The 143044-nt window shown below is 40.3% G+C and overlaps 8 protein-coding genes across 12 annotated transcripts in view; 4 read left to right on the top strand and 4 right to left on the bottom strand.

Moving 5' to 3' along the window:
• The window catches only part of sat2a.1 (spermidine/spermine N1-acetyltransferase family member 2a, tandem duplicate 1), an 8186-nt gene extending 7041 nt beyond the window's left edge, over positions 1-1145 (bottom strand). Inside the window, exons 1-3 of the mRNA XM_044184983.1 lie at positions 914-1145; positions 611-662; position 1 (exon numbers count right to left, since the gene is read on the bottom strand). The exon at position 1 is cut by the window's left edge and continues 83 nt beyond it. Coding sequence (XP_044040918.1) covers position 1; positions 611-662; positions 914-976 — 116 coding nt within the window. The 5' untranslated portion in view covers positions 977-1145. The remainder of the gene's footprint in view (positions 2-610; positions 663-913) is intronic.
• Positions 1146-14754: 13609 nt separating this feature from the next.
• si:dkey-19b23.8 (protein FAM43B) lies at positions 14755-20543 on the top strand. Its single transcript, XM_044184714.1, has 3 exons — positions 14755-15156; positions 16936-17670; positions 18742-20543. Exons 1-3 carry the CDS (start codon positions 15141-15143, stop codon positions 18825-18827), a joined length of 837 nt encoding a protein of 278 aa, XP_044040649.1. The 5' UTR covers positions 14755-15140; the 3' UTR covers positions 18828-20543.
• si:dkey-19b23.7 lies at positions 19424-25082 on the bottom strand. The gene is made up of 8 exons (XM_044184713.1): positions 24876-25082; positions 24419-24490; positions 24261-24332; positions 23837-24042; positions 22415-22487; positions 22121-22286; positions 21640-21837; positions 19424-21400 (listed from the first exon to the last, which is right to left on the bottom strand). The coding sequence occupies exons 1-8, from the start codon at positions 24882-24884 to the stop codon at positions 21276-21278; spliced, it is 921 nt and encodes a 306-aa protein (XP_044040648.1). The 5' UTR covers positions 24885-25082; the 3' UTR covers positions 19424-21275.
• Positions 25083-26931: 1849 nt separating this feature from the next.
• Positions 26932-34547, bottom strand: man2b2 (mannosidase, alpha, class 2B, member 2). The gene is made up of 19 exons (XM_044184731.1): positions 34294-34547; positions 33995-34141; positions 33560-33665; positions 33290-33462; positions 32935-33050; positions 32526-32703; positions 32062-32260; positions 31766-31956; positions 31399-31570; positions 30903-31039; positions 30154-30431; positions 29757-29948; positions 29398-29641; positions 29145-29255; positions 28867-29059; positions 27996-28142; positions 27719-27831; positions 27467-27584; positions 26932-27341 (listed from the first exon to the last, which is right to left on the bottom strand). The coding sequence occupies exons 1-19, from the start codon at positions 34423-34425 to the stop codon at positions 27238-27240; spliced, it is 3051 nt and encodes a 1016-aa protein (XP_044040666.1). The 5' UTR covers positions 34426-34547; the 3' UTR covers positions 26932-27237.
• Positions 34548-34558: 11 nt separating this feature from the next.
• On the top strand, positions 34559-36677 carry smim20 (small integral membrane protein 20). Its single transcript, XM_044184732.1, has 3 exons — positions 34559-34781; positions 35479-35535; positions 36134-36677. The coding sequence occupies exons 1-3, from the start codon at positions 34673-34675 to the stop codon at positions 36175-36177; spliced, it is 210 nt and encodes a 69-aa protein (XP_044040667.1). The 5' UTR covers positions 34559-34672; the 3' UTR covers positions 36178-36677.
• A 29879-nt stretch (positions 36678-66556) lies between these two features.
• On the top strand, positions 66557-114252 carry rbpjb (recombination signal binding protein for immunoglobulin kappa J region b). Its single transcript, XM_044183415.1, has 11 exons — positions 66557-66793; positions 93155-93193; positions 100552-100647; positions 103669-103834; positions 104373-104547; positions 105706-105843; positions 106168-106280; positions 107044-107184; positions 107571-107726; positions 107856-107959; positions 109983-114252. Exons 1-11 carry the CDS (start codon positions 66774-66776, stop codon positions 110311-110313), a joined length of 1479 nt encoding a protein of 492 aa, XP_044039350.1. The 5' UTR covers positions 66557-66773; the 3' UTR covers positions 110314-114252.
• Positions 114013-123772, bottom strand: cckar (cholecystokinin A receptor). Of its 3 annotated transcripts, none has more exons than XM_044183418.1 (5): positions 122836-123772; positions 121927-122126; positions 118776-119037; positions 118288-118415; positions 114013-117465 (listed from the first exon to the last, which is right to left on the bottom strand). In XM_044183418.1, exons 1-5 carry the CDS (start codon positions 122901-122903, stop codon positions 116858-116860), a joined length of 1266 nt encoding a protein of 421 aa, XP_044039353.1. In that variant the 5' UTR covers positions 122904-123772; the 3' UTR covers positions 114013-116857. The 3 variants fall into 3 exon arrangements, with proteins under 3 accessions (XP_044039353.1, XP_044039351.1, XP_044039354.1); XM_044183416.1 differs by having other exon boundaries at positions 121927-122178; positions 122836-123764; XM_044183419.1 differs by lacking the exons at positions 121927-122126; positions 122836-123772 and adding an exon at positions 119671-121562.
• A 1244-nt stretch (positions 123773-125016) lies between these two features.
• tbc1d19 (TBC1 domain family, member 19) lies at positions 125017-141055 on the top strand. 3 transcript variants are annotated; one of them, XM_044184751.1, is made up of 21 exons: positions 125019-125242; positions 125395-125467; positions 125584-125629; positions 127351-127426; positions 127575-127649; positions 128055-128118; positions 129202-129248; positions 129367-129477; positions 129660-129732; positions 130811-130849; positions 132654-132766; positions 134203-134277; positions 134606-134668; positions 136548-136632; positions 136831-136875; positions 137090-137122; positions 137258-137367; positions 137492-137583; positions 138527-138642; positions 138895-138965; positions 140000-141055. In XM_044184751.1, the coding sequence occupies exons 1-21, from the start codon at positions 125147-125149 to the stop codon at positions 140072-140074; spliced, it is 1578 nt and encodes a 525-aa protein (XP_044040686.1). In that variant the 5' UTR covers positions 125019-125146; the 3' UTR covers positions 140075-141055. The 3 variants fall into 3 exon arrangements, with proteins under 3 accessions (XP_044040688.1, XP_044040687.1, XP_044040686.1); XM_044184752.1 differs by lacking the exon at positions 130811-130849 and having other exon boundaries at positions 125018-125242; XM_044184753.1 differs by lacking the exons at positions 138895-138965; positions 140000-141055 and having other exon boundaries at positions 125017-125242; positions 137492-137605.
• The last annotated feature ends 1989 nt before the right edge of the window (positions 141056-143044 follow it).

Genomic DNA, 143044 nt, shown 5'->3' with positions numbered 1-143044 from the left:
TCTGCACATGAAATACAAACACACTGTTAACTTACATGTGATATGATGGTGATAGTTTCTCCTGAAATTAATGTCACACGTCCTGTGGTCTTTCCATGGTTAAAACAACCTCAACACAAGGTCCATTTAGTGGCTTTTGAATGTATCATGATCTCGACTGATTGTCATGGAATTGTTTATGCTGGTGTAAATGTTTATATTGAACGTTCATTGTTTACCTCGGAGACAGCGGCCAAAAATCTCACCATAACGCTCCTTTTCAAAGCTGTTCTGGAGCTTTCGATCGTAATCTTCTCAGTTCATCATCTTCAAGAATTCAAGAAAGTAGCCAACATGGGACAAAAAGTCCTAAATGTGCTCAGGAAAAAAAATGGAAATTTAAGTGTCAAAAAATTCAGGACAACTGGCCAAAGTACACTTATGTGATATGATCAAAAGCTGCTAAATGGACCTCATGGTGAAGTACTTTTTCCAAGGTCAAGAATGAACTTTCCATCTCTATGAGGACATTGTCTGGCCCTGATTGGATTTCATCTTGTTTTTCATGAAGGTCAGATACATTTAAACGTAAGGTCAAGGCAGAGAACTGTGTTCTTAACAAATACAGTACCTCTCTGTGTGACTTTCACATGGTCTGCGATTTTCTCATATTCAGCCAATTCCTGTGAACAAATAAAAATAACATCAGCTCTTATTAACTGTCAAAAATCACCTTTGCGCTGAAACAAATGACTATAACCTAAAAGTGGCACTCCTGGTGCACGTGCGCTCAAATAACACTGCAGTTCATTCAATAATATCTCAATCATCTAAAAACAACAACATCGTGTACATGAAGCGATCTCCTGACGTAAGCCTGTGACTCATATACAGCTGCCCTGCACTGCCTGGACGCGCACACGTGTGCCCTCACCACTATCATCCGCGCGATGTCCTTGCAGTCCTCCACGTTGGCTGCACGGATAGAGTACTCCATGTTGTGTGGATCTGATGATGTGATGCTCACAGTGCGGCGGTTCTCCGGTTGGGGTCCGGACGGATGTAACGTGAAAAGGGACAGGGAGGACTTCAGCTGTGCCGTTCAACTCAACTCCCCAAAGAGGAAGAGAAGTGAGCTGAGGGAGTGCCCTCCTCCAACAAGCAAGTGACCGGGGGAAACAGCTCCCCGTGTGGACTAATAGGTGCATTAAAGAATTATAAAACATCCTCACCCCCATTATTCACAATTTGTTTAGGTAATTAATTATTAATGGATTTTAACTTATCTATAAAGCATAAGTTACTAAAGCATTAGTAAGTGGCTTGTTTTTTTCTACGAAGAGAAGATGTGCCAAAGATTAATTCATTCTTGTGCAATATACATTAAGATAAAAAAAAAAAATTATGTAAAAAATCCTTAAAGCTACAGTTTGTGGGGTTTTGAACAATTTTTCCTACAAACTAATTGATGCTCTGGGTCAGTCAGTCGGTCTGTTCAACACTGTGGTTCAGAGTGACATATCTTCAAGTATTACTGGCCAGAACGCCATGAAATTTGGGCTGAACGAATTCCTGACCTTATGTGTAGTGTCACTGTCTGGTCAAAGTTTCCCCTTGACTTATTACTTGTGTTGTTGTTTCACCTAGGGCCACAGTTTTCCCACATTTTCTTATTTGTATACAACATCTATCTAAATATAATGGACAGACTTACTGAGCACATTTATGCTCCCCGGAGGATTATCCTTTTCCATTTGAAGCACTCCCTTAACTTTCTCCCAGCACCACCCTCTGGCTAAAATTTCAATAAGTCATAATTTACCCAAATTGCCATGAAATTTGCTGAGAACATCCATACCTATAATGGAATAAACCCCTTTGATTTAGATGAACCCCATGGCCTTTTCCTCAGGATAATCTTTACATTTTTGCCCAAAATCAGAGGAGCAAAATCATTAGTATTTTGTTTGCTCCATCTGCTCCATCCAATACTTCAGTTGTGTGGGGTGTAATAAAACTTACAGCCTCTAGAGGCCCCTAGCAAGGTTTCTGACTTTTGATCTTGTCATGTCTCTTTGCAGTTCAGTCATTGCTAAGGCTGAAACACTTTGTTCTCATTAGCCTTTGATCATTTTCATTTAATTTTCAGTGCATACAAAATACAACTATTGTATATCTCTGGAGAAGTTTTATGATCCTAACTCGTGAGTGGAGTTGCTATAGATCTAAACAGTGCTAAACTATTTTGCCCTTATTTCAAACTGCGCACAGAAACATAAAATGGACAGTTTTAGACTGAAATTTAGGCAAAATGTCTTTATTAAACACTATAACACTGAATTTTGAGTTACTAGCTGAAGATAATTTTTATTCATAATGAAGTTGATACACACTGTAGGCCTCTGTGTGTCTATGCAGGTTATTGTGTGTGGGTGGAGGGCTGTTCCATCAAACTCTATAAGATTTGTTCTTTTTTTTTCAGAAATCGATAAAACTAAAAAAATTCACAGAAGCTGTCAGTACTATATTTAGTTAAAGCTGCCTGTGATGATGCACAGTGTGGACATGTCATCAAACTGTGAACTTCGGCGCCAGAAATAAGAATGATCTCATGAAGTGTTTCACACAGGCAAGTCCCCAACACCCAGAGTGCTAAGTTTGAGGAACTGAGAGAGACAAGTTATACACCGCAGAAAAATTACCTCTGAATGAATGAAACAGTCACAACGCCAAACAGATAAAGATATAAAATGGATTAAGTTAGCAGTATCTCTTAATGGTATACAGTATCAAAACATTATTCATCTTGCGAGGGTTGTCTTTCCTTGTGGAGGCCTGTCATATGCATTTCCCTGATTCAAGCATCCAGTTTGTGACATTACAAAATCACATTTCCCACAGTGTTGTTTCACTGCAACACTGAGAAGTTGAAAGCACAAGTTTAATCACCATATGATGCCATTATTATTATACAATGATGTCATTGTTGGGAAATCAGTATAAAAAAATGATAATGAAAATAAATTTGTTTAGTTTAATTGGAGGAAATAAGGCAAGGCAGCTTTATTTATATAGCACATTTCAAACACAGGCAATTCTACATGGGCAAAGAAAAGCATTAGAATGACATTCAAGCAATACAAATCAGAATAAAATCAATCAATAGAATAAAATGAGATTTTAAAAACTACATAAAATGAAAAAAAATACATAAAATGAAATCAAATACAAATAGAATAAAATACAGTTAGTGTGTAATTTCAGTGCAGTAGTAAGTTGTAAGTTCCTCAATATGCAACAAAGGAAATAAAAGTGATATGATGTGATAACAAAGGTTCCCAGCTGGTATCGATGAACATGCGATTATATGGAATGCACCTTATGTCGTTTAACTCCAAACTGTGTTGTGAGGCCCATATTGTGAAGCTGAGGCTGTGACGCCTCTGTTCAAGCCAGACCTTTGTGCTTACACAAAAACAAAAGCCTTTAGGATTTGCATATTCATTCACAAGCTTTTCTTAGAATACAAAGCAAATGAACTGGAACCATAATATGCATACATATATATATATATATATATATATATATATATATATATATATATATATATATATATATATATATATATGCTTTTTTTTTTGTTGTTTTTTACAGTGCAGCAGTGTTTCTGAACTACTACTTGATGTATTTTCATGGTTATATCTCTTCACAAAGCCAAAGAGCTGTAGTTTAAGTTAATCTTTGTGTGATCCTTTGGTTAAAGAATAGTGTAATGATTCTCAGTGAAACCAGAAAACACAACAACTACAGCTGGTTTGGCCATGTGTGAAATCTGGTTTGAACTAATAATTGATGAAAGATTCAGCAGTCATATCTCACAGGGGTCCCTGGCAATTCTTTTTTAATCTAAAGTCTACTGCTTCATGTTTAATGTTTTAGAATTACTAATAACATGCTTATAACTACTTCCTCACTGCCTTTGGTTATTTTTGTATTGATTCTATACACAAGTCACAGTATAATTAGACGAATGTGGTTGCTCGGGGCTAAAAAAACATTTATGAGAGATTTGTCACAGTACATGGCATTCTGCAGACTGGAGGGTGGGGAGGAAATGAGCAGTGAAAGGGGGATTTTAGCCAGCTTTCTCTCTGAAAAAGCCAGTGTGGCTATTAATAGCTCTAGCAAGACGGTGTGGTTCTTTAAGACTGACTAATGACTCCTTTCATACGACGCAAGTAGGAAAACCAGAGCATTGCCATCGTTTTCATCAGTGGCCTCTCTGGTACTGCTGATGACGTGCGTAAGACCCTGACAGTTTTTACAGACGCACTTTAGGACTCACAAGGCAGCTAGAAGCAGAAGCATTGTAGACAATATTAGTCAGGATTGTGAGTAAGAGTGAGTAAAGAGTCACAAATGCTGCATAAAACCCTGAGAAAATGATGGTTGGTGTTTTCGATGTCATATCTACTTACTTACAGTTGTAGCAGAAGAAGTCATCTTTTAACAGTGATAAGGTTATATTAGTCTATGATCACTGGGGTAGTGTTGCTGGGACACAATTCATGGGTCCCCTGAGTGAGGGTGTTAGATGTTGAAAGACCGGAAACGCCCAATGACCCCAGGTTATATCACTGATGACGTGCCAAAATCAAATATTGTTTGTCATATCTATTCTTAACCCTATTCCTTCCTTAATAAATGAAAATATGGGTCGTAAGAAGCTACTTGCACAGATGACGTGTACGGCCGTATTTTTGGGGAGGAATAGTTCGACATTTTGGGAAATACACATATTCCCTTTCTTGCCAAAAGTGAGATGAGAAGATTGATACCACTCTCTTAATTGTCCATCAAATATAAAGCTTCAGCCAGCAGCCGGTTAGCTTAGCTCAGTATAAAGTCTAGAAACAGGTGGAAACAGCTAACCTGGCTCTATCCGAAGGTACCAAAATCCGACCACAAGCAAATTAACATATTATATCTTGTTTGTTTAATCTGGGAGGGCTTCTCCCTGTTTCCAGTCTTTATGCTAAGCTAAGCTAACTGGCTGCTGGCTGTAGCATCATATTTACCGTACAGACATGAGAGTGGTATCAGTCTTCTCATCTAATTCTTGGCAAGAAAGTGAATTGTGAAGTGTATTTCTCAAAATGTCTTACTATTCCTTTAAGAATGTTATTGCTGCAGGGAAAGTCATCTTTTTGTTTTTGATCAAGGTCTTTTCTTCATTAAAATAAACAGAATACATGTATGAAACAAACATTGTCCCTTTTTACTTCCCCCTTCTGACCCACAAGAACAGAACAGTTTAGCCAGACAATAAAAAAGACAGATAACAGTAAATAAATATGTTCAGAATTACAAATAAATAAGACAATAGGTCAAACAAGAGAGGGGGAGAAGACAAAAGGACAGAGGGAAAGCAGTCAGAGTTACAGGCAATAAAGTTAATGAGCTGTAGATACCTATAGAAATGCAGTCTAAGGATATGTTTGTACCAGCTGCTCAAAAGAAGCACCTTATTTAACAGTAATAAGGTTATAGTTTTCTCCAATGTGATTATTATTTATAGAGATCTTTCAAGAACCAATTTAATGCATCAATAACGAACCAATGCTGCCCAGTGAAAACCATACACTGTATATCTCCAATTATGGTGATTTAGAATTTTTCATAAGGATTAAGTGTTCCTTTATGAATTTAGAAAATTCTCTTACTGTACTTCTTAAGATAAATAAAACATTAAAAAACCCATTGCATTATGTCACAAAGCTGAAAACAGGCCTGTTTTTCTTAGATTTTTTAGCTCAACAAAAGTTGTCATTTGTCACTTTAGGACATAATATTGTCATACACAGTATTGTGTCTGTGATGCAGACTGATTCCAAGCACTTGCAAGCACTAAAAGAGTAAATTCTTTTCTATTCAGCACTGATGAATAGACCACTTATTACTTCACACTGACATTATTCACACCTCTGAATAAATAAAAAAAGATGCCATTCTGTGTGCCAACTTTAGAAGGTCGATTTACAGACCTTACTTTACAGCCAAGTTCTATTAGCGTCATTAACATGCTGTTGAGTTCATTGTCCTGGCGTTATAACAGAAAGGTAAACATTTAAACCTGGCTTTTAAAGGTCATTTAACATGTCGTCTGGGTCTGCTATAATGTTCTAATGATCTTAGACACCCACAAATCTAGAAAAACAAGCCTGTAGTCTGGTGAGTAAGAGAAAAAGCTGCTTGACTGATGATGAATAGAAGACGTATGAAGTGTTTGAGCCTTTACATCCAAATAAACCTTATTTTATTCACTTATTGGACTGACTCATTTTGACCTGGCTACTGATCTTGTCAAGCTATTGTTTCTCTGACTGTCTGTTTGAGAAAGTTGTTCTAGTACACTGCTATAGGGATTCAGTAGAGTCACATACTGTACTTTACAATGTCAGCTCCTTCAGGCCAGGACAGGAAGCCGCCTCCTCTTCCTGTTTAGTCTAGATTCTGATTGGTCCCTGGGCTCAAGAGCATTTCCACAACAAAGCAGTCAACACCACATTTATCAAATTCTAAAAAGCTAAAAGTGGCAAAAACAAAGGCAGTGGAAGGGACTGAAATACAGTCAAAACAAAAGAGCAATCGCTGCTGACACCTTCCTCCCTCCCTCCTTTAGCATCCATAAATTCCATTTTTGGACATTATTTTGCTTTCAAAATTCAAAGTGCTCTCCATAATTAGCTACTTCACCACATTTGTGTGTCTGCACATGAATAGAAAACACAGCCTAGCACAGGGAAAGCATTGTGATAAGAGCTATTCAAGTGGCTCGACGCCTTCTATTCTGCTTATCATGAATAGCTCACTCTGGGAATACAGTGGCCACAAGAGAAAACATTAAAGTCACATTTTTTATTTATTCTAGGATGTTACATAATTGGTTGGTCTCTCTTTGGCATAAAGTTTCCCTGCTGCAAATGGCTGCAATAATCTCATATTTCAATAAAGTCTTTAGCAGAATGACTTTAAAACTTTAAAATAAGCCTTTTGATGTAAGGAATTCCCCAAGAAAAACTCTTCCTCCTGTCTAGCCTGCTCATGTTATACTTAAACCAAGCCAGTTAGCTTAGTCTGACAAAGGGGGAAAAAAGAGGAAATTAGCTCATCAGCAGACTGATGCAACCCTTATGTAAAGATAACTAGAGGAAAAAAAGGCAGACATGGTGTCATACCCTCTGCTCCACACCGGCCCATTAACATCCCTTATTAGGACATCTGCAGCCGGGTTGTGTGTAGAAGCAGTCAGGCGGGCAGATGTTGCTTTTTGTTTTCTGTTTTTTACTGGTCAGCCTGCCTCTCATGACTTCCCTCAGACAGTCTGAGTCATGTGATTCCTGTGAAGGTCAGGTCACTTGGCCACTTGTTCACCATGGGGTCCTGGCCGAGTGGGACGTGCAGTAGAAGATTAAACAATAACACTGCAGGTACATTTTCGGTAAAGTTAAATATATAACTAGGTTTCTGGTAAGGAAAAGACAGGTGTTTCTGATTCTGGCGCAGCTCCAGAATCAGAAGCCAGTTAAATGTTCTTGGATGAGGTACAATTATGGCTCCAGGTTCATTCTCAGTAAACTACTGGCAAACATCCCATCTGTGCTATTAATCTGGGATAAATGACCCCCTTTCCCTCACAACTCAAACAAAAAAGTGTTATTTACAGACCTCATATTTCTGTTTCACTGATAACACCTTTATTGACCCCCCAGCAGCTTCCCGTTTTGATACCTGGTCTGTGCATTGCAAAAGGTACATTTCCTGTCCTGTTTTAGAGTTAAGGGCAGGTCAAAGCTGAGGTCAACCCAGTTTACAGACAACACCAATTCACCTGTAAACCTGTTGCTAATGCAAACATGCCTTACTTTTAAATTGTTTTAAAGCGAAATAATACTCCTATAAGCCTTAGGGCTGCTGTGCAAATGTTAAACTGTCTTACATATTTGCACACAGGTAAGCACACAGATTAGCACTTCCTGATATAGTAATTACAGTAACTCCAGTATGACATGACATGAACGCTGCATACATTAAGTACAACTGAGACACAAGGGAATGTCAAGTATTGGATTAAATACTTAATCTTAAAATTTTTTTAATTTTGACCTGGATGAAGTTAATCCGGTGAGAAACAAAAATGTGTTTACCAAATTGAATGGCAATGCATCCGATAGTTGTTGAGACATTTCGGTAAAGAACAACAATGTCAATCTCATGGTGGTGCTGGAAGACAATCCAGGGGTTCACCAAAGTCATTAGGATTCCTCCTCCAGGGGTCATGAATGTCTGTATAAAAATTCAGTGGCAATCCATCCAATAATTGTTGAGATATTTCAGTCTGAACCAAAGTGGTGGACTGACCAACAGACAGACCGACATTGCCTTGGAACTACGCTGCTAGCATAGCTAAAAAAGAACAAAAACAAAGGAAATCATGAGATATAGAAAAATTAAATTTAACTCCAGGATTTATTTAGAATTATTACAAATTCTGGGTGAAACGATTGCATTTGATTGATTGGAAATGTTGCATGATGATATTATATTATCCATGCACAGGTCCTAAAAACAGGACATGACCTTGTCTCTGCGGTGTTTACAAACAACAGTAAACAAACAAAGGGCTGTACATCAGCTCCACAAATTCCTGTATTTCCACAAAAGCAGCAGCTTGTGAAATACATGTAGAAGATCTAAACTCCAAACACACAGAAGCACATAAGCTACTGTAGCAACATCCTGAGGAATTTGCCTCTCCCTTAAAGCCTCTAATGAGGCATCAAAGCTTGGGCTGCAACCAAAAAATGGGATGTGTGTGTGAGTTGAAGTAGGTTTGTGTGGTGGCAATAAAGCCCCTGTAAAGATGTAAAACCTCTCAGACTATGAATTCACAATTTATCATGAGTACTTTCCAATTTATCGCCAACGGTATCCAGTCAGTTCTTCTCTTTCTCCCTCTTTAGTCATTTCCTCAGATTTGATTCCTTTGAATTTAAGTGAATAACAGGAAAACCTGACTATGAGGCCAGCAGACACAATGAACCCCCACCGATGACTTCTCTTTTGAGTAAATGAGCCCTTTCCTTCTATGAAACCAGAGGCCTGTTGTACTCGTTCAGGAAAGGTGTAACCTGAGAGTGGATAAAGACCTGGATTGATGTTTGAATCTGGTCACTTTCACTGGAAAAGCAGCTATTGTCACTTAAGTGGGTGCATGCAAATAAGTTGTGGGATTAATTGTTCACACTCACTCTCTTACCGTTTCACAAGAATACCAACATCCTTTATTAGTTGTATTCTTCATAACATCAGTTATGCCATATGTCCAACACTAATGATCAACATGAACTTGTGAATACAACCATTATGTAGAAGTGTGAGTAACCCACCAACTCACTGGAACTTCAGCATTTATTTTGACATCAACAGTCAGTTATTTATCAGTTAGTTATTGTTTTCTGCTGTACTTTGCCATGAAAAGGCAAAGTCATGCTCACAATCAAAACAGATAACAGTTTAAGATTGACAGACGAATTTATGCAATGCACCTCTGATGTGATTGCAAGACCTGAAGTGGATGACACTTTAACACACACGGATACTTGTCACACCATACATGGACCCAAAAAACAACTCCTCCTGTCATGTTCCCTATTAAATACTTGAGGACAGTGCAGAGCGACCCAGAAATATACAGTTACCATTCCTGTTTTCATATCTCCACGCCTCATCTGACTTCCCCTTACAGGTAAGCACTCTGCTGGAACATGCTGTATGGGTGTGTGTGGTATTCAAGTAAATAACAACAAAGGCTGGTGTGACTAGAAATTATAAGGTTGGCAAAAAGACACTGCTGTAACAATCAGACATGATATTGGCATTTGGCTCAAATATGGCACATTGTAGAAGTTCCAGTTTAATGGTTTTGAGCATGAATGAGGATTTTCTTTGATTACTATTAAGTGTTTTGTTCAGACATTGCATTTATTTAACCAGGGTGGCCTAAGTGCGATTAAAAATATCCTTAATGATGATTACAAGGATAATAATGGTTGTTGTTATTATATTTATGATGATGCTGTTGTCAAGTCAATATTTTTTTATATGCATGGTTGACTGCAATCATTCAGTTTCTCTTTCTTTTGACTCAATTAGGAGTATGTGTTTTATATTTTTCATGGACACAGTAAATAATAATATGACAAAATCTCAATTCACAAGAGTCTCCTGGCCAAGATAATAACATAAAATATGCCACAAAATCAAAATTAAACAGAAGTGGAAAATGTTAGTACAATCATACAAAATATTTCATCCTAGACACAACCTAACTGGCACCTTAAAACAACCCAAGAGTTATCTAACCATAAAAATAAATACGACCAATAACTTAATGAGGCTAACACATCAAGATTCTAAAACAATGGTAGCTACATAGTTCGTTTTATTATATACTACCATAATGGCAATGATACTTTGTGCGCTGTAAACATTTCAAATATTTATTTACTTCATTTTTTTTAAATAGGTGGAAAAATGTTCTGCGTTTACTATTATTTATTTCAGTAAGTATTTTAACACTACTAAGAGTCTACAGCCATTAGCGGCTCTATGAGGCTGGCACAGTGACATTTATAGCTAAATGCTAATGTCAGCATGCTAACGTGCTAATGTTTAGCAGGTAAAATGTTAATGTTATATATAATAGTATGTTCACTATCTTAGTTTAGTGTGTTAGCATGCTAACATTTGCTACACTAAACACAAAGTACAGCTGATGGGAATGTTTTTTCAGGTGTGTGGTCATAAACCAAAGCATTGGACAAGCAATTAGAATTCATCCTATGGGGAACATGATTGTCTGTACCAAATTTAATGGCAAAATCCAATAGTAATTTAGAAATGTAGCTAAAAACCAAAAATGTCAACCTCTTGGTGGTGCGAGAGGAAAAGTCAGGGGACCACCAAAGACCAAGTCAGGACGCTCCATCCACTGGGGACCGCGAATGACTGCACAAACGTTTGTCCTAATCCATCCAATAATTGTTGACATATTTCAGTCTGGACGAATTGGCAACCAGCCAATAGACTGACACAGCCATCCACACTTGCAACATAGCTAAAAAGTGATTGACAGTTCTAGTAATTATCATATGAAGGTAAAAGTTCATGGCATTCTTTTTATAGCACCAGTTGTAATGCTGCCAGGGACAGACTGTAACATACTTTTTGCTTCAATAGAAATCGGCGATTGCAAACTGGAATGCCGCCTTCATTGTTGACAAGCCTAGCTACTGCAGATATACATCAGTAAGTGCTAATGCCACATTTGATTTGCAGCAGTTTTGAAAAAGTGAACTGAGCATAAAACATTTCTACCACAAATGGATGACAGCTTGTATAGTGTCAATTTACTTCCTAAATTTTCTGTGTTTGTCATGCTTCCCACAATAATCAGAATCAGAATCAGAATCAGAATCAGAAATACTTTATTGATCCCCGTAGGGAATAGCATTGTTACAGCCCTGTTCAACTTGTCAAGACACTGTATGACAACCAGAACAGAGGTCACAACCCTGTGAATGCAATGGCAACTGTTCTAAGAAGCAAATAACTCCATAAACCTGCTTCTTGGAACAAGCCTCTGGTGTTTAGGACTCTCTGGTTCACAAGAGTCGTAATCTCCCGATCTGGGTCGGTTATGCCCCATCTTTAGTGTGAATTAAAAGCTAATTTCATCACCAAACATTTGATTTTCCCTTTCTCAGCGACTGCTCCTGTCTTGTTAAAGGTACACTCTGTTTTTGTTCCTCGAAATCCCTAAATTTTCTCCCAGCTCAACTGTGAACTGTGCTGACTTTGACCATTCAAGGAGCTGTTTTGTCATGAAGTGTTATAAATTGCCATTTTCCTTTACTCTGCCTCTTGCTGTAATCAGAGATTGTCTTTGTTTCCCCACATTGACTTGTAATAACCTCCTGAGAGGGTTGTAAACCTGGTTGGTTTCAGGCACAAATAGCAGTGAAGACATTTGAATTAATGGCTGCCAATTAGTTTCTGAACAATGGGTGTGTCTGTAATAGCGGCACACCCACTTTTGATAATGTCTTGTGGCTGATTGTGGAGTATAAAAAAAGACTCTTTAATTCTGAGGGATTGACATTTAATATTGAGGATTTACATAGCTGCAAATTCTGCTGCTTGGGAATATTAAAAAGACTACTACAACCATGCTAGCTGTGATATCTGTGAGGCTGTACTTATGCACAGCGGTGCTTTGAGCTAAATGCTAACATCAGAATGCTAACATGCTCATGTTTAGAAGATAATGTTAATGATATATAATGGTATAATGTTTACTATCAAAGTTTAGCTGATGTTTTTAGCAGGTATAATGTTTATCATGTTCACCATCTATGGTGTGTTAGCATGCTAACATTTGCTAATTAACACTAAAAACAAGGTACAGCTGAGGCTGATGGCAATGTCATTAGCTTTGGAGGTATTTGGTTATAAGCCAAAGTATTGGACAAGTTAAAATTTTCACCTGATGATGGTGATAGGTGAAAAGTCAAAGGTTCACCAGAGTTGTCATCTTGATGGGAACATCAGTATCTGTACCAATTTTCATGGCATCTAATAGCTGTTGAGACTTTTCACTGAAAAACAAAAATGTCAACCTCATGGTGACACTACAGGAAAAGTCATAGGATCACCAAAATCATTCAAATACATTGTCTGGGAACCATAAATATCTGTACAAAATTTGGTGCAAAACCTTCAAGTTGATGTTGATATTTCACTGAATACGTGAAAAGTTTCATGGGGAAAAAAGAAAATGTCATGGCAATCTATCTGATAGTTGTTGATATTTCACTCTGTACCATAAATGTCAACCTCATGGTGGCACTAGAGGAAAAGTCAGGGAATCACCAAAGTAAGTAGGATTCATCCTCTGGGGACCATGAGTGTCTGTACAAAATTTCACAGCAATCCATCCAATAGTTGTGGACAAACATTGAGTAATGTTAACATGACTAAAAATACCAAATAGGGCTAGAATACAAGGTACATTGCTGATTGCTTTTAATAAACAGTGAGTTTTAAGCACTTCTATACTCTACTTCTGTCTCAACAGTGATATGACCCCTACAATCTTTATCAGTCAAGTGGGCAATAAGACCTCATGATGGGTATATGAATGGTTCACTCAATGGGAGCACCAAATACTCCAATGCAACATGTCAAAACAAGAACTGCAGCTGCACTCATGCCTATGCCACAGTTTGGATGCTGACTCTGTTCTTGCTGTGAGATCCGTAGGGAGGGTGGGTGCCTGTCTGAGATGCTCCATTATGTCACCGGTACCCCAAGAATAGTTCCAGTGTGTCCTGCTAGGCACTGAGGCAAGTGTGACGTTCAGAACTTAACTGTTGTTGGGCCAAACCCAGAAGAAACAGGGGCCCTACTGTTTCTCCACATCAGGCACACCCAGCCACACACACACACACACACACACACACACACACACACATACAGATGCACAGACGCATACACACATGGAACCGTTTAAGGTTTTCCCTCTGCCACTGTTCAAAATGCCCCCAGAATAAACACTTGAAGCAGGACCAGTGAGGCCAGTGATCCCCATTAGAGAGGGGCTGTGACGCAGTGTGATGGTAATGAAAGGTAGTGGGTTTCAGTTGTTTCCTCAGGCTTGTGTTATACACGTAGAAAGTAACGTGAAACTTTCAGTTGGTAGAACATAGTGTCATGGGCTTATGAAATGATGACAACAAAATATAGTCACAAATAGCCTAAATTTTAAACATTTTCATTAGTCATGCTAATGCGAAATTATAACATTTTATCAAAATTCATTTAAACAAAGCCCTTCAGTTAGTGCTGAAATGATATAAATATAAATATTAATCAGTTGATTGATTGACAGAAAATTAACAACAAATCAACATTTCAAATATAAGGATTTGCTGCTTCTCTCAGTTTTATATCACTGTATACTTTTGATATCACCGTTTTTTTTCTGCTTTTTGGTTAATAAAAGGTGATAAGGCAAAGACTCAATTATATTTTGTACAAATGTATGTTTTAACACCTTAACAAGCAGTGGCCTGCTGGTAGGCCAGTCATTACAATACGTAACATTGTTTAAACCTACATTTTACTTTATTTTAAATTCTGGTGGAGATCCCAAAGATTCCAAAAATACCAAATATGCCAGGCTGAATTCTGGGGGAAATTTGTATAAAATGCTGCACAAGACACCTAGAATATTTCCATTTAATGACCCATAAATACTATGAAGTCTTGGGTTTGAATGTTTCACTCAGTGTAAACATCATTTGTTTCAATGTTTCAAAGAGCTGATATAGAATTTACAGTATATGATACTGTCACAAAGTGTGAAATGAGAGGATTTTAACAATCAAGACACTTAAGGAGACATAAACTGGAAAAAACTATGTAACTATGTTAAATATGTATGTAGCCTAAATTTGTGAGGTATGATAATAATATGACTCCATAGGTATGCCATAAATTTTCCTTAAAACATCAATGCTAAATGTTGGTCAATTGTTATCCACCCTTCCATGTACTGTAAATCCCTCTTCTCTTATAAATCATCCCTACTTCCCCCCACAGACTTCCTCCTCCTCATTGCCCAGACGCATGTGCTCGTCCACGTGTGTGACGAGCTCGCGCCCACGCTGTTTAAAACGGTCTTCCCACGAGCTCTCTGAGTCACTCATTTCATACAGAGAGCAGAGAAAAGGAGAGCATGATTCAGGCAGCAGCCTACATACGCTGTCTCCATCTGCATACGTCTCAAAGTCGCTTATGTGCGCACGAGGAACACTGAGCTCACGGTGAAAAAACTGAAAGTTTAGCCAGATAGAGAGAATCGGATGACCGACGTTTGTCGATACCGGACGGTTAATTGATGTATTTTTTTTATATTAATTGACAGTCAAACTGGTTTTGTGTAAACGTGCTGTATAGCAGACCTCCACCTGGCCGGTGTGTTTAAAAACATCACGGGACTCTGCGGTTCACCTGTGGCGCACGAGGACGTTGTTTGCATGAAACTGTGGCCAGGTAAGACTAATTTTGGAAAAGTAAATAAGAATATTTTGAATTCCGATTGGTGGCAGTTATTTTTGCCCCGAAGTGTGGCGTCTTGCGGGACGCTCCGGGGCTCGGCGAACCACATTCTAAAGTCTGCCAATTTAAAGTTATATCGCTTTTTCCTGAGAATATACGTCGCACAACATATTTTTGAGTTGTTTGAGTATTCACTAGGCTCTGCTTTTTAATTCGGCATAAGGCGAATATGACTTGAAGAAAATGTTTTTAAAGATTGTTTGCCATTGCTCCATCAATTGCTTTTTAGATCAGGTGAGCCAAACTCCTTTCATGTATGTTTCATCTAAATAAGTTCTGCTTTGTTGGGTGCAGCCTGAAATGAAGAATGGATTTTTAATATAACCCCTTAGTTGACTTCTGCACTGTATTTTTTTTGCCATATATTTAGAATGAAGTTTGGGGCACGAATCTCTCCATGTGATGTTTAACTGTTCTACAGACTTGTTTAAGGTATGAGCAGAAATGTTCTGGCCATTTCCAAAGGCGCTTTCCAACAACAGGATTAACTGTTAGGATGTGACAAGCTCTTTGCACAGATCAGAAAACTGAAAGATAGTTGTTGATCACATGAAGTTACTTTAATGCACATGATCTGGATGTAAATTTGGATCGTATTTATTTGATTATTGAGCTTAGCCTTGTGCTCAGTGACAGGGAAAACCAGTGTTGTACAGTAGCCTTGGTTTAATGCAAAATAGGTAGATATCTCTGTGTGTGTGTGTGTTTCCAAGTGAAAGCTGTGTGTGTGTGTGTGTCTGTCAGTATGTGTACATGGTTGTAATCCACACGTGTAACTGTATGTGTGCATGTCCTGGGTCGGCTTAGGCTTTAGGTCAACTTGCATCCCTTCTGTGATGTGACACACTCGCAAAAGCATGTCATTGTTTGTAGGAGAAATATTTAGGGTGGGTGGATGCAAAGCTGTTTCCTGCACAGGAGGCTTGACTAACAATGGCCACCACCTTGGAACAGTCGGTGGTTCTCTCTGCAGCTCACTTCTGAGGACGGAGCTAGGATGTTGAAAGAATGGTCAAGAAAAGAGAGAGGGGAAAAAATAAAGATTAACACAATGGAGAACAGGCAGTTCTGTGGGTCTGGAGGATGGGAGACAATGGGAGGCCAGATGTGGAGGTTGCATAAGACTTGAATTAACAAGGTCACAGAAGCCTTTAAATACTCCAGTAACTAATAGTATGGTGATACAAGTGTTTGTAATACTTGGCGTGAGTTTAAAGAAGGATTTGTACCTGTGATTACCTTTTTGTGTCACAAAGCAACCTTCCTTTTTATTTTGGCACATTTCCTGTTCGTCAGTGTGTTTGTACGTTTCTTATGGATTCACTGCTGTCAAACCTGACCTGTAAATATTTAATGGCTGGTGTCTGTGGTGAATGAATATTCCTCACTGAATGCGTCACCTCTGTAACTGATCCTGTTTGGTAGCATTTGTTTTTCCACGCTGCGGCACAAGTTGTGCTGACTGCACTGTTTTTTTGTTTTGTTTTTTTTCCTCATTAAGGAGCTGAAAGCATGAGATTGCACTAAAACCGTAACAACTGAAGATTTGCTTCATATCTAAGAAAATCCTCAGTGTCAAAACAATCCCTTTCCAGGATGTACCCTCTCCTTTACCTTATTTAACTCCTGAACAAAGATTAAGCATCTGTCTTGCTCAATTATTTATGTGTCTTTGCAATGGATCTGCTAACGTCACTGTCTGCCTCATTTCAGATAAAAGCAGTGGATGCAACTACGCTCCATTTATAGAAGAAAGGTGGAAGAGTGGGAGAGGCTCTGAAGAGGACCAGCTGACCACTGGCAGATACACCTCAGCTAAAATTTCCTCCAAACCCAGCCTGAAACGTACAATGTCCCTCAGCACATTTCACCTCATGCAGACTCTTAAGAACTCTCCTGCTGCACTACGTCGCCGCTTTCGGCGCGACCGCACAGAGTCTTTATCCCACGGTGACCCTCTCTTCAAGGTCCACTACCTGGGCACGGAGAAAATCTTCTCTCTGGATCGAGAGCAGGCACAGGACGCTATTAGCCACTTGCTAGAAGGTATTGCTAATGGGAAGAAACTGAGCAAAGATCACGCCCTGGTGGTGCGCCCGAGATACGTCGAGGTCAAGGAACTGAGTACAGGTCGGCAGCTCACTAAGACGTACCTGCAGGACATTGCGTATTGTGCTGCGGATGCCAAGCGGCCCAATGTCTTCCTGTACATCTGCAAACATCAGGGGCAGCAGCTGCAGTGTCGGGTGTTCTGGTGCAGCCGGGCAGAGCGCGCACGAGACATGACGGCTTGTCTGGCACATTCTTTCCAGCGGGCGCTGAGCGACTGGCAGCAGGACGGTTCGGCCACGCTGCAGCCAGGAGAGGTGAAGGGGAAACAAGTGGAGGAGTCATCCAACTCTCCTGCCAACACGAAGAGCTCCACGCTGCCTGCCAGTCTGGGAAAAGGTGAGGTGACAATACTGCCTTATCAAGGCAGAGAGCAGTAACTACAGAAACACTGACGTTGAAGTTTGAAGGCTCTTAGCCAAACTGTGACAGATTATAAGTTGTAAAATCATATTTGAATGCATTTTTATGATGATTATTAATCAGTCAGACTTTACAAAAACATTTAGATACTGCACTCTATCGTCTTGTTTAGCTTTCTTGTCTATTTGAACCAATGAGCTAGTTTAATAAATACATCTTTAAATCCAGTATTTAAATGTATTTCATTAAATGTAGCTTGACCACATCAAATCATGTGAATTCCACCAGAGTCAGAGGCTGCAGGGGTGGCAGTTGCTGCTACTCTGCTAAGCTAGGCTAATTACCTTATTTAGCAGGACTAGTTAATCTGGTGTTACTTTTTTCCTCCGTTATTAGATTTACTGCCTTATTTTTGTGGTATAATAATCTCAATTACTAAGAAGTTGGAGCATTTTTCAGTTAGAGGAAACAAAATTAGTTTTAGCTAAGGCTATCTTCCCAGCTAGCCTGAACTTGGGGGAGTGCAGTCACTGCAGTTTGGTTTTTAACTGTTTTCTAGTTCAGCAATTTTCACATGCTGTTTCTTTACCCATTTTTATGACAAAATAAGTTTGATATTTTTTTAACAGATGTCAAAAAGTCAGATTCTTGTCTTGGCTCAATTTTGATCAAATATGTAGCTACGGCATTTTGCCTTTTGTAGGGCAGAATAGTTTTTCTAAACCTAAAGGCCCTTTTTATGGTTTACGATAAAAAACCATTTCCCTGATTCATTGCCCTTATCATACTCTCCTCTGTTGCTCTCCAAGTGGTTTAGAAAGATAAGATTTCTAAAGGTTCCACTCAAGCAAGCACATTTAGTGAAAGTAATGAAAACCAAGGGCTGATGTAGGTAGTAGTAAATGAATAGCCTCACTAGGACACTTTAGAATCAAGGTTGACAAACTATTGGGGCTGGTTAGATGTTCATCATTAACATTTAAACACCAATGTTCACTTTTCAGTTGCACCTGCCAAGCTAACATCCCTGACTCTTTGTGTTTTTAGTTCGCTGGAAGAAGAGGGGCTCAGTGTCTCGCAGCCCCCTCAGGGGCATTAGCAGAAGAGGATCTGCCTCTGACAGCTGGAACTGAACCCCGGCTTGAATCCTTCAAACACGGGACCACATTAACCTGACGACAACCTCAAGGATGACTGCACTGACGGGAGGGAGGGAGTGATTACAAGACAGAGGGAAAGGACAAAGGGTATGAAACCGGGAAGTGGTAAAGTCCACATTTGGACATGTGAGGACTCTACTTGTGAGAGGATGGACTTGAAGGTTTTTGACGCAGCAAAAGTTGTCTGACTTTTGCAAGAGTGCCGTCCAATTGAGCACAAAATGCTGTTGACAGCTGCCTTTGTTCACCTGTCAACAGCTATGTGAGGACTTGTGACTGGCTGCAAGCCATTTGAGGACCGGACTGCTAGATTTCCATAGCTCTTTTCTGGTTGGCTTGTTTGTTTTTAAGTAGTTTACTTGCCACTGAAGAGTTTGGTCTGTTGGAAAGAGACAATTAAACCAACAATGATACCAGCTGTTGCCCAAATGATCCACAGATGACAACCAAAAACTGGAAAAAGACAACGAGAGTCTTGTTGTTTTTTTTTTTTTTTTTCGGAAGGCTGACTTTCTTTTTTCTTTTTTTTAAATTTTTAAAATTTTTTAATTTAACTGACATGTGACAGGTCATGATGAATTTATTTTATTTTTAACCCTGTGGCACTAGCAAGCATGTTTCTCTTCTTTATTTATGAAGTGGATGGACAAAACCACACTTTTAATATACGCTGTGAGAGTTTTGGGCAAGATTACAGAGGAAAAATGCAGGCATGTTATACAAACAAAGTAAAACTGATTTATAGTCTCTAATGCACATGAATGCAGTTATTTGCAGTATGTCATTTCTGAGCACTTTCTAAATTTCCAACTGTAAAATTTGACATGCAAACACATCAGTTTAATTCCTAGTCAAGAAATCAGACCTGACCAACAATGATATGGGAGGGGAGGGGGGGATAAACCCTTGCAAAACCTGCAGGGTAAACAAAATCCTCCCTTCACGCAGCATCCTGCAAAACAAAAACAGATCCCAACTGTCCACTGCGATTAATTATTTGCATTTATGTGGAAAAACACACTCTGCCGTGACTTGCAGGGCGTGTTTGTGTCCGAACACTGGGAACGCTGTGTTCACGTGTGGAGCCTCTTTGTGGAATGTGTGGCCATGCACCTGCATTCCAGTTGGGGAAATTTGAGATGGAGAATCTTCTTTAAAAGCCCCAAATTCGTCTCCATGTCCAACCATGACTTTGCATACTGAGCAGCCTCGTCAGTAGATGCTACAACGTGCTTTTAACTCTGAGCCCTCGACTTACCAAAGCCATAAAAGGTGCCCTAACTATTTCAGTTACAGTGACGGTTATACGCGCTGATATGTGCAGTATTGCATAACATGCTCTCATGATTTCTGTCTTAACGTTTACAAATGAGAGACTTGAGGATTAGTGGTACACCCTGAGGCTACCACTCACTTGTCATTTTGTTTTCTGACCAAAACTAAGCTAGAAATGTTGCCTTTTTTTTTTTTTTAACAGGAAAGGTATTTTTTGACTGGCAGGTTTTTTATCAGTTAATTTTAACATTTTGTACTCGTGATGTATCTTCAGTTACAAACGGCACAGCCCCAATCTCAGAAAAGGGGCTAAAGTGCTTGCTTTAAGGCATATTTTATCAATGTACTGTTTTGTCATTGTACATATTCAATTAAATATGTATTTTATGAAATATTAAAACTTTTTATACAACATTTGTTTGTGTCTATACATGTTCTCACACTGCTGTAACTTTGAAGAGGACAAATATTTAACCAGCTTTAACTTCTGCAGCTTTTGACCCTGTTAAATGATCCTGTTTCCAGGCTTGAAAACTAAACATTTAAAATGTTATATTTGGCCTGAAGAAAAACAGAATTCCTGTGTGTGTGTGTGTGTGTGTGTGTGTGAGTGAGAGAGCGGGATTGAACGGTTTGGGGGGTGGCAGGGCAAGACATTCAGAAAGGTCCTGGGATGTTTAATCTCAGTCACGCGATTTATTTCCCAGGGTTATTTCTCCAGTGTTTTCAAAAACTCACTCAACTCACTTGTGGTACATGTGACTACCTTCCAACTGAAGATGTAGATACAGTTCTAGCTGGACAGTGTAGCCTTGAAACAAATACGTTTGTACAATGTGTACACAATACGAGTGCTGTGACAAGCGCTCTCTTCAGACATTTCATGCGTACAGGTTACATAAACACTCATCATGAGTCGAGTTTTACACACGGGTACACTTTGCAAATGTGTTCTTACAAAACTTCTAAACACCACAACACAGAAAAAATCATTAAAATAAAACGAATAACCTAAATACAGTATGTCAGATGAGATTTATCACATTTGAACCTATTTGCTGTCTCTATTTCTTTTTCTACAAGAAGTCAGTAAAAGTGCACAGAGGATATCTCATTTTCATGTGGATCATATACGAACAATCATAGTCACTCTTCTCCAGAAGAGTCCTGCGCCGTGGGACTGCTGGCCAATCTGGAGCTCTCTCTGTGTCGCTGCAACTCCAGCAGGGAATGGACATGGAGACGCCTCAGAGGCCTCACCTCCTCTACCACTGGAAGGAGAGGAGATCATCAAAAACGTTCATTGATGCCTTAAAATTCAAAGTGCAGATTGGGAGAAAGGCTAGGCTGCAAGGCTCATCCCTTTGTCATGTAGCTAAACAGCATCACCTGCTGGCTTCAATAATAATAGTGCATTAAAATCACCACAAGTCTTTCTCTATAACTTTCTGTGGGACAAAATCTTGACAAGTAGCAGTCTGTGAAACCATAAAATTAAAAAAACTCCTACCTTTGTCATAGTGCAACTCGTCCCGGTTTCCGTAAACCACGTACATCTCCAGGAAGTTGAGGAGAGCGCCTGTGACGAGGAAGAGGTCAGGCAGGGGAAGACTTTTGATGTAACGCATGTCCAGGGCGAAAGGGTTGGAAGGAGAGGGAACGGTGCACAGGCACACCAGCTCACTGACGACGTCCCACACATGAATACCTGGAAAAAAAAAAAATAACACAAGGCGACATCAAGACAGAAAAACATTTTTCTGAACTTGTAATAAACATTTGTATAAGTCTGGCAGTGTATAGACATTTTTTCAACCACCTAGAGCTATTTCCACAAACCCAATCCACAGCACACAGTAGTCTCTAAGAAGGTTAAACTCAAGCAAAGACATCTGTGTCTGATTTAGCTCATGGAAAATGGTGTAATTATTGAATCAGTGCAGTGAAACAATAACTTTCTCCTGTTTGTATTCCTCACATTGTTTCCATACCTCGTGTCTGCCAGTCTGCGATGGACTTGAGTTTCATGGGCGTGTCCTTGACCATCGAATCTGTGCCTCCAATGTTGACCAGGCGCTCGTGATTGGAGCGTATCCAGGCGTAGGGGCGTCCGTACTTGACGTAGCCGGCCAGTAAAAACAGAGTGCAATTCACCTCCTGTTGAGGGGCAAAGTGAAGGCTGTGAGTGTGGGGTTAGAGGTGGAACAGGACTGGCTTTCTGAAAAACGTGTCTCACTGTCAGACACTTGGCTTTGGAAAAAAGTAAGACTGGCTTAAGCACTTACAGGCACTGCTATCTCTCTTTCACTGGGAGAGGCTGGGAGAAGGTGCTCCTCACTGCTGGGGTCCCTGAGGACACTAAAGTATCCGCACGCAAGACATTATAAGTTTATCACATGAGTTTGATGGCCCTGGAGAGCTGTCACAAGTATGTTGCAGGGTTACATCTGTGTGTCCCATAGAAATACATGTGAAGAATGGACATTATAAAACACATTACAATGATATGAAATTGAGAAAATCAGCAAATGATAATCTGCAATCACCAAATGTTTGGCTTTCTTGCTTGACCAAATCTTTAAACTATGAATCGATTATTAAAACAGCTGTCGATTGACTGATTGATCTTCAGCACTATAGTGACCGAGTGGAACCATTCTGCTTGTCACACCAGCTGGGCAATGTTAGCTAATTCTAGGCTGCATAATTACTGCATCAAGGCGTCATGATAGTGGCTTGCTCATCATTTTATATGCTAATAGACTATGCCAGTCACTTTGACCAGGATGCCTGTCCCTCTCCAAACCACAAACACACATACAACACACACACGCACCCAGTTTCCACAGTGTCTGCGGACACTACACTCGGGACACACTACCCTCCCTCTCCATTGTCTCTCTGTTGGACTGATTTATATATTTTGTTATATATTATACTATATTTATTATACTATACTATATTACATTTGATATTTTATGTTATATTGCTGTACTATACCATATATTATGTTATACTATATTACTACATTTCACCTTATTCTATATCTTATATTTCATACTATATTATACTGTACTATATTATGTTATGCTGTCTATTACAATATATATTATATTTCTATATAAATACAGACAAACAATCAATATCATTCCTTAGTTGTATATTAGTCTGGTGTAGCTATTTACATATAGTGGACTTGCTGACTTGCTGCTATTAATCACACCACTGACACTTTTCCTTGTAATTTTGTCTTGAATGGCTCTTGTATAGTTTTTACTTCTGTTCTTATTTTAGTTTTATATACCTTTTATTATTTATTATTTACTTTCTCTATTTCTCTGTACTTATTTCTGTCCTTGTGCTGCTGCAACAACTGAATTTCCCCTCTGGGGATCAATAAAGGCTTATCTTATCATATTTTCACTTTACAGTCAATGTAAAAAAAAAAAAAAAGCCACAGCTCACATCAATAAAAACATACTATTTTGATTTGTTTTGTACAGCACTAACAGGAAGTGATGCAACAGTGGATGCCAGCATGCTACTTCATAAAGCTGCTGCCCAATTTCAGATATGAAAACATCACAAATATGAGATAACTTAATACATTTGAAAATGTCACAAACATCAAGAGCTTCCCTGAAACTAAACACATATACAGTACATACATGTTGCTATTTGCAGTCACACAAAGTGGCATCAGTCACCTGGCAGTCTGTGGCTGCTGCGGCTTGGTGTGTGTGTGCTGTGACTGGGGGTCTCGTGGGCCCGGGGGCTCCCCAGGCAGGGGAGAGCTGCTCCGGCTGTCCAGGCTGGGGGAGCTGCTGCTGGGGGAGACATCACTGCTGTTACAGCTGCTGGTGGAGGCATAGGAGGAGGCTCTGGACACCACAAAACCTGGGGAACGCCAACCCTGCGGGACAGGACAGGGTCATTCCTGCAGTCACTCAGTCAGTCAAACCAAGCAGCATTCTGTGCATAGTATTATAGTTCATAAATCCAAGGACTTTGTTTATTTTCTAGCACACTTTTTGCCGAAAATGTGTAGTATTCATTCAGTTTCTTTGGCTCCTAAGCTGTGTGTTTATTAAGATGTACTGAATGTGTTTTTCTGTCTGTACAGAAACTAACCAGATCCTCATTAACAACTGTCAGCAGCAACTCTTCTTTCCCTCTGAGCCAAGGCTGGAAGTATTTAAATCCCTGTAACAGAAACAAGATTATTTGCAAGAAACAGTGTGACTCTTAAATGTGTGTGTTTAATCTTCTCTGGATGTGCATTCACTGACCTGTAATGACCCAAGTAAAGCCAGGTCACTTAGAAAGTGCTGCAGTTTCCTCCTCTGCTCCCTCTCTCTTTTCTATTTACACGTAGTCAGGGTGGGAAGATATTCATGTAAGATAAAAAACAATTTAAAAAAGCATTACAGCTAAATCGTCCTCAATCCTGACCTAAAATCCTCCAGCACCTTAGGGAGCCCCATCAGCCCCCTCCCAGTCTAGTATCCTAGCAACACATGCAACGCCTCCTCGCAGCATCCCGCATCTCTATCGACAATAAAGACTTAACTAGTTATATTAAGCGATGCAAAATAAGGGATAATGCAGAGATGGAGTGTAAAGCGTGCCATTACATGCAACAAAATGCATGAGGCCGACTCGCTTCAAACACAATCTTTCGATTCCGATTCCTAATTCAAAATCCTGCAGCTGAGAAAACAGCACATTATGAGGGAAACAACTTACACTGCTCATCTTGCACCGAATTGCAGACAACGTCGGCTGCTACACAGGCGATCATGACGTGTTATAGGCTAACACTAAAACCTTACATTGTGCTGTTTAATACGACTTCTTTATCTGGTTAGCTGCTGCGGTGGTACACAGACAGCGCGAGGTTTTGTTCTGCTCGGGTGTTGCCTTTTCGATATTCACTGTTGCAGCATGAAGTTGGTTTGATAATGGGGATGCGGAAGCCCCTAGCGGCCATGTTGGCAGACTATCTTTTAAAGCTGCAATGTGACAACAAACATGATACAGTTTCACTTTGTTGAGGCAAAAATATCACTGGCCATATAACTGAAATGTGCAGATATTGCCATGATAATATTAAATATATGGTTTAGCTTTCTAGACTAAACATGAGTCTTTATTTTTGGCCCCAGAGTCATGTGCTGACTCTGACATTAGACTGTAGCTACTTCTTGGGCCTCTGTATTTAAAGCAGTAGTCTAGCATTTTGGGAAATACACTTATTCTCTTTCTTGCCGAGAGTAGGATGAGAAGAGCGATACTACTCTCTGTCTGTTAAGAATTAGCTAAGCTAGGGCAAGGCGGTGATTATTTTAGCTTAGCATAAAGACATAAAGTGTTAGCATAAGTGTTGGGGACTTAACTCCCTGTAAAACCACAACCTCTTGCTTTTATTATTGAGCTTTAGAAGTGCTGGTAGGCAGATTTTCAAAACCATTTGGAAAAAGCCAGGCTACCTTTCCCCCCGTTTCCAGGGTTTTCAAGTTTTGTTTTAGTTTTGTTTTTTGGCGGTGGTGGGGTTTAAAATGTATGTTAGCGGAGGTAAACCAATGTCAGGCAATATATCTGTCTCTGAGATTTCTGCCTCAAACCCAATACAATGGAGGTGAAAATTTCTGTTTTCATAGGGACTATTTCTTCAGTAGAAAATATTCCCATGACAATTGTAGACAGTTAGTTATGTGGATTATCTATTCACTTCTATTGTATTGGGCACTGATTCTGGAAAGCTATGTTGAATATTAAATGATTTATTTAAATGCTGTGAGCACCTCAAATGATGGACTGATACCACTAGAGGCTATTGAGAAAATAGTCATTTTAATCATAATCTGAGTGAATTGACCCTTTAAATAGCCCGGGAGGAGAGGCCACGGTGTTTTTGAAGGGGAAAGGTTAAGCATGAAGTCCCACAACACAATACCCCAAATAATTACTATACATCACCGTGAATATGCTGTTTTTAATAGTTGAATTTATGATTTTCTAAACACTGAAATTCCTGTCATGTGTGATAATAGGTTTATCTATCGTGATTTATGGTCCAAGAAAATGTGTTTTCATTGTTATATTTAGTTTTTTACTGTAACGATTATAGAGGTTGAGTCCTGTATATGTGAACGCATCCATGCGCACAATAATGCTACTGCACATACTGTGAGACTTTGAATTTAAGCAACAAAACTGAAAAATGCCCGTAATAACAGACAGGACAGAAAACATATTTTTTTCTTTCCAGAGTAAACGGATCAGACCTTTACTAACAGTAAAATAAAAATGTTAATGAAGTCACTGCTGCGCCATGTTGCCTCTCTCACTTTGGAGATACACTTGTCATTCTGCTGTATGATAGCTACAGGTATTTGATAAACTCAAAAGAAAGAATCCTACAGTACAAACAGCTGTAAGCAACAAACAAAACCTGGATTACCTGGATTTGACAAGCAAATAAACTATGAAGTTAGTAGAAGCTTTTTCCACCTTTCCGTGTACTGATAAATTAAATAATTTCTCTTGTTCAGGGATTTGAAGACTGTTTACAATGCTTATATTTCTCTTTGTCTGTGACTTTTCGTTTGTGGGCGTCAGCCAGCCTTAGCTTGCCTGCAGCAATGGCTAAAATGCACCATCTCCTCTGTAATAACCGGCTACAGGTCATACACAAAACAGACTTTAAGATTCTTTACAGACACTGAAGCAAATGTGTTAAAGGCATCCATGGTAGAAGAGACTTTTGAGCAGCTTTCTCTGGAATGAATGGGCCACCGTGTTTGGATTTCTCATCCATAATTTAATACAAATCACCAATATAAGACAAACTTTACTGTGGCATTGGTTGGCCTGCATTTATCAGACATTTGAACAAACATGACAAAAAGAATCAATATTCAGAGAAAGCCAACAGGGACACAAAGTGGGAATTCTCACACCAATCAACACATCAGTGCTTCTCAACATATTAACATATTGTGCAAAAAGAGCATTAATTAACAGTGTAAGCAAAGGATCAAATCTTTAAAAGTCATATTATGTCTGAAGATTGGCTATCTTCACAGAAGACAAAAGACAGTTTAGCCTAAAAGTTCCTGGAGGCAAAGTGAATGAAGAAGGTCCTGATCTCTTTGGGTGAGATGGTCACAGTGAAAGCTTCATCTCCACAACTCCAACACCTTTCATTGTCTGAGAAAACACAAACAACAAGGCATGTAAAAGGGATACAGAAACTAGTATTTCATAAAATGTACATATTAATGTCTATTTAAATGTATTTAAACGCCAGTGCCAAAAAACTAAGTCTTTCTCACTTGTTTCTAAGTTATCTGCAGTCTTCCACTTCCATCGCTGCAGACTGGTGATATCCCAGGTTCCTGTGAGAGAACGCTCCTCCAGCACTTTTACTTCCCCTATGCCCTGCAGAACATCCTGTTCACACAGGAAATGACCATTGAAAAAGAAAAAGATTAGGTGAATTCTGTTTTAAGGCTTTCCTCTTACTTTCCTCATAATACTATGACATTAATGTGTAGAAATGTAGAAAGATGTATTTTTATTAACACCTTCAAGTTTATGGTGACTGGCTTTGAAAGCTCGGGGTCTTCTCCCTCCTCGAAGATATGCATGATTCTCAGCAGGACCCGATCGTAGTCTGGTTCTGAGTGCAAATCCTTACCTAGATGTATATCATTAAAAAAATGACACTTTTCAGAATTGAATCCCCGGGATAAAACAAAGGTCTATCAATTGCCTAAGAAAAGTCAGCAAGGACCTTAAAAACATCACAATATTTCCACTAAAAATGAGACTTGCGTGTGCCCAGTATTTCTCACAGCTCACCTGAGTGTATGTGGCTGAGGTGAACATCGTGATTAGAGCTGTAGTTCCATCCAGGGATACTGAGACTGAGCAGGTGGAGGTTGGGCGGCAGGACCACCGAACGCATAGGAGAACTTCCTCTCGGCTCCTTCTCCTGCCAGGGCCTCTCTACAGGTACAAGAGATTGGGGAGTTTGGTCAGTCAACACAAAATATATAGTTGTAAGGGCGTCAAAATGCACCATTAGTGCTGAAAATCAGTGGAAGGACAAGGGACTCATGTATACCTGCTGCTGTTATGCCTTTATGTTATGTATTTTGCACTGGTGAGCGAATATTAGGATGCACTTCAATTTAACGCTTTACCTATTTCCTGTCTTGTCTTGTCTTACTGCTTCTTTGTAAGCTATTTGTTGTGATTGAACATTATTTGTTTTTTTATGTGTTCGATGTTTCTGCCCATTTCCCACCTACAAATCCTACTGTACTTCCAGCTTCCGGCATCTCTCTTTGAATTGGCTGTCCCAAGGTTTATATTATTTCTTTTTCCTTATTTTGCCATTTGTTTTTTTGCATCTCAGTGATATTTGTGCAACACAAATAAACTTGACTCTTAAAAGAGGGTGAAGAGAGCCTGTACTTAAAATGCCCGTCTTGGTAATCAATCATCCAGCTGAAAGATGTCCTTAAACAAGTAAATACATTTCTAAAGCTCCAGAAAGGTTTCTCTGTAGTTGACCATGAATTCTCACCTATGCAAGAGGATTTCTTTGCAGAGATTTAAGTATAAGGTATTACATTATTCAGCTGTAGCCCAGGTTTACTCATTACAACTGTAAAGTGACACCAAATTGAGTTTTTAATGTTATGCAAAAAACTATAATAGCACTCACGAGGTTGGTCTATGGGTACGACGACAGGTCTGTGCTGCAGCTCTATTGCCTCCCTCTGGTAAAGCTTGGAGGTGGCACTGATGGAGCCCAGCACCATCCACAGGGTGGGCCTTACGACCGAGCTGTCGTTGAGGGTCAGGTTGTAGCCGAGGTTCCAGGCTAAGTTGTTCCAAAGACGGCGATGGAGCATGACCTGGGGGGGGGGATGTTAACATGCGTTTCTGTGTGAGGAGACACCAACTGAGAAATATGTGTGCGTGTTGCATGCCTTTTTGTACCTCTAGCTGTCCGTTGGCTTGGCTGGACACACCGTGAGCTCTGTCGCTGACGAGCACCAGTCTGCTGAGGTCATCCTCAATGTAGGCTGCCCGAACCATGGGGAAGTAGTTCTGCAAAATGCAGATCATATGTCATTCTTTTTTTTTTTTTTTAAATAATGCCAGTACATTTTCTGGCATTGGGGCTCATTACAGAATTTGACAGTCATGAAAATCCCTGGCAGTCTAAAGTTTGGTTTATCAAAAGTCTTACTCTTGCCAAAGTGTTATTAGTGAACTTCCTATATGTCCTCTCCATCATCTGATAGCCATTATCATCTGTGTACAGGGTCCTGTTGTTCTTCAAGGAGGAGCTGGTTCTGAGGATGACCTCTGTGTTGAGACGGAGGGGGCCCAGCGAATAGGTCTGCTCCAGCCTGTGACACGGCAGTCTGCTCCCAAAGCATTCTGGGACACAGGTGGTGATGGAGTAGGCGTAGTCTTTATCACTTTCCTCTCTAGAAGATGGAACGTGTCAAATTGTAAGAGTGAATGTCACTCATATTGTGAAAAATGATTCTAATAAAACCATGACGGACGCAAGAAGCAAAACAACTGGCTAATTTTACCCACCTGTAGAAGTGCTGCCGGATCTCAGTCACAATCTTCCCAGGGATAATCTCCATTTCCACAGCCTCGTAGGCCCGCACAGCTGAACCGTTAGCGCTGAAGATGTAGTTATCAGAGATGGGCCCTGCTTTTACATCTCCATTTGCATGGTACTCCCAGAAATCCTGAGTGATCCTTACGCTCCTGTTTTCTTGACTGCCGAGGATGACAGAGAGGTCAAAGGTCAGAATGTTAAAGTCAACAATGTTAAAGCATTACAGTGTGTTATCTAAACAGGAGGAATTAGTGTGATAACATGTACAGATATGTAAGTTAACTACTCCCTATGTATAGTGCAAATACTACTTATAGTATATATGCATGGGGTGCGACATGAGGCAAACAAGGCTTAAAATCTTACAGATAAGTGATGCTGTGTAGTAGATTGGTATCCTGGTCAAACATCAGCTTGTAACATTCATTCAGAACAGGCAGAAGCCTCCTTCCTGTGTTCGTCCAGTCCCGGATGTTGCGTCTCTCAAACAGAACCCCTTTAGCTTCATAAGTCCAGCCACTCTTGGACCTCACGGAGGATTGCTTCTCCGACAACTTAATCAGGTATTTCCTGTGCTGAAGGCCTCCAAGTTCCACCATGATGAAAAGGTCGTAGGTCACATTGGACTGTGCTGACCTCTGGATCTGTAACAGACAGAGGAAAATATTATTACAGTATATATTAAAGAGATTTTCTGTTTCTGAAATGCAAAACTGATTCATTTACACATGAATGAATATGTATACATTCTTATTTGTCACTATAAAACATATAAAAATGTTAATTTAGTATGAAGGACAGTTGATAACTTTTTGAATTATGTTCCACTGTCTGTATTTTCTTGACAAGTAACATATAGTAATACTGTAAGAATTCAATATTTAAAGAGAGACTATGTAACCTTTGAATGAAGACATACCACATGTTTTTCTCTTACAAATTCATAAGCAATAAAGCTCTTGCTTATTTCAATGCGCTCAGAGTTTTTTCTGCTACAGCCTTTCTTGGTCTGGTATGACCAGGAGCTTATGGTGGCTAATGTCAGCAAACTTTAGATAGATACTGCTGTGTGTTACCAATAGTTTTCATTAAAAAAAACAACAACAACACACTACCTGTGCAGGCACAGGCTGCCCATCATCATCAAAGACGGCTGCAGTTGGGAAGGTTACAGTGACGTTGATTATAGTGGTGGTGTTCCATGCTAATGGGTTGTAAACGATGACATGTTGCTCCAAAGACAGATGAACACCTGGTATAAGGAAATTAAGGATTAATTTATTGAAATAGTAGCCCAAATGTTGCCCCCTTGTTGACTAATCTTCAAGCTAGTGTTAGCATTGAGCCTTAAGCACAAATGATTCTGAAAGGAAATTTTTCAGGTTGATCAGCTCTTCTGTTAAAGGAAACAGCTAGCCTGGCTCTCCCCAAAGTTAAAAAACATTTGCCTACCAGTACCTCTAAAACTCACAAATTAGCATGTTGTGCCTCATTTGTTTAATCCATGCACAAACAGAAATGTATAAAACACAATTTGTAATTTTAGGGGGAGTGCTGCACCAACATTAGCATGCTAATGTAAGCTACAGTCCACTTGCAAAATGTTCACACCTTTTCTGTGGTAGTGCCTGCTGAGGATGCTGGGTATGTTGAGGTTGTGGGGTAGCAGGAAGAGTGCAGCCAGAAGCTCCTCCACTCCCATCATGGCCTGCATGAGATGCTGCAGGTACATGTCTGCCACCTTGGGAGACTCGGTGCCAGTGATGCCATCATGGTGCTGAACCTAAAAACACACACCAGTAAATAACATTTTGCATTAAAATCAAACTAATGATTTATGTTAATCTGAAACACATCTGAAAGTCAAATATCTATATGACAAACACATACTTTTCTCATCTTTATCACATATTTGACCACGAACATATTTAATTTCCTTTATTTTCTGTTAAAGGACTCAAATATTTTGACAAATGACCTCTGAGACAGCCCAGCGAAGCGCCCTCAGTTTGTCCAGGGCCCAGTCTTTAGCTACAGGTCCGTCAGGGAAGCTGAGTCGGTACCGGGTGAAAAGAGTCTCCGCTGCCTGCAGCTGGGAACTGGCCCGTCGTGCCACTCCTTTCAGAACATTTCTGGAGGTGTAAAACCCCGTCCATGCCTGGTACGGTTCTAGGAAATAAAACACATCAGCCAAAGTAGATGATATCAACAAGAAACGTGTGTTGGACTGTGCCTCATTTTCTTTATATTATGTTTTAGGATACAGATTCACACCAGTGGAATATGGTAGAAAATCTTCACTCCCACGGAGCTCCCAGACAAGATTTGATTGGTAGATGGCTTGGAAGTATTCACTAAGAGTGGCATACTGGACTGTCACCCCAAACTCTTTGCTGTTCTGGTTTATGTACTTCATTAGAGGATCCATGTTGTTGAACTGGACAGATGAGTTGTAGAACTGTTTGTCACAGCCCTGAAACAGGAGGATAGTGCAGGGGATGTTATTTACATGTTCATCTACTAATTAGGTACACATGTACACAAGTAAGGGTATGTTGAAAAAAAAAAAATTAAAAAACTGATGCTTCTCAGCCATCAACCAACACTTACATAACATCCACTTAAAACAAAGGAACTACTTTCAATTAAAAAAAAACCCTTAATTGCAGGACCCTGGATACAAATACTCCAGTGGCTTTGACTCTGAATAAAAGGATAACAAGTTTCTATTTACTCACCCATGGCCAGAGCACATGGTTCGTCCTAAACCATGCAGCCCTCTGCTTGATGTTCTCCACCATAGTCTTGGCGTAGGCGTGTACTGTCTCCTTGCTGACAGGCAGGCTCATGTTGGGGTAAACTCCGTTTTTAGGGGGATCGGGGAACAAGGCAACTCCATTCCAATAGAAACCAGAGCTGCGATGTAAGAACATGTTTGCTTTTAATGAAAAATCTGTTTGTCTATTCAGTTATACTAATTTTATCAATATGGATATGGAATTATGGTAAATTAAAATTAGTAGTTCAAGGCCCTTCTGTCTGTTACCAACTTTCTTAATACATTACTAGTAATTTACAGTAGATGGTGATTCATTACAGAAATAGGGAACATGACATGAACCAATAAAGATTCTAAACGTGGACTACCTGTTGGAGAAAGGCAGGTATGATGGGGTGCAATAGCTAAACTGGTCCATAGTGTGAGTGAAGATCTGCTGCTTTTCTTTTAAAGAGGGAGAACCTCTCCATACAAACTGTAGTTTCTGTACCAAAATAATAGATAAACAACATGCAGTAACTATTCAGTACAATTTCAAAGTAGTAAATTAAGTATACAGATTAAATGACAATGTACCTTTTTTGATGAAAGTGTATAAGAACAACTCAAAATAAATGTGTTCTTTGGGTTGTCAACATGATCTGTGCTGACATTTATACAATTTGTGAATGTTCTTCTCTTTACTGATGGCAGTAGTTTTTGGACTGAGGCGTCAACTAATACCTTGTTTTTCTGCATGGTGTCTTTGAGGTCATAGTCAATGCGGGATATAAGGTGGGCGTTGAACCCAGCCAGGGCAAAGAGGACCGGCGTGGTGGCAGAGGCTCCAAATGGATCCACCTGCCAGGAAAACTGAGGGCGAACCCCGAACGTCTCGTAGAGGAAACCGTGTCCCTCTGAAACAGCACAGAGACACACAGAGCAAGAGAAAACAAAGGCTACTACATATCTCTTCTTCAAACTGACAAACTGGCACGAAATGTGTTGTACTACCTGTCATTTGTAATATCTCATCATCTAGATCTGTTACAGCCTCGTCGTGCATCACTTGGCCCCCGATGATGAACTCAAGTCGACCCTCTTTCACAAGCTGTTGCACCTAGAAAGCCAACCAAGCCATAACATGTTTATTATTTACTGTGTATTTAAAGGGTCACTCCAACAATTTTACACATGAAGATCAGTTCACTTGTCATGAGAAGAACTACTCAGCCTGTAAAAGCAGGCACTAAAATCGGGATATCTCCACCTCCGCTGCATTGATTTTGACCACTGTTTTAGCAATCTGTTTCTTGTAAGTTCCCAAACTTTATGAAAGTGCAATACGGGAGTACCCATTTAAGAATATTTAGCTTATAGGTGATTTATCCATACTATCTTGCACTATTTTATGTCAGTACAGAGTATTGACCCATCGTGTGTCCTTACTTGTCTCTTATGGGAGTCTGTGGCCACAGTATCCCACCACAGTCGAAAGAACTCTTGCTCCACAGCGATGAACCTGCGGTCTTCAGCCTTTGACAGCTCCTCAGTCACACTGGTGTACACATTGGCTGCATAAGCATGCATACTCTCCTATGGAAAATAGTCACTATACATTATGTAAAATCTATACATTCATCCACATTAATTGGGTAACAGTGATTTGGTGAAAGGAAAGAGCATGGTGTACACTATATGCTTGTCAAGTTTAACAACTTATTAAGAATATGGTGACAGAAACCTACCTGAATAGTGTACACCCAGCCAACATCCATGTGACTGTGAGGGATTACATATGTTTGAATTGGCTTGTTTTCGCCGGTCACGCCATACGACAAACAGCAACAAAGAAAAAACACAAACACTAAAAATCGCATTTTTTGGCCCGTGAAAGAAGAGAAGCGTTAAATAACTTCTCAAATCTTCCCCCAGACTTCCTTATTATTGTTGTGCTGCAGCATGTGACTCAAATTTTATTCACTACGGAAGCCCAGAAAAAACAAACTAATTTGACGCCGCTTTTGTTAACGCGTGGTTTTGGCAAGGACCTTTACACCGGAAACAATTACTGTAAACACTGTGTACATTTGGAGGTGAGGGTGTCACATCCGATGTTACATTAAAATGTCAAAAAATAGGAAAATAGCATTGGTATTTGGAGGCTTTGTAACGGCTGTTGCCGCTGCTTTTTACCCCATATTTTTCTACCCTCTCACGCATAAAGATGAGTACAGTAAGTGGCTAATAGCTTTCCTAAAATTTCAGTTTCACAGTCAGACAGTTTACAGTGTCTAGCTCAATGTCATTTAGTATATTGCGGTGCATAAAGATTTTTGCATTGTGCTAATTCTTTCCAGCTACAGCTAAGCTAAGTGTTGCTTTATTTGGCGAAAAATTAACTAAGCTAGAGCTAGTAGTTTTATCTCGCTAGCTAGCTATCTAGCTGGCTAATAGGATGTTTAGAGTTAGTAACGTTACAAGTTTAAGTTAGCTAACCTTTGTTTTATGGCAGTTTCTCAATCTTTTTACCTAAACTGTTTAGCTCGCTAAATGTGGCCAACTTGTCCACCTAGACTTGCAAGAAATCAATAGGAGTTTCTAACTGGACACCCAGAGTTTTCCTTTCCACTTTTCCAAAACCATAAACATGTAGTTAAACCAACTAAGACAAAGGCAGAGTGATGCCAGGAAAATTAATTTAGCTAAATAGTTGTGGTTTCACTGTATGTCTGGTACAGCCACTCCACTTTTGGGCAGCCTTTGTAGTCTGAGCCAGTTCTGGCCAGCATAGATGGAAAGATATTGTCAGGACATACAGCAGATTGTGGATAAAGACTAAAGAGAACAATAAAGCTGCAATGTGAAAATCTTGTTCATGACATTGATTTTGACCGCTGAAATATTCTGAGTAAACTGTCTCTCTTTGCTAGGAGAAGTCCAAAAGATGAACCGGGCAGGAGTCAACCAGGCAGATATTCAACCTGTGGGTAAGAGCGCATAGTAGATGTTTCAGACTACACAACGGGTGTATTTTATACCTGATGAAGGTTGTGTAGACTAAAACATTGTAATAAATACACCAGTAGCAAGCAAGACAATTTTTATAACATTTTTGCAATCAGTCAGAATGTATTGGACTTTCTTTGATGGGATATTAATGTAATTTTCAAAGACCTCTCAACCATTTGTCTATCCTACACAGATGGACTGGCTTAATGCAGTTTTGCTTCCTTTTTGTTTTTGTCTGGCGCAGTACTTACAAACATATCTTGTTTGTTTTACTGAGGGAGCACCAGATGTATGGGGTTTACAATATAAGGACAATTTTGATAGTCACTCCCCTCCAAATATACAAAAGTTTTACTGAATTTAAACCTATAGGCACCCACTTTTTTGTTCTATATGGTGAGCCACACTCAAGTATTCAGGTATGATAAATGGAAATTTGATTTAATTGCATATACTGTTGAAACAGGTGTGGTAAGAGCAGTGAGCACTCTGTTATGTGTAAGTCAATGCCTTAACCGTGGTGCAATGCAGTTACATACATGCTGACACTGTTTTGTTTTATTTTTTTGCCTAAAGGTGTGAAGATATGGTCTGATCCATTCAAGCCTGCAGGAAAATGATGAACAATGACAGCTAACCCTGCACTAATTCCAGACACTGCTGCTGATGAAGACTTTGAACAGAGAATGCCTTTTTGATGAATGCTTAGTGTGCGCGTGAGTGAATGCTTTCCAGAATGTGTTTTTTGGTTAAGTGATTAAACATGCTTCTTTAAATGACTTGTTAATATAATATTTGCTTTAATGGGTAATGCATTGTGATGACAGACATAAAAAAATCTGTAAGAAGTGTGATGAACATGAGACAAGTAGCATAAGGTTTACTTTCTACCACAGTTCACCCATCTTCCAAGTTTCCAAAAATAGTAGATGATGTGCTGCTAGTTCTCTTTTGTCCACAAGGGGGAGCTCCATGCCAATCTGTTGATACAAAAGGCACTGGACTGTGTAATGTTTTGTTTGTGCATCTTAGATATTTTGGCATAACTTTTGTATTTCCAAAAGCCTTGCTCTGGTATGCAGCCTGAAGGAAATTATAATAAAATACAGTGGTTTGTTTATCTCTTTTGACATTTTATTTTGATTTAGTTGGTATGAGAGTCATAAAAACGGTTCAGCAGATGAGGGACAACGTCCAGTAATGTGTGGTATCATCTTCCAAAATGGAAATAGTAGAGACAGAGTTATTCCAGGACACATCACTCTGTATTATCTTTTCCTTGTCACAGACACAGGGTTTAATTGTTGCTCGACCATTTAAATGGCATGTGACTCGAGCTGCGTTTCGCCCATAGGCTGAAAGGACAGGGCAGAACTCCATGGCCGTCTTGTTCAAAATCCTACTCGATGTGATCCAGACGCCCTTTACGAGTCCATGGGTGCTGTAAAAGCAGGGAATTCCAAAACTATATTTTTTTCCCTGTACTTTTGTGGTTTCCTGACATTGACCAGCTTAGAGTTTGGTCCATCAAAGTCCTTTTGGAGGAAAGATAGATTAAGAAAGAACTAAAGCATGTGTTTATGGTCCTTCAGAGATGGTGCATTTTTAAAGTTGCCCTTAAATCTTTCACAGTCCTCGACATAGCCTGTACTTTCGGACTTTTAGGACTGTTCGCGAGGCCCACTGCCAGCAAAGCTGCCTGCACGGGCCAGCAACGGCCACTCTCCTTCTCAACCCCCCAATCAACAAGCCCCATTGTTTATGAGAGGTTGTTATTGTTGGGTTGCATTCAGAAACAAGAGAAAACTCAAGAGCCCGGCTGCGCAGAGGCATCCAAATTAAAGAGAGCAAGGGGTGAGGGGGTGGTTGAGGAAAAACGAAAAGCAGAAATTCCTCTCATTCCCCGCTGGTGTTTTCCAGATTCCTCAAGCGACTGCTTCTCGGCTGTGTGAGTGAAGTAAGCAACCAGAGGGGAAATTGAAGAGAACGGCGAGAGGAAGAGAACCGCATTCTTGAGGAGACGCGTCACCTACACACAGAATAGAAAGACACTCAATCGCTGTTACTTTGTCTGGCAAAGTATGTAACAGGTTGTGCAGCGTGGCCTTCAGCTTTTTAGTCTTGCCTTGCCATGAATCAGTGTTTGAATCACTGTGACACTGACATTTCATTTCAAACACAAACTTGCTCCCTATGTCTGTCATTTCTGAAGTCTGTACCAGGCTTTTATGGTTCTGTGTTGTCTAGTCCTCTTTATGTGGCCCTTGTCCCATTCAGCTGAATATGTAGATAGACACCCATCACTATAAAACGTTCAATAGGGTCACAGCGCACTATAAACCAACATGAACTCAACAGTGTCGCCTCCGCAGCACTTTTACTATCCTACTATTAACCCATCACACAAATCTCTCCTAGCTGTTGAGGCGGTTTTCAGAATGTGGTGGCACATCATTTCCCTGAGCAGTTTGTTAGGCGTGTATTCAAGAGCGGTCGATAATTGGTTTTTAACTAATTGCCATGGGAACAAGGCTTGACAGACGGGTCACGGGGGTTGGAGAAACAGCAGAGAGCATTTGGGAAGGGGTGGGATGTAAAATACGAGCAGAGCAAACGCCTACCATTTCAAGTGTGGTAAATAGAAAATAACAAGTGAACAAAGATAAGAACTTGCTCTAAGGAGCTTTTTCATGACACACTGTAATTGAAGACAGATAACTGGCATTCATTTTTATTTGTGTTCCCAAATGTTACACTTTTTTATGTTTATTTGCTAGTACACCATTATTTAATGGGTTGCATGCTCTAAAGTAAACATCAAAGTAAGTGGGGATATCCCCACATTCATAACTCCATTGCAGCTGTTTTATTTTTTAGTTGTATGGATCACCGTTTTGTTACACTTTGCCCTCTTCAAGATAAAAATCAGTAATCTTCTGATTGACTCATACAGTGTACAGCATAGGCGATTCAAAGCAACGAAAGTCAACATAAACATAAAATACAGTCCATAGAGAGGTCATTCATAGCTAAAAAAGGACTCCAACAAATACAAAATAGAAAAACATCCAGATGTTTACAATCAGATTATGCAATCCAGCTACAAAAAAGCTAAATATATGCTATTTGTTAGTACACAACATGGTCCAGCTTAAAACATCAGGATTTCCAACCAAATAACAGAAGTGTAAAAAAGAAAAAAAAACATTCCAGAGGAAGAAATAAAGAGTAGAGCTATAGCTGAGTCCACAGACTGAAAGAAAGACCAAACAATAAATCCATTAATTGAAAAAATAACGATAGTTGCAGCCCTAATTAAGACCAAGACAAGGTAGACAAAAGGAAATACAACTTCACAGCAACTAATAAACACTATGTGTACTCCTGAGCCTGGGTTTCCCCTGAAGTCAGTCAATTAACAAAATACAAAGAGCTGCATCCTTTATGAAATTGTGCTGTGGAGTCGTTTTAAGGTATTTGATGTTGAAAATCGTTGGAGTTCCCCTTTAAGGCCTTAAGTAAAAGAGTGGATCCCTCAAAAGCTAATGCAGGACAAAATGAATGCACTTTATTTTTTATCATTTCTTTGGAACACACATGTAGGGGTATAGGATATACACGATGCCACGGTCTGCATTCTGTATCTGAACGAATCATACAGTACATTGCGAGCATATCACTGAAGCAATGACTACATTTCACCAAAGATGTCGCTAAAAATGAAAAAACAAGAATATCACAGACTATCATTTTAAAACAAATTCAGTGCACATGCACACAAGTGCAAACGCACACACTGTTTTTGTCACACAAAACAAGCAAGAGTCTACAATTCACATCTCAAACACACTGCTTAGCCTTGTAAAACAATGTACCAGAGTGCTGTCCACATTCTTGGGTCAGCAGGCGCACGGCTGTGGAAACAGATAGTATAAGTCTGAAGCAATATCTAGGAAAAAGGCACCGGCCAGGCTCACAGCAGGCAGGCAAGGCAAGCTGCCCCAGTGACAGTGTGGTCTGGAGCGAGCTAGAATTACATTTAGTGTATGCGTGAGTGTGTGTGTGTGTGTGTGTGTGTGTGTGTGTGTGTATGTGCATGTGTCATTCAGGAAAGAAAGAGAAGAAGTTCAGCTAAGAGGAACCCAGTATCCCCTGGAGACTAAACTGTGGTTGTGGAACTTACTGGAACTCCAAACATCGTGTGTGTGCTTTTGTATTATGTTCATATTTGCCCGAAGCAGGACCACAAATAGATAATTATGGTTTGTTTTAGGTTGCATCTCTGTTGCCCAGTCGTGAAGGCATTGCAGTTCATTGCTGCGGTGCAGTTCTTAGTTGAAACCGTGTGCATAGAGAGCCAATGGTAGAGGGCAGATGCAATGATGGTTTGTCTGCTCTCTCCTTCTTGTTTGCTGGTGTAATTTAGACTGTTACCGGAACATTCAGTTATAAACAGTGTATATAGCTATTTGGCCACCCAGCGGCGCATGTGTGAAAACATGTTTTGCGTTTTTTACCTCTTAAAGTCTGTTTTTAGCCAAGCTCATTATAAACATTCATCTAGTAATTAAGAGTTAACATTCGTAACATAGTAATTTTCACAATATTTAGAATAGTAATTAGCACAATTCTTGTTGTTTGATTTATTCTTCTTTTCCTTTCGGCTGTTCCCTTTCAGGGGTCGCCACAGCGAATCATGTGCCTCCATCTAACCCTGCCCTCTGCATCCTCTTCACTCACACCAATTAACTTCATGTCCTCTCTCACTACATCCATAAATCTCCTCTTTGGTCTTCCTCTAGACCTCCTGCCTGGCAGCTCCAACCTCAGCATCCTTCTACCAATATATTCACAGTCTCTCCTCTGAACATGTCCAAACCACCTCAATCTGGCCTCTCTGACTTTATCTCCGAAACATCTAACATGAGCTGTCTCTCTGATGTCCTCATTCCTGATCCTGTCCGTCCTCGTCACTCCCAGAGAGAACCTCAACATCTTAAGCTCTGCTACCTCCAGCTCTGCCTCTTGTCTTTTCTTCAGTGCCACTGTCTCTAAGCTGTACGACATCGCTGGTCTCACCACCGACTTGAACACCTTTCCTTTCATTCTTGCTGATACTCTTTTATCACACAACACCTGACACTTTTCTCCACCCGTTCCAACCTGCTTGCACTCGCCTCTTCACCTCTTTTCCACAGTCTCCATTGCTCTGAACCGTTGACCATAAGTACTTAAAGTCCTGCACCTTCTTCACCTCTGCTCCCTGTAACCTCACCGTTCCACCTGGGTCCCTCTCATTGACACACATGTATTCTGTCTAAGCTTCATTCCTCTGTTTTCCAGAGCAGACCTCCATCTCTCTAGATTTTCCTCCACCTGCTCCCTGCTCTCACTCTCTCTTGTTGTTTGATTTAAGTGACTGGTGATGAGCAATCCTTGCTGTTTTAGGTTAGTGTGGTAGCATGTTTTTAGCCATGCAAAAAACCCAACAAGGCATGGCTCTAAGGATGGCAGTGTTGGTCAGTCAGTCGGACCGTCGGCCCACCCCTTTGGTCTAGACTGAAATATCTCAAAAACTATTGGATGGATTGCCAAAAAATATTGTACTGACTAGGGATGCCCCCTTAAAGTTGATAATTCGAATGACATTCATGGTCCCCAGAGGATGAATCCTGACTTCGGTGATGCCCTGACTTGTCAAATTTTCACTTATGATTTAAAATATCTCAACATCTAACGGGTGATATGGCAAAAAAATGTGTACAGGTTCCCAGATGATGTATCCTCATGATTTTGGTGATCTCCAGACTTTTCCTGTAGCGCCACCATGAGGTTTACATTTGGGATTTTTGTGAAATATCTCAACAATTATTGGATGGATTACCAAGGAATTTGGTACACACATGCATGTTTCCCTCAGGATGAATTGTAATAACTTTGGTGATCCCTTAACTTTTCATCTAGTGTCATCATCAGATCAAAATTTCACTTTGTTCAGTACTTTGATTTATAACCAAATACCTGCAAAAGTAATGACATTCCCCTCAGCCTCAGTACTGTACTTAACTCTGTTTTGTGCTCATTAGCAAATGTTACCATGCTAACGTGCTAAACTTAGATGGGGAACCTGGTAACGTTACACCTGCTAAACATTAGTAGTTAGCATTATCATAGTGAGCATGTTAGCTTGCTGACATTAGGTCTTTTATCTTTGCAATTCTCTACACTTCTTTTTTTGTTTCTTATCCTAGAAAATCTATGATACTCTGACCTTTATCTGTTGCACTTATGACCCGAACAGCAACAAGGTGAAAACTTCAATCACCTGATGATGACACAAGCAGCATTTTCATTTTGTTTCCTGTAGAAAATGAGGCCAATAGAAAGAGATACAACTATATACAGTAAATAATTACAAAAAGACCCTACAGAAACATACAAAACACATTAAAGGAACAGTGGTCTCTACTGTGTTTATGCCTATACTCAATGGGGCCTTCTTTCTTTGCTGCTCTTCAGGCAGCCAGTGAATGTGATTAAACAACACCTCTGAATGAGGTGAGTAGGAAATTCTCAAATGTGCCTTGAAGAGTGCCAAAAGCCTGTCGCTTGGCTCATGTCCACATATGGATCTGTAGAGGAAATGTTTGAGCAATTAGTTGGAGTTTAAGGTTGGAAAAAAGTTATTATTTCCTCCATCTTCTCTTCAATGGGGAGGAAAATTTTTGTTATGGACAGACCTCATCACGCAGACGATCTTTTCCTCTTTCAACGTGTTCTTCCATGTTCCACTGATTCTATGGAACCAAAATGTTGAAACCACAATTACATTTACTGTTTGATTAACAGTGTCCTACAAAACCACACACACGTGCACACACACTGATTGAAATATTACTGTCACCCATTCCAAACACACACCATTACAGCACCACTGTCTGAGCTTGTGCGAGCCTTGGCCGTCAATCACATTATATAGCAGGTTTCCGTTTTACAGTCCCATTATAATCTTTAAAATTTCTTAAGCACTAAAATAGCAGGGCGGCTGTTGATTTAGGCAGGGTTACTGACAAAGAGGGCCAGAGCTCTAAGCAATCATGCTGCTCTTCCAAACCTCTCAGAAAGGCTAAGAAAAGAGGGAAGCCGAAAGTGAGGGAGAGTGATTTATAAGGTACCTTAATACTTGACACATTCATTTGTGAAAATAAGTCTGCGGCCTATCAAAGCCATTGCTTACATTAAAAAACCATGGCAAGCCCTTTTAAACAGCTTTTTTATTCTCGGTGGGCCAGTTTTCATTCATATTTCCTGGCACGACACTTTCCTCCCCCTTAGTCTGAGGGACTATATCAAAATAAACAGTTTAACCCCAAGACAGCATTTAAAAATTATATTGCAGTGAACAATACAGAAGGTATGCAACTTTAAAGAGCTGTTTAACTGCAGGTAATGCAATAAAGATTGATAAAAATGTGTAATATAATGATCTAATATGACATACTGAGTCTTGTTTTAGTTGGACTCAATGTGTACCAGTGGGCTGAATGATTCACAGTGTTGAAAATACTCACAATACCATGCTATTTTCATGCAGCTAGATTAACTGTATCCTGTTATTAGTGGTTTAAACACAGAGCAAATGAATTCAATAAGTCAAACCTATATCCTATGGCATACCAGCAGCCGTATAGAATGAAATAGTTTTAATGGATATTTAGCATCCACAGTGGTGCGTGATGAGTCATATTTGGTGTGTATTTTCATCTTAGTTTAAATAGCGTGTGGGTGAGCAGACATGGTGTGCCTCTGTGTTCCTCGTGGGTTTTCATTAGGGCCTTGTGGATGACAACAGAATATATGACTTGGCTTGGGACGGGAATTCTGGGAAAGTCATGGAATTTTGGACGCCTTGACGGAACACAGGCTGTCCGCTTTTGGCCCATTCCCCACCGAGGAAGAGGAGGAGCAATCCTGCTGCAGTGTGTGTTTGTGTGTGTGTCTTTGTGTGTTTGTGTGTGTGTGGTGGTGGTGGGCCTTCAGGACATCCTTAGGGAGCTGACCCAGAACAATGACAGGTTTACAGCACAGCACCGGGCAGGCGGGCTCACATGTGGCTAAAATCAAACAGAGACCAGGATCACTCTGAGCGCTACAGCAGATTTAACACAACCGAATCGTCCAGATGATTATTAAGGCTGGTAATCTGTATTTCTGCCTAGGCAGGGAATCTACTGTATCTGTTCAATGCATTTGCCTTCCTCACATAGTCAAAAAAATCTTAAGGCTCAGAAAGAAAATCCGTGAGGAATCACTCAGTCTCTTGTATTTTCATACAACTACCTTTTTAGATTTTTTTGCTGATGAGCAACATGCAAAGTTTTTCAAGAACTCCTTTAGAATTTCGCCTGACAAAACTTACTGATATGATTCATATTATTTCTTTCAGAGCTGAAGACTTGAGACAAAAGTGAGGACTTGACTTGGACCTGACTGCTGTGAGACTTGACTTACTTGAGACTTGGCCTCACCTGAAACTTGAGAGCAAAAACATTCACGTCAGAAGTTTTGACCGGATAAAATTTGGGAACAAACAAAAGTGAACACAGCTTTGAAAGGAAAAATTTCAAATCCTGTGACATTTTAATAGCCAGCATTCAGAGACTTAAGAGACTTGCAACTGACTTACATGTTGCCTGTGAAGACTTGTGACTTGATGGCGACTTGTCCTTAAGGACTTGAGATCACTTGGGACTTGTTATTACAAGACTCTAACTTGTCACGAATGACTTGGGGCATGGTCTCAAATTTCTTGTGACCAATCTTGAACTTAGTTTCACTATTGCAAGACATGCAACTTGTCTTCTATCAGATGATTTGAGACTTTACTGGGCTTGTACTTGAGGACTTGAGACTTGACTCAAGACTTGGTATTACAAGACTTGAGACCTGAATTGGACTTTCTAATGAATTGTGATGTGAATTGGACTTGTCTTTAAGGAATTGAGACTTGACTTTAGACTTTCCATTACAGGACTTGAGACTTGACTTCTCTCAAATTACTTACTTACTATTTTAATTTGAAATATTCTCAAAGGACTTGTGACTTGACATAAACTTGTCCCTAAGGACTTGAGACTTAACTTGAGACTTGCTATTGCATGACTTGTGACTTGCCATTACAAGCTTTGAGACATGACTTGGACTTGAATTGAATGACTTGTGACTTGACGTGGACTTGTCTCGAATTAATTGTGATGTGAACTGGACTTATCTTTAAGGACGTGAGACTTGACTTGAAATAGTCTCAAATGACTTGTGATTTGACTCGCTACTGCATGATTTGTAACTTGACTTGTAACTTTCCATTACAAGCTTTAATACGCGACTAGTATCGAATGACTTGAGACTTGACTTGGACCTGTCTTGAAAGACTTGTAACGTGACTTGGACTTGCCCTCAAAAGACTCAAAACACAGATCTTGTTTGTCAGGTTTTCACAATTATATATCCAAGCTGCTGAGGACAGCGTCATAAATTTTAAGTTAACATTGTGGAAATTGTATTATTGTATCCTTTTGAATAGCTTTAAAGCCTTGGAAAGGATTTTCTTTCCACAACTGCTCAAGAACTTCATTATTTCCTACATTTGTTCGCCTCGGCTGTACGTGCAATGGAGGGTCAAAAATAAACCATGGTCATGTCATGTGCATAACCCTAAACCTAACCACAGGATTAAATAGCGCCCATATGCACTGATGTCAGTAGGAAATTTGCAAAAACGATTGAATTGCATGCATAAACCTCATCCTCATATAATGTCCAAAGGGTATACTTCTGCTATTTAATGCCATCTGCACAAGAAAGCCACCCCGAGATGAAAGCAGAATCATATCCCACCTGAGCTGCAAATGATCTCTCCCTTTGGGCTATGAGCTTACTTTGTGGTCTCCCTTTTCCCTGCTCCCTGCTCTCCTCATTCATCCATCCCTCCATCGCTGCTCCATTCAGAGAGAGAGAACAAACCACATGTTTCAGGGAGGAATCCTGAACGGGCAGCATCCCAGACCAAAGTACCTCCAGCTCTCCTGCCCCCTGGCATCACTTAGCTCTACCCTGTCATTAAGGACAGGGTTGGATGATTTGTGTTGGAACGCTGCTCTTTGTTCGAGTAGGATGGGTGCAGAAGTAGAAAGACAGGGAGCGAGGGGGATAGAGGAATGATGTCATCTCAGGTCGGCACTGAAAGTGGGCCGGGACCTGTGGTGGCAAGAATAGTGTTGCCTTTGGGCTTTGGTGCAGGAAAAGGCGGATGGAGATGGAATGATGTGGAATATGGTGAACAAGAGTGTGTGTAATTTGGCATGTGTGTATTTGATGTGTATCTGGATGAGTAAATGTGTCTTGTTTTGTTTTGTACTGTGGGTATGCATGCGGGTGCACGAAACTTTCAGTGTGTGTGTGTGTGTGGGGAGTGGTGGTGCGCCAGTCTGAATGCGAAGGCGTGTGGTCGGAAAAGTATGGGCTGTTTTATGTTGCGTTCACTCTTTGTTTCAGTGTTTCTTTAGTGGGTGGATGGTTGAATGAATCATTTGGATGGAGGCTGAGGTATCAGAAAGAGTGGTTTGGCTTTGGATGTGGGGGGGGGGGACAAGAGAGAAGGAAAACCAACTTGTACTTGTGGCTTCTGGATTCCTAATGCACACTACTGCACCATGATGTCTGTCTCCCTCCCGCTACCTACAGTATGTAGTGTGGAACATATCAGATCCACCACAGACAGCAAGGACTGAAAGTAATTATCCAAAGCATTTCTGTTTAAGTATAGTGCTGAGCTTTGTGTATTTTGTTTTACTTTATCTTAAAGGATCATTTCAGTTTATAACAAGTTGGTTGATAATAACGTTGTACTCACCAAGTTAATTGCTAATATCTGAGAATGCGGCCACATTGCTAAAAAGAAATCAGACAGGGCAAGAAACACAAACAGCAACGAAGAGGAAATGAAGGTGAAATATAAAATCATTTCCCAAACTGACTGTTGTAAATGTCCATTATAATTTACTGACTGACTACCTGGTTTAACTGTGACTTTGCATGTTTATTGCAGTTTTGCGTTCACACAGTATTCCTGTGCATTGAGGGAATATTACCAATTTTTTCAGGTGTGCTCACGTTTTACCTCCAAATGATGTGGTTTAGATAATCTGACTAAATTGTTGGCTTGTTTATAACCTGTCTATTCATCTGTCTTGTCAGTTTTTAAGCAATAGAAATAATGGCCCAAACTACGAAAATGAGACCCAAATTGTAATAAACAGAAATTACGGGGTCCTTTTGGTGACACCCGATACTATGTTACATCATATCATGTCATGCTATGCGATGTACAGTTGTCAGAACAGTAAGAGGTGTGACTCGAGTCAAATGACTTGGATGTGAGTCTGACTCGAGTCACAATCTGTGCTGACTTTAGACTTGACAACATCAAAAAAGACCTGCAACTTGATTTTGACTTTAACACCAGTCACTCTGACTTCACCTGAACGTTTTGACTTGGAAATTTCTTGATAGCCTCTCCAAGCCCAAAGATTGAAAATGATGTTATTAAAACAGTGTTCCCCAACAACGGATAAATTAATCTGAAAGCAGACAATCTTGTTGCGCAAGCAGGAGGGGAAAGGTGTGTGTGACAGCACACAACAGCAGACACATAATGGCTTGTTTAGAACTTGAAACACAAAGTTTAGGACTTGGACTTCGCTTAAGACTTATCTGTCTTAATTACAGGGTCTGAATTGGCAGTTCATAGCCAAGACTACTCCTTTGCATGACGCAAAGGAGTGGTTTCCAACTTGAGGTTCAAGACCAGCCCCAAGAGAGTGATAAAATAAATCTTAGGAGTCGCAAGATGATATACAGGTTAGGAATTAAGAAAGAATACCATGCAATACTTCTGCTATGCAAAATTATGCTTATTTTTTTCCAGACTTTTCTCTATTTTCCTGTAAAATTATTGGGTTGTTTTGCTTCTTCAGGCTTCAAAATATTATTCAAATGATACACTATATATAAAGTATATTATTCTATTTACTGTATTTGGTTTGGTATAACCTGTGATGAGGCATCACAGTTAGTCATTGTTTTAGTAGTCACAAGGATAAAAGGTCAAGACCCACTACAGTATATAACCACTATAACCACCACTAGCTATATAAAGTACTATAGAGTACTAGGGGGAGTAACAGGATGAGGATATAGTTTATAACATAAAACAGCTACTTTCTATTATTTACAATTTTTAACCTTTAGGAATTTTACATCTTATCTTATTCATCTTTTGTCTTATTTTCCCCTGCAGTACATCTGTATGTCTGTGTTTATTGTACCTGCAGTTACAAGTTGCTTTAGCAGTGAAAACCCACGTGACTTCTGCATAAAGATGATGCATCTTTTGACTCTCGGCCATGTTTTAGTGCAAGCAATCAGATCAACCGTAAATGGACCACAGACAATTTAACGTGATGGGCAAACTCCATGGATCTTTAATGGCTTTGAGATGAAACATCCTTACTCTGAAGTGTGAGAACTTTTTATCGGCCGACTACTTTTCAATGTCAGCCACATTAAACTACGACTTACACTGCAAACTTGACTTTTATACATACGTTTGTTAAGCAATTCCACTGAGCCAATAGTTACATATGCACACTTCACATGTTAACACATTTATCTCAAATGTAAAGTGCAAAGGAAATGGACTTCTGTGCTGTGCACTCCCAATGTTATATCACATATTTATTGCATCTTTAATTGTCTCTGCCTCCAATAATATTTAGATGGAAGGGGACTGATAGGAGCAGAGTTCCAATAACAGATATTAAGTACTCTCGGGGTGATTGTGCAGCGTTTTTGAGGAGAGAGGCGCCTGCCTAAGTAAACTCAGCCCCAACACAGGAATTGCGCACTGGAACGTGGTGGTGTAACCGGAGTGTGGGTTTGGGAATAGCCCAAGGGAACTGGGCTCAGTTTTCCAAAAGCCTCTATCTCCTGCGATATGTAGTGTGATTTGAGGAGAGGCAAGGATTGTGTGTGTGTGTGTGTGTGTGTGTGTGTGTGTGTGTGTGTGTGTGTGTGTAACGGGAAGTGGATGGAGGGCTTACAGAACGGCTAAGTCAGGAAAACAAGTCTCAGGAAACCCTATACCTCACTCTGGCACCAGCACAGACGTTCTTTTTTTCTCTTCCTCTGTCTCACTTTTTCTTTCTTTCTGTCTGTCTGTCTCTTTCTTTCTCTCTCAGCAACTCCTGTCTTGCCGTATCTCTCTCTCTTCCCTCTCCGCCTGCCTGTACTGCAGAAAAGAGGAGTGAAAGCAACAGTGGTCAGAGCAACAACCGAACAAAAGCTACCCTTGACATTTAGTGCTGTTAAATAAACAACGATGACTTTGTTGGGAGTTCAAGCCTCTTCATACCAAGAGTCTCTCATGCTTTCTTTTTTCACTCTTTTTTTCATTTATTTCCCAATTTTTGGGTGCTTTTTTGAAACATCTATACTGACATTTTCAAGAGAAAACTAAATGATCAAGCTCAGACAATCATGAAAATATGACATTACAATATGACAATTAAATTACTCCTTGGCCCTTGAGATAAATATAAATATAAGATAAATAAACATAAGATACAAGAGGAGGACAAAAATGTGCTGCAAAATCAAAATCAAAAGGTCATGTAATTCCTTAATAAAATAAAATCAAAACATTTGTTCCCTATACAGTATAAAAACACTATATAAGTGAAGTGCTTCACTGTTATTGTTCTCCAAAAAATTGTAGAAAGTGTGCCAAATTTTCCAATCATCTCTCTCATCTCTATCAGTTCAATTCCACCCCTAACCACTAATGTATATCACATTAGCTATCTATCTTTTTCTTTCTTTGTCTCACCCTCTCTCACACAATTCCCCTGTCGGCACTCCTATATCTTATCCCTTTTCCACTATCCCCAAAGCCCTTGTCTGTCTCTGTCAGCCCTTTTTCCTTTTTCAAAAACATTCTCCAACACTGCTTTTCCACTCCTTTCTCTATCTTTTCTCCCTATTCTTTAGTCTTGCCCTTAGCTCTTTCCACATCTCTGGACACCTCACTGCACCTCCCACAACAAACACACCTACTTATAGCACACCCCAGTCATCTTTCTTCCCTTCTATCCATTTGTTTGCTGCCATCTTTTTTCCTTGTACCTGTCGTTTTTTCTCTCCCGACACCTCATTCTCCCTGTCTTTCTCTTTCTGTTTTCCTGCATCTATCATTGTCGGCCTCTGTTTCCTTGTCTCTCTCAGTCTCCATCTTATCAGTTTGTCCTCTCTCTGCTTTCCCCCACAGTTCTTCCCTCTGTCTCCCTCTCTTCTCGTCTTGCTCTATCCTTCCCATTCCAGGTCTCTTTGTGTCCTCGTGTGTCTGTGGGGGCAGCGAGTGGTCAGGCCTGCCTGCAGGCATCAACAGCACAGGGCCACCGCCTCAGGCTCTGTGTGTGTGTGTGTGTGTGTGTGTGTGTGTGTGTGTGTGTGTGTGTGTGTGTGTGTGTTTGTGTGTGTGTGTGTGTCTGTGCTAGGCTGATTGGCACAGTGCCCAGACCCACCTCCTGTGGTGAAACTCACTCCTTTTCTTCTTAGCAGCCTGGACTGCTGCCCAGACTGACCCTCACAAACACACACACACACACAAAGGCATGCAAACACATTCACAGATGACTGGCACACAGATGTGAGGCATTAATAACCACAGTAATACACACACACACACACACACACACACAGATAAGTCTCCCTAATATCCAGAGAGCAGAAAATCAATGCTTCTATATCTCTTTCAATTGATCTCCTTGAACAGTATATACATGCATTTAGATGTGTTTGTATGACTATTTGCCTCCTCTTGTAGACATGCATTGTGCCTCCAGTGTGTGTGTGTGTGTGTGTGTGTGTGTGTGTCTGTGTGTATTTTGTTTATTTGAGACTTTGCTTGGCAGCCAGTGTGTGTATATGCATGCCACACACAATGGGCCTGACTTCCACCAACTCCCATTCTACAAATCGATGTGTATATCATTCAATTTAGGATGTTTGCATTAGATTAAACTGTATATACAAAAAAACTGTTCTCCTTCACAATAAAGGAAAATTCCACCCTCTGATAAATAACATCTGTCTGTGATGCTCAGTGGTTTCCAGGTGTTACTTTCCATTTAAGTGTTGTTATTTACCTGCTTTTCATTTTTGACCCTGGAAAGAACAGTTGAAAAAACAAGCTCACCACACACACCAAGATCCATTTAGTAGCTGTTCTGGAGCCTGGCCAGCTGTTGTAGAGTTTCAAATTTCCATTTTTTGGCGTAAAAGCTGAGGATCAAAATGTATTCTTGACCTTGGAAACCGTTAACTTTAACGTAAGCTTACGAGACATTTCCCAGAATACCCTTGATAACCCCCAGAGAATGGACATGGGAAGTTCAGGTGTAATTAGAGATGTGAAAGCACATTTCTAGTTTCAAGTTTTTTCAGTGTTGTGGCTACATTGGATTATGTTATACTGAGGGTACTGTTGATGAAAACAAATCTATTTCTTCTTTATGTATTTTTCCTTTTTTGAAGGGAGGGTAGTCGGTATTTCTTGGGAGAGCATGGGAGGGTCTTTTAACCTTTTCTCACCTCAGATTTATATTGTATTTAATTCTTCCCTTTTGAGATGTAAAATATATTTAAAAAGATCAAATTGTTACATCAACATATCTGTATGCACCGCAGGTCATAAAGGTGCGTTTTGCCATATGCAGAGGACAACAAAACTGTCTCTGTGTCAGGATTTCATTTTTCTCATCAAGCAACTAGAAATTAATAGGACCAATATGTCAGTTTTGAGAAACAGAATATAGACATGGATCTTTATGGTTATTACTGTTTGAATGTTATCCAGAGAGTGTATACATTTTTACCAGTCTACACCCACCATTGCTTTATTCTGTATCATAACACAAAGTGAAACTACAGTTAAGTAAAATTTGTTGTTTAAAATTTGTCTATAATGGAATTCAAGTTCAGCATCACATTTATTTAGCTGCTCTTTATTAAGAAAATAGAGAGTGGCCTGGAGTAGTCATAATTTTGTTATGTTTTCCATAAATATATTATTTTGAGAGATTAGGAGGAAGGTATTACCATGTTTTTCTAAATCAAAGGGAGTGTCTAAAGAAATATTATTAATGCTGGGGAGGGCCTTGCTTTTTTAATGAAATATGAGTCAGCCCCCCACTCCAGTAATTTTCATACAGTCCCTTAGCATTTAGTATTTAGCTGAGAAAGTTTTTTTCTACCAAACTTTTGTACTGAACTAGAAATATTGTGTCATATCGTGAAGTGGCACTATCTGTGGAATTAAGAAATGTACTGCACCAAACTACAAAAACTGGCCCTTAATGTAAATGTTTTTGACAACTTTAAAGTGTGTATGAGCGGATTTTGCATTTAACATCCATGTAAGTCAACAGGAACTGGTACAGCGATGACTTTAGACTGGAATCATAGGAGGAGCAGTTGGTGTTTTATCAGTCCTCTGGCACATCTTGCACAGTTGTGTCACTCTTTCCATGTCATGGTCAACTAGCGTGTGGCTGCTGGCCTCCGCACTCTCATATCTGCTCCTTGAGGCCTTTGAGCCAGACTCTAAAATGTGAAAAGCTGTGTTATTTATTCTCGCTGTCTGCTGTGGTCTTGGTGTCGCTTTCTATCTTTTCTTTTTCTTTTTCTTTTTCTTTGTGTCCCCATCTTTTAATAACTCTATTTTTCTCTTAATGACTCCCTACTCATTTATAACTCCTTAAAGTAATAGATAGAAGAGTAATAGATAGAAAGACATAGAAATATTGAGAGCTACCACAATTTGTCTCAGATCCTTTCCCCAGATGTAATGCAAACGAAGGCCAGCGCCGGGCCAATTGCAACCCTGACCGCTTGTTCCCTGACACTTGGATGCCAGCTCCTCTGTGGTTTCAACCAATGAGCTCACCCCTATTGAAAATAACAGCAGTGACATCACTGTTTTGGCCCATCGCAGCTCCCACCCAGTCAGGAGTCAGAGGTAACCCGCAGCGAAGGCAGGAAGAGGCTAAAAATGAACAGAAAGAAAAAGAAAGGGGGAAAAGATTGGAAGATGGTTTTTATTTAAAGGTAATAAGGTTGGTTTATAGGCAGGGGAAGGAGAGGGTGAGGCCGGATTGAATACAGACAACGGAGACACATATACATGTATATAAATAGATACACATTTTTCTTTTGGCCTCAGCTGTGTTTTGGCTCCACCTTCGTCTGTGTCTACCAACATTTAACGTCTGTTGGAGCGGTTTTGTTTCAGTGAGTTTTTCTCTTAACCTTTGTACACTATCTTCCCCCCCCCCCCGAGGTCATCAGCTGATGTACCAGCTGGTGTTTATGACACTGCCTCACGTTGATCTCCTGACCTTTCAACTTTGACCTCTGCATGAAACACTCATCCCCTCCACACACTCACACACGCACACTTTCGATTTAATGGCCAGTAAGCCTCATTCAGACCACCTGACACACATTTATGAGGACATAAGAACATGTGCGCACAAGACAAGATTTTCTAACAAGCTTCTCTTTCTTTTGCATGGGTGCACTGTGCACACAGGACAGCAAAAGTTCAACATTTAGACAAACATTAAAACTTACAAAACTGCAAATAAAAGATAAGGATAGAATGGTAAAAGGGTAAAAAAGGACATCAACATAACAATATGGGATAAAGCCTATCTAACACTAGATCTACACCACACCCAGATCTAACCATCGCATGTACAGGAATAGTCAATGGTTAACATTTTTAAACCTTCCAAAGAAATCAGGTGATCCAGCTTCCTGCAGAGGTTTATTCCATCTGAGTGCAAAACATTTAAATGCCTTTTTCCTGAGCTCTGTTTTGAATTTAGGATCCTCCATAATGAGGCACGCTTGTTTTTTTTTGTTTTTTTGCATTTAATGCCAGACTGAGACCAGTATGAGCTTGTTGTAAGACCTGAAAACCGGGATGTAGATTGAATATTGCCAATGACTGTATACAAAATTGTATCATCTGCATAAAAATTATATTTAGAAAATTTTACAGAGGAACAGATATATTTAATGTATAGAGTGAGCAGCAGAGGCCCTAGAACAGACCAGTAAGGAACGCCTTTACAGATCCTTAAGAAATCAAACAACACACCTTTAACAAATATGAGACTGTCCTCGAAGAAGAACTACAGCAACATTCATTTCAGCACGCGCCTCAAAACAACATATGTTTACATTCAAGTGATGAAGCCCTCTAGGAGGAAGCCCTCAAAGGAGGAAGTCAGGTGACATTATTATGGAACGACAAATTCTGCATGGGGGGAGGTTGAGGTGGATGGATGGGTTAACAAAACATCGGACTTTGATACAGGAGACTATTGTTCGACAGTCAGTGTTATTTTCTTTTTCAAAAGTGATTTGTAATGGTTTGGCGATAGGGGCGTCAGATCAGAAAACACTTCTGTGTGTCATTCTAGAGGACATGGACAATTTTACAGTTTAATTTGGAGGACTTCTTGACAAGCTTGACAATCCAGCTTGATATCTAACAGTAAGGTAGTTCCTAAACCAGGAAACTGCAGTGTTATCAAGACGAAATGTGCAAAGTGAAAGTGAAGGAAATGAGTATGATCAACTGTATCAAATGCTTTGCTTGGATCAAATGAAAGGCCAGAATGGTATTGTTTTTCATCTACAGGAAGTGTGGCAGGAGAGATCGTGCTATGCTCTTAACTTTTATCACAGCAACTTCCGGGTAAAATCTAGAATCACATTCTCTCACCTCGGAACGGTATGTTGAAATATTTGATCATGTTACAGGCTTGACAAAGAAAGAAGGAGGGGGACAATATTCAGTTTTGGTATGCCTTTCCAAGACGTCTGCCATCGTAATTTGAATTGCCAGCATTGCGGTTGGTCACAACCTCTCTTCGTTAACCTTGAGAGGGTTAATGTCACCGTCTCCTCCCAGTGATGTCATGTTCGGTGATGGGGCTCGGGGGGGGGGGCCCATGTCACATTGTCTGAGATGGGCCTGCTGACCCCCCCCCCCTCCCATGCACTCCCCACTTCTATCCTGATTTTGTATGTGTGTGTGTGGACTTGGTGGTAGAAGGGAGGAGGAAGGTGAGGGGGATCCTATTTGTTTGTTTTGCCCTCCAGACGTGTCCAAGAGCAGATTAAGGGATTTAGCTCGAGGGGGGGGTGGCACAGGAGGGACTTAAACTCCTCACCCATTTACATCTCTGGATGATGAACACACACACACAAACACACTGAGGAGGTCAAAGAAATCAAGAAATTTTCTTTTGTTTACGATAAAAGTGACAGCAGTGAGAAATAGATGGATGGTTGGATAGGTTAGACAAAATGATGAAGGGATGGTGGAAGGGAAAAGAAGGCGGAAGAAAAGGGAAAAGAAGTCATGTGTTGACACAGAGATACCTCTTCCAGCCGTCTGATCTTCTCTTGTTTAATGCTAATCCCAACTTTAAGCACCAATAGAATTAGGGACCCAAAATCTTGTAGCTTTGCCAGGTCTTGCACGCAATGGCTTCCTTACAGAACAGAAGCTTCTCTGTTAGCAAGTAGAAATATTCTTATCACTGCACTGTTCTTCTGCGCTGATACTTATGCATTTAGGTTTATTTTTTAACTGTAATTCAAAAAATACCGCTGTGGAGTACATTAGTACATCACAAGTACATTTTCTCAAAGTGTTTTAAAAATTTAAATGCACTTCTTCTTATAAGTATTTTTACATTGTGGTATTGTTACTTTTACTTAAGTTAAAAATGATGAATACTTTTTCTACCACTGGAAACACATTATTTTATCATTTTTAAAATAATTGATTAATGGTTTATTGTATAAGATTAAGAAAATACTGAAAAAAAATGCCCATCGCAATTTCCCTGAGCCCAATGTGATGTCTTCAAATAGCTTTTTTTGTGTGACCAATAGTCCAAAGATATTACATTTACAATGATATTAAACAGAAAAGCAGCAAATCCTCACATTTTAGAGGCTGCAACCAGTGAATATTTGGCATTTTTGCATTTCTGCTTTTTTAGCCACCACCTCCACCTAACACCAGCTTGCCACGCGCGCATGTGTGTATGTAATTTTGGTGGGGTTAAGAGGAACGTGGTGGGATTGGGGTGGAGGGTACAAACTGCAAACAAACAAATGAACGCCAAGCTCAAATTCAACCGCAGGTCGCCGAGGCTGGGCCCGGGGCCTACCGTGGTGTGGCTCTTTTGTAATGTATATCAAGTTCACCAAGGGCCTTTTCATCTGACAGGCCATTGTTAGGGGAGGCTAGCCGGCGTTCCACTCCCCTCTTAACCCCACCCACCCGACACGGGAGCAGGTTGGCTTGCAATTGTTTTATGGAAATGCACGCAGGCCTGGCCGGGTGTCTGCCAGGCGAGGACGGAGGGGAGGGGGATTCTGTGTCACTGTATGTGTGTGTGTGTGTGTGTGTGTGTGTGTGTGTAGGTGGGTGCGTTGGTAGGGGGGTGGATGTGACGCCGACCCCTTCGAACGCCCCTGACCCTGAGCAGATGGCGAGGCAGGGTCTCTCCACTGAGCCAGAATTAATAGCGTGTGCCATGTCACATTGTCTGAGATGGGCCTGCTGACTCCCCCCCCCTCCCATGCACTCCCCACTTCTATCCTGATTTTTGCACTCATCCACCTCCCTCCCTCCATCTCTCTCTCTTACCCACCTTTCTTCTATTGCTCCTTCACCATTTATCTCTGCTTCTTTCCTTTTTTTCTTGCCCCCATCTTCTTCTAGGCCTTTTTACCTCCCATATATCACATCACTTGTCTCTTCCTACTCCCCCTCCTCTGATCCCCCACTACATCCACAATCTCCTCCAGCTTCCCCACAGAGTGCTTACTCTTCCAGCCACTCGTTTGCTCATTCACTCACTCATTCACTCATTCGTTTATTCACGTGCGCCTCATTCATCCCTCTTTTTAACAGACACTCATTCACAGGTTTGCCCACTCGCCGAGGCTTTATTGGAGGACAATTAAGGCACCTGCGTTTCTAAAGCTTCCCGCTGAATGCCTGCCACCCCATTTCCTTACCCGTCTGTTCACACTACTACTACTGCTCACTCGCTCACTTGTTCTCGTATCCGGCCTCACTCACTTGCTCATGAGTTGCTGGCTCAGCCCAATCTCTCGATGTCACTCAGGCCTGCCACATAAATGCAGATAAATCTGAAAACACGTCTTTTTTCATCGGTTTTGGTCTTCTACAGAAAGCTTTTCAAAAATGCTCACATTGCATCGTGGATGGGGAGTTTTTGTCAAGTGCTAATTTATTATTGTTACGTAATGCATTTTTAAGAATCTTGACTTTCTGGTGCATAAGCTTGCAAAACATTTCTTCAAAATCGATGAAAACCCACTTGGCAGAAATGGTGCAAAAGTGCAGGTGCAGGCTCAAGTGGCCTGCACACGGCCAAAAATAGGATTTGCAATTTCATTGTGGACTGCAAACTTTAATAAAATGAGCACAAATCACCACTTTTGACATGTTAACCCAAACTGTAATTTTAACTTTATCTGCATTTGTTAGGATAGGGCCTTTCACAACTTCATTTCGTACCTTCCTGTTCTCAAATTTTTTGCAAGAAAGGACAAAAATGGAGTTTGCTCAGCTGTCATAGAGAGAGTTTAGTGGTTGAAACAATACAAAATATAAAAACATAATAAACCGTATATATGATACACAACATGGAAAAGAATGACTAAAAATCTTGACTCAAGTACCACTTTCTGGCTTTTAAAAAAGCTTCGCATACGACCTCACCATCTTCATGAGCGGAAGAAGTTTGCTCAGTTGTCATGGTAGCAGTGCTGCGAACTACTGTTTTCAAGGTGAACTTTCATGCTCAACATGGTGTAGTAGGAGGTAGGAAATATTTTAGCCAATACAGCCATATAAATAAATATCTTCAGTTTAAAGAGAAGAAAGAGAAAAGGTGTGAAATGTGGATGCCACAATGTAGTGCTAATAAGCACTAAAACAAAGCACAGCTGATGGGAACATGAATGTCTGTCCCACATTTCAAGGCAATCCATCCAGTAGTTGTTGAGATATTTCAGTCTGGACCAAAATGATGGACCGACCGAATGACATTGCCATCCACAGAGCCATGCCACTAGCTTGGCTAAAAAGTGTGGATGTCCGTTATCTAATCTGTGGGTGTGGATCCACCACAAATATTTGCAGGGCATCCCTCTCTCCCTTTTTCTCTCCTGGAGTGGCAGCGTGGCTGCCAAGAATGGGACTGAGGGTCAGGGGTATGTTCACGCACCCCACACCTCCCACCCCCCACCCATCCTAATCACCAGTCCTCTTCCTGCCCCCCTCTGACCACCGCCTCCTTTTCCTCTATTGGCCTCCAAACAGACAGCCTGGTCAGATGGAGGAGGAGGACGAGGAGGACAAGGAGTGCGCAGAGGGTCACGGCCTCAGCGGTGCAGTCACTTGGCCAGAGAGTGAGTGTGTGTGTGTGTGTGTGTGTGTGTGTGTATCTTGCACCGTATGACCTCTTCCCCTTCTTGTGTGTCAGAGAGAATATTTCTTATTTTTTGGACGAGGCAGGCGCTGAAAAATGGTTGTTAGCGAGTGTCTGTGTGTAAATATATTTGTGTGTGTGTGTGTGTGTGTGTGTGCATGAGGAGAGAGAGTGAGTGTGTGGGCGTTAAAGAGGCAAAGGTCAAGGTTTTAGAGGTTCACTTGGCTTAGGCTTGTTCCCTCCAAACCCCCCACCAGCCAAATATGCTGTGGTTAACAAAGTGAAGCTGTCTATCTAAACACTATCTCCTAAACAATTGCAATAGCAGCCCAGAATTTTATAAAAGTCATATAAATATACAATATATCATGTTTTACAAGTTCACAAGTGCATGAGGCACAGGAAAAATGAGAGCAAACATACACGAATATTAGTTTAATAATCACAGGAGCAATTATTATTTTTCATTTCACTGAAACAATTCATCGGAGATGTCCTCAAGAAACAAAAATGTATTTCTTTGGGTTTGGGTTGAGCTGACCAAAGTACTTTGTACCCACTAATAACTGTCCATCAATCTTTTTGTCATGATATAATACAGCCTGTCACTCGCTCTTGTTAAAAAAACATTAACTCTCTGTGTTGTAACATTATCAGGCTGCTTTTGCTATGAGCCTTCACCAAGCTTTGGCTTTAGAAGTCTTAACTGACAAGGGCGGCAGGCCAAGATAAACGAGTTATGCTCTTAGTTTACTGGATGTGAATATCCCAGGAGGGTTTTCACAAAGTGGAGAGCTTTACTTTTATTGGAAGGTTCCCTTGTTATGACATTTTGACCCTGTTCCTGATTAGTCTCTTAAGGGTTTGAATTTTGGAGGAGTTTTTGCTCTTTTTTTCTGTGACAAAACCTCTCTGAAAACACTGGCCCCCTGCCTAGCCTACCGCAATGCTGAATCTTTGGGCTCAGGAGATGATGTTTCAACCACATCCTGACAACAAACAAAATAACTTGTCTTGAGGTTAGAGGATTCTTGCAGCCTATGCTCCTTATAGCTTCCATAAATCAGGCTTTGGATTTATGCACATGCAAAAGGGGTCGAGAAGAGACTTTGTTTGGGGCTGCATGCATCGACTCAGATTTTCCGAGGTGGAACATAGATGTCAATCACAGTAACACGCTTTCAGTGAAGTACTCCAGAAGTGAAAGTGACTGGATGCATCACAGCTGAGTCACCAAAGAAAGCACTGATGGAGTGAAAAGCGCAAACACAAATCGACTCAGATTTCCTCTTTGCATGTTTTATGATTAATTTGCCTCTTTTTTATCGCTCTCACTTGTCTGACGTTATCAAAGTTTTTAGGATGATTCTACAAACTGCCTGCAACAGCTCACTGACATACAAAATGATGAATTTTGATAATTTGATCTTTCTGACTATTCTTTAAAATGCTGATTCATCCAAGGAGGAAAAAAGAACAGTCATGTTTTTGAGTTCCCGTGCCTGTCCTCTCTTTACTTAACAGCTACACTTGAGAAACAAGGAGTTATGCTCAATACACTTCTTAAGGGAGTCTCAGTGGTAGTTATTGAAGGATTGGAGAGAATTACACATTTGCTTTCCTCACTAACGTTCTCCCATCTGGACTAAGCCAGCAATCTTACAAGAAGCCTGTTTGGCTGTTCTTGTAGGTTCCTAATGCTCCTAATACCTAATAGAGCAACTATCATGTTTTAGGAAACAGTTTTAAAGGAATAGCTTGCTTATTTGTTTTCTTTACGAGAGTAAGACGAGAATATCAATATCGTGTCTGTGCGTTAAGTACAGAGATAGAGACAGGACATGGTTAACCTAGTTTAGCATAAAGACTGGAAGCAGGGGGAAACAGCTAGCCTGGCTCTTTCTGAAGTTAAAAAAATGTGCTGCAACATAAAACTTCTAGGGCTCACAGATAAATACATTTTATCTCTTGGTGTAATCTGTACAGAAACAATTGACAGAGACAATTTGGTTTGGTTTTAAGGGGAGTTGTATGCTGAAACAATTTCTTGCCAAACAACAGCGTATCTGTCTGCCAAGCACGTCTGTGTGCAGCTTCTCTAGCAATAACATAGGTTGCCAGATACAGTCTATGAGCACAGGTTTTGGTATAGGTCTCCGTACATGCACAGTGGTACCAAACCTGGAAACCTCACTGTGACGACAAGACTCTGAGAAGCTGCGCACAATCACTGTATCCAGCTATTGCTTGCCAAGAAACAGTTACATCACGTAACTCCGACAAACCATAAATTGTTTTTTATACATTTCTGTTTGTGTATGGATTAAACAAATGAGATAAAATGTGATATTTTGTAAGCTTTAGTTGTTAGTATGCATAAAGACTGGAAAAGTCGAAATAGCTAGCTAGTCTCAATCTGGCAACCAGATTGAGCAAACAACATACAACGTGTTACGTAGTTATTAATTAGTGAGATTTAGAAGTGCTGGTAGGCAGATTTTTCTACCTTTGGACAGAGCCAGGTTAGCTGTTTCCCTGTTTCCAGTCTTTGTGCTAAGCTAAGCTAACCAGCTTCATATTTTAGCACACAGACACAAGCGTGGTATCGATCTTCTTATCTAACTCTCAGCAAGAAAGCGAATAAGCAAATTGTCAAACTCTTCCTTTAATGCTCAGACATTCTCACGCAGGGAAGAAAGCCAATCTCCCCCAAAATGTTGAACTATTCCTTAAGATTGAAACTACTTTGCTTTATTAGTATCCATACTAAGTTTTATGATCTTCTCATGCCTAAGGAATACCTCATGAGGGTACACAGATGTAAAGCACTGGTCCATCCTTTACATCTATGCAGGTGAGTAAAATAAAACATATATGTACAAATATCACTACATCATGATGAATCAACTGACTTTTAAGTTGGCCTAAAATATATTGACTTACAGTAATGTCTTAATAAGTATGATAGTTATGCAGTTAGTGAAAGCAAACCAAAACCAATGGATTGCTGATGAAAAGAGTGCTATAATTTAAAGGATGACACAAACAATCCTAATTATGTACTTTCAGGGCTTCCGTAGAACTCCATAGATATTATTCTCTGCTAGTAAAATGTCATTATACAATGTGTTTCATATACAGCAAGTCAAAATATATGGGTGAATGTGCCCAAATGTGGTATTTCACTTCACTTCAGCCCACTGACAGAATTCAATTCCAAAAAATTCCCTTCTTACAATGTCCCATGTTTTTCAAGGGACAGTTTGCAAGCGTAAATAAAGGCAACAAGCTGCGTTTATACTTTCCATAACATAATGCATTTGACATGTTTTCAAAGCTCATGATCAACTCTGCTTTTATAATCAAAGTACAATACCCTGAGGCAAACGCTGATTTAAAAAGATGCCGACAAGAAACAGAGCCAAGTCAGTCCAGACCGGCACTCATATAACATTTTATGAAAAGGCTTCCCTCTAGTGAAAACGAGAATGCAATCTACAGTGCACAGTCTTCACCAGGATGATCTGGAAAGTGCTATGGTTGCAGAGCTGACATCTCTCCTCAGGTTAACAGAAGAAACATGCTGCTTTTTTGGTTTTTGTGTCTATCTGTGCTTGTTGTTTCTGCTGATAACCATCACACTAATGGATTTATGGGTCCTTGTGATTGTGTCATGTGTGTGAAAGCCTATAATCTATCTCTATTACCACCGTATGAAAGGCTGTAAAATATACACACTGTGGATTGACTGCTCTTGATTATAAATTGGGGTTGTTATCAGTTATCAGACAAACTGAACTGATTGTCAAGGCTATAATTAAAGCCATAAACTGGATTCTGTTTTGGAAGGTAGACTCTACAAAGCGACCATGGTATAAGATGATCATATCATATTGCTTATTTTCCAGTGTCATATACAGGCTATGTCAGCGCTGCCAAATAGCGTGCCTCTGCAGTTCTCACCCCAGATACATTTGGCAGCTTGAACTCACTGTGAACCGTACAGGTCCAGGAAAGGGGAAATGTCTCTTTCCTCATGCCTCTGATTTGCCTCTCTTTCAAAAGAGTAGGCTTGCAAAACAGGCGCTTTAGTTCCCTTGACAGTCTGCAAACTTATCTTCCTGTCAGGCTATGTGATGAGTTTGGGACCTAATTGTAATGACAGTCATGTGATAAAAGTGGGAGGCTTTGAACAGGACGGGGGGGGGCGTGCCCCTCTTTGACCGATCATCCTCTCCATTTGTCAAACTGTCTGCCCTCGTCCACCCCTGGGTTTTCCCGTGTGGCTGGAGTGCAAGACAGATGGACATAACGGACAGACGAACAGACAGGGACGCCCTTCCCTCTGCTGTGAACTCAGACTCACACGAGCCAGACTTGATTAATTTGTGACTTCTAATCTTGTGATGTTCACTGAGGGAATATGATATTATCACGTTGCTGTGATCGCTACTTGGTTTGAAAAGTTGAGCTTGTTTGCTGCAGTAAATGTATGTAGGAGTTGTATCAGGTGCCACATTGTGATTTCCTGTCTCTGTCTGACACCCAGCCGATCCTTCGTGTCGGCTTGTCTGTCTGCTCACCAGTCTAACATTTGACCCAGTGTCTTTTGACCCACCTTTCTCTGTCTGTCACTGGTTCTCCCTTTGACTGCCTGCTCATTTCAGAAAGTTTCACCACCCTCTGGTTGAATCAAATGACTTTGAGTCAAAGAGTTGCTAATCAGGAAACTTTAACTTCCTTAATTGACACACTTTCTCTCTGGTTCTGTTTTCACTCTTCAAATCTGCAGATAAAAATAATTTCCCCCTTTATTTTTATAATAAGTGCTAGTGCTTCAGCGGATAAGCTGGATGTGAAAATTGCCTGCACCACAGAACAAAACTTCTTAATTTCACAAATTCAGTTTAGCACTCAAAAGAGAGGAATTGTGAGAATTAACTGTCAATCTGTGTAACACCAATCACAAAGTTGCTTCATTCTGTGACACTTTAACTGATTTTATGAACAAATACTGGTGTTAGATGACAAACAGTACATTTGTCAAATTGACACACATGTAGTTAACAGTACGTGGGCCAAATCTATATAGAGATAACACAGACAGGATGATCTACTGGTGTTTCCGCATGGGGACAAGAATCTTTCCATCTCAAACTCCCTTTCCTTCTGAGCCATGAGCTTAAGCAGTCAAGTGAGTGGATTTATAGACCTGAGGCTTATGGCTTAGTCACGATTACTTGAATTGGGTCTGTCTCAATTAAAATAAATGGTTTTTACTCCTAATGAGAGAATGGGACATGGGAAAAGATTGAAACAGTTGTAGAAGCTTACCACATGCTCATTGATGTAAATAAAAGCATTGAAAAATTGCTTTTTGTCCGGCCAATGAACAAATCTACAAAAAAACTGAGAAAAATCACGTGTTTCCAGATGCAAGAGCCATGAAAATGACAAGGAGAGGCTCAAGGAAACCTTAAATCATATGTATGAGTGGTCTTTAAGGCGTGTTATATGTTTTACAACAGCCACAAAAGGTCAAAGTTCCAATCCTGAACTTCTTTAAATTTAAAAGTTAACATATCCTCAAAAAAGGGCCTCTTCTCCTTTCCTATTTTACTCACATTTTGTCTGAAAAGCTCTTGCACTTGTGTAGTCTCTCCTATTTTTCCTTTTTTTTATGTGTTCAGCTGTAAAACATTTGAGGAAACTTTATGCTTCCCCATTCAACTCTGAGTGTAACTGGAGGTTCTCCGCCGACTATAAAAAAGAGAGGGACAGGAAAAATGGTTGAGGGCAGGATGAGGTCCTCGTCTCTGTGTCTTCATAGTGCGGGCCATGGGCCAGGCACACTCTCATGCAAAACCTCATCCCTGCAACTCTTTTCTCCCTCGTTCTTTCTGGCAGAACAGTGAAGCTCCATAAAAATGAATTATGCATCTCAAAAATCTCAAATGTGTAGATTTCTACAGTGTACACCAGGGGAGATCGCATCTGCTGCTTTATACAGAGAAAGTGTCTGCTGTGTGGTTAGAGGTAGGCAAAAATACATTTAAGCACTTGAATTGCTTGATTTGTTCCTGATTCATATGTCCAGAAACAATATGTAATTTTAAAACATTCAAAAAATAAACTAACCTTATCAACATCAATGTGAAGAAGTAACAGTTCTGATGTTATGTCAGTGACGTCAATGTATTGTGTTCTGTGTCAACTGAAATTAGCATGCTAACCAGCTAGCGTCCTGTGTTGCAATACTACTTGTGTCTCGAGAGGTGATAGTCTGATAGTAGGCTCAGGTGGTTCCAGCTGGGAGATGTGTGCCAGCGGCGCGTTTCCTACGGTACACAAGCTGTCTTAGCTGTTTTAGTCTAATAAATAAACAAAATAAACTCCCAAAATGTCAAGAAAGGAAATATTCTTACACCTTTCTCTCTTTCATCGAACTAAGAGCTTAATTGCTTTGTTAACTTATCGTAAAACACAGTTCATTCAAATGCCATAGAAACAAAATAAAACTCACCGAACATGTCTTGTTTAGTCTTTCCACTATTCCAACAATCACCAACTCTGGTTTTATCAAAATGATGTTAGATGTGAAAAATATTCTGGCCCTACAAGCTGTCGCTGCCTCTCTGACGCCCGACCTCCCTCTCGCTCTTCTCCCCGCTTGGCACCTGCAAATCACCCTTGTACTGTTTTCACTGTTCTTAAACTGGCCTCAGTGGGTCTCGGAGGCTGTGTTCGGTCCCAGTCTGGCCATGTTCACTGGGAAGCTCCAGCTCCGGTTCTGGTGCCCATTACGGACTAGTCAGCTAACAGGACCGCTAAGTTAACTACCAGCAGTTAGCAGCAGTTATGAACTGATATGTGATATGCTGCCCCCTATTTTTTTGGAATATGAATTCGACAGGTGGAGAGTAGTCTCACTTCTTACATATTGCCCCTTTAATGGAACAGTTCTATATTTTGTGAAGTACGCTTATAAGCTTACTTGCCGAGAGTTTGATGAGAAGATTGATAGGCTACCACTTACATGTTACATGTATGGTAAATATGAAGCTGGAGCCAGCAGCCAGTTAGCTTAGCTTAGCACAAAGAGTGAAAACAGAGGGAAGCAGCCAGCATGGTTCTTTCCAAAGGTAACAAAATCCACCTACCAGCCTTTAAATATGACAATTTGCTTTTTCTGGTGTCATTTAACTCTCTGCAACAAAGCAAATAAGCTTATTTCCCAAAATGTTGAACTCTTTAACCTGTTACACCCACACATTTCAAGAATGCTAGTTTGCTTAGCTTTCGTTTTAGTTTAGTTTAGTTTAGCTTTCTTTTTTCATTCAGCCTACAGCCACTTTTTCCATACAAAACAGCTGCAGGCAGATCACACACACAACATCTGAGCATTGACTAGCTATCAGTGTGGTCTCAGAAGCCTTCCCTTTTTCTTTGAAGTCAGAAAAACTCCCACTAGAAGTCACTTGTAAGGTGAACAAAGATGCCAAACATATTTAGATGAAGGCTGTAGAGATGACAACAACACACAGACCTACATGAAGGTTTATGGCTTTCTGACCCCTCCCAAATAAACAAGAATGACCTGACCCGTTTGTGGTGGGGATGATATAACACACAAACTTTTGGAAAAGGACTCAAGAAACCGAGTCACAAACAGAAAGGCTAATAAAGGCCATGCCGCATTTCCAAGCATGATCGTAATAAATAATAGCCTCCCTTGTACTTAAGACTGAGGTTTGGGCTGTGAGGAGGGTGGTCATGGGGCTCCCCAGTGTGATGGCAATGCACTAATCTGCCCTGTATGGCCCATTCACATGTGTTCACACCATTGTTTCCACAGTCTAAACAGGAACTGCAATGTTACCCAAGGGAATTGTAAATTTGGTGTGCAGAAACCGTCCATTAATTCCTCCTCTTATTTAAAGCCAGCGTGTCCTTGCAGTCTCATCACCTCTGGTGCTTGTTGTTTATACTACTGGAAAGTATTATAAAATAAAAATGATATTTTGGCTGTAATTACATGCAGCTGTTAATGCTGAATACTGCAGAGACGCCATGAGGAGACAGGATGCATACTACAAAATATGTGCGAGCCTGGGAAAACCGAGGATTTCCTCGCCACAAGCGTTTTTTTCCGCAAACCGATCGGTGCTGTAATTTATTACCCGGTAAACACGTGGGAATAGTATTTCAGCGCCACAAGATAAACAACTACCCCACTTCACGCATATCTCGCGATAGGGGACGCTCCCTCTGTGCTCGCCTATTGTGAGAGTTTTCCAACCATCGCGTGATCTTCGAAGTTTCCCACGCCTGTTGTTGTGGCGTCTGCCCTTTTCGCTCACTCTCTCTCTCTCTGTTGCTCGTACCCGCCGCCTCCCCTTTTTCTCTGTCTTCCTCACCCACCCCCTTTCTCTCCGATTCCCTCGTCCTTACACCTTCAGTCTGCTTCTGTTGTCTCGGCGGATTGTTGGGCTGTGGGAGAGAAAGGATATCGCGAGTATTGGAGTTTTGGTGAGAGTTTGTGGAAGATGGCGCCTGTTGTGACAGGGTGAGTCTGAGATTCGGGGCTGGTGGTCGGGAGCGGAGTTGAACAGAATACAAGTTATTGCCATGAAACAGCTTAATTTTAGTCCATATGCTGTAGCCTGGACACACTGCAATGTTTTGACTACGGGTTTAGTCGCTAAAAGTATTTTCTTTGTCTCAGTGTGTTCGCGTGCGAGTGTTTTTTTTCTTTGACCAGTTAACGTTAACGTTACTTGCCCGAGCTGACTGTTGCTGCAGTGTTTTGTGAGCTAGCCCCAGCTAAGCGATACTTCACCCTCGGTGGTCTTTTTCCCAGACAACGGCGAGCACTTAGCTAGCAGGCTAGCCAGCGAGCTAAACACAACCAGTGAGGCATGGTTTTAAGAACAATTTAACGTTGATATGCCGTCTCTTTCCACCAGACTGGCTTACGCTGAAAGGAATTGTATAATTCCTTGTCCTGCATTTGTTTCTGAAACGTGCTCACCATATAGCCGGGCAGCACGTTTACGAATTGGCTTCACGACTTAACACAGCTAGCTGTCCGATAATGGACGTTAGCTAGCGATATCTGACTGAAACACGTTGCGGCTTTGTGAGCAAGGCATCCTTTTTGTTTTTAAAATAGTGACTGCATTTGTTGACGTCGTGAGATAGTTTTCGCTTTACACGGCGTGCTTGCTGTAAATATTTATGCTTAGAGCTACCACATACAGTGAATAGCGTGTAGTTTTATGACTTCAGCTCCCTGTAAGTAGACGACAGTACTAGAAAATAGTATTTACTTAACACATCGATCTGCTTCTAAACTCTGTAAGCAGATTGCTAATGAAAACCCTATCCTAACACTGGTTCTCCATAGATGGGGAGTGCATCTTTGGACAAAATTCACCGATAAACACCCACAGCCATGTGTACTTAACCCTATCATCACTGAAAAATTGTCCAAATCTTTCACTTAGCTTGGGCATTTGATTTAGTTTCTCATTTACAGTCTGTTGATGATGAAAGTGACGTTTTCTGCCCCGAAGAACTGGAAATTATTTCCCCTGATGAGCTCTAAATATTAGATAACTAGCTGCTTAAACACCAAGTCTAAAAATCTTTTTTTCTGAGTCAAATTCAAAGTTTTTATCTCAGAGATGGTTACATTTTCCAAATTTAAAAGAGTTCATTAGGCTTAGTGCATGTTCGTTAATTGCTACTAGATAAAGCATCTGTGATAAGTATGTCAGCCAAGGCTTTTAACTAGGAAAATGGTCTTTTGTTAATATTTTCAAACTGCCCATTGGATTGATAGTTTAAAGAATGTCAAGGATATATTTCCTTGCAAAGCAGAGCTTTGTTTTGTTAATCATTGCATCATCAGTAATGAAACCTTATCATTCAACCTAAATAGGCTATAGCCTGGACCTGGTGCTGTATTCAAGTGCGCTAATTGCCTTTACTGCTTTTGTCAGTCTGGAGTAAACCCTGATTAAAATTATTTGCTGCACATTATCGAGATGCAAACCCATTTTTTGCACTCTTGATGCTATAATCCCCACAGACAGCTCAGTGGGTGACAGACATTTGCTGGGCTGGTTGGAGGTGTGTTCATAGGAGAAGGGGAGGTGGACTGGGGGGTTGTTTGCTGTGCATGTACATTTGGGGCTTTCCAGCAGACCTGAACTGATTTCAGTTGGGGGGGTGGGTGTAGGCGGAGGGAGGGAGCAAGCTAGAGGGCAGGCGGGTCAGGTCTGGGTGGCTGGCCACCTGTCCAGATGATATCTCCAGATTCATGAGTGTTTGGCTGTGTGTTTTTCTGCCGGTGGGGGGGGAACAGGAAGATGGGGTGGGTATGTGCTTGGTCAAGAGAGGTTTAACAGAAAATTAAAGTGCCATAAGGGGTCTTTTTAGCCGATGGCAGGCCATGTTCACAATAACGGTTGGAGACATCACAGAGCCTGACCACAGCCCCATGCCCCCATCACCTACTGGTTGAATGGTTCTGGCTTTACACAGGGAGGGGCTCCTCAACCATGGGCTTATTAATGGCTGTGGTTGTACGTTTTTGTTTTTGATTAAAAAGTTGTAGCTTATACTGACATCACTGTCACTAAAGTTGTAAGTTTATGAATTTGTAGAGTTTTGTTGTAGGCCATACAGTTGGTCTGTGTTGCACATTTGTATGGTTTCTGCCTAAATGAGTTTGCTGTCTGGAAATCTATATAAACAAACAATAGAAGATCATCTAGTGTGTATGCTGTGTCTGAACACCATTCTCACTGTGGCGCTTGATACTGGATGTGCACAATTGCAGGTGGCAGTTACTAATTAATCTGACAATTCACAAAACACTTTTATGAAGCACTGTATTTTAGTGTGTAGACCATTTCATTTGATGTACAACTCCTGTAATTGACAAAGACCTAGAGCTTCTTAGCATGGATTAAGAAATGATACAATAAACCTGTTGTATATTTCAAGTATCAAACGCTCACTCTCTGTAGGCTTTATTAAAGGTGGCTGTAAAGAGTTTCTAGTTTGCCCCTTCACAAAGAAGTGTAGCCGCGGTCAGTGTGGATTCATGTCAGTTGCCGTCCATGACCAATATTAAAGTGGTCTTTGCTTAGGTTTCCTTGCAATACGGTATGTCATGCACCTTGGATCATATGAGGAATATCTCAAAAAAAACATTTTGACAGCTATTTGATAACTATTAATCATGATGTGACATTTGTTGGGGTCTATACCAAACATGTTTTCTTACATCTGGAGAACAAGCTTTATAGATCAGGGCATCAGAGCAGACAGGCCGCAGTGGTGATTACTCGAGTTGACAACAACTACGCTAGTTACTGTAAGTCAGTACAATAAAACCTCTGAGTAAAAAGCAGTACTTTATCAATACACCTGTTCAACAAGCATAAACATGTGAACATGTAGAATGCGATATTTTAATCTGCTCTGTCTGCTGTCTCTCATATGTTTAACGTAAGCACAGCGAGCTAGCTCAGCTAATAGCGAATTGTTACAAACAAGCTAAAACGAAGCTGTCTGTATGTAGTCTTACTGTTTATCTTAGTTTGTGATGAATCTTAAAATTTAGCAAATTCTTGTAAACTTACTGCTGGCTGAGACAAACCAGCCCCTCCTCTCTCTACCAGCGAGGAGGACAGAGGACAAGAGGAAGGACTGATACTGACTGATGTTTAGAAAGAATGAAGAACACAGACTTCACTCAGTATTTTGATGTCAGGAATATGATCTATTTACTGGCAATTTATATTTGTTTCGAGTAAGATATTATTGACTTTGCTGTTGTAAACTTTATCGTTGCTGCTCTAGAAACATTTAGCTATATTTAAAATATTCAATTTTTAAAATAATATATTTTTTAAAAAAAGCAATTATTTTGTAATGAAAAAGAACAGAAAAGATTATCGATACCGAACTGATAAAAGCATCGACAAGAAAAGTAGTATCAATAAAATCCTAAAGATACCCATCCGTACTCACAAGAAAATAGTGGTGGGTAAAGACAGAGTTAATTTAGATAATTTATCACTCACTCATCGTTAAGGAGTCCATCTCTGGGGGGATTGTCATACCATTTTCGATATGCAAGAATGTTTGTTGCTTTGCATCCATGTCACACTGTGTCCTTGTTCTGATTCATTTACTTTATTATTTATAAAGATTAAACATGACAATTAACTTTAGTTTTTGTTGTTATTTGATAACCTCTAATAAATAAAACAATTTTTAGGGGCAAGTAAAAATTGACTTTGGGCAAGTAGATTTCTGACCCACTTGCCCGACTGGGGAAAAAACGTTAACATTGAACCCTGTGGTATAGCATGGTCTTACTCAATACACAGTAGGTTGCCACAATAACAAATTGGCCAAAACCTCCTGATCACCTCCCTTCATGGAGGTGAGGGGCAACAAAGCAAACAAATGAAAAAAAGACAGTGTTGCTTTCGTAATCTTTCCTCCTCTCTGCCAGAGAAACTGATGAACTGATAGCTGAAAGAGCAGCACTGTTCACCTGGGATGATAAAAGCATGAATCACTTATTTCGACACTGCTCTGCCTTTGCTGTGCCCCTGGGGGAAGAGATTCCATTTAGCACCCCCCCGCCATCCCTCTGCCAAAAAAAAAAAGAACGATGGAGTCTTTCAGGCCAAAAGCCAAGCGTCTCTGTGCTGGTGTAATGATACCACTGAGCCTTTCTTTGAGATGCAAACCTTGTGTTCTTGTATTTGTTAGCATGAGCGAATGAGTGTGTGGTTTGAGCTCTGCTGAGCTCTGTGTTGAAGGTGATCTAGTGAGTGCGCGTGTATGTGGAAGAGAGATTGTGTGTACCTAGACATAAAAGTTGATCTGCGTGTTTGTGTGTGTGTGTGTGTGTGTGTGTGTGTGTGTGTGTGTGTGTGTTTGTGTGCACGTGCATCCATTCCCCAGGGTCCTCTCCTCTTCCCTGCTTTCCTTTTTATGAAAGAGGTTCAGAGACAGCAGCAGATGTCGATGCGCTGACCTTTATGGTGGCAAAGGCTCGGGCTAGAGTTAAAAGACATGCCGAGCTTCCCCACCCTCTGCCCCTCAAAGCAGCAGCCCCATGTCCACACACACACACACACACACACACACACACACACACACTGCTACCTTAGCTGCAACACTGATGGATAGTTTAACGGAAATGATACAAGCTACCTGATCTGTGTGTCACCTCAGTATCCTGCAGCCTCCAAAGCTTTCCTATATCCACCCAGAGCTGTGAAAATCTTCAAAGTGTGTGGGGGATACAAGCCAGGGGGGAGCTGTACAGAAGTCACAGGCAAAGCACCAAAGCAAATGTGCCACCACCAGACATCTTTAGGGGGATTTATTCTCATGCTTACAGTAGCCTATTGTTTTGGAAGTTCATGCATGATATCCATTACTTCACGTGATTGAAATATTCCCTGAAGCCTATAGTTTCATTCAGGGTTCAGATTCAACTTGTTTAGTCGAGTGATGATGGGCCTCTTAAAGCACCACACGCCCTAGTTGACTCAGTCTTCATTCTCTTGTTTCCCCATTCAGCCTGTTTGTGTCTGTCGGTCTTGGTGGAACAACCACAGGAGACACCCAAGGGGATAGAAATGCACATTTTTGCATAATTTGGCCTGGATCGCTGCCAGCATGGCACTCCTCATTCTTGGTCGTCAGCCACGTGCTAAACTGTGCACAAACCAGATACTGTCATAGTATGCCCCTGTACTTTTACTTCCCTCTTGCTTATTCATAACACATACATCCCTTTATTGATAATGAATTTGAGTGACCTTTTGAGGGGCTTGCGTTACCTGTTTTCTCCAAGCCCAGGACCTGATAAGGGGGTTGGATTTCTCACACAAAAGCCATGACAAGGGGACATTTATTTACTTGTGCAAGACTTGGAATGTATTAGTCTGAGCTTATGCTTTTTATCTCTGTCTCTTCCAAAAGTCCTGCTGCTGTTTGCTTCGGCGAGGATGGGATGGAACATTCTGATGTAAATCTAAAACCAGTGTGGTTTTGAAAACAGCCCTGGCGTCATGTTTGATAGAGGCCCAAGTCCTCTTGGTGTTGTTGTTGGCATCGGCTTCGCTGCTTAGCTAAGACAGGAGAGACAGAAAGCTAACACAAGGCAAATGCGACAGGCGGTGGAAGCACGTAGCTATCCGCTGACTCTCGTTTTGGAACGGCTTGTTGTCTTTCTCGCGTTCACTCTCTCTTCCAAGAGAGTTTCCTCAGCCCCAGCATTCGCCTTTCCCTGCCCCTGTTCCTTTGCTGTTTGTAGCGATTACAGCTTCGCCAAGGGAATGGTGGTTTCTACTGTGTCAGCAGTTTTTGCCCCCGCTGTCCCTCCACATTCAGGATGTTTCATTCAGAAAACATGAACTGATTCCCCCTGTCTGACTCCTGTTTGCTTTCAATGAGCTTCAGTGAGCAAACTCTTACCTTCTTCCTTTGTTGGGGCAGCTGAAATTAGGAGGAAAAAATATGAACACTATTGACACTTGTGGGTTTGTTCCACTCTCCTTTTTTGTTTTTCTTCATGTTAATTTTTCCCCCCGTAGGGATAACCGAGAGGGATCTGTGTTTTGAAGTTGTCATTTAATAGGGGACTTATCAGGCATCTGATATGCTGTATAAAACTAGAATATGCTGCTGTAAGCTTAAAGATAAAAGCTTTATTTTCTGTAGTTGCCTTGTTATTCTCAGCTGTGGTAGCGAGGGCTCAGAAGCATTGTTCAAGTGTCTCACTGTTGTCAGAACGTTCTGTCTGTTGTCCGACAACCACACTGGGTAGGTTCATCCATTCAGAGGAAGGTTACAAATATACACAGGAGCTCCCGCGTTGGGAAAGCCCCTTGCGACGCCACCTCCCACAGCTGTAAGCAACTGCCTCTATTACTGTATTAGATAAGAAGGGAGTGGCAAGCAGTAAGCCAGCCTGTAGTAAACCTTCCTGAAAAAAATGTTGTAGCCTTGGGACTGTTAGTGGCCTCATATAAAGTCTGCTGATAGCCACAGAGCAGTATATCACACCCATCCTCCTTTGGTAAATGGCTCATGACTGATGAAAGCATTGCTTTGCTGTTGATTGATCCTTGCAAGCTTTTGAATTTCCATTTTTACAGAGTTATCTTATTGACTTTGCTGGAACTAAGCATATCAGTGCATGTTTAAACATAATTCAGTGTACACAGATTCTGTGTAATATTTAGTAATTTTGCTTATTTTGGAGCAAAGTCGTTACCATTATGCTCCAATCCTTTCATGCACAGATACATTCAGCATGTATCTGTCATGTTTTTAAACCCAAATGCCATATTTCAGCCCATGATTTCTGCAAGCTAGCCTCCAGGGATACCACTGCTGGTGTTTGCCCAGGCAAGTGATGGCAGCCCTGGGGAGACAAGCAGCCTTCATCCCCCTCTGTAAGAGTGAGGCGTTGAGAAAGAGCAAGAAGGGCACAAAAAGGAGTTATCAAGTGTCAGGAAATATTCAAGGAAAAGAACAAAGAGAGGGAGAGGGGCTGGGATTCCAGGAAAGGCACTCTGTTATCTCGAAATGTTTCTTTGCATTGTCTGGTTGTTTAACTAAGGGTGCCGGAGAGTTTTACTGAAGAATCCGCCTGGTGGCATTCCTGCGGCTGTTGACGTCAGGAGGTTTTGGCCTATGCTTCGAATCACAATGAAGTAATGGACATGTGTGTCATTTTGTGGAACAGTTTATTGATTGTGGTTGAGGAAACAATGCTTTTTTTTTTCTTTGAAGAGAGGGTTGTTCATGTTGTGGTTGATCATCTTGCACTTGTGGCTGCAGTTTGATGTTCTCTACCGTTGCCATCATTTTGGAAGCACTGCTGAAGAATGTACGTGAGGTTTCACATGAGCTCATGGAAGGAAACTAACTTTTTATCCTTTTTTTCATATATCTGCTGGTTTATCCTAAAAAGTCACCAGCAAAGTTTCTCTATTTATCACCCTACTGGATTTATTAGAATTGGACCTCAAATATTCTAACTTCAACCCCAACTTGCCAAAGTGTCTGGTAGACAAATAAATCGGGCTTTGCTATAATTTACCAGCATTCAACTGGTGTTTATTATTCACCTCCCTGTGTGAGAATCTGACATATTCCACTTTATTATATTTTAAAGCATTCTAGTTTCAAGACAAATTAGTGTGTGGTTAAGATTTAGGAAACCATCTCTTGTTTCACATTTTGTTAATAATAGAGCAGACTATTTTGGATAGATAGCATGTTTTGAAGAGGAACAAGTAGCAGGAACAACAACAGCCTTCCCCATCATAACACTAACACTGAAACCAGACAGCAGTCCTGAGCCGACAAAGTCATTGCTAAACTACACACACACACGCACGCACGCGCGCGTGCCACAGCCTCTACATTTGGTTTGGTTTGCTGAGGATCATCTCACAGCATGTGGGCTAAAGGTCATGTCTCGCTCTCTCCCTCTGTTTCTGCCAGGAATTCTATTTTTTTCTCTTGTTGCAGCGCAGTCAGTCCTTTTGGGTGGTTTTGAGGCAAGGGCAGGGCAAGACGGTGGTTAGTTTGCCTGAGCTGATAAATGTCCAGAGGCACAGTGCTTACTTTTGGACAGTCCCATTTTGCAATTAAGGCATATACACTGGAAAGATATAGTCACATTGTTGTAGAGCTGAAATGAGTAGCCATTTCATTGATTAGTCGATCTGCAGAAAATGAATTGGCAGCTATTTTGATAATTAATGCTAAGTGCTAGTTGTTCTCCCGATTCTCCAATTGTGAGGATTTGCTACTTTTTTCTGTCTTGTATCATTGGTTTTGGACTGTTGGTCGGATGAAACAAGACATTTGAAGACATTGGGAGCTCCGGAAAAAAAATCAACTTAACTGCTAATCGTTTAATCGAGAAAATAATTGGCAGATTAATAGACAATGACAATTAGAGCTGAAACTATTACTTACTTAATTGATCAGGTGACTGACATGAAATTAATTGGTAACTATTTTTAAATTAAATAAAAAAAATTGAAATTTTTTTTAAGCAAAAGTTCACAGATCCTGACTTTTTTACGTGTGAATATTTGCTGGTTTTCTTAATCCTTGCTGATGATGAATTGAACACGTTTAGGTTTTGGACTGTTGGTTGGACAAAACAAGACATTTGAAGACATCAGCTTGGGCTCCCGGAAACCGTGACACACACAGGGCATTTTTCACCATTATTTGACATTTTATAGACCATGACATTTTAAAGGCAACAATTAAGGCAGCAATTAAGGCAACAATTAATCCATTTATTGAGAAAATAATTGTTAGTTGCAGCTCTGCGTTGTTGCCTTTTTTTAGAATTATTTGTTACACGCAGGCATGTGCAGATATGAACATTTTAATGTTACAATTTCCTTGGCAAAATGTATTTATATTGTATCTGTAGTTACTGTAAACCCTGTGGTGTTAATGGACACTTTAGCTGTGCAGACTGAGTCTGTGATGCTTTAGTTAAGTATCTTAGCCACAAGGCCAACCCACTGGTTATATTGTGAAGGAAAGTTTATACTTTGTAAACCAAAAAAACATATTCAGTATTCAGCTGGCTATGAAGCACCTGGGGGTTCAGGTTGTCATTGGCTTCAGCGAGGAATGCTGACAAGGGTTGTTTTAGTTTTGGTTAATCAAGACAAAAATACAAGAACTGTTCTGTGCAGTGTGATCAATGCCTGGTGAAAATGAATGAGAATGAAATTCAGTAAGGAGGCAACAGGGTGGCATCGTTAGTAGGAAGACCACCTTTCTACAGTGGGACCTATGATGACAAGCATCTGCCCTGCTGAAACACTGAAACCCACCAGCCCCAATGTAGCTGACTCTGTGCTCTGAGCTTTGTGGAGTACAGGGAAAGATCATTTCTTCACAACATTCAAGAATGTCAGAATAAATTCAAGACTGCAACATATTGCTTTAACTTGTATGTTTGTTTTTTTTAAATACTAGAGTTAACCGCTTAAGATTCAGGTATCTTATTAGTCCAACAAGGGCTGCAACTAATAGTTATTTTCCTTATCGAGTAACCCACCAGTTATTTTCTTGTTTAATTGATTGTTTAGTCTATGAAAATGTCAGAAAATAGTGAACCATGTGTCCATTACAGTGTCAGAGGAAAAAAAGCAACATCCTCATGTTGGAGAAGCTGGAACCAGATGATAATAATTAATTATCTAAACTGATTAATTTTCTGTCTGTCAGCCAGTCGTTTCACCTTTTAAATTCAAGACAGTCCAAAAAGGATTAGATAGACTGGTTTGCCAACTAACTCTACATGCAGACATTTACAGTTGAAACGTAAAGCCAACCACAAGTTATAGATTTCATTCGTCACTGAATTTTACTTCAATTTCAGAAACAGTGATTGTCTAATCTTATCTTTGCAATGTAACACAGATGAAGAGAAATACAACACGATTTTACTTGCACACTAAAGAAGACATTTGCTGACTTGTTTGTGTGTGTTATTCTTTTCCTTTTGTAAATTAATAAATGAGAACTCTAAAGGGCTTGAAAACTCTTAACTTTGAGTGTGGTTATCATATCCTTTACTAGAACCACTTCCTGTCCCCTCATTGAAGACTGCTCTGCACAAGAGCTTGAGCTACAATAGTGTTGCTGCGGTCGATCTCGACGACTCACAATCCTTCCCCCCTGGGTTCCCTCTCGTTCCAGCAGTGAGTCATCAGCTCAGCAGAGAGTGAAAAGGGGGAAAGGGGAGCGGGAAAGGGTGGTTCATTCAGGGTTCAAGACTCCCTCGCCTCGTCTCCTCTCCTCTCTCTCCTGACAGTTTCCCCCAAGCACATGACCTGTCTCAACCCTAAACCCCAGCCGTTCTATGTGGGTCTTTGGCTAGAGTCACACTTGTCACTTCGGTGCAGTTTTTGATTATGAATGTCTAATTTTGTGAGATCGCATTGCTGCATGTCTTTGCACGTGGTCTGAAAATTTCTGTTTTGCGTCTCCTGTGGCTATGTTTACTTAAAACAGCCCACATGATTTTTTCCCATTCTTCCATCCTTTTACATTGCTAATGTGAGTGAGCAGACTTGCAATCAACGAGCTGTTCCAGACTTGGTGGTGGAAGAGGACTTGTCTTTTCCACCAGGTACTTCCGTTTGATTTGTCCTAAAACTAAATACTGTTGTGGTTGGATTGTGACCTGATTTTATGCACTTTCAGTCCAATACAAACTTATCACTTCCATTTTTGTGTGTGTTCAGACATGTTTTAACTGCACCCTGACAAGATTGGATTGTAAAAATAATGTTGAATTTATCATAGTCTTATAAGAGAGACCGTCCAAGTATAAAGCAGCCTTTTTTAAATCAAAAGATCTGTTCAGGGCTTTTGTTTTCTACATAGTGGCTTAAATATTTTAACTTTTATTAAATTCTAAATTAGAATAGGACATCGAAAGAGTCTGGTAACTTGCCAAAGGTATGGGTAAAGAAAGACCAATTTAAGTGGAAAATTTCACTCACATAAACCACAGCCACGTATATATTTGGTCTCTGACTATCTTAGTGAAGAGGTTCATTTGCTGTACATCTCTATAACCAGTCTGAGGTGTGATAAGGCAGTGCTGCACAACCCGTGACTCTTGTGTTTCCTCTATTATCTGTCTGCCTGAACAGAGAACAACAAGCCCACTCATGAACTGTAGCCCGAAAATGCATCTCCACCAAACCTCTCCAGCTTTACCAGTTTAATTTTTTCATTCATAGCCTAGAGCTCGAGCTCTGTCAGACTTGGGTAAAGTGATTTAACCTTGTGTTTAGTAATACCATGTTCTCTATTGAATTTTTTTGAAATCGAGGCAAATCAGTTCAGTGATGACCGCTTTGTAGGACCCACTATGATTGGTCAGAAGTGTCAGACTCTCTCAATTTAGGACACATGCTATCTGAGGACTGAATGGAGGCAGGTGGCAGGCAGTATAGAGAAAACAGAGTCAGAGCTGCGGGATTCACAAAGGAGACTTCATTAAAGATAGAACAAGCATCAAGGGAGTGTGTGTGTGTGTGTCCAGGTTGGCTCCACAGCACATGCTGGAAATTTCATTACTTTGTGTTCAGGACATATTGTATGTGCACAAGTAATGGAGTATGTACTTGCTCAGTATGTTCCAGCCTCTGCGCCAGATTATACTTGTTAATGTGTACAGTTGGTGTGCAAGTGAGTGTACGTCTAGATGTCTTATTGATTGTGTGCCAGGCCAAGATGAGTTTTAAAAAGTCTGTCCAGAGAGCTCCATATGTTGCATTGATGTTGGAGAGTGCGGTCAAGAGGGAGAGAGATGGAGGGAAGGAAAATGAAGGGAGTGAGAGAGAAAGAGAGAGAGAGACAGCAGAGGAGGCCTTTTCTTTGGCTTTTCTGCCCCTGTCATTAAGCTCTCCCATGTCAAAGACAGATGGAGCTGGTGCCCTGTGTGTATATGTGTATGCAGGCACTTGCAAGTGCAGACTGATGTGACCCACCCAACTCTACACACTCACACACACACACACCCACACACCACTGAGCCCTGCCCTTGATTCTGCCTCTAGCGGTGCGTCTCAGGGCAGCTACCAGACCTCTGCCATCTGCAGTAAGTCAGCCTTGAGGGTCAGACAACTCATCAGTAGTCAGTTAACTCAGTCAACTAAGTTCTTTCTGTTTCTGTTTGTATCATGCAACATTAAACTTTTAATAATTCTTATAAAAGATCATTTTCTGGCCTTTTGTGATTCTGAACACATCGTCCTTCGTTCTTTTGTTTTATCTTGCCCTTCTCACATTGCCGTTTTTAGTTTGGCAACCAGAGTGAATTAATGTGAGGGAAATGTTGAAGGTAGATTTTCTAAGAATTCTTAATATACACTTACGGCGACTGTTGACTTATTTCTCATCAGTGGTTTGCCATGCTCACCTCAAAACTGAGTAATTTGAACATTACTTCACATTAGGAGCAGGCCAAGCAAGGTCTTATACATTAATAGTTCGCCATAGATTAGGTTAAAAATACATACTCATAACCAGTACAGTCAGTCACTAAGGTACTATCTTTGCCTAACGTTGAGCAAGAATATCCCAGAAAGCATGTAAATAGTATTGTCCACAAAAAAGAAAATGGATTCCCCCTAAAATTCAAGGCAAACATGATTACTAATGGTTAGTCATGTAACCACAATCAGTGCAGTGTGCCTTTAATTCCCTTTCATGTGGGCAGTACTTGGTTTACCCGTGCATTAGGAACGCTGCCATTACTGGCATATCCAGGTAATTTTTTTTCATATTACATATATAAAATATTCTCTCTCAAGCCCCAAAGAGTAAATTAAGTAACACATTCAACCTGTACATTGGTCTTTAACTGATCTTCCTCTGTTTCTTAGCATCCTTATCCTCTCCCTTCCTCATGGACAGTTGTGGACGCTCCATAGCGACTTTGCTAACAGGCAAGATTGTGAGAATATTTGTAGTGACTCTGCCCTCAGCACTCCTATCTGGCTGCTGCTGATTGTTGGCATGCACAGTGGCGCATGCCAGGCAGCGATGCCAAGCACAGAGCGAGCCTCCAACTAGAGCCACGTCTCTCTCTGTTGTCTTGGTCGCTGTCTAGGAAACTTTCTGCCCACTCCTCTTCCCCTATTTACGTCTTTCTCATTGTCCCTCTTGCCTCCACTCCCTCTTTGAAACACTTGTCCAAGGTTGACTTAGGGTACGGGTTTAGTGCCCAAACTTGGCCGCCTTCACTGTGACTGTGTTTTTTCTCAATGATTAAATATGTGCCTGAAGGATGTGTGCGTAATACCCTTGCTGCAGGCCACACACAGCACGGCACGGTGCTGCTGAGGAAGTGAGTGTATGTGTTAAAGGAAAAGGCTGATGTTTATGTTTGGTGTGTGTTATAACTGTGTAATAGTATGTGTTGGGGCTGTGACATCAGTATGCAGGTATTTTTTTTCAATATGCTGCCAGGGCAAATGTAGCCAGCAGGCTCAAATTTCCAAATTTCTCTTACTTAGTCTCCTCCACACAAACACATTTACTTACTTGGTGAGACATGCTATTTCCACCCATTTTTCTCTGTCCTGTCTTGAAAGTTTTGAAAACACGTCATACACAGGTAACTGTAACAAGGAGCACAGTGTCTCAATCTCAGCCTGTTCTTGTCTTTCAAATAGTGCTGATTTTTGGCAGGACTTCACTAAGTAAAGCTTGCAGGCATAAGTTGGTACTCAGAAGTCTTTTGTAACCCTGATAACAGGTTATCCTGGCAACTCCAGCCCATTATTTTTGCTTTACCTATTGTGGCAAATATCAATAAGCTTGACAGGTGGCAGTTTATGTAGGCTGTACAATTGATGGTTGGGCCAACGCATATCGGCCCTGCTTACATCTGGTATTAACATGTGTTCTAGCTATCTCGATTCTGCCTGCGTCGTAATCAGATCTCAATATGCAAATGAGTTAGGCAGAGCGTGCAGACCTGCCAACAAACACTGCGTCCCAGGTCAAAGGGAGCAATGCCATCGATGGGCATCATTCATTTTAAAATCACGTTTTGCGAGGGAAGATCATGGAGAAGACTTGCTCACCACTGCTACTACCGAGAGCAATCATTTGTTCAATTTGGATTCGGTATATAGTTATTAGCTGTGTCTGAGGAACAAATAATTATTAACAGAATTAACAGAGTTGGAAAATGTTAAAACATTAACAGGTGATAGTGTATCTAGATAAAACTGTTGTTGATTATCCTCTTGGTCTCTTTCCTGTGTCTCTTGTTTTGAATTACCAGTGAAAAGTTAGTCATATCTTCAAATTTGTCAGATTTGTTCAAGGCTGCAGTCAATCATTAGGTAACATCGCAATTGCAAAAAAAACCTTTGACTGTTTTCTACTATGTTTCTACACAGCCCAAGTCCTTCTTGGTCGCCTAGACTTACCGCCTATTTTTACATTGTATTTAATCATGAGCGCCTTTGGTTTAGCTGTATTAGACACATTGCTCAGCAAATGTTTAAAAGAGAGTGAATGAATCTGCCATTGAAAACACGTTTCCCCTTGTAACTCTGTGTATAAGCAACTTGTTTTCAGCTATGGTTAGAGCAGGGTTCATATATTTGGTGTCACTGAGACGGCCCATGGCTGTGGAGGCCAGTGGAAGCTGTGAGGGAGCATGGTGTTGATAATGAGGTGTACAGCCACTCCGAGGAGTTGTGATATCTGCTATCAGCCCTCAGGCAGGGAAACCAGACACCTTTTTATAGGCCTAATCCCTCTTCCCATCCCTCCTCTTTCTCTCACACTGCTGTGTGTGTGCACTGTCCTGGAGCTGTATGTGCGCGTCTGTGTGTGAAGTGTGTATGTGCAAATGCAAATCCATATGATATGTGGTCTCATATTCACACAGGGCCTGTGTCAGGCTGCTGTTGACCCATCCTGGTGTGTAAGTGTGACAGATGTGTAAAAAATGGTTTAATTAGGTGCAGACTGCAGCTTACACTCAACAAATATAGCATGTTTTCTATCATGATGTTATCTTAGTTATAAAAGTACATTTTAAACAAAAAATATCTGTAAAAATAATCAAAAATAAATGTAATTTATTTGACTTTCTTGTAATCAGAACCCCTTTATATTTACCTGAAAGTGTTTTATATTTAACTGAAAATGTATTTTTCAGTAATTGTTGTGATATCTAAATCATAACACGTGCTTCCTATTGACAGGGTAGGCAGATGGAGCTGTGTGCATCGACTTAGCACCTCATACATATTTGAATTACTTCTCCATTAAAGGTAAATTAAGGTTTAGTAGGTCATTGTTGTGGTACCACATTTTCCTTCATTTAAGCCCAAAATGTATCCAGTTCTTACTTTCTTTAAGTCAGATAAAGTGGAAAAAGACTAACATCAGCCTTGTTTAAGGGCAGACCCAGCTTTGTGTGGTAGTATAATTGGTTTCAGGCCACATGCACGCTGGTGCATGAACACACTGCCTGCCAGGTGACCTCAGAGGTCACACCCTAACCCTTGACCATGAGCATATGAATGATGGCGTCTGGCGTCTGTGGGTTGTGTTTTGGTCCCATGGGAAGCACTAGATAGATGTGTGTGTGTGTGTGTGTGTGTGTGTGTGTGTGTGTGTGTCTTTGTCCATCTGAAATGTAGACAAAACATGAAAGTGCTCAGCCAAATGTATCAACTATTATCTTTTTCAAAGTTTAAGTTTCAGTAATGCTGCCAACATTTCTTTGAAAATGATCTACTTTTTGGAGGGGAAATCTGTTTGATCTGTTTATCTTATGAGACAGATATTTCTGAACTTACATATTTCAGTAGATTCCAATGAGTTTCTCACTGTTTTGTTATTACTCCACATGAAAAATTGTCAATTTTTTGATTCTTGTCATCTCAGTGTGATGCATAGATTGTCATCTAGCTCTGACCAGCATTTCCTTTGAGCTCTTACATATTTTGTAATCTAATGAGAGCATAAACTGTTGCTGCAACAGCATTTCACAAAGAGATTTACGGTATTACTTAAACGCAGGGTGTTCATTAGAGTCACATATTCTTGAGCAACACAGAAAAGTCAGTTTGGATAAGAGCATTCAGCAGTAAATGCCTTCATTTAAATGTCATCTGTGGTGCAGATTAATTAGGTTCTACTGTGATTGGCCAATCTCAACTTTAAGAACAATCATTGTAATCCACTTCTCACATTCCTTACATTCATATAGCTAGTGAACCTGAGGAAAGAACATGCAACAAGATGTCCAGGTACGCACCAGCTGATGTTGCAGTTAGAGGAGGAGCTTCTGTGCTTAAGTTGTCACTGATGTCTCAGTTCCTGTGAGAGGAGAAATTGTTTCCTGTATAATGTCTCCCAGTTACCATGAAGAGGAGGGTTTTGTATAGTGTTTAGTGTAGTGTCTATGGGGAGATGAGTTGAGGGATGTATGCCCAACACACAGCGGCTCTACAGCTTTGTCAGATTTCCAGTTGCAGGTGACATGCACCTCCTCAAAAATATAAAAACATGCCGGGGCAATGGGGCATTTGACAACAAGAAATGCGATAGATCATTTATTTTGTTTCTGGTGCTTGTAGTATTTGTTGATGGTGAAGTAAACATGGAGGAGGTTGAAGAAGGGCTCCGAAATCTTCTTATTATTGATTTTGCAGGACAAATTTGAATTTTGTAATCTAGCAAAGCTATTTCCAAGTGTTAGTGTTACAATACTTCTATGAAATCAACAAGTTAAATATTCTGCTGAACTAGAGCTCATTTCCTACTATGCATATTTTAAGATGTTCCTTGATTGTTGGCCACATCAACCACAATATTGGTAAATAAAAACTTTACCAACTACAATATTGCTTCTCAAAGCTGATATTGTCTGATAACATTAATCAGACCATATTGTTGCATCCCTATTCCCTACTATACATGTTACCACAGAATGGAAAAGTTTGTGACGCATAGAAAACTTAACTTTGCTGCTATTTGATTTATTAGAGATGTATCGGATACATGCCTGAGCAACAGAGCAAAAACTGTATGTGTTTGTGCACTTCTGCATAAGTGCTGAGGCCATGTCAGGGTGTGTATTTCGGTCTCTTCTGAGCCTTCGGATGTTGATGTGTGTTTTTTCCTTAGCACCGTTTGGACTGTCAGTCACAGCTGTCAAACACATCCCCGTATGAACGGCAGGCTGGGTTCACACTCTCTCAATCAACCCCCCGTTGCACCGTGTGCATGTGTTGACGTGTGTTTGTGTGTTAGCATGTGGAGGTGGGTGGTCGATGCTCTATTCATAGCAACTGCCATCCCTCTCTGTCACCAATACCTCATATGTCATACTACCTGTCAAAGAACGATGCGAGGACCCCCTCGTTTTCCCTCCATGCACCATCCAGAGGTTAATTCTATTCTATCACTATTATTGCAGATGTACTTGGATTGTATATTTAACTAGAAAGACTTAGATTTACCAATGAAACCTACAACTTACCTTTTAGTGTCAATTTGTTTTTCTCCTGTTTCAGTGACGGGCTAAACGTAAACCCTATTTCAATTTCAGGAGTCACATTCTCACAGTTAAGCTTAAATTATTGATATTTTATGAATTAAAGTTTATTGACTTAAATAGTTTTGAACCAGGGTTTGGATAAGGTAGCTTGTGGAACATAAGATCTGCCAAATTGAGTACGCTGCAGCTGTTATTTAAACTTTTAAGTTGGATGAAATAAGTTCTGCCTTCTTTCATTTTCAGAGTTTAAGTGTGTACAGGGCAGCTGTGTCTTTTAGGTAAATGTGAATATTGAATTGGACTCTGTATCAGCACACACCAAATATTAAAAAAAACTCAATCGGGACATCCCTAACGTTTGAGTTCAGTCATTTGTTAGTAGGTGCCTGCCAGATAACAATTTTAAGCAACAAAATTAAAGTTGGTGACATTTGATGAACAGTAAACATGTGCCGAGTCCGACGTACATAGCCAACGAGAACTTTTATTAATCCTGAAAAGATACAAAGCTTCTTCCCCCATTTCACTGCAAGAACTCCCTTCTGATTTCTAGATGACTGTATATGTGCGTCTTACTGTCAGCCAGCTCCAGTCCAGATTTGACAAATACATTTTTTTTTCTAAGAGATACTCACTATGACTTGAGTGTTTGCGGTTGTGTGTGTGTGTGTGTGTGTGTGTGTGTGTTCTGTGTGAAAGAGGCCTGAGGGGAGGTTTGGTGTGGGGTTTCACTCTGTGTCTTCGAGTCGTATCTGCTGTTGGTGTTGGGTTTTAATAAGCTACCACAAAAATATGGTCTGTCACCCTCTGGCTGCTCTTGTGTTTAGCCTCTGAGTGTCAGTCTGGTCTCTGCATATTTGTGGACATCTGTGTGTGTACTGTAAAGCAGCAAAAATTATTTAAAATGTATTTTGGAAATTAAGTAGGCAAAATTATAATAATACAATATAAACAAATGCCAATGTTGAACACACCTATTACATTTTAAAATTGTCTTGGGAATTAATAAGTACTCCAGTCATATTTTTGGGCTGGTATGCAGTTTTAAAGTTTTTTCATACCAGATTTACTGAAGTAAATCTGAATGACAATATTCCATTTATTTTGGTCAACATTTTAATGCCCACATACATCCAATAACATTACAAGCATTTTATTTTTCCCTCAGAATATTGTTGTTGGCAGGATGGGGGAGCTTTTATCAATTTTCCCATGGCTCTCAGGCTACAGTTTTGTTCCAAACAGCATAGAGAACAATTTGGTTGGTGAACGTAATCCATCACTGTAAAAGAGAAGCTGACAATCTCGGTTTGCAAAGTTGCATCAGAATGGAAATCTCAGGCTGTAAACTTTTACACTATGAAGGATGTTCCCTTCACGGTCTCAGATTAATGTGTGCGTTCAGGCAAACAAACAGGTGACATGACAGGAGTGAACGTGTGTTACTTCCACGTTCTGCTTCTCTGATTTTTCTGTGTCTAAAACTTTCAACCAATAGCGAATGCTCTCTGTGTTTCAGTTAGGACCCTCATTCTGTCAGTCACCAGCCAGTCAAGCCAACAGACGAAGCAGAGCAAGTGCTTCTGCCAGCCATAAAATTTAATGGAAAAGAAATGCTGATTTCAGATGGTTACAGTTTGAAATCTGTCTGCCTTAAAACGTGTAATTGTTGGTCTACAAACAACTGTAGTAGGCATTAGGTTGTAGTGTAATTATACATTTAATGACATCTGTAAGGGATAGAAAATACAAAGAAGTCAATGTTGTTTCACTGATAACTCCAACTTGACATATTTTTATTTGTTTTGTTTTTTTGCTGTCAGATTATATGCTACAAATTTGAAACTAGGGCTGCAACTAACTTTCATTATTGATTAATTTGCCGATTTATTTTCTTGAATAATCGATTCATTGTTTTGTCTATAAAATGTCAGTGAAAAATGCATGTTACAATTTCCCACAACCCCATGTGATGTATTCAAATGCTCCTTTTGTTCGACCAACAGTCAAAAACCAAAAGATATTCAGTCAACTGAATTTTTCTGACTGGCTGTTGTTGTTGGGGTTATACCGCTGCCCCAGCTTTCCTTATCTTGGTTCAGTTGGCAGTCTGCATTATGAGGATGATTTTAAAAGTGCAAACATTTGTCCTGCTTTGACATTTACCAAATTTTCATTTGGATTGATAGACACACACACAACACAACAGCCACTATGAGCCCATCTTTGTAAGCTAACAGTAACGTCACTCTCACTTCCCAGTGAAAGCCCAGAGTTAGGACATCCTCTTCCACTGCTTACATCTACTGTAAATGGAACAACTGTTTGTCCCATCTTATACCAGACCAGGCCTTGGCACACCTTACACATTAGTAACCATGCCACGGTAAGCTACCAGCGAGTTGGCTTAGCAGTTTAATGGGCCTATCAGGTTCCTAATAGGATATTGCTAAAGACAAAAGGCCCCATTACAGGGTTCATAAACAGACCTGGAAAGGATAAGAAAAGTATGGGGAAATTAGTTTGATAGTTTACAGGTCTTGAAAAGCAGAGGGACTCAGCAGGGGTTTGGATTAGTGCTGAAGAAGGTGGTTGTGTGTGTTTTTATACTATGACTGTCTTTAGAGTTCTGTAACAACTAAAATGCTTTATCCTATGATGTTGATATTAATGACAGTTTTGTGTTATTTGGAGGCAGTTATGTTGGCATAGAAATATTAACTAGTAATAAAAAGATGACGGATCCTTGCTGCCCGATATTAATTTTGTTGAATATGTTCAACTATGTTCAAATTTGACTGGAAAGATGAGTGAGGAAGATAAGGGATGTGACACTCTGCATGCAAGCTGTGCTTTAACAAAACTACCAACATACTCCATAGTGTTGTTGAAGTTTAACCTGCTAAATAGACATAATTAACTTTAGAAATTATTGCTTTCCCATTAGGGCTGAAACGATTCCTTGAGTAACTTGATTATGCATTACTAAAACTAACTGCAGCCCTATTCCCCATATTCTTTTTTTTTGGATGAGTTTAGTGGCAAAAATGCAGCACATACTTCTGAAGTACATTTGAAAAAGTGCAGTTGTATGTAATGTTGAATGAAGAAGTTTCCAGTTGTTTTGTATTATGCTTGTTTATTTTAGGCATTTACTTGACACTCAAGTAAACTGACTTGGTTTGAGAGCGCAAGTAGGCTCTTGGACTATTGAGTGGACTGATAAAGGAGTGTGAATTTAAAATTGACTAGTTGTCTAAGCTCAAGGGTCATAAAGTCCTTAAAATTTGGTGCTTTGGCTGCTTTGTGACCCCTTGTGAGCTTAATGCACGAGTCTGTTAATATTTTCCTGCTGGAATAAACCCTCTTGTGTCTCATTGTAGCGAATCCTATCCTGCTGCAGTGTTTCTCACCCTCATTGTATCAGGCGGAATCATTGATAGTAAGCAGGAGGTGAGGAGGAGGAGGAGTTAAGGGAGAGTAGTGAACGGATGGAGAGCAAATCAGACGAACCTCCTCTACTGACAGAGCTTCCTTTTCCTCCATTGACCTCTAGCTTCATTTTAGATTGTCTGTGTGTGCTAGAGACAAAAAAGTCAGTTTTAATACTCAGTTGCCTGCATTTGGTGCTGCAGCACACATCATAGGGCATCATTTGCATAGGAAAAACATGAGATAGATTTTGTGTGTGCACACTTACTTAGTAACTACTTGTGTTGTACTTTTGCAGAGATGGAGCCCTCATTGCCTCAAAATGTGGAAACTGCAAAATTATAGAACAGAAATAATAAATGAAGTGTTGGAAAACATTAAAAAGTAAATCTTAAAATGGTAAAAACAATTAGAAACTATTACAAATGATATAGGAATACAAAACATCAAAATAAAGTAAATCCTGGACTCGTGATCGAGGGTATCTTGTTTTTAGGGCTCGTTTGACCTTTTGAGTTAGCCTTGAGGCTTTGAGTCATTTTGATAGTGAATGATGGTCTGAGCTTTTGTGCAACGTATGACAATTTAAATAAGTCAGACACTACACTTACATAAAGTCAGAATTCTGTAGAACTTTCTTGAACTTTGCCATCATGCATGCCATTTCAGAGAGTCGAGCCTACCTGAGAAAACTGCAGATGCAACAGTCAGCGGGCCTTTCTTTTGTCTTTGCAACTCTACCTTTTGCGGTTTCCTGTGTTTGGTCTTTTTTTCTTGTTGGTGTTTGTGTCTCGGGTAAGTGTGTTTAAAGTGAGCTTGTGGAGGTGATACTTAGCAGTGGTTTTCACAGAAATCTAACCTACCTCTAACACTTCTGACCACCTTCATCTCACATTTTACACATCACTTCTCAGTGCAACCCTTATTGTCCACGCCATTTTCATAGAACACCAATAAAGTATTAAAAGATGGTATTATGTGTCTTAATGGCCATAGTGTCTTGTGCCCTGTCTCCCCCAATTTCACCTTCCTATATATATATATATATATATATATATATATATATATATATATATATTATTAAAAATCCACCTCTAAATCCTTGTACTTCATCTCTGCATAGATCCCATCCATCTTTCCACAACACGCCATCCACTTCTTCTTGCCTCTTGCCTTCTAATCTCACCCTACACTTTCCCTGCAGTATCCTTTCCTACATCGCTCCCTGTTTGCAGTGGAGGGGGTGAGGTTTAGAAGGGGGAGGAGGGGAGGGAGAAGAGAGCCGTCTGGAATCCATTAGCCAGTTGAGGCATCAGTGTTTTGCTGTGAGAACCTTATTGATTGCCCTCCTTTATAATTATTCCACCCCCACTCCCTCTTTCTGACTCTTGCACCAATCATGCTTACAGTTTCTCTCACTTTCTCCTGCACTTTATCTCCTCCTTGCCTCTTTTCCCTTGCTTTTAAAAAAATATTTTTATCCCTCTATTTGTGTTTGCATGCTTTTTTTTTCAATTTCACACGTGCCTGCGTGCCACACAATCTGTGTTTATTGATGACATGTAAGATGTATTGACATACTTATCAGCAGTGTGCAGAGCTACCACATCCTACACAAGGAGAAAATCTTACTCACACTGTATGTCCCTCTTGTAGACACATGTACACACACACACCTCTCTATACAGTCACGTCCACATACTGCCTACATGTACCTCCTCTTTATGCCAGCCATGTGCCTTTAGCTGCATGTTTCTGTAGTGCCTTAAGAGACAGATATTGATGGGTCAAAGTTGAGTATGTTTTTGTTCCAGAAGATGAAAAAAACACGTCTGAAAACAAGTCTGACAAGGGTTGTATTACTGTAATAATGAAGGCATTGAAAACATTTGTATATAGTCAGTAAGTAATCTGAAAGACAACAAAAGGAAATTTGCAGCGTTGTTAACTTTGCTACAAAGCTATGAGCACTAAAGGAACATTATAGTGATGCTCAAGAACGTGTGGTCTGTGAGTGAGTATGGTCTAATATCATGCATTGATATACACTCCTATAGTTTATGGCTGCAGCAAGAGGCTGATTGAAAACTGTGGGGAGGACTTTCACCCCAGTAAGTTTTTAACAAGCTCTGGCAATACACATTTAGATAATGCAAATGAGCAAGTCTGATAGCAGTGGGAGTCTTTGGAAATCTCACAATTCCATTTAGAGCTGCAATGATTACTCAGTTTATTAATAGTTGATCGGCAGAGAATTAATTGAAACAAACAGAAATAAACTTTTTTGCTAATTGTTTTAGTCCTTTTTTAAAAGAGAAAATGTCAACCTTCTGCTGTTTCTAGCTTCTCAAATGTGAGGATTTGATGCTTTTTCTTTGTTATACATGAATCTTTTAGTCTTTTCCAGACAAAACAACATTTGAAAATGTCACCTTGGTCTGTGGGAAATTACAATGGGCATCCGCAGTTAAATCGATAATGAAAATAATTGTTAGTTGCAGCCCTAATTCGATCTGATTCTGATATTTGGTGTCACGATTCAGTTCAGAATTGATTCTCTATTCAGTAAATAGAAAACAGCACTGTTTTCTGGCTCTTACTCTATTGCACTATGTACCAAAAATTGAGGCTTCCAAACTTAAGTGACGCTAACTGGTCTTGATGAATACGGAAATCAAAGTGTAATTCGCTGACCACCAACACTGGCTAAATGTCTTGTAAAACAGAAGTTGGTCTACATGTTCTGGGTCTTAAAAATGAAACATGGACTGACAGAATGAGTTTCCATTGTTGGCTGAAGTATTTATTTATTTATGTTTCTCTTTTACCACCCCTGATGTTGGATTTAGCTACTGTATTTCCAGAAGCAAACAAAATGGGACAGTCTTAGAGCTCTGGCTTCTGATTTGTGCTCACTATATGGATGATGCTGGCTGTAGGCTGTAACCTAGCTAGTGTGTCAATAACCGACACACTGCCAAAGCTTTCCAGGTGGAATTCGCACTTTTGAATCTAGCACGTGCAATCTGCAATCTGCACGTGCCAAGAATAGGCTGTAATTTGACTGTATGAGACTAATAAGATTTGAATTATTTTGGTTCATAGGGCATACTGAACCAAGGGCCTTGTACTGAATGACAGTTCATGAGAAACGGTTAACACCCCCAGGTGAAAGAAACCCTCTAGAAAGGAAGAGGCATGAAGTTGCTATTGATTTTTCTACTCCACTCATTTTACTTTTCACTCTTCTCTGCGCTGTATTGCTCCTGTCAGTGGTTCAGGCTCAGGCATTGGAGCCATTGTCTTCACTTGGTTTTATAGTTTATTTTTCTTTTAGGTAAAATGTCTAGTTTAGCTAATTTGCATATTAATGAAACAAAGAAATGGTTTAAAATTCAATTATGTTATGAGGGGGGAACAGGAGAAAAAACTTGTTTACATTTTTTCAAATAAATTACAATATGCAAAAAATCTTGCAGCGCTACCAGTGCTTTCGGTCCCACTTTTCTGTCCTTTTTTTATTGCCTTGTGACGCTGTTTGCATGTTGTGTTTATCTGTTACTCAGGAAAATGTTCACAGACTGTATTGCTTGTAACAGGTTGTACACGTCACTGCTTTACCAACAAAAAAAGAAGTTGACCAGAAAAGAGTCATCCTCAGCTGTGATATGTTGAAAGTTTATGGCCTTTTTCTGTACATGTGGTGTTGGCCGTGGTTTCCTTGTTACATGCGTTCTCTGACTAAGAGTTTTCAGGTATGACTCAATCACAGTTGACTGATATGATAGGTTTCCAGCAGGCTGAATTTTACTTGAGTATGTGAATGAAGGTGTATGATGCTGTCATAATAGTGGAAATTAAGGATAAATTGATAGTAATGTCATAAAGATGTGAAACTAAAATGGGCGCAAGATCTAATATTGAGGGGAGAAAACATCATGGAAATGTATAAATGCTTGAAAAGGGAAATGAGCTGTTAAACATGTGTCATTCTCCCAGTTTTGGATTTAGATGACATAGATCACCCTTGCTTTTCTTAACATTTTAAAGAGTGTCTGGGGCCTCATTACAGCCCTTCACCCTGCGTCATTGAAAACACTTTGACTGTCAAAAAGGTTGATTTAAATACTTCGTGGAAAGTTGTACTGTGTTTCCTGCATGTTATGTGGGGTAGCTGGACACTGTGACAGTAGGCTTATTTAGAAAACAGCTGAATCGTTAGTTTCCAAAACGTCTTATTGGGCAGGGGGAAAACATCTAAGTTTCTATCTACTAATGTTTTACCAAAAGTTTTATGAATTTGATAAGTATTTGCCCTTCATATAACTGTGGGCTATCAGTAATGTTGAAAGTGGTGTCATTTGTCTCATTTTTAGATAAATTAGAATCAGGAGTCCAGTGTCCTAGCACTGTGCCCTCTACCTAAATATAATAATTTTCAAACATTTTAATTTTTTATCACTGTGAATTTGCATAAAAATTTTAATTAATCAGTCTTCTTGTTAAATTGAGATTTTTACCACCCACTGTCCATTTGTAAAGCATTATGACGTGATAAAATTTGAGCAGTACATCATATCTTTTTTTAGAATACAGAAGCATTTACCCTGTTAAATCCAGCGATATCTAGTGTTGAAAATGCTGCACGTTGCCTCAGACAAGTGAAATCTGTCCTCGGCTATTATGCACCATTGAACTGGAAGCAGCGTCAGGAAACGTCAGATGCACTTGTTTCATTTTTACAATTCAGATTAGGACGCATGTTGCCTGAAAGCTGTTGCTGTTATCAGTTTGTTACATTTTTATTAGTGTTCTACACTTAATGGGTTTAGTACCATATCGTCAAACAGTGAAGTCTGTATCACCACCACATCTATGTCCTATTAGATGTTTAAAGTGGTAGTTCATAGAAACCCAGATAACCAAGTAAAGAATGTGGAGTTATCCTCTGAGCAATCTTGTTGGGTTTCATGTAGTGTAAGAATTGTATGTTTTCCTGCTCTTGCCCTTGAGTTTCCGAAATAAAATAGTAATAGTAACTATAATGATTAGTGAAATCTGAAGATTTTCTGATGATGCTCAACCTGTTTTGACATACCATCGACAGGAATTAGTTTGAATAAAGTTCAGTATCTGTACACCTGCTTGCTGCCATGAAAACACAAAAATACACTGACACGTTCTGTCACTTGCCTTTCCTTTGAGCACAGCACCGCTACACACTTGTCAAGGCCGCAATGACAAGCGTGTATGTGTGTGTATAGGTGCATCATTGTGTAATGCAGTGTTTATCTTTCTTTGTGGTTGATAGCCAGCCCACTCATGTTTTCTTCTCACTTTGTGTCTTTGCAGGAAGTTCGGGGAGCGCCCTCAGCCACAGCGCCTAACAAGGTGAGTGCACATATACACACACAACACATTCTCCTCTTAAGACCTTGTTTTGTTGTCAGTGTTAATTGTATGTCTACCTGTGTGTGGACTATACACATTCTTGTGAATATAGTAATTCAAAAACAGAGTAAATGCCATTAGATTTTTGAGAACCCTTCAAAAGCAGTTGAATATTAGAGAGATTTAAAAAAAACAAAAACAAACAAACTAGAAACTCCTGTATGCTTCAGAATATAAAGTTCATATTAATACCACCTATGTGTTAATTGAAAAGACATTCATGTTGACATCAAAATACCTGTAATTGCCAATCTGCTTCGCCAACAGAATTTGACAGAGATCAGGATTTTTCTAGCTGTGCGCAAGGTGTCTTAATAAGTTAGAATCAGATTAGCACAGAACTTTGTAAAGGGTGATCATTAGAAAAAGGTGTATAACTTTTCATGCCAGTTGGTCAAGGTTCACATGGCTCATCAAAAATGTTATGATGTCTGATTGGATTCATGCAACTCATCAAAATATACGTTATTAGAAAAACAAACAAATGCATAAAATTCACTGTTGGCCAACTAGTCATTGTTGGGGCTCTGAGGAGCTCATTTCTGGCGGGGATTTCCAGAAGTGGTGATGCAGATGAAGTTAGAAATGCATTTGCAGTGACCACAGAATAAATATAGTGCCAATGTTGTTGCCACAACAGCAACAACAACAGCATGTTAACTTACCAAAGCAACAACACTGCATGTGTAGTTTTACTGTGCAATGCTGGCCTGATCGTACATACTTCCACCATTGGACAGCTGTTATCTGTTGACCCCTGCTGTATTACATCATTTTTAGTCTGCTATTGGCTGTTTAGAGTGAAAAACTACAGATATCTAACTGATAGAGTCCTCTGAGACATGCTTTAAGATACTTGTGTTGAAATGAACCCCATGTCTCGCAGTTGTTTGTAGAGAAACAAGCCCGAGAAGCAATAATTCGCCTTTTCCAAGGACTTGCTGTCTAAACTCGCAGTGCACTCTATATGCACTGTACTGTGTACTGCATGCAGCATGGCTTTGACTTGCAGTGCTGCAAGTTTTTGATTATTCTGTTCCTCTTATGTTTGTTCCAAGTCATTTGGAGTAACATTTGGGTGAACACATAATGTTGATGGATGTTGTGGCTTGCTTCTGGAGGTTTGTGTGTGTATTGCATGGTAAATGGGTGTGTATGTGTGTATGCACTTGTTTCCTTGTGGGTGTTTCTCTTTGTTACTGGGAACAGGCATGGGTTTGCCTGCGTGTTTGTGTGTGTGCATGTGCTCGTCTTTTGCGCGTGGCGCTCAGCGGGGGAAATGAGGGGTTGCGTATTGCCTGGAACAGTCGAGCATGGTTTCCAAAGAAAAAAAAAAAAGGGGGCCCCAGCACCTTTTGATGTGTCCCTCTCTTCATTCATGTGCTGCCAGTCCGCTGGCTGGCTCTGACCATTTGTCTGATGGTTGCAATGGCTAGAAATATGACTGACACAAAACACTTTTCACCCAGCAGCCGAAATGCTCGAAACACACGCACACAACAACTTTAGCGTGTGTGCGTGTGTCTTTGTACCCCTCTGTATCATGGTGTCGTGTTCTTTGTGTTTGTCTCTTTTAGGGTTGAAGTGGTATACCGTGGTATGAAAATTGACAGTTATCATACCATGTACATTTGCTTATCTACGGTATTGAATTCTACCGTATTAGTGTTTATTAAACACATGTCTGTCAGGACATAATATTTTGTGAAATTATAATAATGCGTTTGTTCAACCAAAAAAACCCTTCTGTTTTCATTCCTTTTTTTGTAGTAATTGTAACTGATAATAATAATTGTGTAATACATTACATCATGCATATCATGATATTTTATGAGACAGTTATCGTACTGTGAAAATCTCATACCGTTGCAACCCTAGTCTCTTTGTATCTCCCCTTCTTGCAGCAACAACAGCCCCATGATTTTATGTCAGGCAGCAGCACAGACAGCTAAAATTGTGCACCGTCCTGCAGAGGTTTTTAGGGCAGCTAAAGCTTCGGGTCCTGCAGGGCCGCCCTGTCAGGAAGGCTACTCGACTGGAAATACAATACATGACACACGTACACTGGAAATGAGTGCACCCAGACATGCACACACACACACAAACACACACACATCTTGGATTCAGACAGACACACAGATGCACATGCACAAATCTACACATAAACAAATACAACACATGAACATACAGGCTGGATAAGCTGCCTCCTCTGTTAGGGGAGCCGCCCCTTCAAGGGCTTATTCTCCCAAACAACAGAGGAAGGGCCGGTTCTGCAGAATCCATCGCCTCAGATGGAAATACTCAATAGAAACCACCTTTTAGTTATTTGCTTCTTTGTCAAAAACGCTTAAATTCAGACTAAAATAAAACCCAGATGACCTCTAATTTGGCCCTGGCTATTGTTTGGTCTGGAGTTGCACACTTGCATTTAAAATCTTTTGTTCTTGAATCATTTTCTTTAGCATTTTGTCCCCCATCTTATTAAGTGATAAGTGTGAATTTCCTGTCTCACTGTCATTTGTTTTGTTCCCCTCATTGGCTGTTGATGCTGTAGGCTGTAAGACAACCCACACTTCTGTCACTGCTGAGATGTAGTAAAACTTGTTGCAAGATCCTTCCTATCCGCGTTGTAGAGGCTCAAAGGGCCTTCTGGAGGTCACCCAGGGTGAGCAGCCTGAACTGGCTGATTGTTAATGTCTCAACCCAAACCTGACACTACAGATGTGTGTAATCTACCTTTTGTGATTCACAAGGGTGCACACTAATTGCAGTCTGATCATCGTAATTGAGCTATTTCACAGTTCACGCGTGTATGCCCCTCCTCTCTCTCTGTGTGTGTGTGTGTGTGTGTGTGTGTGTGTTTGAATACGTGTGTTCATAGAGGGTCTTGTGACAGCCCCGCTCTGCTGTAGACGCTGTGGCAGATGTACAGGACAGATGCCTGTCTGCTCGGCTGCATCTGTGGCCTGGCTTAACCTAGCACCTCCCCAAACCCACACATATACACACACACACACACGTGGCTGACCCCCGTAGTGCCTGCTGTTGAATATGTCTCTTTTTGTGAATCTGTCTGGCACATTTTTGTCTCACTTATCACCCATTTCCTTTTTTGTTTCTCGGGTATGTCTATCTCGCACTCTTTGTTTCCCTTCCTCACTCTGCACCTCTGTCGCCTCTTCTTCATGTCTTTTCCTCACATTTGCTGAATGCCCTTAAGCACATTTTCTCAGCCTAAATAAAGCCCAACAAAAATTAAACCTGCCACTTAGATGAATTTCTCCTGTCATTTGCTTCTTGTCCACTGCTTGCTCCTGTGCTGTGTTGGTTCAGCTCTTCTTCACTTTAATTACCTGCATGTTGCATATTTGGCCTGAATAACTGTGCATGTGTCTTGTTAGTTCACTGTAACAGGCAGGTAAACAGCCACCATCTGCATCACAAATCTGCTTGGATTGCAGTGGCTGCTAAACCGCCAGCCTTGCAGATACATTTTTTTTTTTTTGCTTATATGCATTGTCCCTGGTTGGGTTGTGTGCTACTTTTTATATTACACGTGGATGTGGCTTTGTGTGTGTGTCTGTTTCAGTTTGAAATGCCCATTTCCCTCACTTCCTGTCTCTGATGAAATCTGATGAAATAGGGCATTGATTTCCCAGTTTATATTAAAAAAATCTTCCTCTTGATATATTTGTATTTGAGTGTTTTAATGTGTCCTGTCCTTTATGTTTATATGCATGTTTTTAATTCTTGTTTCTATGCATATGTTAGAATTTTTGTGTCATTTTGTGTGTCTGCACGCTACCCTTGCATAGGAAGTTCAGCTGTGCACTGGTCACTGTCTCTCACTTCTGCTTCCTTTCAGCTCTCAGGAAGAGACCTAATCTCTATTTTGTGTGTGTGTTGAGATGAGTGATTACTCAGACGTCCCTTCTATCCCCTTCAGCGTCACTGATCCCTGCAATTATCATGAGTTTTAGTTTACATATTTCCCCTCCTTTCCGGGTGGTTGCTGCAGTGTGTTACATCACAATCTTGTCTTTACAGATATCTGTAATGAAGTCAATTATAGACAGCTTCATGGGCAACAGTGCCCTCATCATCTTCCTACTGTCACTTTCTCATAAAATCTTGTTGCCTTAAATGATTTGGAAATATTTGTGACTTTGTCACTCTTTACTGGAACCATTTCCTATTTCCATTCTCTAATGTATCACTGTCCTTAATAAGGCGGTGTAGTCCCTCATTCGTCCAGGAGTGTTCCATCGTAGAAAAGGTTTCAGTCGTAGTCATCTGTGATTGTGAACAATTGAGAATGACTCCCGGATGGGAGCCGAAACGTCTTGATTAATAGTGTCCATATGACTATGACTGAAACCTTTTCCACTGTCCTTAATGACTTTTTACTAGCTAGTTACCACTCAAGCGTAGCTGTTAATGGTGCATAAAAGGCTGGTGTGGCAGTGTGGTACGTCATGTGCCTGGCACAAATATACAAGACTATGCTTATTAGTGAATGGGCAATTCTGTTTAGATGATGAATTGGCTACATCTAGATGTTTTTCAGTAAACTGTTTCGCTGTGAATAGCCTTAGTCATTTTGACTACTGTTTATTTGCCTACATTGCACTCATCTGCATATTATACATTGGGTGTGTCATTGTTCTATGATTGTTTTTCCCCCTATTTTGCATATGCTTTTAATCCCTTGAAGTCTTGATGTCACCCCGAATTTCCCCATCTCTCAAACTTTTCCCACTTTATGCGTTGTCATATATTTTGTGTCTACTTTGTCCATTATTTTATTGTAGTTATACTATTCATATATGAAGTAAAATTTTCAAACCTAGGATGCCATGATTTTTATGACTGCAACATTACATCAGATGGAATTTTTTTTTAGATGCCCCGTTCATCATTTTATACACATTTCCCCAAAATTCAGCCTGACATGTTTGGTATCTTTGTAAACCTTGGGTTCCCCACTAGAATTTAATATAAAATTCTGTGGGTTTGAACAATGCTTGGCTACACAACACGAGTTTGTAAAAATGGACCCATCACTGGGTTTATGTTATTCATTTGATCACAGGATATTCTGTTTCATTTGATTGTTACCACATGAGGGGCATCTTTGTTAACTATTCAGAGGTTATTTAGGGGTAGCTGTGAAGTGGATAGCAGTGCTTAAGAGGGCGTTGCAGATGACATTAAGAGTGACTGTGAGTGAATCTTATGGTGAAGCATTTCTGTCTTGCCGGGGAATGGTCTCTCCCCAACTTGGCCACAGTGGTCTGGAACTGTTTGGTGAGCAGTGAAATAATGTTAACCACAAGCTGTCGTACGAAGCCTTCCCAACACTAGTGTGAGATTCTGGTGTCATAAAATAACTATGCTGCAATGTATTTGAATATTTACTCACCCTCTTGGCCCACTTATAAGATGACATTGATTATAGAGCCAGAGGTGTTTGGCCGATTAACTTGCAGCTTTTCTAATAAAGGCAAAATAGCACTCAAAACAATAACTTTAAATTGATTGTCAAAATAGTTGCTGATTAATTTTCAGTCAAACGCTGATATGAATATGCATGCATTCAGAGTGTATATATTTGCATGTGTATGTGTGTTGTTTCATCTGTGATGTCACCCTTCCTGCAAGTCTTGCAGGTCACAGACATCATCCGAGGTGTCCAGTGACATGTGGCCTGCAAGCCTGACATCAGCAGGTTTGATCTGCGTGCTCTCCATATTATCAGTCAGACCTGTGAGCTCAGGAGCCTTGCTGGGGTTATTGTCTGTATCTAATTATGACTTATGCGTGTGTCGTTCTCTTAAGCCCCAGAGGAAGGTTATGTCATGTAATGTAAACATAAGAAAAATAGGTTACTTTAGCACCTCCTTGCAAATAAGGCAAGTGTTTTACCACGGCTTTTGAATGAGCTTTGCTCAAGTTGCGCATCTTTTTCCTGGCTTGATTTAGGAAAATAAAATAATTTTATCCATGTGGTGTGGAAATGGTATCAGACTGCATTGGATCAGTTAAATGGCCTCAAATGTTTGGAATTCTAGGATTGTACCTCCATCATTTTTAGTTACAGTTGGTGGCGATCAGTAATTTAGAAAACACTGAATAAACAACAGAGCGTAATTTTGTGTCGCTGTGACACGCAAATTGCAGCTTTTTATCCAAAAAAAAATAGTCTCATCACACAGTGAAGTGAGAAATAAAACATTTCCCAGTCCATTATGGAAATGGATAAACCAAAATCCCTCTCTCCCTTCCTCCTCCTCTTCTGTACCCCCCTCCCACACACACACACACGCACACACACACACTGTGAGGGGCCCCTTGCTTTTCATAACAAAGGCCCTGTCTAACCCGAGCGTGCAGCTCAGTATTGCGTGGCAGAGTGGAAAGCTGTGTGTGTCTGAGTGGGAAGCCCTCTGAGCACCTCAGCGTGTCAGGTGTCATTGACATCTGTGCATGTGTGCTGATTGGGTCGGGGTGTGTTAAAGTCCATGTGTGTGATGCGTCTTAATTGTGCATCTAAGCCCGATCTTTAACCTCTTGCTTTTCAGCCTCAGTATAAGCTCTGTTGGTCTCCCAAATATTAAAATAATTTTAGGCTTGTTTGTGTAGAGGAGGTGTGGGAGGGTTTGGCAGAGTTGACACAAGTAATTGGAGCGCGGACCTTGCAACATTTTGACACGAGATGAGGAATCTTTGCTGGTGAGCTCAGCTCTGTTGTTTTTGTTTTTTCAGCTCTGGTATTTTCTTTTTTTCCTTTTCTCTCTTTACCTCCCTCTCCCTCTCCCTCTCCCCCAACCCCTACTCTTCCTCGTCTCCCCCCTCTCCCTTCTCTTCTCCCCTCATGTTCCTTTCCTTTGCTCCTCACTGTCCCTTTGAGCCGGCCATTAACGGTTCAGCCCACCCCCACCTCAAATGGACCCAGCTGGGGGAGAACATAGCTTTTTGGCTAGCAGACTGTGCAGGCTCTGAGGCTTTCCAGAGGTCATTGCAAGCGTTCTGTATGTGTGCACGTGTGTTTCTGTATGCTCTCATTTCGTACTTTACACTTGTTTGTTATTTTTATCCGTCTACACGAAAGCATTGCCTTTCAAAACCTGCTTGACAATACACAGTGACCCCCACACCAACCCTAGAGGCTCTCTCTGCTTCAGCTTTAAGTTTCAACACACCCAGTACCACTTCATCTCATCTGCTGGATCACAAAATGGCCTGTAAATGAACTCATTTCTTTTTGTCTTTTCTGTCTCCCTCTTTTCATCTTGCAGAGAAGCGATGAGGAATTACCTGAAGGAGCGAGGTGACCAAACTGTCATGATCCTGCACGCAAAAGTTGCACAGAAATCCTATGGCAATGAGAAAAGGTGAGTGAAATATAAACAGCAGCTTCTTCTCTGGTCTAATTCCTTTTTATTAAGGTTTCATCAGGCCTTGATAATCATTAGAGGTAACTAGATTTGAGAAAATTAAATACATCTGCAAAGGTTTTTGAAGGTTTAACACATCCATAGATGGAAAATGTACCCAATTGTATCAGTATGTCAGTGTAGGATTAACATTTCACATCCATAAGACTGATTTCTCGTCTTAGAGAAGTAGTTCCTCATTTTGGGAAATATGCTTATTTTCTTTCTTGCTGAAAGTTAGATGTTCGATAAATATGAAGCTACAGCCAGCAGCTGGTTGCTTAACCTAAGAAATGGAAACAAGTTGAAACAGCTAGCCTGGCTCTGTTCAACAGTAACAAAATCCATCCACCACCACCTCTAAAACTCACTAATTATCACATCATATCTTGTTTGTTTAATCTGTACAAGTTGTAGCTTTACAGTGGGTGATGTGCCAGATTACTTCTTGGCTGGGAGCAGGCTAGCTGTTTCCAGTCGTTATGCTAAGCTAAGCTACCAGGCTGCTGGCTGTAGCCTTAAACAGATATGAAAATGGTATCAGTCTTCTCATCTAACTCCCAAAATGTTGAAATGTTCCTTTAAAATAAATATTTTGACCATTGTCATGCCTCACTCAAATTTTAGATTCCTTGATTTTTTTTTTCTCTCTTCCATATAAGAAATAGAAACACACTTTTTGTATATTCTTTGTGGTATTGTTTAGTATACTGGTTGCAAACAGCTAAGCCTTAAAGGGAGTCATTAGCATCATGTAGAAACATAAATTTGGCCTTGTCTTCTAATCCTTGTCCAAGAAGCGGATCCTTTCATTGCAAGGATTTATGGACAGGTAGTGTGTGTCACTCAAGGGGATCAGGTTAAGGAGTGAATGAAAAACACACATTCCAGCTTGCCTCTCTGTGTAGCGTTGGCATCTCGACCCTTCTGACCTCCCATATCAAAGGAGGTCAGAGGAGGAAATGACTGGCGACCTCCTGTAGGAAGCCACGTTCAGGTGAAGGCTGCAGAGAGGCGGAAGGAAAGGGGGCAGGGAGAAGGAGTTAGGAGTGATGGGAATAGGGGCGATAAAAGACTCCTGGGGGAATGTGCTGGTGAAACCATGGAGCATTTAGTGTGTAAGGGTTCAAGGGCGAGAGCAGACAGGTCTCAGAGGTTCACTGACCGGGCAACCAGTTGCTTTCTTGCTTTGTTGTAATTTCCATGCAAGTGCAGGGTGATCACTGGCTGTCTCAACTGCTACTCTTTTTTCCTCTCTCTCTCCCTTCTGCTCTCTTGAACTCTGCAACTTGTCACTTCTTCCTCAAACCCTTCCTGTAACTCTCCTCACCTTTCTACATCTCGCTCTTAACACCCCCCACCACACACACACACACACACATACCACTCATTATGCAACTCTCTTCAGCTCTCGATCCTCCGCCTGTTTTCTTGGCCAAGCTGCAGTGCTGCTTGCGATATCATCAGGCCTATCTCTTGGTAAATCAGCCATTTGCTGGCCAAGTTCGAGACACCTCGGAGAGTTGAAACACAACAGGAGAGAAAGATGGGTGAGAGGGTTGAGAGTGAGAAGAATTTATCAGATAAACTGTAGCTGTCCTGTCCAGTTAAAGTGACACCAGTGAGGCAAATGGCAGTGAGAGGAACCATTCAAACACTTTTGTCACATGCATGCTTGCACAGGTTCAGGAACAGTGTTGCTGTGAGTTGCTCAAAGACATGCTGATGCAGGGCTTTAAATGTGGGTGCTTAGTTAAAACCACAGTATCTGTAACCAATAGACCATCTAGCTGGATCACAGAAAAGTGTCTGAATGCATCTGCTTAGCAAGTCCCAAAGGGATTTCTGCTGTATCACAGTCACAGTATTTACTTCACATATACAAAGTCATGTTTCTGCCTCTGTGTGTTCAGAGATCAGTGTTTCATCATCCATTGGCCTGAAAAACCCCACGGTGTTTATGTTGTATGTGTCTGTCTTGCACCTCTGATTACTTCCCTCTGTATCGTAACAAGGGAGCCCAAGAAAGTGCGTGCATGGAGAATGCAAATGTGCTCTCTCCCTCTTTCTAGCTGCTTCTATCTGTCCGCGCTTTTTATAGGAGGTGAAAGTAGACAAACACCCACAGAGACAGACACTGGTGTTGCGAAATAGGTCGTTTTCCAGTTCCACACTGACGCACATAAATTTATTTGAAGTGTGCTGGTTCAGTGATGAGCTGATTTCACTTTTGACTAAAGTTGACATTTTTCTTAAAGGAGTTCTTTACTTGACATTAAAGTATTTCAAGGGAGAAGAACAGGAAAAGTATGAAATCCTCAAATGGAAAAAGTTACCTTTTTTTCTGATTCATGTGTATTTCAACAGATCGGTTTCATGCTGGACTGATCATGTTAACATCTGCTAAATTAGGCTCAACAGCTTGAGGAAAGAGTGTTTAGTTCAATTGTACAAAAGAGTATGTTGATACAGGTTTCTGACTTTCTTATTGAAGCTCAGTACAGGTCTGCCCTCTTCTGGTGTAAATTAAGAGTTGCACATTGTCTAGTTTGTACTGTTGGGGGGGGCGGTCACTGACATCCAGACTAAATTGCTGTCTTGTGCAGTGGTTATAAAATATTATTGAAATATTATTTCTTTGTTGACATGTTATAATGTAGAAGTTAATATTAAAGCCATCAAACTTTCTGAGCTGGTCATGTAGATGTCATTTTTTCCTTTTCATCCAAGCAAGTGGATTAAAAACATGCTTATGTTTACAGTAACAGAGTGAAATATTAGTTACAGGAGCAAAAGGGGTCACAAACATTTGGTATCTGATGTGGAACCTACTCAGCTGAACAGTTCAGGTGGCCTCTGAAGCATCTGCTTACGTAAAAACGCTGAAGTGAATATCATGGGAGGAGAACAGAGGGTGTGTTTCAGATGGTTTGAGGGATTTGAGTCGAAAAATTCATAAATATTTGTGCATGTGTCCAGGTTCTTCTGCCCTCCTCCCTGCGTGTACCTGATGGGCAGTGGCTGGAAGAAAAAGAAGGAACAGATGGAGCGAGATGGCTGCTCTGAGCAGGAGTCGCAGCCTTGTGCCTTCATCGGCATCGGCAACAGCGATCAAGAAATGCAACAGCTTAACTTAGAGGGAAAGGTACAACACCAGTGATGTTGATAGGTTTTCAGTGTAGTGAGTCCCCGGGACCCACAGGTGGTCAGAAAGTGGAGGTCTTATTATACAGAGAAACATTAGCCTTTTCTGGGTGAATAAATGTTAAAAAGGGAAGCTAAAGGGCAACGAGAATGCTGAGCTTTCAAGTTTCATCAGGAGTCATAACACCATCAAGCACATCATATTAAATTAGTAAACACAGCTTGCCTCCCGCATTTTACAGTAATAATACAGGAAGTCTCTCATTTGCATTTGGTGCATTTGAAGGTTATTGATTCCAACCATTTTTCTGTTGACAGTGGTGACAAATATTTAACAGATGATGTGGTAAATCATCACTGAAGTTGCTAAAGGAATGTGAGCTTTGTTCTTGTATCACTGTAGTGTTTTTTATTTGACTTTGTGTGTACACCTTTTTATTAGGGAAAGTTGCAGCAGAAAGTGATCTAATGTGTTCCGATTTCTTTCTTTTACCCCTCGTCTTCCTCTGCCTCCCCACCATGTCCACCCTTATCACCAGAATTATTGCACAGCCAAAACCTTGTACATATCCGACTCTGACAAGAGAAAGCACTTCATGTTGTCTGTCAAGATGTTCTACGGCAACAGCGCTGACATCGGCGTCTTCCTCAGCAAGAGGATTAAAGTCATCTCTAAGCCCTCCAAAAAGAAGCAGTCCCTCAAAAACGCTGACTGTAAGTTTGTGCTTGTCTGTCTTACACGCATTTTTGTCATTTATTTGTGCCGGGGATACTGATGAGTGGCCCTGAGAGTGTACACACACAACTGCTTTTGGCACTAAGCTCTTTTGTTTGTCAGTAGCTGTGGTGTGTGTTGCAATGAAAAATTTGGCCTACATGTTTACTTTTTGGGTATAGTCTTCAGTCAAATCTATGTTTAACTGTAAAATACTACAGCCATTGCAATAGATTCCACATTTGACAGTAGCATGGATATAAAAATAAGTGCACAGGAGGTGAAGTGTGATAATGTGTCAGTGATGGACAGCATTCATTTAACAGACTTAAACACAGCATCATAATGTTGTACTCGTTTAAGCATAAGACTAAAAATGATTGTTTAAGTTCCGCTAAAGTTGCGTTAAGAATATCGGTGGGACCTTTTATTTAACAAGAATAGCCTCTGGAGATCTGAATTTCTTTTTGAGAGAGGCCTGACCAAAATAGCAACACAATTTTGATATACACACAGACACCGTAACCTAAAGGGATAAGAAAAGGAAAGAACAATGGATAGAAAGAGGGGAAATGAACAGAAAACAGAAAAGGAGGCACTTAAAAGGTATAAAAGCTCACTGTTTTAACAGAAATTAAATTTAAACAGGTACACTTGCCCATTCCAGTGTATTAAATGTCCTTTAAAATCAAGGTTGTTTTTTTATATTGCTGACTTATTCACTTATTTCTCTGTAATTCACTCTTTTTTTTAAATCTTGATTTATTCTTATGTATTTTAGTCTGTTCATTTTTTTTACTTTTTATTCGTTATGCTTTTACTTTATTTAATTTTATTACTGAAATGTTATAATCTTGATTTTCCTATGTAACTTTTGTTTTGAAAGGTGCTGTAACAATAGTTTATCAGTATCCTTATTATTATTTCCAACCACTAGAGGGCAGTGTAGCTTCACATGAGTGTCCAGTAACCCAGTTATGTCACATGTAGCACACCTGTAGTGTACACATCACCTCTTCAGCTAAGATTATCACACTGTTAACACAGCTGACCTGTAACCAACATGTCATGTTTGGGTTGTTGTGTAACCTGCCCATCTGTGTGTGTGTGTGTGTGTGTGTGTGTGTGTGTGTGTTCTTGTTCATGTTTGTCTACAGTGTGCATTGCATCGGGGACCAAGGTGGCACTGTTCAACCGGCTTCGGTCCCAAACAGTCAGCACACGCTATCTACACGTGGAGGGCGGCAACTTTCACGCCAGCTCCCAGCAGTGGGGCGCCTTTTACATCCATTTGTGTAAGCCTCATTCAGCCTGAGCTGTTAGTGTAACACAAACATTATACAAATGAATTTAGAAAAGCTTCAAATCATACAGAGGTTCAGCAGGAGTAAAGTGAGGTTTGACAGCTTGTCACTTTGTCTTCACGTCTCTCTCTGTTCGTTTTAAATGTACCCACGCTGTATTATAGTAATTACGCAGCTGATTCATCACAGACAAAAAGAAAGTGATTGATTGATTGATTGATTGATTGATTGAATGTGGGTTTGTGAATATGGAAAATGTTGAGGCTCGTGGGTGGTGCGGTGCAGCACTGACTTTTCTGCGTCGTGTATTTTCAGTGGATGACGAGGAGTCAGAAGGAGAAGAGTTCACTGTGAGAGACGGTTACATCCACTACGGCCAGACAGTCAAGCTGGTTTGCTCTGTCACTGGCATGGCCCTGCCCAGACTGGTAAAAGAAACGCATCATTTGTGATGAGAAAGATCAGAAGAGAAATAGAAACTTTAATGATCCCAGCGGGGAAGTTGATTCATTACAGCAGCAGCTAAGAGAATAAAATAAAGGAAAATAAAACCAAAATCATTGCAAATAAGGACTATTTAAAGGAATAGTTTGTCTGGGAAAATCTTCATTGGTTAAACAAATGTCTTTATATTATCCTAATCTTAAAGAAATAGTTCAACATTTTGGGAAATATATTATGTGCAGTAATAGTATGGCACATTTACAAGAGCAGCTTGTCGTTTTTCCGCTTTGTTTTTTGTAAAGATTAAACAAACAAGATACGTGTTCCTTACTGAACTTTATAGGCTAACTGTTTCCACTGTTTCCAGTCTTTATGCTAAGCTAAGCTAACCATTTCCTGTCAATCTTTTGGTATCAATCTTCATCTCATCTAACTCTCAGCAAGAAAGCGAATAAGCATTTTTCCCAAAATGTCAAACTATTCCTTTAACATAAGGTAACATAAAGACCTTGTTTGTCTGAAGAACGTTTCCTGACAATTAGTGATTTGAATAAACACCTACTGAGCTTTCTTTTCTTCCACCCATATCTCCTGTCTTTTTTCTTTCCTTCATTCACTTCTGACTTCCTTTCAAATCATATGACTGCCTTGCTTCTTTTCTTTTAATTTCCTTTATCTTCCAGTTGGCTAATCTCTCTCTCTCTCTCTCTCTCTCTCTCTCTCTCTCTCTCTCTCTTCCCCTTTCAGATCATCCGTAAGGTGGACAAGCAGACGGCGCTGTTGGACGCCGACGACCCCGTCTCCCAGCTCCACAAGTGTGCCTTCTACCTGAAGGACACAGAACGCATGTACCTGTGCCTTTCCCAAGAAAGGATCATCCAGTTTCAAGTTAGTGTCTCACCCAAAACACTTTGACATCTGCCATCGCTTCACTTCAGATCAATCTTATACAATTCACAGATGATTCAGGATGATTGCTTTAGCATTCTGAAATAAGCGGTGATCTCTGTACCTTTGAGTGGACTGAACTGAAAGTAGATTTGAACTCAATCCTGCATCTACCCTTTGTTATTATACTGTACAGGGATGTTTTAGGACACAATGTAGTCCACTTACCTCCAGCATTTGTACTTATTTAGATGGTTGCAAAGCCAAAGAGGGGCATTTAATTGCAGCCTTGAGGAGAGTAGTCTTGATTGAGTGCAATTGTTGGTGGTTATCTCTGCCCCTGATGTGCATTAAGGTCACGTTTCCCCTTCTTCCCCTTTTGCTAGGCCACTCCATGCCCAAAGGAACCAAACAAGGAGATGATCAATGACGGCGCCTCCTGGACAATCATCAGCACAGACAAGGCCGAATACACTTTCTACGAGGGCATGGGCCCTGTACACTCACCTGTCACCCCCGTGCCTGTGGTAGAGAGCTTACAGGTACACACTGAAGAGACGTTTTTGTGGATACACAAACTCCAACAAAAGATTTCAGCTTCGTTGTACTTACATCTGCTCACAGTGTAGGTTTAGTCCTTTTTATATCCTTTAAATGATCTTTGTCTGCAGCTAAACGGTGGTGGCGATGTCGCCATGCTGGAGCTGACAGGACAGAACTTCACTCCAAATCTGCGGGTCTGGTTCGGAGACGTTGAGGCTGAGACCATGTACAGGTGTGTTTGAAACTGCTTCGGTTTCATTCTTCTTAAATGTCATACCTGATTTTGGCGTACATTTACTATGTTCTTTTGGATTGTTTTTTCCCCCTGCCTCTTACTTTTTATGCACCCTGTAATTTACCACGCTACACGCAGGGCTCTTTCCATTTCCTGGCCAAAATGAGATTCATTGTCTGCACCAGACTATCTAGAATTTCTCTTTTTGCCTATTAGCATACAAATTGTTCATTACAACTAATTTGAGGATTTATTAGTCAGTCATAGAAAATAATGGGCTGTAAGATTAATGAAAATAATGGAGATGTGAATAAGTCAGTATTGTAATTTGAATTAATAAAAGCTTTCAAAATGCTCTCTGTCAGGCTTAATGCTGCAGATCCTGTGAATGTCTAATGGCACAATTGGCTAATGCAAGAAATAGATACTCATCTCAGCTTTAGTGATTTAGCTGGCTGCTAAATCACTTAGCTTTCCCTCTGTCGTGTTGAGTTTTATAGACTGATTAGATTTTATTTATCAGTACCACCCACCAAGCATTAAGTCAGAGACAGTGGAGGAACGTGAAAGTCCACGACGGCCAGCAGAACAGTGGGACCTCCCTGACTGCAGTCCCACAGCCCTCTGAGATGTCTTAACTCATGCCATATGTAGATTTGTCCCACACGTATTATTGTAGTTTTATATATTATAAGATTCTCTGCTTAGGTATAAATTTGTATAATAGATTTAGGCAATGTGACAGTTTGTTAACCGTCAGATGTTTTCCTATACCATTTATGTAGTGGTAGCTACCCCTTTTAATATCTCTTGTATTAGACCAGTGTGGCCAGTGTTGCAAATCAATGAACAGCACTGCTTTATGGCAATATTGGATTTTGAATCAGTGCGATGAAGTAAATTGTTTCGTCAGGTATTTAATTTGCTGGATTATGAAAAAACAGACGTTCGCGTCTGGTTAATTTAGCCATAAAGTTTCTCAATTGATATTCCAGACAATTCAGTATAACACAAGTGATCCATATATACCTTTCGATATCATGCCATAGAATTACACACATGACAGAGGCTTTAACCATATTGCCCCCTCCCGATAGACTCAAGGTAACATTTGTGACCACGTCCATTAACAGACAGTTGTGTTTTGGATTCACATATTGTTGCTGTCCAATTAAAACCACGTATCTCCAATTTTGGTGATTTTGAATGTCTCAGTTAAACTAGAAGATGACTGAAGTGTTTTGGTTTGAGGACGTTTTCCAATTTGTACGATGAAAAAAACATTTTTAACCCCATTGCATTATCTGATAAATGTATTGTCACAAAGCCGAAAACACAACTGTTTTTCCTAGCTAATGATGACATTTTGGAGATACATGAGTTTGTTTCTTAAAGCTACTCATTTGGGAAAAAATAATAACCTATATTTTAATATCAGTGTAAAATAGTGGTTTCAATCTTTGAGTGTTTTCAAGGAATCCTTATTAGGGCTGCAACTAACAACTTATTTCATTATCGATTAATCTTTTCTTGATTATGCTAAATCTTTTGGTCTATAAAACGCCAGGAAATAGTAAAAATGATGTGAAGTTGATATCTTTAGATGGCTTGTATTGTCCAGCCAACAGTCCAAAACCCAAAGATTATTGATTTGTTATCACATAAGACAAAGAAAAGCAGCAAATCCTCACAACTAGAAAGAGATATTTGGTATTTTTGCTTGAAAAATTACTTTAATGATTACTCGATTATCAAAATAGTTGCCAATTAATTTTCTGTTAGTCAACTAATAGATTAATTGTTTCAGCTCTAATCCTTATCAAGACCAAGAAGTGTTTATATTGAAAGTACAGTAATTTGTTAATTTTTGAGCTATTGTAAAAGTTTAGGTGTTACTTGGATACCTCATTCTTAATAAAAGCTCTTCAAGTTCAAACACAAATGAACAAAGTGACCCTTTATGATTTTGTATCAAGAGTTTAAATTGAACATTGACATCATTCTTTGTGTTTCACTGCAGGTGTGCGGAGAGCATGCTGTGCGTGGTGCCCGACATCTCCGCCTTCCGTGAGGGCTGGCGCTGGGTGCGGCAGCCAGTCCAGGTGCCCGTCACGCTGGTTAGGAATGACGGCATCATCTACTCCACCACACTGACCTTCACCTACACGCCGGAGCCCGGACCGCGGCCACACTGCAGCGCCGCCGGGGCCATCCTGCGGGCCGGAAACTCCAGCCTGCTCAGCAGCAACAGCCAGGAGGCCGGCTCCGGCGTCTACGGCCCCAACAGCACCTCCAACGCAGGAGTCGGAGTCACATCCTCATCCTCCACCGCCGCAGCTGTGGTCTCCTAACGCACACAGGGGGCCACTCAATACAGTATGCCTTGAGCGCAAATGTACCACGAGGTATATAAAGACTATGGGAAATAATAAACAAAAACTGACTCACTCTAAAGTGCTGCGTATTAATTTTGGATACAAAGAAGCTGAAATGGAAAAATTGGTGGGAGAAAGGAGCAAACGCAGGGGAAATCTGAAGGAGGAGCAGCATCACAACGCTGTCAGCCAATGGGAATAAGCGAAAGTGCTCCTTGACAAGCCCCCTCTCCTGTGCTTACTTAGGGACCTGCCTATCCAGTTCTGGTGTTTGGAATGAGTGAAGTTCCTGCAGGCTCAGAGCACCAGCACCTTTCTACGGCTGTGAGAATGGAAACCACAACAACAATACATCCACCGTGTACAAAAAATTCTCTTGAAAGTATATTTTTTGCGCCTCCCTGCTCCCCCTCCCATCCCACCACTTGTTTTATAATTATTCCTTTTGTTTTGTGTTGTTTTGCATTTGTTTCCTAAAGGGGGCTGGATGTATTGTTGTTGGAGAGAGCGCAAGGATGCAGAGGGACACACATAAAAAGTGACGATAAAATAGTTTTTATGGACCAAGGATCTTGTATAAGCTTTAGTAAAGGTACATTTTTCTCCATACCTTTTTTGTATTAAACATATAGTACACTTTTGTTACCAAATAGTTTCTATTCTTCCTCTGAGCTTGGGCTTTGTTTTCCCCCTTTTGAGGTCCAAAATCCCAACCTCTGTTATTGCGACCTTACTACAAACGCCTGCTTTTTCAGTCTTTGGATTGAACTTCTTTTTTTTCCTTTTGATACTCTTGCTTCTTCTGTTGGGGGAAAATCTGAAGTCTGGGTTGTTTATTTACATAAACGAAGTTTGTTTTTCTGTTTCGTTTTATTTTTAAATTGGGGAATAACCTCAGAGGGCCTATGTGTTATCATTGGTTTTTATGAAGTCTTTAAAAAGAAAAGCTTTAAGCAACGCCTCTGCCTTGCCTGCAATACTCTATGTGCGCTATGTCTCCTTAGGAAAGTATACACATCAGTACATCTCACATGGAGCCATAGCAACATTTGCAGAATACATCAAAAACTAGACTTCCATGGTTACGAAAACAAGTCAGTTTGTCATTTTCAAACTAATGTAACAAGTGTAGTCATTGACTTAAAAGGATAGCCTTAGTACTGTATATTCTTACTGTGTTCACAGTCAAACCGGTCACATATCTAATAATCTGTATCTGTTGCTTTATTGGTCACTGTATCAGAAAATGTAGTGAAACTTGTCTCTCAAAACTGCACCCAGCGAGGTGTCTTCCAGTGTGTGCTGTAGTTCTGGTGGCATTTAACTCCAGTGGTTTTCCAAAAAAGATGGACACTTTTCAATTTGATGTGGCCTTACTGAAAAAAAATACGTCACCTTTTTCTTATCTGCTGTTTACTGTACTCACCTTGGAAGAACCTGTGCATAGCACACAAACAAGCTAATGCCTCGCTTCTTATCACAGGAGCTCTGCTGTTTCAGGCTCATCGAACCACCTTGTCATGCAAAGCAGCCTTCTGAAGGATCTCTTAACCTTCATTTTTTTGGTGAACAAGTACAATAAGCCCGTTTTTTATTCTCATGCTGGTGCCCAGCACCTTTTCACTTTTGGTACAATGTCTCACGAGCGCTGTAAGCTCTTTTCAGCCTTCTTTTAAAAAAAAAAAACAAAAAAATCTCCTGTGGTTTATTATCTTTGCAGAAACAAGCGTGTGTACATTGCAAACTCACTGTCCAAGTAGTTGCACTCATCTGTGTTCATGGCGACCGCCGCGTCTCCTGTAGGAGTATAAAGGCCTTCTAAATGTGTATTATTGAAGATGTGCATTTCCAAACATAACAGCAATATTGTACAGGTCATTTCATCGTCTTTGTCCGCCTGAGCACTAGTTCACCAGCCAGCAAATATATGTGTGTATGTGTGTGTGTGACTGTCATATGTAGTTGCTGTAATGGAATATTGAGTCAGACTCGCTCCATTTCAAAGTGTGTTCCAACTGCTCTCAAAAAAAAGGAAAAAACCTTGAGATTCATGGGCTTTTTCTGTCTTCCACCAGGATCCAAATGTCTGATAATTATGAATAAACATTCAAAGGCAATACTTGTGATTTTAGTATTACAGTACAACTGTATACACTTCCGGGGGAAAAAACAACAACGATACTGTAACTTGAATGTCTGCTTAATGAAGTATTTCAGAATTTTTCTTACAAACAAACTCTTGAAGTAGGAACAAAAAAGGATTCGCTTGCACCCCCTTCAATGTAAAAAATTTAAGTTATGCCCCCCATTTCTCCTCCCATGCCCACCTGTCAGTCATTAATGTTAAATGTTTTATATTGTAATATTGATATTTTTTAAATTATTGGTACAAAGTCTCCCCTTGTCTTATGTCAAAAAAAAGTGCATTATTACCCGTGCTGCCTAGGTTGGCCTGGGAGTGTAGGCCACTTCCTGTCTGTCCTGGAATCGTGGAGGAGTTGGTGCTGCAGCGGTAGTGTAGCATCCAAACCGAATATTTGCGCTTATTCACTCTGAAGTGTTGTGACGAGCTGCAGGTCAACCTGAACCCTTTACTTTGCAGCATGGAGGTCACAAAATCTTAACTGTAGATTTTTAATTTGAGTGTTTTTTTCCCCTATGTTTACTAGCTCTAAATTCAGCCAGTTTTTAACATAGCCTCCGCATTAGCATCACCCCTCCCCCCCGAGCTTGGATAATTTTGGGTTTTTGTTTACATGTCGAGTCGCCTCTGTAGGACAGCCACCCCTGGATCCTCTTCATCTCCTCATGCGAGTCTGAACAGAGCAGCTTTGTCACATTCGCTCAAACTAATAAAGGGGGTGATGCATGCTTTTTAAAAAATGTGTCGCCTTGACAATCCGAGCTGGTTTACAGTTTATTTTTTTCTTCAAACGTGGAGTTTTAAGAGACAGGGGAGGATACAGAATAACTTGATCACATGTCTCGCTCATGAAGGGGATGAGCTGTCAGAAGCGGTCATAAGAAATGTTACATGCCTTCTTAAAAACGCACGCTCTATTAACGTGGCGACAAAGCTTTCAGAGGGAAAAAAACCCGCCATCTCATTAGTGATGCTTTTACAAAATATCTTAACCGGTTTCTTTCTCTTTGTGTGTCTGGTCATATTTGTTTTTGCTCTTCCAAAAGCAGCTGTTCTTGTTTGTTTTTTGTTTTTATAATGAGCTCTGAACAATGTATGTATCCTCTAATATGCCAAATGTCTTTTTTATAATGTAGTTTTCATGCACTGCTAAACAAAACAGGGCAGAGTGAGAGGCAGCTTTAAACAAATAAAAAAAAGGAGTGTGGAGCCCTTCTCTGTCGCACTCAGCCTTACTTCTCCTTTAGACTATTTGGCTGTTTGCACTACAGAGCGCTAACCTTTCTTTATCTCTCACACATTTCATCCTCACTCTTTATCGCTCATGTTTATGTATGTACATTAGGACTTTTCTCACTTTCCTCTCTTTCTTTTTTGTTTTTAACATGCAGCCTGTTATGCTTAGCTTTGCTACAGTTGGATCACTTTTTTTTGTCATTTCCCCTCTTCTTCTTCTCCATGTCCTTTTACTATCTTTCACTCTCACTGTATGTGTATTATTCTAGTAAATGGTAAGCAGAGGTGTCATTGTGGTAGTATACTCAGTGCTCAAAGGGTTGCTGATGGTAGAAACCTGTGCCGTTTGTAACATTTAGCAATAACGTCAAAACAAAGGGGACGGTTTTTTGATAACATATGTTAGTTTGTTTTTGTACATATTGCAGCTCCAGGTCATGCTCAAATCTGTATGTCATTAAAAGAAGAAAAAAACGAGAAAAAAACTTGCAATATTGGCATAAAAATGAGAAATAAAAAAGTGATATAAAATCTCACTTTGTGTTATGTTTTTAATTGTCATCAGAAGCGTAAGCGTGTACGTTTTTACACTTTATCCCAAATGTTTCAGGTTTTAGCTGAAAGAGAACAAATGAATAATACAGACTTGTGTATCTTTTATGTAATGTATAAACACAGTGTGACAGTTAAGCATCTCCCAGTGGCTGCAGGGTGAAGGTGGTAGGGCTTTGGGCATCTACTAAGCCCAAATGGAGCTCTTATCCCTGGGAAGAAGTCCCAGCAGATTTCCCCTTTTCTTTCCGCCACTTGTCTGGGCCCTAATGCCCTCTGTCCTTTTTAGATCCACTTTTATTAAAACCGTTAAAAGCTCCGAGTTACTCTGCCCCAAGTCTTTGCTGACGCAGTTGCACACCGGGCACTCAGGGTCTTTATATGGTCAACCTGACGTTGGTTATGTGGAGATGGGTTGTGTGTCTGTAGATAACCAAAAGAACACAATACCATTCCTAGAACCACTTCCAGATGAATATGACAAACCTGTAAAATCACCGGGATTACATTCAGTTATGTGCCCGGTTTAAGAGGACCTCTATCAAAATAGGCACATTATCATGCAAAACCTAAAAGTAAGAATTCATAGAACAATATCAAGGTCGTACAATGAACATCGCAACATATTGATACAAGAAAACAAAATGGGAATAAGTTGCTACATTAACACTGCTATATTTAACAGTATGAATCAGTGGAAATCAGGTAGTTAATACCGGGAATTCACTCTTTGAAGAAGAGGGGTGAATACAGGTGTTTAAAGTCCCACTAAATGATAAGGCCTCTCCAGTTCCCATAGCACACACAGTACAACCCTCTTACACACACACACACACACACACACACACACACAGTGGGTCAAGGACAAGAGCAGAACTATTTGTGCACTGGAGGGCTGTTTTGAAGCTACTGAGTACAGTTAGCGTGACAGGCAGCTGTTACTGAAGATGACAAATAAAAGCCTGTTTACAAATATGAGTATGAAAATAAATTAAAGGGCCAAACCAGTGATTTTTCGTGTTCTAGCCAATTTCCTACAAATCATGAATAGTTTACATTACTGCTGACGATTTTGTTTACAATTTTTAAAATGTCTTCACCCAACTTCTGGCAGCCATTAGTTTGCAATTATTTCCAGAAAGTCAAATGTTGGAATTGTGTAATCCATCACAGAGAATCTTAAAGGAATTTGTTGACATTTTGGGAAATAAGCTTATTTGCTTTATCTCTGTGTTTAAATATGGAGCTAGAGCCAGCAGGCGATTAGCTTAGCTTAGCATACAGAGCATTAGTAATAATAATAATAATGATAATAAAATAGAATAATATAATAGTACACCAACAGGAACAGCTTACCGTTGTTACTACTTCTGTTTGAGTAAGGATTAAACAAACAAGACGCAAAGTGTTGATTAGTGATCTTTAGAGGTGTTGGTAGTTGTACAGGCTACCTGTTTCCCCCTGCTACCAGTCTTGCTAATCGCTAAGCTAACTGCCTGCCAGCTCTAGCTCCATACTTAACACCCAAACATGTGAGTGGTATCGATCTTCTCATCTAACTCATAAATTATTTCCCAAAATGTCAAGCTATTTCTTTAAACTTCAATCTTGACTTTGAAAATAGCAGTTGACAAAACAATCTCACCTTAAGGTCTGAGCTTTTGATCATATCACATGATCTTCATCAGCATATGGAGTTTGCCCAGTTATCATGGAAATGTAGCTGTTCAAATTCCCCCTTTTTTCCTGAGTACTTTAAGGACTTCTTGACCATGTTGGCTTAAAAGTGGAGTTTCAAGGTTCATTCTTGACCTTGGACCGTTTCCATCATGACAACTGGATAAACTCAATCTGCTGATGAAGATGTGATATGATCGAATGCTCCAGAACAGTTACTAAACTGCCCTTGGGGTGAGATTGTTTTTGTCAACTGATATAGTCATTTAAGAATACCACCCAGTTCGAGTGCTTTTTGTAAATTGACATTAGTTTTTTTCATCTTCCTTGAGACACCAGGTTGGTGGGGTTTACCGCTTTTACCATTTCCCTTGGTGTGATCTGTTTTCATTAGAGGTAAGTAAGAAAATATATACTTGTTTTGTAATTTGGATGAACTGATCCTATTGTGCAGTCTAATCAGTCTGCCACTGATTGTGTCTGTTTGGTGCACATACTTCAAAACAATGAACTGTATGGCCATGGTAGAGGAACAAGTGAAAGAGGGTAAATACATTAATTGGTATTCTGCTTCAGAAAAACACTCCTTTGCTATGTCAGACTTGAGGCTTTTCAAAGCTTTAAAAGACCAGGCATCCACCCTGGACACTGCAAGCTTTAGGGAAACATCGCTGTGTTGATCTGCTGTGAGAGAACTGAATGTACACCACTTCTAATCCACAGTCATTAACTGCTGTACCCACGTCATGTCACACTCCAAACTAAAGCCAAGTCACTGCCCATAAACTAGTCCTATAAGCACTGTGAGGCCTTTATGTTGAAACAACACACCACAGATTCCCTACAAGTGTTTGCACTAAGGCCAGAGCTCTTAAACACAAACACACACACACACACACGTATCAATCCAGTTTAAGTCAGCTCACTCCAGGCGGATGCACGGATGCCGGTGTAGGTGAAGCGTGTGCTGGCTCCGCTTGACGGGGTATGGCCATTCTGCTCAGTGGTCTTTGGCCCCGCTCTTAATCTGTCCACTTCCCCTTTAGCCGTTCCAATTCCAGCTGACCTCCCTAAGCCGCTGCTCCCTCCGCCGCTCCTCCTTAAGCAGCTGCAGCAGGTGAATGTGGCCAGCATGCCCTGGCGGAAGCGCTTGTTCATGAAGCAATAAATGATGGGGTTGACACAGGCCGAGGTGTAGGACAGCAGGTGGATGAAGGAGATGGGCGCGCCGGTCAGGCGGTAGGCCGAGCGCCGGTCGAAAGCCTGCCACGCGTTGACTACAAAGACGGGAGTCCAGCACAGGAAAAAGAGGAAGACGATGACCAGGAGCATGCGGATCACACGCTTCTTGGCCATCAGGTTGGCTGTAGAGCTGCTGCCGCACACACGCCCCACCGTGGGCTTGCTGCTGGAGTTGGCGAAGTTGCCTGTACTCTTTGTGATGCTCTTCTTTTTAGTAGGCTGCAGGTAGCAGCCATCACTGTCACCGGGCTTGATGCTGCCAGTGCTGGCTTGTCTGTCTGTCAGGGGAGAGATGTGAAAATAAAGAGTGCAATTTTATCAGCAGCATAAAAAAATGCAGGAGCAAAGCCCTCATGACTTGGAAAATTGGGGTCATGTCTGTCACCGACAAATGGAAGACTTTCCTAAAATCCAGAGCTGCATTTCCAAAAGATTAGGGTGAAAATATTCATGTTATATGTCAAGTTAAATGATAAGTCTGGTGATATTCTATATTTTTCTTAATGTGACAAAAAAATCAAGACAAATTCAACAATGAATTGATCCTACTAACAAGTACAGTATTGTCTGTAGCCAATCCTGATGTAGCTTATTTCTCGGTGCCATAAACCTCAATTTTTGTCCAAAAACTATTAAAAAACACACCAAGAAGCCACAACGTTGCACTGGGTAACATGTTCCATTCCTTTTTAGTTCCATGGACATGGGCACTGTTATTTATTTTGAGTCAGTCTCACAAACACTGACTTGAGCACCAAAATGTGGATCAATCTGCAGTTGAAAATAGTCCCAAAGAAATGCACCTTTCACTCCTGTTTGAGTAATGTTTGACAGTTTGAAGATATACAGTACCCAGCTGTTTTAGGAAATTATTTTTTAAGAAATGAAACTATATACTTCTGATGCGTTTAAAAAAAAATTACATTTTCAGTAGAAATCAGTGGGCTTGGAGCTGAATACCACAGACAGGTTAGGGAAGTCAGTTCAGTTTAGTATTGCGACATGGACTAAGATAGTTTTGGTCTTTCCATAGAATTTATTGACAAAAGTAACATATAAAATGCCAGCCTTATCCCACTTACTACGTTTTATTTTCATACCTCTGCTAGATTTCCTGCTGGACACCTCAAACTTGATGCCCCGGTAGAGCTCCAAGGAGATGAGTCCATAGGCTGTCATCATGACAATCCCAGGGATTAGGAAGAGCAGCAACAACAGGGACACATACCTGCAAGGGACAAATCTGAGGCAGTAAGTGGATGTAAATGAGCATTCATTGTATCTAATTTAAATCAACACCAGAGCCAAATTGCTTTGCTATTATTAGAAACCCCTGCCTTTGAGTCTAGACTAATATCATCATGATAACACGACTGTTTATATTGTACTTGGTGTGTTTTCTGTGTAATATGCATTTTATATTTTCTACATTGTTTCATCATTTTTTTTAAATTTTTCATCATAATTTAAATGTACTTTTAATCTGGTCCACAAAAGCACTTTGGTCAATATGCATTTGACCAAAGTGAAGGTCCCTGGTGGGACAGTAAAGGTATGACGCTCCCTAATGCACTTATTTTCAGCTCACCAGGACTGCTGGATGACGTCATTGGGCCACACCAGGCGGCACATGTGCCCGGTGCTGTTGTTGACGCGGGTGAAGGGCTTGAGGGTGCTAGAAATGGGGTAGGGAAGCATCAGGATGAAGGACGCCACCCAGGTGGCAGTGATGACTTTGGCGGCGTGGGATTTGGTCTGCCACGTCCTGGAGGTCAGCGGGTTGCAAATGGCGCTGTAGCGCTCCAGGGAGATGGCCACCAGATTGAATGTGGAAACACTTACTGAGAGACCTGCACAGATCAGAAAATCCAAAAATAGATTTGCTGAGACTTGCTAAAAAACGATTTAGAATACCTCGTAAAGACACATATAACTGCATAACTGTTAATCTGAAACATCAGAACTATGATATACAGTGTAATGAGAATTATCTGCCCATATTTGAACACAGAAATCATAGAAACTGGCTGTTTTTTAGAGGAATAGTTAGTTCATTTTGGGAAGTACACATATCAGTTCTGTTGCCAAAATTTAGATGAGAAGATCGATACCACTCTTATGTCTGTATGGTAAATATGAAGCTAGAGCCAGAAGATGGTTAGCTTAGCTTAGCATAAAGACTGGAAACTGGGGGAAACAGCTAGCCTTGCTCCATCGAAAGGTAGAAAATACACCTACCAACACATCTAACGATCACTAATTAACACATTATATCTTGTTTGATAAGTACAAAACCACATTTTAAAAACAACACATTGTGGTTTTACATGTGGTGGTGAAGCTAAGCTAACTGGCTGCTGGCTCTAGCTTCATATTTAGCGTACAGACATGAGAGTGGTATCGATCTTATCTAACCATCAGCAAAAAAGAGAATTAAGTGTATTTCCCAAAATGGGACTATTGTTTTAATTAGGTAGCATTACCTTTCACCTTGCTCTTGGTTTTTCTCCCTCTGCCATGGGCTTTGTAGCACCCAGAATGGTCAGCATCCTCACAACATGTCACTGTGTTTACTGTAGTGCTTGCGATGCTATGGCACATTAATGTTTTGTCACATTAAATTTAACTGCTGAGCAGCGACAGAGCACATCCTGTCTGATACCACATCAGCGTTAACGCACTCAGTAACAATAACAAGAGGAACTATAAATACATTCAAATTATTGTTGTGTACAATCCGAGAGGAGCGACACATAAACAGATAAACATGTGGACAAATGAGTTAATAATCCCGGATGACAGCGCTCTGATCTCACTGAACGGCTAAATGGAGCAACAGGAAATAAGGAGAAAAGTGAAAATCAGATTTCCTAGCGGACCTGTAATTGGATGAAAATGAAATATTTGTAAAGGTGCACCATCTGTAATGACTGCACCCTATTACAAAGCTCCCAGAAGAGGCTTTCCGAGAGGTAGAAGAAGAAACCTTGGGAATTCATCAAAATTACAAGCAAATTAAAGCCAAGGAAGAGTTAATTCACATCCTTTATCTGACTGACTCATCTCCCTTGAAGCTGTCTGTAACCTCTGCTATGGATTGTTCTAGAAATCATTTGGAGATCATTTTAATTATCTATATAAGAAGTGGTATAAAAATGTATACGTAATCAGTCTTTTTGTTTCTAAATGTTGTGCTTGTAAAAAAGGAAGGTCTGTCCGCTGCCACTGCCACAAACTCAGCGGTATGATGATGGAGAACATGATTGAAAGGATTTAGCGCAGGTTTCCCACTGTATAAGCCTACTGGTTTAAAGTCTAAGTACAGGCTAAACTAAATGCAGGCAATTTGGTTTGGTTATGTCCCAATTTTGGTCATGTATAACACAATTATGTTCATTTCTTTTCTGCATAAAGGGGAAGAAATGAAGAAAACTGCTTCAAAGGAATCCATTACTCCATGACATGAGAGGATAATGCTGAGGTGTAGGCTTTTGTATTAATTATTTCATTGACCATTAAAATGTGAACTGGTGAACATAGAGGAGCATTTAGCAGCTAAAGAGCCAGATATTTCCCTCAGGAGCTGGTAGAAAAACAGAGTTAAAAGAGCATGAATACTGGACTTATATTTGCCAGGGTGAATCTACTGTAGTTTCCTCATCACACTTCTGTAAGATGCATATCGGACCATATTGCTGTTGTGATGCAGACACGTCTTAAACTCAGATTCAAAGTGAGCAGAGTGAGAAACTTTCACCCTTCAGCAGATGAATGTGAAAATAGCCTTTAGTGTCAAACTCTGCACATACATCATTCTACACAGTGAAGCTCAAACATCCAAGTGAACAATAAGCAAAACGCATTTTTGAGTAGAGGGGGACTTTAAAGTTCTGTTGACCTCAGTTATCATGGTCCCAAAATGATTTGAGATTTGTACAGATTGCATTCCTCATTTCCAGTTGGTTTTGTCGCCCATGTCGTTCATAAATATTTCAGGGAGAATTTGCCTTGATCCTTCACACCATCCATTATTTTGCTCAAGACTCTACTTATACACCCTGTAATTATTCATGAATGTGACTTTGAGGATGAACCTGCTGTAGAATAGAACAGGAAACAACAGCCTTGACTGCACATAAAAATTGTAAATATAGTCAAACTGAACAGTTGCTTCGCACATGGCTTCAGGTAAATCTACACTTTTCCTTTGACCAGAACTGTTTTTAGCTCAAGCTCACTAAACCACCAGAAGCATGTGAACATGCAGGGAAATGAACCTCGCATGGCCTTAGATGACTTCAATTATCCTCTCTCCAACATATAATACAATTACCAGCGCACTAAAAAAACCTAATAATTCACCATGGACATGCAGAGCTGAATTATTTTGCATCGGGCATGACAGGTGTATTATAAGACGGCAGGAATGGGTTTGAAGTAGAGGGCAACACAGCATCAGTACAAAACTTTTACACATTTAAATCAAACTTGGATGCAAAATTTGAACTAAATTGGCAAATTCTCTTCTTGCAAATGTTGTCATTTGCTGTCCTTAAGTTAAAAAAAAGTGTGTTTTTCAAACAATATTAAATAATCATTAGTCATAAATGTTCAGAAAATTGTAATTTCACTGTAAAGGAAGATTTAAGACCAGAAAAAGACAACAGTTAAGATATGTCTTAGTTTTAATATAACCAAACGCCCAAATAAAAATACTCTGATATCATAACGTCACTCACCCATGAAGTACATGACCAGCTTGCATATGCCGGTGCCGAAGATGAAGTCCCTCATGAGGTTGGGGATGAGGGTGAAGGGGATGCAGACCAGGGAGACCATCAGGTCGCTGACGGACAGGGACAGCAGGAAGAGGTTGGTGACGGTCCTCATGCGCTTGTTCCTCACCAGGACGGCGATGATGAGGCTGTTGCCCAGGACGCTGAGGAGGAAGATGAGACTGTAGAGGACGATCCGCACTGTCTGGTTGATATCTGAGACACAGTGTAAGGAGACACATGGGTACACGCTCACATAAACTCTGGGTATGTCATTCTTAAAATGTGACCTAAGTGCTTTTCTGACTCACTCTTTCTCTCTCACACACGCCGCCTTTTTATATTCTTAAATTAATTTACAACCTATGAGCAAAATTCACTCCAATATTCCTTAAATAATCCTATGAAGTGACTTTATATACAGTAGTTTGGTGGCCAGTGTGTGCAGAATAGTATTTTTTTTAATCTCTTGGAGTATCGCCATAATAAGCCTAAATGGAATTTCTTATGCTGTGTCCTTCTTGGATTTTATCCATAGACATGTGCAAGGTTTGTGCCATTTGATTCTCTATTCTGTGGCCATAAAGTGCATAATGGCAGTTCTTATCACTTGACATAGGCAGAACTAGTGTACAGTGACAACATGTGTGTCACTACTAACTATATCAGACTACATCAGCTTTATGGAGGACCTGAACCGTATGCGTAATGCGCACTGATGCAAATAAAAAGCCCAAAGCAGTCGCATAAACTGGAGACAATTAGTCGCATTTGGAATAAAATTAATATGGATTTTCTGAATAAAATTATCTACTATTCGACAGGATGTTCCATGGCATTTTATGGTGCTACAGAAAGATAAATTCACTGTACCTTGCGGTTCGGGTGAGGGATCCTGCTCGCTCTCGCACTCCGAGATATTCTTGATCCCCAAATGACATAAAATCTTGTTCAGGTCAGTTGAATTTATGAGCATGTTGTGTACTGTAAACGGCTCCATTTTGCTTTCTCTCCTATAGCCTCAAGTAAAATCAGTCATACTGTATGGACAGCATTCATCATGCTCTTGCAAGAAAAGAAAAGAAAATGCTCCAAAGGATGGGATGTATCTAAATTGTGCTTTTCCTCTCAGCCGATTAAAAAAAAGAAGAAGAAATGAGAATAATAATGACAATAATAATAGTATTCTCTACAAGTTTCCCTGCGCTCCCAGTCTGGTGCGCTGCGCTCCACTAGTGCTCAGCATTTCCAGCTACTGACAACATGTGGACGGGTCGCATTCTTGAGTGCTCAGCCCGCCTTTAGGGTCTGTGCAGGTCAGCATCTCCCCCTTTTCTTTTATAAAACACCCAGTCGTAAATCATTGCAGTAATGGAGATGCTGCGCGGCGTTAAGTAGGATATGCCGTCTGCATTGACTATTCTTCTTGATTCTTTATTAATATCTCAAATATTTCTAATTTCCCGGATCACTTACTCGAGAGGAAATAGTGAAGCCACAAATTCAAGGCGCACAACAGAAATTAAATTGATTTAAATCCGCCAGCAGGGTCGCGCACTGCAGCTAGGTTATCTATGCCCATGCTCCCCTGGCACATTTCAAAGCATAATATTGCCTGCTGTGGCATTTCATGTGAACGTGTCAGCAGCAATATGGAAGCTCATTGACTCGTGCTGTAATTGTTCTGATGTGTGGAGAGATGTGCTGTCATTAGTAACCAGACAACGCCAACTCCAATATTTTGGAGCCAGTCACGTGTTGAGCTGCAGTGAATATTGTCTTACTTCCGTGAAAAAGCCAAGAATGGACTCCTTAAGAAAGCCTTGTTCACATGTGAGAGAGACAGTTGGTGATGTTTTAAGGCCTGATGTGAGTTGTTATTACTTATGGTTGATCAAACACAAGCGATAAGTGGCCTAATGTGAAAAAAAGTACATTTCACAATGAAACATCACAGAATAAACCCAGTTGAGCTCAGTTTAAGCTGTTTTATGACATATGAACACTTAAAACACTTATGACATAACACAGACAAACAATTTTCACAACAGAAACACCTTAATTACCTTGGTGAGAAATAAGGACAGAAAAATACTGGTGCTCTAATTCACCTCTGCCAAACAGTTAGTATTGGGATCATTTCCAGTTATGCCCCATACAGAATGTGAAATTCATGTAGGCTAATGTTGGAAACCCACATGTACTTGTATCATGTGATTTATTTTTTGTATCATGTGCCAATATGTGAATTTATCAGTGGTGGAAGAAGTATTCTGAGTCTTTACTCAAGTAAATGTAGCAATACTCTACCAGAATGTAAAAATACGCCATTAAAAGTAAAAGTCCTGCATTCACAGTCTCACTTATAAAAGTACAGAAGTATCATCAGCAAAATGAACTCAAAGTGTCAAAAGTAAAAGTATTCATTCTGCATAAAATCACCCCTGTTAAGGTATATGATTGTATGTTATAATATTGGATTGTCAAAACTGATGTTGGCTATTTATGTGTAAGCAACATTTATTGCTGTAGTTGGTTGAGATGGAGCTATATTAACTGTTTTATATAATGTTGGGTAGTTTAATCTATAAGAATGCATTCTATTTTATCATGTATAAAAATCATGTTACTTAAGCTGCCGGATAAATGTAGTGAAGTAAAAAGTACAATATTTCCTTCTGAAATGTAGTGGAGTACCCGTAAAAGTGTAAAGTAGCATAAAATGGTAATATTCAAGTAAAGTACCTCAAAACTGTGTTACTTAAGTACAGTACTTGAGTAAATGTACTTAGGTAGCCCACATCCCACCACTGAAATTTATTTAAAGTGTGTTTCAAATACGTGTGAAATCTGTGTATTTTTAACCTGTGAAATCACTCAAAAATCACAAATGCTTATTTGTAAGTGTCATGTTCAACGTGTGGAAATAAAAGATGATTGATAAGGGGCCGTTTTTTAACTAAGAAATCTAAATTTATCACCCTTTCACATTGCTCTGATATACTTTCAGCTCGGAACCAAAGTGTAGGGTTCTTGTTTCCCCTGCACGCGCACTGACCGTCCTCAGTTGCTAAGTAACCTCTGCAGGGGGCGGCTGCCGCATCGCCGGATGCTAACTAGTAGTGTACAGTGACTCAAACGGTGCCGTTTCAGACGCAAAACTAAACTAGCTTTGATAAGGAGGATGGACGACGGCACTGAGTTATCTCTGACCATCGCTCAGATCGTCCAGCGGCTGAAAGGAAGCCATTTACACTCTCAGATAGAGAGACAAGCCAAAGTGAGTAAGTTAGCATGTGGCTAACGATGCGGAGCAGCAGAGTGTCGTCAATAGTTGAATTAGTACTTCTAGTTTATCTTTATGTATGAATACAGCATACAAGCTACATAACTTATAAAACTTTATTTTATTCTTTCCCAAATGTTATTTAGGAGTGTTTACATCAACCTGAGATAAAACTGGAGTCCCTTAAAGAGGACGTACGCAGTTTTCTCAAAACATCAGGTGGGCACATTAATGTCGCATTTTCAGCTTCTGTAACACATACACCGCCAAAGCTCACTGCCTAACCTATTATTTTTCCTTTCTGTGTGGTGACAACATATTTGGATGTTTTACAGGCTGGGAAAGAAAGCTACAGAATGCAGTGTACAGAGAACTGCATGTGTAAGTTACATTCAGTCTAATGTGGTATTTGTGTGAAGCACTGGCATACACAAACATAGCAAACAGACCCGTATACACACACAGACACCTGCTCCTGTCAATTTGATTCTTGTGGTTTGCAACTGAGCCGTATCACCTTAGTAAATATTTCAAATGATGCATGAAATTCTCAATATTTAATTACTATAGACTGTCAAAATATGCAAATTGGGCTGTAAACACTTTCAGGACTGTTCCCTGTGCATATCAGGAGACAATAGGAGGGAAACCACATGCTATAAGATGTGACAAAAGCTGTCACCTACTTAGCATCACAGAGCACTCTGCCCTCTCATCAACACTAAATACTTATCCTCCCTTGGTCCTTTTATTATGCTTTGTTCTAAAGCAACATAGATGACAAGTATATTGAAAAGAAAATGCACACACATACATTTATATACACTCATATCAAGAGCTATCAGGCCCTCCGGGTGGTAGACAGATTTTTACAAAGTTGATTATGCATAATACATCCAAGACATCCAATTAAACTATTAGAATACAGTTATACGTATTTATTGTAATAGTTAGATTTGATATATCTGTGTCCAAGGCCTACTGTAATCTAGGTCTATAATTTAGGATGGCTCAGCCGCAGAGAGGACGGGCTATGTGTAAGAATTAGGATAAAGCTTATGAAAGTATCACACACTAGGTAAACGTGCAGTGTGTTGATTTTCAGTATTTTAGATAATTTGGATGCAAAGTTGCCTTGCACCACTTTTTGTACAAGTATTTGCACTTCACATTGTTGTCTGAGACACACAGAGAAATGTACAGTGTATGTTTTAAACAGAGGGTTTGCAGAACAGGCCCAGCTTGTTGCTCTGTCCCTTGCAGCAATTCAGCGTCTTGCTGAAATTATGGCTTGTTTTTGTCACCTTCCTCTGTCAGTATTATTGGCTTCATATGTTGACAGAAAACACTGAAATTGAGGCTATCAAGAGATTGTTACAACTATGAACACTGATAGTTACTCCATAATAATCCAGATTTATGTTCCCTTTTAGTTCTCTTCAGTAATCTTTATTAGAATCAAATAACTAAATCACTTGAAAACTCTTTGAACTTCAATAAACAGAAAAGTGTTCCTCATCTGTACTCTCTTACCTTTGAGGGTAACATAACCTCCTTGCTCTCTTGAGGCTCAAACTGAAACATAGGACGCTTATTGCTTTGCTTTTAAAGGATGACATATAACATTGACTAATGCGTCCTTGGCCATTAGTCAGCCCTATGTGCTCTTATAGGTGTTTAGATTAGGTTGAACGTTCTTTAACGCACTGAGACACTGAGTCATTCAATATGCCCTGAGCATGCTTAATAGAGAAAAAACATGAGACAATTGCTGCATCTGGTGGAGATGCGTTCTGACTATGGTTCTGACTCATCTGAGCTCTGTGTGCTGGGCACTAATGGTGACTGACTGCCTGTTTTTAAGAAAAATCTTCACATTTTATTGCCTTTTGTTTGAAAGCTTCCTTCTGTGAAGCATTTTAATGCAGTTCTTTCTGAAAAAAAAAATGTTTTTTGTGTACATAGTGGCTTCAGTCCCTCAAAGCTGTCAGTCTTTTGGTAAAAACACAGCGGCATTTTTATGTACTTACTGTACTTGATCAACCCTTCTCCTATTGTACTGTAACTCTCCTCTCCCCTGCTCTTGTATTTGCTTATTCAAGCCAGCTGCCCCCGAGCCATCCCTCAGCTCCTCCAGAGCATCTCAAAGAGCCGCTGGCCTACATGCGCAAGGCACAGGTCAGTCTGTCTCCTCTTATCTACGTCACTCCTCATTTATTCTTCTTCTACCTCTCTAATGAATTCAAAGATGTAGCCCCTGTTTTTTATCGCCTAATTTGTAACATGGTATTTGAAGCCAAATGTGTGTGTGTGCTCTCTTATACAGGCCAGCTGGGAGAAGCGTGTCCTCAAAAGCCTGAACAGCATGAGTACAGAGCTTGAAGTGCCTCTGGCTCGCATGGTAGCTAAAATATTGTCAATCACAGCTAACATAGCATAATTACAACAGCTCTTAATTCAGGTTCTCTGGCAACATCTTATAATAATTATTATTATTATCATATTAACCCCAAGCTGACTGAACGCTGAGTTGTGGCTTAACTGTAGCTAAGTTTGACAATAGCCAAGAGCTAGTTAAGCCCTGTTCAGAAAAAAGTTAGCATTAATTCTGTAGCTGTAGAGTGATAATAAGCAGGCAGTGCTGTTTGGGATTTGTTTATCAGTTTTATTATTTGGTTCTGTGTACACATGATTGTATTCATGACCAAAGAACCTCATTTCAGATGTGACATTTTCAAGATTGGTTCTGTTTTGGTTGTATGGCATTTGTTTGTTGAAATCCTCTCTTTCCGCCTCCACTCCACAGAGACCCGCAGTGGAGCAGAAGGAGCTCACCAACAAATGGAATGAGATGGGCACAGATGAACTAGGTCTCAAGACATTACCCAGGGGTTTGGCCCTGTGCAATCTGCCTTTTATGAAAGATTAGTGTTGATGTCTCTGTGCGCTGGTGCATCGGTCATACACTGGTGTATTTTACATTAGCTTAACACATCTCTGAACCAGATCTACCACTTCCATATTTGCTTTTTAACCTGTGTTTATCCAGGGAAGGTTAAAAGTATTTAGTGTAGTTTCCAAATGCTGATTCTGGTTTTCTGTCTTTACAGATAGTTGCTTGCTTATATCAGGCCTAAATCACTTTGGGCGAGAGTAACAGCTAACAGTACATGGACACATTGACACCTTGAGCTGCCTAGAACCACAGTGCTAATTATTAGCCTCTGAGCTGCTCCAGTGGAGAATTTTAATTGTTATTGTCCTAGCTCAAGTGTATGTTAAAAGTAGATTTTTAAGAGCAATGCATGCAGTATATTGATATTTTATTTTTGCAGATAAAACAGTATTTATTAGCCTTTAGTATCAGAAGACTCATATCTCACTAGGAAACCAATGAACCAACCATTAGCACTTCAAGCCAGTACATTTACAAAGAACATGGTAACCTTGTGTCCTAACAATGTTATCACAGTGTATAATAACATTTAGGATGTGCCATCCCTCGGCTGTAAACACTTTGGACTGTGATTATAGAAGTTGTCCAGACTCCTTGAACGGAGCTGCGATAACGAGCAGCACCTCTCCTTCCATCCAAACCTTAATGTGCCCTCGTTCTGGGGATGACACGGCACTTGAATTTACTGCAGCGTTACAAAGACAGTGGATGGAAGTCCCACTTAAAGCGGTCCTGTACTATTCTTTTGACGTTTGTAGACACAGCTGCACAAACTGTCACAAACGAAGTATATTCAAGTTCAAGTTGATTATATGGACTGTATGGTTAGATTCAATTGTGTAGTCTAGATTTTACAGCTGTTAAACCTGTTCTGAGATTGTATATGTGAACATTGTGTACATGTAGCAACTGGAAGTACCACTTTCCAAAGTGTCCTTTGTAAGTGGTATCAACTAATGTATTATAAAGATACATTAACGTCTTTGTGTCTCTACAGATTTAAGTCGTTTTAGGCCTGTCTATGCCCCTAAAGACTTTCTGGAGGTAAGCACATTTCTTGCAGCTCAGATTATTCAGTGTAGTTTATTTGACTTAAAAAAGAGCCAGAACTTTAAGCAAGAAAAATGTATTCCATTATACTACATCATTGCTTTCTACACAGGTGTTAATCAGCTTGCGGAACCCGAATCATGATAGCAGCGAGGACGTCAGCGCCAGGAGCCACTGGGGTCTCATCCAGGTTCCCCTCAATGTCAGGGACATCCCACAGCTGGTAGGGACCCATGTGGATGTCTGGTTCATTGTGATTGCTCACATGTGTGTGTCTATCTGCAGGTGTTTTGTCCATTAGTGACCTTGTGAGTTCAACGCATATAACAGTATATCCTGTTATGCTGCCCCAGGAAATGCACAATGGATTTGAAATCTGCGCATGTGTTTTTTTTTAACTCTCAGAGACAGGCCTACTCAGAACTGAACCTGACCACTGGGCAATTGGGGATTGATGACCATGCACACATCCATCCAGGTATTGACAAAAAGTGCAAATATACTTCTTCATGCACCATCGTAGTTTAAGGAATAGTTCGACATTTTGGGAAATACGCTCATTTGTTTTCTTTCCGAGAGTTAGATCAGAAGATTGATACCACTCTTGTGTCTGTACGGTAAATATGTAGCTGGAGCCAGCGACTGGTTAGCTTAGCTTAGCATAAAGACTGGAAATAGGTGGAACCACCTGGCCTGGCCATGTCCAAAGGTAACAAAAGAAAACCTACCAGCATCTCTGAAGCTCACAGAGCCTTAATTAACATGCTGTATCTTGTTTGTTTGATCCATACAAAAACTGAAGTGTAAAAACAACACATTGTGGTTTTACATGGGGTTATGTTCTTCAGCAGGAGTAGTAACTTCCAGGAGTCTTGTCATCACTGTGAGGTTGCTGGGCAACCAGCAGAGACTCTGGTCTTTATGCCAAGCTAAGCTAAGCAGCTGCTGGCAGTAGCTTTATATTTAGTGGACAGACATGAGAGTTGTATCAATTTTCGCTTGTAACTCTCAGCAAGAAAGCGAATGACCATATATCCTAAAATGTTAAACTATTCCTTTAACAAGCCTGCAACTTCAGTGGTTTCTGCAACCTGTCACCATAACACGTAGCATGCAACATTGTGTTATAGCTGAATAATTTTCCATTGTTGAAAATTGGGCTGCTTAAAAGGCTTTTACAGTTTTTAACCTTTTTAAGGACTTTTTATCCTGTCAAATATAACATATAATGTATAATTGGTCATAGAGAGATGTGAGATGTCCATTCAGCATCTTTTTTATATCAGACCTAAACACATTTATTATTCTAGCCGTAATGAATACAGAAATAAATTTGTTTATGTAATGAACACTGGGGTTCAATGGTATGTATACCACTCTGGCCTCATATCAGCCCTGTTAAGTCCAGATATTGACATTGTTACAGTCTGGTGTTTAGGCTTTAAATAGAATTGTATACACCCCCTCTGTGTTTGTAAATCAAAGTGATAACATTAGTGAGCCCATACCAGACGATTATTGATGCATTTGTTTTATTCTTTCTTATCCCTGTGCAGACTTGTTTGAAAACGATTATGTTCAAATCGGGAAAAAAGGTTAGTGTTTGGTTCTTGGTTTTAAATACTAGACCTGCGAGCAGGTATACAGGTCCAAGAAAGTCCAAGTGTTTTTTATTTGTACTTAATTTAGACCATTAGAGATTTGGTTTTATTTTTACATTAAAGAGTCTTTTTCTGGAGCTAAATATAAAAATAAATCTTATTATAGCCACTGTGAATCAATTTTTAAAAAAATAAGTGAGAGGTGAATACTTATTATAGGCACTGCTATGAAAAGTAAAAAAGATTGTATATAATACACCGGGTATAATTAGAAATGTCTGTTTGACTCAATCACTGACCACCACATATGCATAGAGAATCCACAGCTTCAGCTGCTGCCATTAGTGAATCCTCCACTTTGCCCTCTCAGGTGCCTTAATCGCCATGAGAGACACTTTAACTCTTATCTCATTGCTCTGCTATGAACCCAGTGTAAACACCAACCTTATTATGGGCACCAATCAGACATCAATCGACAAGACTCAGAAAAACACAAGCTTTATTTTATATATACAGCCAAAAGGCCATGGTCTCCTATTTTACCCTTGGTTGGCTGTGTGTTGCCTCCGGAGCTGCGAGTTATATTCCAGGCCAAGTGTTAAGTGCGCTCAAATAGGAAATTTAAGAGCCAAGGAGTGTGTTCGTTTATGTTATGACTGGCCAGCACCTTAAGTCAAAGGCTGCGTGCTTTTGGCTACTGTCACACCAGAGATTTAGGGTAGAATGGAGATGTGGGAGAGATTGTTTCCATCATGTGCCTGAGTGTTTTTTGGAAAGTTATGTAATTATAACCATTATGGGAATGTCTGTGTTATATTTTTTTATGTTTATACATTTTCAGAGGGATAAAATGAAATTGTGAAACTGTGTGTACATTTGAGCAAGGACATGAAACCCATACACGTAGATGTTATGCTGTGGCTTGTCCACTCTTTTAGATTAACCAGTGTCATCATTTTTAATTGACGTATTTGTAGTGGTTTTGTAGTCCGCATTGAAAGATGTTTTCTTTCTTTCCTAATGGAGGTCATGCTTTCCAAGTTTTCTTGGAGAAAACAAACCTCTCAACAGTTTTAGAGTTGAACTGCCTGCTTGTTGTCGTGCAGTCATTCAAGATGTGCAGGTGTTCATTTATCTCGCTGATTCAGTTGGCTCTGTACCATTTTGGATGACTCTGCTGTTTGTACATATTATGTCATTCTGGTTTTCTCAAGGTTTTCTGTTGATTCTCGTTGGTCAGATGCATTCTTGGTTGGCAATTCAAATTTCAGGATTTTATGCATTGTGTTCCTCCAGTCTTTTGTTTTTAGCTTTATAGTTTGCCTTCAAAGCAATACTATGAAACTTTTACTAGACAGTGGTCACAAGTGACAATTATGGAATAATGCTAAATGTTAAAATGCTCTGTAACAGTAGAGTCAGTTAGCTGACTGAGTAATGCCAGTTATACAACAAAATGTACCTAATTTTTGCTAACATTAGCTATCATTAGCAAGAGAAGATTGATACCACTGTCATGTATATCAGTTAAATATGAAGTTACAGCCAGGAGATGGTTAACCTAGCTTAATGTTGACTCCACAAAGTAACTGCTCCTGGCCAAGAAATAGTCTTGTGGATGTTTTTTACCTTCAGACAGAGCCAGGCTAGCTGTTTCCCCCTGTTTCCAGTCATTATGCTATGCTAAGCTAATCGTCTCCTGGCTCCAGCTTCATATTCTTAATATGTCTTTCTGTTGCATGCACCCCCCTTCTGTTGTTCTCTTTTGTGTCTAACGTTTTGTCTCTTTTTGGTCTAGTGGTTGTGGAGCAGGACAGTGCAGCAGCGCAGCAGTACAGCAGGCAGGGCTGTCCCACTGGGCTCCGCGCAGACCTCTGGGCCCTCATCCTTAACTCTACAAACCAGCCGCAGGTACTATACACACAAACGCACAGCCGAACGGCACCCTGATGGCGGCTGTCAGCCGTCAGTGTTTGTTATAAAGCAGTCGTGCACACACAGCTGCAGTGATTCCCAGACTGCATGTTTACAATTACTACAGTTTTCAACTGCAGTAATTTTCGCTGTTAATGGTTGGGTCTTTTTTGGGCCTCTTGTGTATTTGTTTCAGTGGAGAATTTTAATTGCACTGTTCATTTTGTATCTTGGGATTTACATGGTACAGTAAAACATATGGGACACCAACTGACCTATAACTTCTACATAATCTGTGTATTAGCCCCTGTCCTGTTTATTTTAGCTCACTGTGGCTTGTCCCGTGTGTACAAATGCTAAGATAATCAAATGCTGGCAATTTAGCACAGTTAGCCCAAACAGAGCAGCTGCCTGCCTGTGTGGCAAAGTGCTGTGTAAACGCTGGAGTCCAGTCTCCTGTTGAGGCCAAGTCGATAAAACAATGCTTGTGATGGGAAGATTGATTTTTGAGGGAGAGTTACAGGGACCTGATCGAGGTCTGGAGAGTGTTAGCATGGCTCTGGCCAGCAAGCACATTGAACTGGGATAGTATGTGCATTGTGAATTTGAGTAGTGCAAAATTGCATAACCTGCATGTTGTTAATTGCTTAAGACTACTGCTTTACAAACACCAATAGACCTAACGTGAGGTTCTCTGTCTGTTCATCCAACCTAAATGTTCTCTGAAGAAATAATGTTTTTGTCAGAGAATACCTGAGTTCCGGTGGTGTCACATGTGTCTGCCATCTTCTCCCATTTTAGGTAGATTTTTATTCTTTATAAATACAGCAATAGTGAACTGCCATGATCCTAATTTCTAAGATATATAATCAATTTCAAGTATTTTAGCAGAACTTATTTTAATTGTCTTCCACTGATGCTGTCCATATTACTGCAATGGTTTCAATGTTCCACCTCAGCTGTCAAAATGGCCATCTCTGTTTCTGTTCTCCTCACATTCTCAGCACTGAGCGTTGCCAAGGTGCTTCACAACTGTCAGAGAGGACATTTTTATCGCTCTGTCCACACTGTTGCCTGTTCTTTTGTTCATTTATGATAACCTGTCTCAAACCGGAGACACATTTGAGTTTAACCATGTGGTCGGAAACACGATACCCATCCGTTAAGCTTCGTTTAATCCTTCTGTCATCGGCGTCAGAATACATTAAGTTGATTCAGCAGTATCCGTAAAGAGGGTGATCTTTTACTTACCATATTCATCAGAGAACTGGAACTTAGTCATTTTTGTCCAGAAAATTGCATTATGGGATTAACACCAATGTGATTGTGCCAACAATTTAATTTATCAACAGTACCACACATACTGGGTTCTGGATATGATTTTTATGCAAGTTATTGCACACATAAAGCATGTTGGATCTCTGCCGTTTCAGGATGTGATGCACTACGAACAGCTAACGGCTGGAGTCATACAACATGACCTGCTGGTGGACAACCTTATCTATAAGGTGCACTCCTCTACACTATCACTGTTGATGTTTATGAAGCTGCATAGCCAAGATGTTACAGTAAATTAAAAACAAACACTGAAAGCTTTGGTTTTCTGTTGAATTTATGGAGTCCCATCACCAAAACATTTATCCTGTGTAACATAAACATTGATACCAAAGTTGTTTTCTGGAAATATTTTCTGGTGTGTTGTCTGATAAGGTTCACACAATCCCTGTATATACATTTATAGTACTTCTGTTTTAAAAATATTTTTATTTTCTAATACTAGTGAAATTATTTATGACATTTGAGATTTTTTTTTATTCCAAATGCCTGTCCCACCAGGATGTGAAGCTCACCGCCAGTAATGACGACTACTACTTTGTGTTTGAAGATTTCCTCTATCAGGTAGGGTCTATTCTCTCACAGTTCAGCTCTCCATCTCTCAGTACTTACCATACCAGTGCTCTTGCTTAAAGCCCCTGAAAACTTGGTTTCAAATATTAATTTCTCTATAACAGCAAAATATCCTAAATAAGCAATAATCATAGGTAACGTTTTGTGGAAAAAACACCCTTAGTTATTATTTATTAAGACTTAAACTCAAAATCTCATCTAATCTGTTTCATCTTGACTGTGTGGGTGTGGTTTGTGTGGGAGTTTATTGACAGTGGCCTGGCATTATAGGCACACCACCCTAAAACTGTCATCACATTTCAATTAAAATGTTGCTGAATCCTAATAGGTGCTCAGCAATATATCACATCACCTTTTCCCATTCGATCAGTCAGGAGAGCATAGACAGAATACAAATACAGAAATCTCTTATGTTAAATTACTAAAACTTTGGCAGAAAGTATGTAGGATATAATGGCTTACAGCAAGAAGCTGAAAATGTTTCCAGAACCTGTAAATACATAAAGGGTGTAACCTTGCCTCTCAAATGATTTTCACTAACTGTTAAGAGTTTTTTATAAGGGTAATAGCTTTTTAATCACCGCTATTTAAGAAGTCAGCATTTCAACATCGTTACATGGGTTGAAAGAAAAAATAAAGAGATTAAACATCACCCATCAATTATTTGACTGCCCCAAACATTTAAGCTTGTGTCATTTCACTGTCCTGTAAGGGCAGTTACTGTATGACAGCATTCCTCTTCATCTACAGTTACATATTCTGCCCAGACAAGGATACAACCTGTTATTATTAGCTTCTCTGGTAGTCACTGCTCTGTTTGCCTTTGGTGCGCAGCTGATAAACGAGCATATATACTCGGCAACCGGTTTATTCAGCAGCTGTTAACGTCATTTTCCTTGGTGGCTAACCAATGAGTACACAGGTGTATCAAGAACAAAGCTCCAGTATCACTGTCAGTATTGACTGATGGTAAACTCACTAGGCAGTGAAAGAATCCACTCATTGTGGGGTGAGCGTGGATTAACACAGGTGTTGTTACAATCTTAAGAAGTTATGCAAGAGGAAAGTATAGGAATTTCTTAAGAACACTTAAGAAGTGCAATTTCCCAAACTGTGGCTGTTTATGATGTGTTCCTTTAAGGTTTATTAAAATAAATTTCTTTCAATGTAGGAAATAGATGATGAATATGTCTCCACCTGATTAGGTATCTCTACAAAACAGAGTTTATGCTAAATAAAATGCTTTCGGGTCTTTCAGACTACATTAAGTAGATAAAACATATACTGAGCTGTGACATCAAGGGACAATAGCCTATTTGCACCCACTTTCTTATTTTTAAAGATGAACATTTATTAAACTCCATCCTAAAGGAATGTCTCCCAGTATACAATCTATCACAAACAGACAAAAACATTTAAAGTACAACAGTAGACCGCCCTGTTTTTATACCCAGCAAGTACACTAAAAGCTCAGGCAGGAGGCAGCTATAGTCTTAATTTGCTGTCATTTTTCGTATTCTCCTATTAATCGGCTGGTATGAATGGCTCCCCCCGTGGCTGGTGGAAATGATATTGGACACAGAAATGGGACTGTAATGGAAAGAGCTCCCACTTATACTGTAATTTTGTGAAACAAGCAGACTCTCGAGGCTCTGTTACTGTCTGCTTCAGTTTGTCCTGAAACGCTGGCTCCAGGTGTGCTGCTTTAATAGAATTCTTACACAAGAGAAAGCAATATCACTCAAGGCCATCACCAGCTCCTGAACAAAAAAAGTATATTAACTACTGCCTCCCTTATCCCCTGTCGTCAGGCAGTGTGTGTGGGTGTGTGTGCGTGAGCATGTTTAATACCAAACGTGTGTGTTTCCAGGTGTTGCTGTGTTTCTCTCGGGACACTGCCGTCTTGGATCACTTCAAATATAACAGTGCCACTCCTCCCAAATCCTACATCCAGGGTGAGATGATGTGCCCTTCACCAAGGACACACACACACTTAGACACACATCACATGAACTCAAAGGAGTGCCTCTTCATTCAGGTGACCTTGTGCAGCGTGTCTGCACACAGATACCTGTGCGTGTACATGACAGAAGTAATGAGGACACACACACGGTGCTGTAAGTCTCAGTTACTGATGTCTGTGTGTCTAACAGGGAAGGCAGGAGATGAAGAGTGTGCTGTTGTTTATCCTCCCAACGGTGAGCCTGCAATTTGACATTCACATATTATTTTATATCAAATATTTTCTATAAAATAAACGACAAAATTACAGTACAGTTTCCTAATTATTCTCATATAGTATTTTGGTTGTCTGTCAACATTTTGTCTGACGACTAAAATATATGTTGCTTATCTACATTGATAATACAATAAATGTTTATGTGTATTAACTGAAAAATCTCATTTAAACAGGTGTAATCCCTTTTCATGGGTTTTCAATGTATGGTGAGTATGTTTTGCACCTTGTAACGCTCAGTTCTCACACTAAACTTGCAGAAGGAATACCGAGCAAGATATAACGGAGTGTGTGTGTGTTTGTGTGTGGATTTGTGGATGTGCTTGTTTGTGTTTGTCCCACAGTGGCACCTTTGTGTTTCTTATACAACGAGCCTTCCAAGCTGTACAGTGTATTCAGGGAAATGTACATCCGCTACTTCTTCAGATTACACTCCATCTCCTCCTCTTCCTCGGTGAGCTCACTGATTTTTTTGTGACCACTGCCAAATGTCAAGATCAAAATATTCTGTTTGTGTGTTTATGTCTGTACACCTACCTTCATGCATGCACTTAATTTGTGCACACGTGCTCCTGCAGGGTATAGTGTCTTTGTGCCTGCAGTTTGAGCGGCTGCTCCAGACCCACCTGCCTCAGCTCTTCTACCACCTTCGACAGATTGGGGCGCAGCCGTGAGTAGCCCGCACCAGTAAGGTGTGGTACCAACACTATTGAATTATGTGCTTAAAAGAGTAATTCATCCACAGACATTTACTATTTATCTACTCATCACAATGATAAAAGTAACTGAGAACCAAAAGAGCAAAGAATCCCAGTGTGAAAATGGTACATCCTAAAGTTCCTAAAGTCCTGAAAGTCATTTGACTGAAATGTTGAACATACAGTTAAATGCAATCAAAAACCTGCATTTTTTCTCAGAAAAACTAAATAAAATCCTCATGCAATTTTTATTGCCATGGAAACTCACTATCCTGAATGACTTATTCTACCTGCACATGTGCCTGTCTGCAGTGATAAGTCTAAGAGACTTCACCTTCATGAAGAAAGTTCAGTATGCTTGACCAGCTATCTTGGTCACAGCTTTTCTATCTTGCCTTGTCTTTTTCACAGCACCACAAGTTGGCTAAGTGGCCATAAAAGATGCATTTTCTTGTTTTTACAGTCCATTATACAATATTTCTGTCTGTTCCTATCTTGGTCATTAAGACTAAATCATATTTTTATGTTTAGCTGTTGTTTATATGGTGTAGGAGTCACATACACCCTGCACACAGACACATTTTATTCTTGTTGCGTTGCAGTCCTATAGTTATGAGCTACTGCCATCTTGTGGTAAATTACTGGAATCGCATTCCAACAAAAAAAACAACTAAACATATTTATGGAGCTTTAAAAGCCTGTATGAGCAGGATGCAGCTGTTTCACAAACAAGTACAACACCTATATATTAAATAAAAAAATGAGAATGGGGAACAAATGAAAGAAGTTTGTGTTTCATTAGAATTCCTCAGGTTAGTTCTCAAAGTATTATTTTTGATCACTGTAGATCTCAGGCTCTGGAAGTCCTCTTTAATGTGTCGACTATGCAAACGGATGCGATGGTTTTGTCCCTAGGTTGCGTATCGCCTTTAAGTGGATGGTGCGGGCCTTTTCTGGCTATCTATCTACTGACCAACTGCTTCTTCTCTGGGACCGAATCCTGGGATACGATTCACTGGAGGTAGTTGCAGGTAAGAGTTGTCGCGCTCATACTCAGCTACAAACTCTGTAGTAACAGCCTTAATATTTGTACAGACGCTATTATAATCTAACAGCCACATTTTCTTTCATTTTCTCATTCCATTATCTTTCTCTATCTTATCACCCTCCCTTTGTTTTCTCTCTTCTTTCCCCAAATGCCATCCTCCACTTCTCTTCTATTACTTTTCCATGTCTGTTACTCTCTGAATACCCCCCTACACACAAACGCACACCTCCTCCAGTCCTAGCAGCTGCTGTATTTGCCTTCCGCGCCGAGAATCTGATGGAAGTGACGTCACTGGCTTCAGCTGAGGTATGTCCGTCTCACATTAGACTTGTGTGTGTGTGTGTTTGAAACTCCAGTCCTCTCCCTGTCCCCACACATACTCCTGAAAGGCTGTAAATAGCCGTTGATGACCAGCCAGTACCAGTAACCCAGTCTTCTGCATGCACATGTCTGAAAAAAATGGCTGGCTGGACACTTAAGAACCCTTACCCTCTTACCCCGCCCTGGGCACCAGCCGACCAACACTCCCCAAGTCCTCTACTGCCATATCCCAACACCATCTCCACTGGAAAGGAACAAACTTGCTATTTCACAAAGACTATGCACTCTTGGACAAGCCATAACAGATGTCATCTTTCTGCAACACACAAATAATAGCTAAATGAGTGCATCCTCTGTCGGCTTCTGCACTGTCACTCATGTTGCATTATTACAGTAACCAGTAATGCAATTCTTGTGCATGCCTGCACTGTATACCGCTCCCATACTGTGATCCTACTATCATATGACTGAAACCAAGAGTAAACTATACGATGACTCGGCTCACTCACTTCCCCCCACCATCCTCCCCTGAGGGTGAAGTGGTTAAACTACAATATGACGCACTGGGGCGACAGGCTGATCTGCTGCTCTAAGACGCTGGCCCGCACTATTTGCTTGCTCATTTACCACCTGCCCCAGCAGAGAGAAGATATCATAACATACTGCTCCTTATCTTATATTTAGAACCTCAGGCACAGCGTTGAAATATTAAACCCTCCCTCTAAACATGATAGGGTCCCTAAATTTAATCTCCCACCGATCCCAAAAGGACAGAGTGGGGAGCGGTGTACTCTTAAGCAAGGATTGTCGCTTCCCAAGGATCCTGCATCATCATTACACATGTCGCTCTGTGTGGTTCTTTTTTTAAATCTTGAAATATGTCTCTTGAGAAGGGGGAGGGTGTGCTTTATAGTCCTTCTCATGGGCTTAGTGGGCTAAGGTAGGATTTCTTTGGTCAGGAGGGGTGTGAATTTAGATGACGAATCTTATTTGTGTTTTGTTTAACATACACACTGCAGGCTGTCCTCGCTGACCTTTCAACTCTGAAGGTCATGCCACTCATCCAGATCTTTCTATTTGCCACCGCCATCTGAGGAGCATGGAAACTACAGTGTGTGAGTCTTGGAGGATAAAGAGACGCTACAAAAATGCCACTTTGCAATGCCATAACCACACCTACACTATTAATCATCCATCAAGAAACACCAGGCTAAATATCAAGGATATCAAGAAATAATGAAGAAAAACCTACGCAGGCATTACACACTTCATCTTGCACTGGTTCAAGCAAAAAGCCAAACTCCTCTTTAGCATGTATGCACCATAAATAGTAAATACCCTGTATCGCGTTATTAGATATTACACAGTATGTAAGTATAGCCTAAACCAGTAAGGTTAAACTAACCTCCTTAAGCCATATGTTCTGCAGGAAAGATGATACGCACAGCAGTGCTTGGATCAGCTGAGTAGCTCATTAGGTGATGAGTTGCATGGAGCAGTAATTATACTGAGATAGCAGCGGGAGAGAGAGAACAACAGTAACATCTCCAAGCTTGGCTAATGAAGTGTTAATTAGCTCTTGCAATTTATTCTGCTCTGTAGCTCCTGCTTGTTATAACACTATTAGATAATGCTGTTGCTGATGAATGAGGAGATGGAAGAACTAGCGTGCACCAGCATGTTGAGAGACATAGTCAAAAGATACAAACTGGATTAATATGTAACTTATATGATTAGAAGCTGCTGTGTATACACATAATGTATTGTAGTTATGAGGAAATTGCATATTACTGGGCTCTCTTACGGGACATTTAGCATCTCTAGTGCCAGTATTTATTTAATTTCATTATAAACATTTTATAGTTATTTTTCATTTTTAAATTATGCATTTAATTCCTGAATGTATTCACCTATTTTGTACAGTTTTTCAAAAAAAATACAGTGTCACCTTTGATTTAAATGCAATCAAATAATTTTTTTCAACAGTATGCCAATACCTTTCATCCAACACATTTTAATGTTTATTGCAACCTCAAATAACTTTTTTTTTAAAAATAAAATGAAGTTTTCTTGAATCGCTTCCTCTGGGTTATTGTATAAAACCTTAATGTTTGACAGCTTTTTAGTCAGTCTTGCCTCAGTATGTTGCTGTCTGATCTTAATTGAATATTTCTCTCAGTTTGTGTGATGGTAAATATTTGGACAGGGCGTACTGTATTTTGGAAGCTCACTATAGGTATGTCTAGAGACGGCAGAAAGGGTAAGTGACGGGTAGCAGCATTGAGGGACTTGACCGTTCCCCCACACCGCCCTCCTACATGTAGCATCTGCTCTATTCCTCCCTCGTTGTTGGCTGCCTTCCTCCCTGCTGCCCCCTCTGTGGGCTCGTATCGAATTATGCTCGTTCTTCTCTTTCGTCTCTCCCTCTCTCTCGGTTCCTGCTCCATCTGCCACCTGTTCACTAGGACTCCCACAGCTTTTATCACGCACCTCCTTTGGCCCCCAGGAGTCTGTTCCTCCTTAGACAACTATTACCTGCTGTGTAGTTCACTCATGCAGAGGTCCCTCCTGGTGGCTGATGTGTTGCATTGCAGGGAGATGTGCCTTCTGTTCGTCAGCACTCTGAGGTTGGCCACCACTGAAAGATTTCTCGTTGAAAGCTGTATCGAGTGCAGTGAACCTAAGAGCAGTACGCTGCCCGATGTTTTTGCTTTGTTCTCTCATTACTGATGGTATAAATTGACAACAACTATCAGGTTAGATTTTCAACCACATCAAATTGAACAGTACAAAGAGACAGCCCTGTGTAATGCCCCTGTCCCAGCTGTGTTTATACAGATTACAATTACATACTAATGTTTTCCTGTCTTGCATATGAAATACTGTTGTAGCAAAATTAGTTTTTTAAGATATGCCTGATCAAAAGATTTTATTTTTGAAAGTATAAGGAAAAGATTAAGATAATTAAGATAGATAATTCCTAAGAATTCAATTTAAGCAACACACTGTGAAAATGCTCCACCTCCAGTGCAACCTAAATATGTAAAGTTCATTTATTTTAATAGTGCTTTCTCAGAAACGTGTCAGAGGATTTCACATCAAAACCAAGTAGCTCAGTACGCAACAGAAGCCGAACAAGCACAGGACAGGAGGATTCCTGACACCGCCGACCACCAACCCTCAGTAGATGCAAAGCAAAAGTTGGAGTCTGTAATAAGGTCTACTATGTACTGCAAGCAATGTAGCCTAATTTTTTCCTGGCCCATCTCTTGGAACAGATGTGCTGTTTTAATCAGTGCTGCTGTCTACACATGGGTCTGTGAAGGCAGGATTTTTCTAGTGAAAACATTTTCATGAAAAAGACGTTTGCTACTGTATTTCTATTTTGACTGATCTAACCATGACTTAACACGTTACGTACAACTGGAACAGCTGTATGTTTCTTGTAAAGAAGCACATGAGCCAACTTGCAGATCTGAATGTAAATCATTTAACTATATATTCATGGAAGGTTTTGACAGTCAGAATGTCTCCGCTAGCTTGCATCTTTTATTGTGGTTGCATGAAGCAACTTAAGATTTCCTCTGTACCAGTTTATATCCAACAACAACTATCCCCAGAATTGAATGTTCCTTTGACAAAATCTTAACCATCCTGTTGTTGGAAACATGATGTGTTGTTTTTACACAAGGAAGCAAATAGCCTAATATTGAAATGAACCTCCACCCAATTTGCATGGGATAACCCTGACAGTCCCCATCCACCCACTACGGGAAACCCTGGCTTTAAAGAAAGCGTGGAAGTTCATTCTTGACTTTGGAAAGACTAGTTTGACAAAAAACTCAAGGTCCACTCTCCAGAAAAAGATTTTATGTGGACCTTGAGTTTTTTTTGGTCAAACTGCTGTTTCCAATCCTTTTTTGGGGGGCAAAAATCTCTATACTTCAGTCAATAACTTTGTAATGTATTCCATGTGTTGGGCCCAATTAGCTTCTTTACATTTACATAACTCATTTCTTTAAATTATTCTTCACAATACACCCAAATTACACACTGTCAAACCT

The sequence above is a fragment of the Siniperca chuatsi genome, linkage group LG22 (genome assembly GCF_020085105.1).
Source record: "Siniperca chuatsi isolate FFG_IHB_CAS linkage group LG22, ASM2008510v1, whole genome shotgun sequence".
NCBI classification, from domain to species: Eukaryota; Metazoa; Chordata; class Actinopteri; order Centrarchiformes; family Sinipercidae; genus Siniperca; species Siniperca chuatsi.
This window is presented reverse-complemented; position numbering and strand designations above follow the sequence as displayed.

What these genes read in the sequence shown, in the direction of transcription:
- tbc1d19 (XM_044184751.1), top strand. Translation starts at nt 125,147, where the DNA reads ATGGACGACGGCACTGAGTTATCTCTGACCATCGCTCAGATCGTCCAG. An exon ending in TCCCAAATCCTACATCCAGG is followed by an intron (nt 136,633 to 136,830) that starts GTGAGATGATGT and finishes TGTGTCTAACAG; the next exon opens with GGAAGGCAGGAGATGAAGAG. An exon ending in TGTTGTTTATCCTCCCAACG is followed by an intron (nt 136,876 to 137,089) that starts GTGAGCCTGCAA and finishes TCATTTAAACAG; the next exon opens with GTGTAATCCCTTTTCATGGG.
- man2b2 (XM_044184731.1), bottom strand. Translation starts at nt 34,425, where the DNA reads ATGCGATTTTTAGTGTTTGTGTTTTTTCTTTGTTGCTGTTTGTCGTAT. An exon ending in CTAATAACACTTTGGCAAGA is followed by an intron (nt 29,256 to 29,397) that starts GTAAGACTTTTG and finishes TGCATTTTGCAG; the next exon opens with AACTACTTCCCCATGGTTCG. An exon ending in AAGCCAACGGACAGCTAGAG is followed by an intron (nt 29,060 to 29,144) that starts GTACAAAAAGGC and finishes CCCCCCCCCCAG; the next exon opens with GTCATGCTCCATCGCCGTCT.
- rbpjb (XM_044183415.1), top strand. Translation starts at nt 66,774, where the DNA reads ATGGCGCCTGTTGTGACAGG. An exon ending in TCCTATGGCAATGAGAAAAG is followed by an intron (nt 100,648 to 103,668) that starts GTGAGTGAAATA and finishes GCATGTGTCCAG; the next exon opens with GTTCTTCTGCCCTCCTCCCT. An exon ending in AGCTTAACTTAGAGGGAAAG is followed by an intron (nt 103,835 to 104,372) that starts GTACAACACCAG and finishes CCTTATCACCAG; the next exon opens with AATTATTGCACAGCCAAAAC.
- si:dkey-19b23.7 (XM_044184713.1), bottom strand. An exon ending in CAGTTGTTAATGAGGATCTG is followed by an intron (nt 24,043 to 24,260) that starts GTTAGTTTCTGT and finishes CCTGTCCCGCAG; the next exon opens with GGTTGGCGTTCCCCAGGTTT. An exon ending in AAAGAGAGATAGCAGTGCCT is followed by an intron (nt 22,287 to 22,414) that starts GTAAGTGCTTAA and finishes GCCCCTCAACAG; the next exon opens with GAGGTGAATTGCACTCTGTT.
- cckar (XM_044183416.1), bottom strand. Translation starts at nt 122,962, where the DNA reads ATGGAGCCGTTTACAGTACACAACATGCTCATAAATTCAACTGACCTG. An exon ending in TCCCTCACCCGAACCGCAAG is followed by an intron (nt 122,179 to 122,835) that starts GTACAGTGAATT and finishes ACTGTGTCTCAG; the next exon opens with ATATCAACCAGACAGTGCGG. An exon ending in GCTGGTCATGTACTTCATGG is followed by an intron (nt 119,038 to 121,926) that starts GTGAGTGACGTT and finishes TGATCTGTGCAG; the next exon opens with GTCTCTCAGTAAGTGTTTCC.
- smim20 (XM_044184732.1), top strand. Translation starts at nt 34,673, where the DNA reads ATGTCAAAAAATAGGAAAATAGCATTGGTATTTGGAGGCTTTGTAACG. An exon ending in CACGCATAAAGATGAGTACA is followed by an intron (nt 34,782 to 35,478) that starts GTAAGTGGCTAA and finishes TCTCTTTGCTAG; the next exon opens with GAGAAGTCCAAAAGATGAAC. An exon ending in GGCAGATATTCAACCTGTGG is followed by an intron (nt 35,536 to 36,133) that starts GTAAGAGCGCAT and finishes TTTTGCCTAAAG; the next exon opens with GTGTGAAGATATGGTCTGAT.
- si:dkey-19b23.8 (XM_044184714.1), top strand. An exon ending in GCCTGCCAGTCTGGGAAAAG is followed by an intron (nt 17,671 to 18,741) that starts GTGAGGTGACAA and finishes TTGTGTTTTTAG; the next exon opens with TTCGCTGGAAGAAGAGGGGC.